At 38.4% G+C, this 144,179-nt stretch overlaps 1 protein-coding gene and 1 pseudogene across 7 annotated transcripts; both read left to right on the plus strand.

Annotated features, from left to right (window-relative positions):
- The first annotated feature begins 9,878 nt into the window (after positions 1-9,878).
- Positions 9,879-117,316, plus strand: LOC149127433 (uncharacterized). 7 transcript variants are annotated; one of them, XR_016231557.1, is made up of 5 exons: positions 9,879-10,002; positions 10,142-10,376; positions 22,486-22,563; positions 69,689-69,894; positions 69,999-73,175. XR_016231557.1 is itself a non-coding variant. In XM_089329211.1 (4 exons), exons 1-3 carry the CDS (start codon positions 9,939-9,941, stop codon positions 22,559-22,561), a joined length of 375 nt encoding a protein of 124 aa, XP_089185337.1. In that variant the 5' UTR covers positions 9,879-9,938; the 3' UTR covers positions 22,562-22,600; positions 117,042-117,316. The 7 variants fall into 7 exon arrangements, 4 of the variants coding, with proteins under 4 accessions (XP_089185337.1, XP_089185336.1, XP_089185338.1 ...); XR_016231556.1 differs by having other exon boundaries at positions 22,486-22,600; positions 69,999-73,172; XM_089329211.1 differs by lacking the exons at positions 69,689-69,894; positions 69,999-73,175 and adding an exon at positions 117,042-117,316 and having other exon boundaries at positions 22,486-22,600.
- A 12,591-nt stretch (positions 117,317-129,907) lies between these two features.
- LOC100356035 (small ribosomal subunit protein uS2 pseudogene) lies at positions 129,908-130,861 on the plus strand (annotated as a pseudogene).
- The last annotated feature ends 13,318 nt before the right edge of the window (positions 130,862-144,179 follow it).

Raw genomic sequence — 144,179 nt, forward strand, 5'->3', positions numbered from 1 at the left:
ATAAAGAATTTACTTCTTTTTTTTTTTTTTAAAGATTTTTATTTATTTATTTGAGAGGTAGAGTTACAGACAGTGAGAGGAAGAGACAGAGAGAAAGATCTTTCTTCCGTTGGTTCACTCCCCAAATGGCCGCAACAGCCAGAGTTGCACCGATCCGAAGCCAGGAGCCAGGAGCTTCTTCCTGATCTCCCATGCAGGTGCAGGGGCCCAAGGACTTGGGCCATCTTCTACTGCTTTCCCAGGCCTTAGCAGAGAGCTGGATAGGAAGTGGAACAGCCGGGACTCAAACCAGCGCCCATATGGTATGCTGGCACTGGAGGTGGCGGCTTTACCTGCTACACCACAGTGCTGGTCCCCTGTGAATCTTATATTCAATAGAAATGTATCTTGAGAGGACATCAACAAGGAGGATGAATAACTGCTGTAAAGGTTTAACTCTTGTTATGCTTAACAATTAATCTTATCTTTAATTGATTCCCAGGGATATTTGAGGTTTTATATGTTTTTTTTTTTTCCAGCAATTATTTCCAACTCTTATTGTCGGCCCTCTTTCACCTGTGTCCACTGATGCAGCAAAAATACCAACAAGTGAATTTTATTGCTCTGATTTTAAACTGAATCTTGTGACTGTTTTCATTGTAATTCAAGGCACAGTTTAATCCCTTTGCTTAGAAGCTGTTAGAGTGAAAATGTCCATGTTGCAGATTTAGTTTTTGACAATGATGCATGGGAAGATTATTCTGCAAGAATCAGAAAATATGATACATGCTGGAAGAAAATCAATGTAACAACCAGTTGAAATAAAGAACACCCAATCCCACATGCTAACAAAGTGGGGATTCCTTTCTAGAGCTTTGTACTATGCAAGGGATACTTGTCTGGTGCAACTAGAAGTTGTCTCTGGGACCGTCACACTTGGAATTCCAGCAGATTACCCTATCATCAAGTCATCAGTATGCTGCTATTTGAATAAACACAGCTGTTGTTTTCCAAGAAATATGGCTAGGAGCAGTAAGGGAAAAAAGGGTGATTAGTGCAATTGAAATGGAGGGGTACTCAGGACGGCAAATATATATGAGAATTTTAGTTTCTGTGTAGTCTATTTACCATGCTGTCACTTTGCAGTGAGGGAGTAATGATCCCCTCTCTAAATCCTTGGTGCTTATTGCATTTTACTATTTGCCTAATATTTTTTAAAAGATTTATTTGTTTATTTGAAAGGCAGATTACACAGAGGCAGAGAGAGAGAGAGAGATAGAGAGAGAGAGAATGAGAGAGAGGGAGATTGGTCCTCTATCTTCTGGTTCACTCTCCAAATGGCTGCAACGGCTGGAGCTGGGCTGATATTAAGCCTGGAGCCTGGAGCTTCTTCTGGGTCTTCCACACGGGTGCAGGGGCCCAAGGACTTGGGCCATCTTCTTTTGCTTTCCCAGGCCATCAAGCAGACTTGATGATCCATAGCTGGATCAGAAGTAGAGTACCTGGGACTCCAACTGGCACCCATATGGGATGCCAGCACTGCAGGCAGCAGCCTTTCCTGCTACGGCACAGCACCAACCCCTATTTGCCTAATATTAATTATGAATATTTTTCACAATTAAATTAACATACATTTTAATTTATATGAACTTGTGCTATGTTTTAACCAAGTAACCGTAGATTTTTCATGGCAATGCGTTCTAAAGACCCATATATTAGAAATAGTTGAATAGGAATGATGAAAATTGCACTGACGAACTTCTTTTGTTTCTTGACCTTGGAACACCTGAACAATGAAGATGTAATGTCTCAGAACCAGGAAAAGATTTGTTTTAGGGTGGGGGTCAAAGAGATCCTTCAGCATGTTGTAATGAAGAGTGATGGGTCAGAAAGATTAGACATAAGCCAGTGGTGTGGCCACCTGCCAGGAATTCCCTCCCCTGGATCTCACCTTTATCTGTAAGCACTTGAGATGAGATGATGTGATCTTTAAGGCATCTTCCTATTCCATGAGACTTTTAATTTAGGCCTTTATTATTCGGGTCTGACATTCATTGCTGAGGAACACATTTATTACAGTGGTCTGTTAGAACTGGTGGTCATCATCTTTATAAATAAACAAACATGCACACATGCTAGCTGTTTTTCTGCTTTTAGTATAAATGAAGGCACACATGGAATAAGCGACTATGATGTTCTCAATACTTCATTCACCTAAAACAGTTTTTATTTAATTTGCATAGCTTTTTGTCTTCATCCTATGATTAAAACACTGGTTCAGGAGGTGGAGTGAGGGGAAGACTAGATGTCAGGTTTCATTCTTCTTTCAAGATTATTGATTTGAAACAGTTACACAGAGAGAGGTAGAGACAGAGAAAGAACTCTTCCATCTGCTAGCTTACTCCCCAAATGGCTTCAATGGCTGGGGCTGGATCAGGCTGAAGCCAGGAGCCAGGAACTTCATCCAGATTGCCCACATGGGTGCAGGGGTCCAAACACTTGGGCCATCTTCTGCTGCTTTCCCAGGAACATTAGCAAGGAGCTGGATCAGAAGTGGAGCAGCCAGGACTCGAATCAGTGCCCACATGGGATGCCAGTATTGTAGGCAGCAGGTTAACCCATTAAGCTACAACAATGCTGGCTCTAGTTTTGAAAAAGAAAATGAAGTTAGTGCAGCAATACCTTCTGTTCAGAGGGTCTCTCCTATGGTGCATTTTAAAATAATCTCATTAAGAACCCCATGGGAAACCAAGATAAGTACCTGGCTCCTGCCATCGGATCAGCGCGGTGCGCCAGCTGCGGCGGCCATTGGAGGGTGAACCAATGGCAAAGGAAGACCTTTCTCTCTGTCTCTCTCTCTCACTGTCCACTCTGCCTATCAAAACAAACAAACAAACAAACAAGCAAACAAAAGAATTATATAAAATACACCAGCTCTGATATACATGGTGGCTATGGCTGTTTTAGTGTTGTGTCTAATGATCATTATGACCAAGCAATGTATCTTCCACTTTGACTCTTCTGAAGGAGGAGGGAGGAATTGATCTCTGATTTAGAAGTTAGTTCTGTGTCTAGTCCAATGAAAGCAAATGATTTGACAGCGCCTCACAAAGTGCCTTGAGGCTGTGGGTGTGTTATCTTCCGATGGATGTTTCTTAGCAGGTGTCAAAGAAAACTTATTTAAACCCATTCAGAAACCAACAAAAGCCTTAAAAGGCAAATGATGAAGCAGTCTGAGTAGCGTTCAGGGCCCATACCAGACAAGGACGATGAGGGCATTGGTTCCTCAGAACAGCCGCCACCTATGCAATGTCTGAAGTCTGACTGTGCGACCTTGGGTCCAGCCACAAGATTCTGTCGTCTGAACCCAACCCTTGTTCATTAACAGTAACAACACACAGTGGTTCAGTGCTTTATACTTTCAGAGCTCTTTTGCATTTATTATCTCATCTCAATCCATTTTTAGGATAGTGTTAGCCTTACCTCATGCCGTAGCATGTCATCATTTTTGTGGAGACATTACCGCTTAGCCAATAGGTCTGGTTTTTCTCCTCGTGCTTTGGCAACCTTTGGAGGGGGTGAAAGTGATGTTTCTGTTAGTAGTTTAACCAAATAACAAAGTTAAACTGAAATAGAATGTTCAAACAATAAGTTCTGAGGGATGGAGTTAAGACAGGCTTATGCAGTATTGGCTTTTTTCATTATGATTCTGTATTCAGTCAAAACCTTTATCACTTTTTTCTCATTTGACTCCCATGGCAACTCCCTGAAGTAGGAGTGTTGCTCATTATCCCAATGCACAGATGAAGAAACTGAGAATTGAACTGTTTAAACAGCTAATGGACCATACAGGACCAAAGTAGAGTCTCATGCTTTTGGATCCTAGGCCCATGGCCAACCCCACCGCCCCAACCCATCCTCCAGCTGCCCTGGCCTTCCTGTGCATAGAAGAACCTCTCCAGCCTGGCCATTTCCCTTGTGTCTGTCATTTTTTCACCAAGAATTAGCATTAGAGGTGCCAGAAACTGATTCTGACTAATGGTTTATCTCATCCTCTGCATTGCTAGGGCGGCATGGTTTACTGAACTAGGCCAAAAATCTGAGAGATGGTAGATAATGAAGCAGACCTGGGACTAGAGATGCTAAGTCTCCACTTTGTCTTTGGGTCTTTTTTTTTTCTATAGAGAGAATTCCCATTTCTTTTATACATTGAGGCCCAGGCTATTGTTTGAGTCCTATACACAGAGGAGCACTAGATAGGCACCAGAGAACTATTTGGCTTAGTGCTCATTGTTTTGTTTTGGTTAACATCTTGATATTCAGCATTATGAATTGGCTGCATTGAAATCTGTCCTATCAAAAGCTATGGCTTACTGTCAATTTGAGTGTGGGCTGCATGGAGTTTTAAAAAGTTATTGAATGATGAAAGCAATAAATCCAGAATATGAAGAGACCTTTAAGGCAGCTTTCTGCCTTCAGTGCATGTGGAGACACTGGGTCAGTCACCTGAGAGCCTAGGGTTCACCTGCATATGGGGTAGCATTGTTAATTCTATTAATTCTGACTGTTTCCACCTTTGTTTCTTCTTTCATTGGAAAGGTCCAGTGTGCCAGCTAGGACATGGCAACAGGAGTCCTGAAGCTAGGAAAATGGAGATGCCATAGCTGGTCCCAGTTAGTTGTCTGTGGTTTGCATTTTGGCCAGGGGCTTGAGTTAGAATTGGGTCTGTACCGAATATCAGGGTTGCAGCCAACAGGTGCAGGTCTTGTTACAGGGATTTGCACACGGGTCTAAGGCTAGAGAACGGTCCACTCTCCAGTGACAGACCTGCAGACCTAGTTGATAAACATCATTGTTGGCTCAGGTACAGGCATGGGTGAGCACATCAGAGATTCTGGCTAAAATGTCTAGGTATGCAATAGATGAGCTGCTCTAAGTAATGTCATTATTGGTATTGGAGTCATCTGTAATTGGTCTTTATTTTCCCAATCTGCAAATACCTCCTTTTATCATGTTTTCCAGTTTTCCTCACCTTGATTCTTTTCTTCAATTGTTATAAATCAATAACACTTGAACTGCACTATTGAAGCACAATATTTTTTTTTAAAAAAATGCATGAAGCCTTTCATAATAGAATGATTCTTTTTCTAATGCAAATAAATAATTGCTTTCTAATTGTTCTGTAGGATTGTGCTTTATTGCATTTTTTTTAAAAGCAGGCAACACCTGCAAAGGGATCATCTTATTTACCATTTTAAAAACCAGCAGCAAGTCTATAGGACAATTCCAATTAAATTGAAAAAATTCAATAATAGAAAGGAACATGGGGAATATATATCACGCAAAGTAATTGTGAAACAGAGCATTTTATGTGGCTTCCTTTAGATTTCAGTAGCTTTTTAAAGAGATGGCTCCACACCTTGATTTATTATCCATTCTCAAAGTTTAAATCCAAGGTTGTTTTTACAACGATGCCTCCATTTCAGTGTTCTTATATGGTGTTCTTACTAGGAGTGGAGAGCACCCAAACAGAAAGGTGAACATTTGAAGCATAGAGAGTATAATGAAGCTGTATTAATATGAAGCAATTGTTCTACATTAAACTCCAGAGAGTTGAATTATACAATTTATATCTAAGAGTAAGATGGGCTCCATAATAAGCATGTTTCTCTGTCTCTGAAACCTGGCAGAAAAACTTATAAATGCACCTCAACAATTTCCTGAAAGAGCATTATTACTGGTCCGTGGCTTTGGAGCACTCTGTTCCCTCTTGAATGTACCTGATTATTAATTCTCAGGCAGTTAAAGAGAGGCCTTGAATTGGAACCAATCACACAATGCACTTTATGGAGTGGCACTCTCAGGGGCCCCTGCCTCCCACACTTTGGCAAAGACTTGCTTAATTTGATATTCTTATGTATTATAGTCTTCTTTTTAATGGGAGTGGCTGTAGCTGGAAATGGGGTAAGGCTGGGAGAGGATTATGGGTAATAGGCCCAACTGCAAAACCTTTTGGAAGAGTGCTAAGGGAGGTTGGAAATGGTAGGAGGGAAAACATTTTAGAATGTGGTAAGGCCCAATATTTGCTCTGAAAATAATTCTCTCCATAGGAGGTACTTTTGCTTCATCCACAGTTCAATTGAATATTCATATAAACTTTGCCTTGAAAATCTGAGCACAGCCTGGGGCTTGCAGAGCTAAATCCATGACAGGTCTCTTTTCTCTACCAATACTGCTTTCTCATACTTCAGCAGCCCATGGATAATACTGTAAGCCTTTTTGGAGACAGAAGTCATTGAAATGGCAATTATTGGTTCAACCAAGGTGCAAATTTAATGGTTCATTGGTTTTCAACTCTAGTAAGTTTCTTGTGAGGCCCCAGAGTCAACTCTTAACTCATCCAGTGATAATATGTGGGTACCATCCTGGCAGTGTGTGTTTGTGTATTTTTAAGATTTTGGGCTAGCATCAGGGCTTACCACAGTTGATGAAATTTCTGAATGACACTGACAAACTTCAAGAATTAACAGACAAATGGAGAAGAGGAAGAAAAGACAGAGGGAACAGAGAACTGAGAAAGGAGTAAAGGGTGGGAGTGATAGATGCCCCTAATTACCTTGGAGTGCTGTGCTGGAGCCAGCAGCAACAGGCTAACCAGACCCAGCTGTAGTTTTCTTTTGAATTCTGTTCAATGTTTCCAGGTTGATGGGTTGAAACTGGTATGGTAGGAATATTTACACCATGGAAATTGGTGAATACCACAAATCAGAGATTTTTAATTCATTTCCTTCACAGAGCTGATTGTTAAATATTTACTAGCATGACCTTAGATACTTCTTTGTGACACAAGAGACCTAAATTATGACATATGTCTCGGTATGGGAAAGTTTGGCAGAGACTGAGTTGACATTTCCATCATTGCCTAAAATCAGAAGCCTTTCAATTCACAAAGAGAAGAGGTCAGATCAATTAAGGAAAATATGTTCCAGGCATTTTTTTTCAGGCAATGAGAATAGTCTTAATTAACTCTCATAAACAGATGAGTAAGCTAAAATTGAGAGAGGTAAATTTGCTACCTATGTCCTATAGGTAAGAACCAGTCAGACTTTCTTCTACTCCAGAGTCCTAATTTCTAATATCTGCACTGCAGAATTCCTCTGTAGTGTAGACTCAGCCCTTAGTCCCTAGCTCTACAGCCCCTCCTCTGCTGCTCCAAAGGGCCTCTGCATTGAATTAGTTCATTCTCCCATGGTTTTAGGGGTTGCCATCCACACTGTAAACAACATGAGGGAGCCTCAGGACTTAAAATTATTTATTTATTTATTTTTGAGAGGAAAAGAGAGAGAGAGAGAGAGTTCCCATCTGCTGGTTCACTCCCTACGTGTATGCAATGGTCAGGTCTGTGCTGGACCAAAATCCGGGAGTGGGAACTCTATTCAGGTTTCTCAGAAGGGTTGCAGGAGCCCAATTACTTGAGTCAGCACTACTGCCTTCCAGGTTCTATATTAGCAGGAAGCTGGCATCAGGAACTCCAGTTAGGCGTTGAACTCAGGCACTCCAATATAGAATACTAGTGTCTTAACCACTAGGCTAAATGCTTGTGCCTAACCTCTGAAATTTTATAGTTCATGCCTTTTATAGCTGTACACAGCAGCTCTGCCTGTGGGTCACCTCTCACTGACTCAAGTACATGAAGAATGTCTTCAGTCAAAAGATCTCCTGCCTTACTCTAGAGCAAAAATGAGTTTGTTCTCCTCTTTCTATTTATAACTATTTATTTGTTTCTACTACATATTCATTCATTCAATGAACATTTATTAAAGGCCTGTGAGTACTGTTATAGAACGTGGGAATACAGCAGTGTCTTGTACAATATTGGAAGGAAATCATGTGTCTGTTTAATTTGAAAGCTACAGATGAGGAGTGGGTGACAAGGTTGGTCTAGGGACAGATGGAAAATTGGGGTGCTACACTTCCAGGCCATCAGAGATACTCTTTCTCTTTAGGGTGAGCTGAAGCTGTAACCTGGCAACCTACTCTCTTCTTCCCCCATTCTTTCACTTTGTTCCTGGTCATTACCATCCATGAAAAACCTAACCTGTGGACATAAGTGGTCTAGATACTCTCCCTTCAGAGATCCTGGCACCTTCTCTGTCATTAGCCCCAGGATGAAATCATATTAGATACAATAGCAGTATATGATGCTTTAGCAAGCTAAAATAGCAGAGTTTAATCTGTTTATTCAAGTGGGCTTAATTTGTATTTAGTAAATTACTTTGACATGCTGATTTACTAAAATGCCCTATGTTTTTGAAAAAAATTACATTTTGATCTACTGATCTATTTTGCATTTACATTTATTTATCATTAATTTTGCATGCATTAATGATAGATGCATTTTGATTAAAAATGACTATGGTGTTGAGTATTTTGCTAAGTGATAGATTATCCAAAAGTACATGAAGTTTTCTAGGGAGGCGTTGGAGTTAGAAATGTGTAGGTGGGACAGCTCATATCTTTATAAAGACAATTTAAATCAGTGTCACAAAGTATAGTCCCTTGGCCATATCAACATGGCCTGGAAATTTATTTAAAATGTGTATTACCAGGCTCTACCCCAGGCCTGAATCAGAAACTCTGGGGGTGGGAACCAGCTGTCAGCATATGTAATCAGTAATGTAAGTAATGTTAAGAAGTGAAGCTAGCAACAATTAAATAAAGCAAATTTTAAAGGAAGTTGTATAGAGTTAAATAAGTAAGTCACTTTGGGCAAATCAACACTTGTTTAGGTCCTTGGGCATTTTTTTTTTCTTATTGTCTTCTTAAAAACTAGAAATGTTTCAGTATTTTCACTTCTTTTGCAAAGAACCATTAGATGTGTAGAAAGACTGATTGTACATTTTCATTTCCTCAAGCAGTCATTTATTCTTTAAGATAATACTCATTCTCGAGGCAGCAGACAAGACTTGAAGACATACACAGCTGAAGGAAATGAAAAGGTGATAAGGCTCCGAGAACAAAGATGAGCGTGGCCTTGGTCCAGAGGTGGCAGTGGAGGAAGCATAGTATGTGCCAGTTCCTCTGGAACCTTCAGGAAATGAAGGTGTGCATTTGTGTTTTTCCCTTTACACCTCAAAAAACTTGGAATCATAATTTTCTTTGGTGGAGTGTCTTAAATTGGAGCAATTGAAAAATTAGCCCTGAGAATAGAAATACAGAATAAAGTTCATGGATTTAATTATTGCCTCCCTAGGTTAGCTGATCTTCCATATGACATCCACCTCTCTTGTGTAGGGGATTAAGGGTTAGACCCACTTTTAAGTTCTTTTGGTGTATCACAAACAGTAATACACAGGGAACATCTTATCTGTGGTATTCACTTTGTGATAGAACTGCTTAAGATACTGTAAGGACATAATATATTCTCAGGACATTCAAAGTCTAGGTGAGAGATGCCATCTCACAAGTAATCATTTAAAAAAAGTGAATATGCCATAAAATAGATTGAAATAAAGAGCAATGAGAGGCCAGAGAAAGAAAAGCATTCCTTCCAGCTTTGGTCAGATTTGGTTCACAATCAAATCAAATTCGTATTAATTAGGTCCTTATTCTTATACTAACCTTGGCAAACTAAAGTGCTACAAAAATAAACTTGTCTCAAGGGAGATCATGCATACAGGCCCCAATTGCCCTAGCCATGTCTAGAATTTAGCTCTGAAAAGAATGACAAAAGAGGTCATAGAAACAGCAAGAGCTTTGAAATATTTGATTTATAAGAGCATGAGAGTGTATGATGCTAAGGCCTGGGGATACATAGCTGGGGTCAATCTGTATTAATTGCTAACACCTAGAGGTAATTAGTAGTAATTACCCAAAGGAGTCAGGGCAGCTGCCAAACTGACTTAAAGGCAGAGTTTCCAGGCGCTCTTACCAAGTTGGGAACTGGTAATAGCAAATGAATGAATTTACTCCAGAAGTTTATTATAGAGTTCTACAAAGGTCCTTCTACAAAGGACCCTGTAGGTAAGCTCATCTATTTGTGTATATAAATATATTATACATATATATATTATTAAAGCTTGCAGCCCCTCCCATCCAGGATGAAATTTATTTGCCCAGCCCTTGAGTCTGAACTGCTCATATGACTTGTTTTAACCAATAGGATGCAGGGCAACTTCTGCTGGGCAACTTCTGCTGCTAGCAACTCTTAAAGAGCTTGCAGCTTACACCTTCCGCTTTCAAGAATGCTCCCTGAAATCACCTTGTGAGACAGCCAGTCTAATAGACTGGAGATCGAGCAGCTTTGTGAAGATTCCAGGCATCACAGCCAACAGAACCAACTCCAGAATCAGGGATTTTCCAGCTAAAGGTGTGCTTCAAGCAACTGCGCAGTCAAGGTAGGTCATTGTAACACCTCCTCCAGCTCTGTGGAAAGCACATTTTCAATATTAATGATGATAATTATAATTTTCTTATTAAGTTCTTTAATTTAAAAATGAACAATTAGCAAGTAAAATAAATAAATCTTGATTTCAAAGATATTAAAATAGGGTAAAATATGTTGTGTATGTTCTGAAAATTGTGTTTACCCAACAAAAGTGTTATATCTCACCGATCTCACTTTGCCTCATCCTTATATATTTTTTTAAAGATTTATTTATTTATTTGACCTGCAGACTTACAGAGAGGCAGAAGCAGAGAGAGAGAGAGAGAGAGAGAGAGAGAGAAGGAGAGAGAGGGAGAGAGAGAGGTGTCTTCTATCTGCTGGTTCACTCCCTAGATGGCTATAATGGCTGAAGCTGCACTGATCTGAAGCCAGGAGCCTCCTCCAGGTCTCCCATGTGGATGCAGAGTCCTAAGGAGTTGGGCCATCTTCCACTGCTTTTCCAGGACATAGGAGAGACCTGGATTGGAAGGAACAGCTGGGACCTGAATCAGTGCCCATATGGGATACTGGTACTGCAGGCAGCAATTTTACCTAATATGCCACAGCACTGGCCTCTGATTTTTTTTTTTACACAAACAAAAGCATCAAATGGTTGTAAAGACAAGGAGATGGATCAGGGTTCCCTCTATTCTGTCATTCTATCATTGTTAATTTCTTTTTTTCTGAATTATGTTATTTTTATACTTTTTTGATTAATGTGCAATATTTGTACATTTTGAGAGATACAGTACAATACTTCAACACATATACACAGTTTAAACCAATCAAACCAGACAACTAGATTTTCCATTTCTTTATCTTATCTGTCTGTAGCCTGTTAGTGCCACTCTTATATTTCCTTATGCAGTCTTTATACATTGTTTTGAATTATTGTCACTCCATTGTGTTACAGAACACTAAAACATATTACTTCTGTCTGTATGTTGATACCATTATCTAACTTCCATCTCTTTGCCCCCTCTCTACCCTGTCCAGCGTACAGTAACCACCAAAGTTCAGATGAATTCTTTTAAGCTTCTGTATATGAGAAAGAACATACGGTGTTTTTCCTTCTTAGTCTGGCCTACTTCATGTAACATAATCATCCCCAGTTCCACCTATTTTGCCACAATGTCAGGATTTCATTCTTTTTTATGATGGAATAATATTCCACTGTGTATATATGCCCTGTTCAAAAATATTTATTTTTTATTTGGAAGTTACACACATAGCCACACATACACACAGGATAAGAGAGGGAGAGAGGTAGAGAGAGCGAGATCTTACATCAGTTGGCTAACTCCCCAAGTGAGTTTGTTTGTTTATTTATTTATTTATTTATTTTTGGGGAAACTCCATAATGTTCTGTGGGCTATCCTGATTTACATTCCCACCAGTAGTGTATAGCTCCCCTCTCTCTATTTCATTGCCAGCATTTATTATTTTTTGTCCTTTTGATAATAGCCATTCTAACTGGAGTGAAATTATATCTCATTGTGATGCTGATTTGTATTTCATTGATGGTTAATGATATTGAGTACATTTCCATGAAATTTTTGGTCCTTTGTACTTTTAACATTTATTTATTTTCATTTTCATCTACTTGAAAGACAGAGTGACAGAATGAGAGAGAGAGAGAGAGAGAGAGAGAGATCCTCCATTCACTGGTCACTCTCCAAATGCCATAACAGCCAGAGCTGGGTTGGGTCTAAACTGGGAGGGTAGAACTCCACCCAGGTCTCTTCTATGGGTGGCAGGGATCCAAGTACTTGAGTCATCACCTGCTGTCTTCCAGGGTATGTATATCAGCAGGAAACTGGATTTGAAGCAGAGCGGGGAGTGGATAACATGCACCCCAATATGGGATGTGGGTGTCCCAAGCAGTATCTTAGCCATTGTGCCGCAACAAAAACCTTTCATTTCTTATTTTATTTTTTTAAATTTTTAAAGATTTATTTATTTCAAATATTTGAAATAAATCAGTTAAATTTAATTTCAGTTAAAATAAATTTTAACTGCTCTGCATTGTGGCACAGCAGTTAAAGCCAACACCTGTGATGCCAGCACCCCATATGGGCACCAGTCTGTGTCTGGCTGTTCCAATTCTGATCCAGCTCCCTGCTAATGGCTGGGAAAATCAACCCAAATACTTGGAACCCTGCCACCCATGTTAGAGACTGAATGAATCTCCTGACTCCTTGCTTCAGCCTGGCCCAGTGCTGGCTGTTGAGGCCATCTGGAGAATGAACAGATAGAAGATCTCTCTCTCTCTCTCTCTCTCTCTCTCTCCCACTCTTTCGCCCCCCTTCCTCCTTCCCTCCTTCTGCTCCTTTCCTCTTCTCGCCTCTTCCTCTTCACTTCTCTCCCTCTCCCTCTCTTGTTAACTCTGACTTTCAAATAAATAAATCTTTTTTAAAAATTTGGAAAACAGCAATCTAAGATACCTGGTATAAATAAAAAATGAGGGGCCCGCGCTGTGGTTCAGCGGGTTAATGCCCTGGCCTGAAGTGCTGGCATCCCATATGGGTGCCAGTTTGAGCCCAGCTGCTACACTCCCCATCCAGCTCTCTGCTGTGGCCTGGGAAAGCAGTAGAAGATGGCCCAAGTCCTTGGGCCCCTGCACCCACGTGGGAGACCTGAAAGAAGCTCCCGGCTTCAAATCAGCGTAGTTCCGGCCATTGCGGCCAATTGGGGAGTGAACCAACAGATGGAAGACCTCTCTCTCTCTCTCTGCCTCTATTCTCTCTGTGTAACTCTGTACTCTTTTAAGTAAATAAATAAAATATTTTTAAAAATTGGACATACTGAGATAGAATGAATATATATATATATATATATATATGTATATGTGTGTGTGTGTATGCTTATCCTTCCACATCCATGAGGGAATGCTACCAGGATGCCCCTGCAGATAGTACAGCTGGAGATGCTCAAGACCTTCTATACAGTACGGCTTATTTATGTACAATCTGAAATTTTCAGGAACACATTAAATAATTACTAGATTGTTAATAAAATCTTATGAAATGTAAATACAATGTAAGGAGTTTTTTAAATTTGTAGAGACTTGTTTTGTGGCTTAATAAATGTTTTATCCCAGAGAATGTCCTATGTGCTGATGAGAAAGCGTATTCAGCAGCTATTGGATGAACTATCCTATAAATGGCTGGTGGCCCATTTGGTTTAACTCTGATGCCTCTTTGTTGAATTTTTGTTTGTGTGATCTTTCCCTTGATTAAGGTGGAGTGTTGAGGTCTGCTGAGATTGTTGTGTTGGATTAAAAGTCTTCCTTTAGATCTAAGAATATTTGTTTTATAAAATTGGGCACATGAGAATTAGATGCATAAACATATTTAATTGCCATATCTTCTTGTTGAGCTGATCCCTGGATCATTAGATAGTGGTCACCTTTGTCTCTTTTTTGTCTTTTTTTTTAAAGACTTATTTATTTGAAATTCAGAGTTACAGCATGAGAGAGACAGACAGAGAGAGTAAGTTCTTCCATCTGCTGGTTCATTTTCCGATGGCTGCAGTGACCAGGACTGGGCAAGGCTGAAATTAGGAACCAGGAGCTTCTTTCAGGTCTCCCAAGTGGTTGCAGAAGCCCAAGCACTTGGGCCATCCTTCGCTGATTTCCCAGGTGTATTAACAGGCTGCTAGATCAGAAGTGAGACAGCCAAAATTTGAACCGATGCCCATATGTGATACTGACCCTGCATGCTGGGGCTTTATCTGTTATGCCACAATGCTGGCCCTGGGTTTTGTTTTTTAATACATTCAGTAAGTCTGTATGTTTTAATTGGGGGATTTAGTCCACTTACATTCAAGTTTATTATTTATAAGTCATGACATGCTTCTGTAATTTTTTTCTTTAATCCTTCTTCTACTTACTTTGAATATTCTGTTCTTTTTCTAGTGGATTTTTTACTTTCATATATTTTCATGATGGTATTTTTTTCTGCATTTTTCTTCAACAAATTTTACAAGCTGCTCTGGTGGTGATGAATTCTTTCAACTTTTGCTTGTCTTGAGAAGCTGTTATTTCTCCTTTATTTATGAGTGATAACTGCTGGAAAGTATCTTGCTTGGCAGTTATTTTCTTTCAGAACTTGGCCTGCAATTTTATTGGTTGAAAAATCTGGTGTTAATCTAATGGCGATTCCCTTGCAAGTGACCTGGCAGTTTTCTCTTCAAATTTTAGAATTCTTTCTTTTTACTGTATTTTTGAGAGTTTGAATATAATGTGATTATAATGTGTCATGGTGAGGATCTTTTCAAGTTGTTTTTATTTGGGGGTCCTATGGACCTCCTGTGCTTAAGTGTCTATATCTTTCTCCATATTGTGAAAATGTTCAGCTACTGTATCCCTGAATAAGTTTTTTAGCCTTCCACTCCTCTTTTTCTTCAGTAATGTACACAGTTTAAGAATTTGTTTAATGGTGTTCCAAAGCCCTCTGAGGCTGTTTCCATTATTTTTTAAAAAGATTTATTTTTATTTATTTGGGAAACTGAATTACAGAGAGAAGTAGAGAAAGAGAGAGATTGAGAGCGAGAGCAAGAGAGAGAGAGAGAGAGAGAGAGAGAGAAGAGAGGTCTTTCATTTGCTGGTTCATTCCCCAAATGGCCATGATGGTGGAGCTGAGCTGATCTGAAGTCAGGAACCAGGAGCTTCTTCCAGTCTCCCATGTGGGTGCAGGGCCCAAGGACTTGAGCCATATTTTACTGCTTTCCCAGGCCACAGCAGAGAGCTGGATCACAAGAGGATCAGCTGGGACTAGAACAGGCGCCCATATGGGAGGCTGGCACTTTGGGCCAGACTTTTAACCTGCTGTACCACAGCACTGGTCCCTCCATTATTTTTAACCTTTGTTTTTATCTGATTGGAATATTTCAAAAAACCTGTCTTTAAGTTCAAGTATTCTTTCTTCTGTTTGATGTAGTCTATTATGTAGGGTTTCAACTAGTTTTTTTTTTTATTTGACATATTGAGTTCTTTATTTCTTTGTCTTTTTTAAAAGACTGATATATTGATTTGAAAGAGAGAGAGAGAGAGAGAGAGAGAGAGAGAGTTTCCATCTACCGGTTCATTCCCCCAATGGCTACAATGGCCAGGGCTGTGCCAGTTCGAAGCCAGAAGTTCCATCCAGGTCTCTCATGTGGATGGCAGGGTTCCAAGTACTTGGGCCATCTTCTGCTGCTTTTCTCAGGCCATTAGCAGGGAGCTGGATTGGAAATGGAGCAGCCAGTACTCAAATCTGGCCCATATGGGATGCTGGTGTTTCAGGTGGTGGCTTAATTAGCCAAAACGCTGGCCCTGAATTCTTCCTTTCTAAGATTTCTTTTTTTTTTTCTTTTTCAAGATCTCTATCTCTGCTGAGTTTCTCTCTCATGTCATGCATTTTATTCTTTATTTAATTCAACCTTCTGTTCTTTTGTATCTCTTTGAAGATCCTTATAATAATTCTTCTGAATTCTGTATCAGGCACCTCATCAAACTTCTTTTCTTGGGCGTTGGTTACCGAAGTATTATTGTGTTCTTTCTGAGATGTTGCATTGCCTTGCTTTCTCATATTTCCTGTATCTCTATGTTGAAATTTGTTCATTTGATTGACTAGTTGTTTCTATTGCTTTTAATAAATGGCTTTCATGGTGAAAGTGTTTGTCCTGAAGATATATGTCTTTAGGTGTTAGTTTTGTGGCTGTTTGAGTTTTCTTTTCCATTGGAGGCTGTAGTATAGTCTCCCTATTTCTTCTTCTACAGCAATTAATGAGAGTGGCAGTGGAGGTATGAGGTGTTCCTCTCAGTCCCAGTGTAGGAACATGAGCTTGTTGGCAGCCTATGTGGTAGGTTGTAGGATTACAGTAGTGTCAACCTCTATCCACTGTGGCTGGGGTTGTGGGGGAATACCAGCCCGGAGGCTTGGAGAGGTCACAGGGATAACAACATTGGCAGAGGCATTGTCAGAGTCACAGAAGAGTTAGCCCAAAGTCTTCTTGTTCCCATTGTACCAGTCCCAGGTTTCTATAACATATGTGGTATTCATTTATCTCTTCTTTAAACAGATATTCACACTCTCCAAATCATGCTTCATGAGGTTGGGGAAGGAATGGAGTGAGAAGTCCTATGACTGCCTATGCTGTAATGTTAGGTCACACTCTTAGTCCACACCCCAAAGACCAGTAGGGTAGGGCCTACTGCTGAGGTGGACTTGGCTGACTGAGGTTGCTATATCCAACTACAGGTGATGCTGGCCAGGATACAAGTGCAATTGACTGGGGTCATGGGTTTCCAATTTGGACTAGGGGCTCTGACCTTGGGCAATAACTTGGGATAAGAAATCATTTGTATCTGCCTAGAGATAGTTTTACCAGGTTCAAGATGGTGCTCTGACCTACTTTGGTGCCCTACTCTGCATTGGCTGGAGTCTTATTCTCTGCTGTTTGTCCATGTTTGTGGTAAATATAGTACCTTGCCCACCCAGGCTGACACTAAACAGAGTTTAACTTGAGTCTCACACCTGCAGGGGCATTTGTTGTCTTAGGAATGTACATCTAGCCTGCAAGAGGCTAGAGTGAAGCAGGCTGAAACATTCATCAGTCCTACTAGGGAGCAAGTCTTCACCTGATGCTGGGGCAAGTCTAATAGGCTTTGTCTGATTACTGGCTTGGAGATAGTGGCCTCTAGTCTATATCTGGTGCTGGGTCTCACTGCAGTGGGACAGGCACTTAACTTCATTGCAAGTCCTTTAACTTACTTCCCAGCTCTATTTTTCTGTGGTTGAAAAACTCCTTGCTGTCTGAGTTTGGGAGAGAGGTAGTGGAGGCAGTCCTTTAGCTGCCCAGGCTGACAATAAATTCCCATTTGAGCCTCACAGCCCCCAGGCTCTGCACAGTCTTGGGTTATACTCCAGGTTTGCATGATGCTGGCAGTAATATAGGCCAAAACAAGTCCATCCCCTAAGGACTCAGTTCTCTGCCTGACGCCAGGGCATATCTAGAGTCTGTGTTTTTGAGTAATGGCCTAGTGATGGAGGCTTTTGGGCATTATCTGATGCTGGGGCTCACTTTGATTGGCTTGGCACTGAGCTTCAAGGCATTGCCCTAAGTTCACTTCCTAGTGGCTGGAGTCTTGTTCTACTGTCTGCTAAAGGTGGGAGAAAGGGCATGGGGGGAAACATTTGGTTGCCTGGCTAGAGGGTCTAAAGGCTCACTGTCCAGGTACTGACATGGGAGCAGAGCCCAGGGGAGCCTATCTGACTCTTAGATTCATGTGGTACTGGACTACTGGACTCCAATTCTAAAGTCTGGGCTTTATTCCCTCTCCCTGCCTCAAGTGGCAGGCTTCTCTCTCCACACTGCGCTACTTGGAGCCAGGAAGAGGTGATATAGCACCTCTTTTCTTCTGTCCTTCTTCAGTTTGTCTTTTATTCCTCTTCTTATAGTAAGTAAGGCAATGTGGCTCTTGTGTGAAGGTAACTTGGAGAGTGAATAACTATTCAAGTTAGTATCTCTGTGGAGAGATGTCCCCCAGAGCATCTTACTCAACTTTCCATCTTATTCTGCCTCCTGTCGTTAATTTAAAATCTGCTGCCCAAATGCAAGAATGGGTAGTACCATAGGGTTGCTAATAGGAACTTCACATAAAGAAAGCCTGACAAATTCCCAATCATTATGAAATTATTATTAAAACAAACACATGTAACTGATACTGTGGGGTTCAGGTTGGGGGAATTCAACCACATGAGTTCTCCAAATTAACATCTGTATAGAATTCAATGTTTATAAAAGGATAAGTAGGGGCCCATGCTGTGGCATAGTGGGTTGAGCCACTGTGTGCATCATCAATATCCCACATGGGCACAGGTTTGAGTCCTGGCTGCTCCACTTCTAATCCAACTCCTTGCTACTGTTCCTAGGAAACAGCACAAGACAGCCCAAATACGTGGGCCCCTGCAACCAGTGGGAAACATGGATGAAGCTCCTGGCTCCTGGCTTTGGCCTGGCTTAATCCTGGCCATTGAGGCCACTTGGGGAGTGAACCAGCAGATGGGAGACTTCTCTTTCTGCCTCTGCCTCTTACTCTCTTAACTCCACTTTTCAGATAAATAAATCTTTTAAAAATTCTAAGTAACAAAAATACGTTATCTTAAGCTTATGCATATATTATTAAAATTCAAACTCTTCATCGGTTATGTGGAAATTAGACCAACAAATATTGTTTTAGGAAATAATTTATCACTGACAGTGTTTAGAATTGCTGACATGTGATGATAATCAACAGTGAGCTGACTTGTAATCATATTAATTATTGCTTTACAATCTACATAGGATGCACCTGATTGCCGATGCCCTCAATGGACTGCTCCCTCTTCTTTGTATTAAATATGCCTCTGCTTCCAGCCATCCCTCTCCCCCATCTGACTGAGGCCTTAGATATCAGCCAAGTGAGACCAGAAGAACTGCCCAGTCAACCCAATGAAGTACCAGAAATAATAGTTATTTCAGGCACCACATTTTGGGGTAATTGCAAGTCAGAGAAAAACGGTACAGCCAATAATCACTTGGAGCAATTGGCTTAGACTTTTCTTTTTGAATCCGATGACATTTATGGGAACTCTAAGTGTGTACTTGTGTCCATGTTCAAAGTGGAAGGCAAATCTTTGGAGAATACATGTATGTCATAGCTTATTAAAGGAGGTGAAGTAATTTTAAACAGGAGGAGAGAGGTGGTTAAAGAAGGAAATAGGAAGAGAAAAATGTTTCTGTGGGAATTGGAGATTTAAAATTACCATGAATATGTTGGTGAGTGGGAGTGTTTCAAAGAAAACAATGTATGAACCACCCCCAAAGAAAAATCATTTGTAGCATCTTCATTATGAAACCAGACCTTCTGGAGTGGAATCCAAATATCACTGAAACAATGAGGGATGTTTCTAGGTACCAGCAAAGACAAAAAGCTCTATCCTAAAGCCCAGGGGATGACACCTTGTGGGGATTGTATTTTTCTGATAGGAATATTTAACATATTATGTGGTGGAAATTTTCAATGAAGTAATCAAAATATATGATGGTAAAAAATTAGCAAGAAAGTCCTGTAATTACTAATAACTTTTAGTTCATGCAGGGAAAATTATATAACCAAAGATACTCATTGTTTCGATATCTTGTTTCTGAAAAGCCTACAAATAGCAAACTGCAGTCAGAGTACCAGAGCATTATTTTAAACATCTCATTGTTTATATTATGACCTGCATGCCTTTGATTGATGTGAGTGCCATCTCAAACATTTCTTTCTTGAAATTTTTGGATTTTTTGGAGGGGTTTATAACTGAGCATAGATGAAGTGCATATTATGTAGGTTGGAAAGACTGTGGATGTTAGGAGAGTTGATGGTCTATCTATTCAGGTGAAATTAAACTGAAACTCACAGAGAAGAGCAATAAATTCTTAGAATAATGAAGAGCTGTTGTGTTCTAGCTATTATGGAATATAACAGATGTCTGTAGGTAGAAGAAGAATAATGGAGGAGGTGCCAGTGACAGGAAAGATAAGGCTGAAAATTGTGATCATTGCTGGCCAATGACAAAAATTTGAAAATTTAATTTTGAGTCTTAAACATAAATTCCCATGTGCCACTGAGAGTTAATGGGCAGAAAATTAGGGATGTTCTAAACAGTGGGAAGTATATGTCTTATTCAACCAACAACGAGAATAAGCACATAGTATAATAATTCATTTTTATTAGGGTAGGTGTTTGATTAATGGTGGAGGGATTTCTGGAAGTTTATAAAGGGAGAAATTCGGGATAATATTGTGGGATGGATTACAGAATGCATGTGCAGATGGAGAATACAAGTGGGGTTTTCATGATATAGATTACAAAATTCAGAAAGAGGCAATATACGAAGGTGTTGCAGATTTTTTAAAAAATTACTGGAATTCTTCCTCTGAAAACAGAGGCATTGGTGCGTGATTAATTTTCTTGGATGACAATGGATTTCATTTGTAAGAAAGCATTAAGAGAAACTGTTGATCTCATTTTAACCAGTAAGAAAGTGGTGCTTAATGAAAGAGCAGTGTTAGGAAATTTGGGGTGGAAATGACTATGATGTGGTAGGAATTCTTTACATGTGAGAAGGGAAAGGTTTACATGGTCTGATCTGATCCCAGACTTGTAAAAAGTATGTTTCAAAGTGTTTGCAGAGGAGCAGGCTTCAATCCCACGGCCAATCAGTCAAAATGAACCAAGGCTAAAATGTGGTCCAAATCATAACAGTAAGGGTGACAATTGAATTTATACTATAATAAGCTTATTACTTTTCCTGGAACTGTGAATATATATTATTTCCAGAAAAATGTTTCGTTTTACATTTACCACTGACCCCAAAGGAGAGAAAAGGGTGTATGTGGAGCTGGTGCTATGGTGCAGTGGGTTAAGTCACTGCTTGCAGCTCTGGCATCCCATATGGGTGCTGGTTCCAGTCCTGGCTGCTCTACTTGCAATCCAGCTCCCCGCTAATATGCCTGGGAAAGCAGAGGAAGATGGCCCAAGTGCTTGGGCCCTTGCCCTGACATTGGTGACCCCAGTGAGGCTCCTGACTCCTGTCTTTGGCCTGGTCTATCCCTTGCTGTTGTGGCCATTTGGGAAGTAAAACAGAGGATGGAAGAATGAAATCTCTCTGTTTCTCTCCCCACTTTCCCTCTCTCTGTAACTCTCTTTCAAATGAATAAATAAATCTTAAAAAGGTGTGTATGTGTGTGTGTGTGTGTGTGTGTGTTGTGGGTTTGGGCAGTGCAATGGCTTATAGATCAGCTCACATGTTTTTAAAGGCCACATGTTAACAATGAAGGGAGGCACCACAAATAAGTGGTCGATGTAAAATTTTTGCAGAGAACTGAGGCTTCAGAGAGATACCCACCTAGAACAGTTTTCCAAGGAAGGAATCAGTTAGGGGCCGCATGTGGTGCATCTTGAGTAATTGACAACCTTGGTGCCCAATGCCCTAATTTGCTTCCATCATCGTCAGGAAGCAGCTTCAAACTGAAAAGACAGAGCTGAGCGTCACTGGAAAGAATGTTGGGGAATAGATGGCAAAGAGACCTTTGCTCCTGAGATGTTGTATCTCTTAATTTTGCCTTGGAAGGATTTCAAGAGCTATACTGAGAACACTGTTGTCATATTTGTGTATTTATGAGGTACGGGGGGACAAGATGACTGAGGACGAGCAAATGCTCTGCTTTTGAGAAGAATAAAGTGTGAGCTGAAGAAGAAATAGAATGTTCTTGGCTCGCTCAAGGTTCATTGTTCCTTATCTATGATTTCCGTTGATATGACCTCTTCACTACATTACAGAGTTGATGTACTTTGTCATAACTGCTCAGGTATATATTTTTATTACATGACTAGGAGTTCCTGGAAAGTGGAGATTGCCTCAAGTTTGTCTTTATTTCCTCAGGCACTGTCACTGTTCATGGACACACAGAAAGGGCTTTTGCTTAATAATCAGCCTCTCTCACTCTTTCTCATGCCCACTCTCCCATGTTTGCTCCCTTCCATGTCTTCTTTCCATTCCACATGCTATGTTGAACTTTATTGTAATTAAAAGCAAACTTCTTGCACACTTGATGAAACTTTGTTTTTTTTTTTTTCATTTTTATGGATTTCTAAGAAAAAGAAACTATGATCATTTGTCTAGTGTTTCTATGTAGGAATTCCTTCCAGGCACTTTTTGGGAAATTTATGTTTTTTTTCCAATATCAAATCCTGGATAAAACAAGTTCATAAGATAACACACACAGAAAATCTGAAAAGTAGCACTTGTCAGTCAACACAAGGAATCCACTGATGCTGAGTCTAAACAAGAGCAGGAAGTGTTGACTTGCAGTCAAAGGCATGTCCTAGAACTAGGGTGGGAGCAATTGTGAGAGAAGCAGTCATGACCACACAATCATACCTCCAACTATTGTATGTCAGTGATTCTGAAAAAAAATAAATAAATACTAATAAGCTATGGGAATTACATTTATCTAGACTCCCAGGATTATGGAGACTAAGAAGTCCCATGATCTTTCATTTGCAGATGGAGAACCAAGATAGTTGGTGGTTTACTTCATTCTGAGTCCAAAGGCCTGAGAACCAGGAACACAGATATCTGAAGGTAAAAGAAGATGGAAACCCCATGTGAAACAGAAACAGTGAGTTTTCCCTTATCCTGCTTATTGTTCTACAGAACATACAATGATTGGGTGATGCTGGCCCACGTGGGTGAGGCTGATCTTCTTTACCCAGTCTGCTTATTCAAATGCTAATCTTCTTTGGCAATACTTTCACAGACACACTCAGAAATTTTGTTTTAACCAGCTGTCTTAGCCTAGTTAATAAACTGATATAACCATCACATTATACTAGTGAGTAGAGCATAAGAGTATAAAGGGTTAGGAATATTTATTTTATTTTATTTATTTTTATTACATTTATTTGACAGGTAGAGTTAGAGAGAGAGAGAGAAAGAGAGAGAGAGAGAGATAAAGGTCTTCCTTCCATTGGTTCACTCCCCAAATGGTGCCATGGCTGGCGCTGTACCGATCCGAAGCCAGGATCCAGGTGCTTCTTCCTGGTCTCCCATGTGGGCGCAGGCACCCAAGCACTTGGGCCATCTTCCACTGCCTTCCCGGGCCACAGCAGAGAGCTGGACTAGAACCGGCACTCATATGGGATGCCAGTACTGCAGGCAGAGGATTAACCAAGTGAGCCCCGGGTTAGGAATATTTTAAGAATAACATGATTTCAGAAATTCCTGAGAATTCTGATTTTTTCCTTGACAAACCCTGAAGATTGACATCTATAAGCAACTTAGAAAATTTAGGTGAAACATCTTTTGCTCAAATAAGTTATGACAAAACTAATGTTATTTTTATTTATTTATTTATTTATTTTTGACAGGCAGAGTGGACAGTGAGAGAGAGAGACAGAGAGAAAGGTCTTCCTTTGCCGTTGGTTCACCCTCCAATGGCCGGCACGGCGCACTGCGGCCGGCGCACCACGCGGATCTGATGGCATGAGCCAGGTGCTTCTCCTGGTCTCCCATGGGGTGCAGGGCCCAAGCACTTGGGCCATCCTCCACTGCATTCCCTGGCCACAGCAGAGAGCTGGCCTGGAAGAGGAGCAACCAGGACAGAATCCGGCGCCCCGACTGGGACTAGAACCTGGTATGCCAGCGCCGCAAGGCGGAGAATTAGCCTAGTGAGCCACGGCGCCGGCCCTAATGTTACTTTTAATAGCCTGAATAGAATATTTGATTACTGGGATATCTGAGATTTACTGCAACTGGATTTCAGTAGCATATTTCACAGCCTCTTGTTCTATCTTATAGGAAAAGATGGATATATCTGAACTGAAAAATAGCACCATTAAGTAAATTTATAGCTTTGTTAAACAGCCTTGGCTGAAGTATGTTGATTAGTGGATCAGTATTATCTTGAGGTTATCTTACTAGAATTCAGTCCCATGGCTATATTTTTGGCACTCACTCAGAAGTACTTGAAAGATGCATGATCTTGAACACACACACACACACACACACAAATATACATGATGTATATATAGCATTTTGGCAAGAATTTCCAGAGAGTTTAAAGAGATACTGAGAACAAACCGATTGAATAAATTTTTAAAATATTTGAGCTTCATTTTATTTGAAAGGCAGAGAGAGAGAGAGAGAGAGAGAAGAAGATCTTCCATCTGCTGGTTCACTTCCACAAATGCCTGTAACAACCATGGATGGGCCAGGCCAAAGCCCAGAGTAATAACTCAACCCAGGTCTCCCACATGTGTGGCAGGGATGCAAGCACTTAAGTTATTATGCACATTAAAACAATGCAGAGCAGGGATCCCAAGTGCATCTTGGGCTTGCCAAGTGCATTATTTATTTATTTATTTATTTATTTTGACAGGCAGAGTTAGACAATGAAAGAGAGAGAGACAGAGAGTGAGGTCTTCCTTCCGTTGATTCACTCCCCTAATGGCCACTACTGCCGGTGCGCTGCGCCAATCCGAAGCCAGGAGCCAGGTGTTTCCTCCTGGTCTCCCATGTGGGTGCAGGGCCCAAGCACTTGGGCCATCCTCCACTGCCTTCCTGCACCATGCAGAGAGCTGGACTGGAAGAGGAGCAATCGGGACAGAATCCGGCGCCCCGACCAGGACTAGAACCCAGGGTGCCGGTGCTGCAGGCGGAGGATTAGCCAAGTGAGCCAGGTCGCCAGCGCCAAGTGCATCTTAACCACTGCTCCAGATACTTGCCCCAAACAGAAGAGATTTAAAGCTAACAATTACAGAAAAAAAAATCAACTCTACAAGAGTATAAGAAGTAAGTCCTAGATCAATGACAGTATATGTGGAAAAAATATCCTAGAAGTTTTCATTGATTGCAAGTTCAATATGAATTTATTATCAGACAGGTTGCCAAGAAACATAGTCCACTCTTTAGTTTCCTTAAGGTAAGTAAGATATCCAGAACATGCAAGGAGCTAGTTTCTCTGAATTTTATATGGGTCAGACTATATGTAGAGTCTTACATTTGGGTTTAGAGTGGCATTGATAAAGAGCATCAATCTGGAGGTGGAAGTCCAGAAAGAAAAACATAAATTCATACCTATAAATGTTCTCTGAAGACCTACAGGGGTTATAATGGATAGGGAAATACTGAATACCAAAGACCTTTGTTTTCACATCTTTGAAGGACCCCAATCTTGCCTCTTAACTTGAACTAGAGATTATGTTTATTCAGTGTTGTGCCAGGAAACTAGAGCTAATTAACTTTGGGTATGGTGGATAGATTCCTATTCAATTTACAAAAATGTCATGAGATGAGCTCTAAATACCTCATGCCTGAAGACGTTCAAACAGGTTAGAGTGTTTTGTGCTTCACAAATCTGTCTAGTTCATCTTCCTGGGACATTATTTAGTTGATATCTGTTGTTCTCTCATCAGGAAGAACCTATGATGCTATGCAATAGCAAATAATCAGACATGAAAAACAGAAAATTATAATACTTGCCATGTTAGTAATTTTCATTTGTTGTGGTCCACTTAGGCTGATAGCCCATCCTGGTTTTCCTTGGTGCTCTGGTTTTAGCACTGAAAATTCCATATCCCAGGAAACTCCTCAGTTTTGGCAAACAAGAGTTGCTCACCCTCATCAGCAGTAATCCACAGTGTACATCACAGCTCTAGAGTTGCATTTAGAGTTAATCCACAGAATGGGATTTAATCCCAGGAGTTCATTAGTCTGATTTTTCATGACTATTCTTAGGGAGTGGGAGGAAATCCAAAAGTACTACAGCTTGTGGGCCTGGAGCAGGACCTTATTATTAAGAAACTTCTTCCAAGAATTGAATACCAGGGACTTATTTGTGTGGCAATCCTGGGAAGTCTTACATAAGAGATGGGAAAGGGAAGAAAACCACTGGAGTGTGCTTTGATGAGCAGGTTAGCACTGTGGGCAACTGGCTTAATCCTAGCAAAGACTTCCAGGAAACTCTGTAAACCCATCTCAGTGGTGTACCTCTTGATGACTCTTTCCAATTGTGTTAACTCCTTCTTATGTCTGGCCCACCCTGATCACTCCTCCATCCCAAGGAAACCCTTGACTCTTCAGTCAAAGGAGACACTGGTCAGGACACTGAAAGGGACTGTTGTTACCTACCTCTCATTTGGATGTTTGTTACTGCCTTTAACTCTATATACAAAAAGTCACAGTGATAACTGAAAGATGCAGCATGAATTTGTGGCATTTCAATGCTTTCTGTATATCTGCGTTTCACAGTAGCTCTTCAGTTCTTGCTAAAGACATTTTAGTGGGCTTTCCTGCTCTTTGACTTTGGGTCTGACCTTGTGACAGTTTGGGTAAATTGAGTGTGGAGAGAAATAGGTTCCCAGAACTAACCTGTTTCTGGAGTTCTTTTTATGTCTATTGGTGCTCTTGTACCTCTGCCAGTGTCGTAAGAGCGTACCCCAGCTAGTTCACTCGCTCAAGGAGCACAGGGGACACATGTCATGGACTGAGATCCAACTGCAGCTTCCCAGTTGAGGCCTGCTGCGATCAGCAGGGCCTGCCCTAAGTGACCTGTAGAAATACAACAAAAATGCTTATTGCTGGATAGCCTATCATAAAACTTTAATTTTAAGACTGCCTTCTTATTACTAGACCACACCATCTATAATATATTATGAAAATTTTATAGTCTCTAAAATTATTTTTTTAATGACCACAGCCAAACCATATTGTTTTATTACATAAAAGACATTAATAAATGTAAACCTTAAGCTAGCACACATTTGTGTGGGTGTGTATGTCTCAGGCAATCTTTTCATGTCAAGACCCATACATATATTTATCTATATATGTAATCTTTATATATCTTTATTTCTTTTTTCCTTGTTATCCTCCTTTACATATATATTTAATTTTTTCAAGCAATTTTAAGCTCACAACAAAATTAAGCAGAGTTCTTATAGATGCCCTCCCTCCATGCACAGCTGCGTACACCAACTTCTCACATCAGAGTGGTATATTTGTTAAAACTAAGGAACCAACACTGACACATCATTTTCATCCAAAGTCTGTAGTTTACATTAGGGTTCACTGTTGGTATTGTACTTTCTATGGGTTTTGACAAATGTATTATTATTTTTTTTAATTTTTTTTATTTTATTTTATTTTTTTATTTTATTTTTTTTAACTTTTATTTAATGAATATAAATTTCCAAAGTATGATTTATGGATTACAATGGCTTCCCCCCCCATACCGTCCCTCCCACCCACTACCCTCCCCTTTCCCACTCCCTCTCCCCTTCCATTCACATCAAGATTCATTTTCGATTATCTTAATATACAGAAGATCAGCTTAGTATACATTAAGTAAGGATTTCAACAGTTTGCTCCCACACAGAAACATAAAGTGAAAAATAATAGATGATTTTTTTTTAAATGATGATGAAATCAGATCAGACCTATTGTCATGTTTAATCCCAGTGAGAGTCAAGTTGGGAGTTGATAATTTCTTTCTTTCTTTTTTTTCTTTTTTTTTTTTTTTTTAAAGAGAATCAGTTTAGTATACATTAAGTAAAGATTTCAACAGTTTGCACCCCCATAGAAACACAAAGTGAAATATATTGTTTGGGTACTCGTTATAGCATTAAATCTCAATACACAGCACATTAAGGACAGAGATCCTACATGAGGAGTAAGTGCACAGTGACTCCTGTTGTTGACTTTACCAATTGACACCCCTGTCTATGGCATCAGTAATCTCCCTATGCTCCAGTCATGAGTTTCCAAGGCTATGGAAGCCCTCTGAGTTCTCCGATTCTTATCTTGTTTAGACAACGTCATAGTCAAAGTGGAGGTTCTCTCCTCCCTTCAGAGAAAGGTACCTCCTTCTTTGAAGACCTGTTCTTTCCACTGGGATCTCACTCGCAGAGATCTTTTGCCAGAGTGTCTTGGTTTTCCATGCCTGAAATACTCTCATGGGCTTTTCAGCCAGATCCGAATGCCTTTAGGGCTGATTCTGAGGCCAGAGTGCTATTTAGGACATCTGCCATTCTATGAGTCTGCTGAGTATCCCACTTCCCATGTTGGATCACTCTCCCCTTTATTTATTCCATCGGTTAGTGTTAGCAGGTACTAGACTTGTTTATGTGCTCCCTTTGACTCTTAGTCCTTTCATTATGATCAATTGTGAACTGAAATTGATCACTTGGAATAGTGAGATGGCATTGGTACATGCCACCTTGATGGGATTGAATTGGAATCCCCTGGTATGTTTTTAACTCTACCATTTGGGGCAAGTCAGCTTGAGCATGTCCCAAATTATACATCTCTTCCCTCTCTTATTCCCACTCTTATGCTTAACAGGGATCACATTTCAGTTAATTTTCAACACTTAAGAATAACTGTGTATTAATTACAGAATTAAACCAGTCATATTAAGTAGAACAGACAAAAAAACTACTAAGAGGGATAATGTATTAAGTTGTTCATTAACAGTCAGGGCTATGATGATCAAGGCACCGTTTCCCATAGTGTCCATTTCACTTCAGGAGGTTTCCTTTTTGGTGTTCAGTCAGTTGTCACTGATCAGGGAGAACATATGGTATTTGTCCCTTTGGGATTGGCTTATTTCACTCAGCATGATGTGTTCCAGATTCCTCCATTTTGTTGCAAATGACTGGATTTCGTTGTTTCTTACTGCAGTATAGTATTCTAAAGAGTTCATGTCCCATAATTTCTTTATCCAGTCTACCGTTGATGGGCATTTAGGTTGGTTCCAGGTCTTAGCTATTGTGAATTGAGCTGCAATAAACATTAGGCTGCAGACCGCTTTTTTGTTTGCCAATTTAAATTCCTTTGGGTAAATTCCAAGGAGTGGGATGGCTGGGTCGAACGGTAGGGTTATCTTCAGGTTTCTGAGGAATCTCCAGACTGACTTCCATAGTGGCTTGACCAGTTTGCATTCCCACCAACAGTGGGTTAGTGTCCCTTTTTCCCCACATCCTCGCCAGCATCTGTTATTGGTAGATTTTTGCATGTGAGCCATTCTAACTGGGGTGAGGTGAAACCTCATTGTGGTTTTGATTTGCATTTTCCTGATTGCTAATGACCTTGAACATTTTTTCATGTGCCTGTTGGCCATTTGGATTTCCTCTTTTGAAAAATGTCTATTGAGGTCCTTGGCCCATCTCTTAAGTGGGTTGTTGGTTTTGTTTTTGTGGAGTTTCTTGATCTCTTTGTAGATTCTGGTTATTAACCCTTTATCTGTTGCATAGTTTGCAAATATATTTTCCCATTCTGTCGGTTGTCTCTTCACTCTCCTGACTGTTTCCTTTGCAGTACAGAAACTTCTCAATTTGATGCGATCCCAATAGTTGATTTTGGCTTTGACTGCCTGTGCCTCCCGGGTCTTTTCCAGAAACTCTTTGCCTGTGCCAATATCTTGAAGGGTTTCTCCAATGTTCTCTAGTAACTTGATGGTGTCAGGTCGTAGATTTAGGTCTTTAATCCATGTTGAGTGGATTTTTGTGTAAGGTGTAAGGTAGGGGTCTTGCTTCATGATTCTGAACATGGAAATCCAATTTTCCCAGCATCATTTATTGAATAGACTGTCCTTGCTCCAGGAATTAGTTTTAGATCCTTGATCAAATATAAGTTGGCTGTAGATGTTTGGGTTGATTTCTGGTGTTTCAATTCTGTTCCATTGGTCTATCCATCTGTTTCTGTACCAGTACCATGCTGTTTTGATTACAACTGCCCTGTAGTATGTCCTGAAATCTGGTATTGTGATGCCTCCGGCTTTGTTTTTGTTGTACAAGATTGCTTTAGCTATTCGAGGTCTCTTGTGCCTCCATATAAATTTCAGCACCATTTTTTCCAGATCTGAGAAGAAGGTCTTCGGTATCTTGATTGGTATTGCATTGAATTTATAAATTGCTTTTGGGAGAATGGACATTTTGATGATATTGATTCTTCCAATCCATGAGCATGGAAGATTTTTCCATTTCTTGGTATCCTCTTCTATTTCTTTCTTTAAGGTTTTGTAATTTTCATCGTAGAGATCTTGAACGTCCTTGGTTAAGTTTATTCCAAGGTATTTGATTGTTTTTGTAGCTATTGTGAATGGGATTGATCTTAGAAGTACTTCCTGAGCCATGGCATTGTCTGTGTATACAAAGGCTGTTGATTTTTGTGCATTGATTTTATACCCTGCTACTTTGCCAAACTCTTCTATGAGTTCCAATAGTCTCTTGGTAGAATTCTTTGGGTCCCCTAAATAAAGAATCATGTCATCTGCAAAGAGGGATAGTTTGAGTTCTTCCTTCCCAATTTGTATCCCTTTAATTTCTTTTTCTTGCCTAATAGCTCTGGCTAGAACCTCCAGAACTATATTGAATAGCAGTGGTGAGAGTGGACATCCCTGTCTGGTACCAGATCTCAGTGGAAATGCTTCCAACTTTTCCCCATTCAATAGGATGTTGGCTGTGGGTTTTTCATAGATTGCTTTGATTATATTGAGGAATGTTCCTTCTATACCCAATTTGCTTAGAGTTTTCATCATGAACGGGTGTTGTATTTTATCAAATGCTTTCTCGGCATCTATTGAGATAATCATATGGTTTTTCTTCTGCAGTCTGTTAATGTGGTGTATCACATTGATTGTCTTGCGCACATTAAACCATCCCTGCATACCAGGGATAAATCCCACTTGGTCTGGGTGGATGATCTTTCTGATGTGTTGTTGCATTCTATTGGCGAGAATTTTATTGAGGATTTTTGCATCTATGTTCATCAGGGATATTGGTCTGTAATTCTCTTTCAGTGCTGCATCTTTTTCCGGCTTAGGAATTAAGGTGATGCTGGCTTCATAGAAAGAATTTGGGAGGATTCCCTCTTCTTCGATTGTTCTGAATAGTTTGAGAAGAATTGGAGTTAGTTCTTCTTTAAATGTCTGGTAGAATTCAGCAGTGAATCCATCTGGTCCTGGGCTTTTCTTTGTTGGGAGGGCCTTTATTACTGTTTCAATTTCTGTCTCAGTTATGGGTCTGTTTAGGTTTTCGATGTCTTCCTGGTTCAATTTAGGTAGGTTGCATGTGTCCAGGAATCTATCCATTTCTGATAGGTTTCCCTGTTTGCTGGCATACAAGTCCTTGTAGTAATTTCTGATGATTCTTTTTATTTCTGTGGTGTCTGTTGTTACGTTTCCTTTTTCATCTCTGATTTTATTGATTTGGGTCTTTTCTCTTCTTTTTTTAGTTAGTTGGGCCAATGGGGTGTCAATTTTGTTTATTTTTTCAAAAAACCAGCTCCTCGTTTGGCTGATTTTTTGTAATGTTTTTCTTGATTCAATCCTGTTGATTTCTTCTCTGATTTTAATTATTTCTCTTCTCCTACTAGATTTGGGTCTGGTTTGCTGTAGGTTTTCTAGATCCTTGAGGTGAATTGAAAGCTCATCTATTTGGTGCCTTTCCAATTTCTTGATGTAGGCACCTATTTATATAAACTTTCCTCTTAACACTGCTTTTGCTGTATCCCATAAGTTTTGGTATGTTGTGCTGTTATCCTCATTTACTTCCAGAAAGTTTTTGATTTCTCTTTTGATTTCTTCTATGACCCATTGTTCATTCAGGAGCATGTTGTTCAATCTCCATGTGTTTACGTATGCTCTAGGGATTCCTGAGTTGCTAATTTCCAGCTTCATTCCGCTGTGGTCTGAGAAGCTGCATGGTATGACTCTAATTCTTTTGAATTTGCTGAGACTTGCTTTATGGCCTAGTATGTGGTCAATCCTAGAGAAGGTTCCATGTACTGCTAAGAAGAATGTAAAATCTTTAGCTGTAGGATTGAAAGTTCTGTATATATCTGTTAGATCCATTTGGGCTATAGTGTCATTTAAATCTACTGTATCCTTGTTGATCTTCTGTCCTATTGATCTATTTCTGAGAGTGGAGTATTGAAGTCCCCCAGTACTATTGTATTGGGGTCTAAGTCTCCTTTTAAGTCCGTTAACAAATCTTTTAGATAAACCGGTGCCCTGTAGTTAGGTGCATATACATTGATAATTGTTATATCTTCCTGTTGAATTGATCCCTTAATCATTATGTAGTGTCCCTCTTTGTCTCTCTTAATGGTTTTTGTGGTAAAGTTTATGTTGTCTGAAATTAAGATGGCTACGCCCGCTCTTTTTTCATTTCTGTTGGCATGGTATATCTTTTTTCAGCCTTTCACTTTCAGTCTGTATGGATCTTTGTTGGAAAGATGTGTTTCTTGTAAGCAGCAAATAGATGGGTTTTGTTCCTTAACCCAATCAGCCAATCTGTGTCTTTTAACTGGACAGTTCAGGCCATTCACGTTCAATGTGACTAATGATAAGTGGTAACTTTGCCCTGCCATTTGCCAAAGATAAGTTCTAATATATGCTTTGAATTCCCTGTGATCTTTTGCTGTTAGCTTTCCTTCCTTGGTTTCCTTCCTTTGCCTTCTTTCATATTGATGACCGTGTTTCTTTGTTTCTGTGTGTAACACATCTTTAAGCATCTTTTGCAGGGCTGGACGAGTGGCAACAAATTCTTTCAATTTCTGTTTGCTTTGAAAAGTCTTTATTTCACCTTCATTCACAAATGATAGCTTTGCAGGATATAATATTCTGGGCTGGCAGTTGTTCTCTCTTAGTACCTGGGCTATATCTCGCCATTCCCTCCTAGCTTGTAGAGTTTCTGATGAGAAGTCAGCTGTGAGTCTGATTGGAGATCCTCTGAGAGTAATCTGACGTTTCTCTCTTGCACATTTTAGGATCTTTTCTTTCTGTTTCACTATGGAGAGTTTAATTACAACGTGTCGTGGTGAGGATCTCTTTTGGTCGTGTTTATTAGGGGTTCTGTAGGCTTCCTGTACTAGGATTTCTCTGTCCTTCTCCAAACCTGGGAAATTTTCTGCTAATATCTCACTAAAAAGGCCTTCTAATCCTTTCTCCCTCTCCATGCCTTCAGGAACTCCTAGAACCCGAATGTTGGGTTTTTTAATAGTATCCTGAAGATTCCTGACAATATGTTTTAGATTTCTAATTTCCTCTTCTTTGCTTTGGTCTGACTGTATCCTTTCCTGTTCTCTGTCTTCTAAGTCCGATATTCTCTCTTCTGCTTCACCCATTCTGTTTGTAAGGCTCTCTATTGTGTTTTTCATTTGATCTATTGAATTCTTCACTTCAGTCACTATCCCAGTTTCCTGTTGTACTAGTTGTTTCATTTCATTTTGATTCCTCCTTAATATTTCATTTTCACGAGAGAGATTTTCTATCTTGTCCATTAAGGATTTCTGTAGTTCAAGAATTTGTTTTTGAGAACTTCTTAATGTTCTTATCAATTTTTTGAGATCTGCTTCTTGCATTTCTTCTATGTCATCATCCTCATAATCTTGAATTGAGGTGTCTTTTTCATTTGAGGGCTTCATGGTGACTTCCTTGTTTTTATTACCTTGGTTTTTGCATTTGTTATTTGGCATATTGGAGATATTTGGTTTCTTCACTGTGGTGCTTTTTCTTGTTATACTATGACTCTAGATTAAGTGGACTATCTGTTTTTGATGGAGCCTTAGGGCTTGAGATGGGTGTGGCCTGAGAGCTCTGTTTGGTGTGCCAAAGGTGACACTCCCAGGTTAGGCGTGGTAAACCTCTCTCTGTCTCTCTCTTTCTTTTTTTTTTTTGATTCAAAAGGGAAGTTATTCTGCACAGCTGAACGAAGTTGGAGGTAGTTAGCAGGCAAATGATATACCCATAGGAGCCAGAGATCAGAAGTTCTTTCCCAAGGACCACACAGGGAATCTGTTTGGCCCTCAGAGTGGGCTCAAATTCTCCTTCAGTCTCCCACTGGGTTGCCAAAGTTACGGAATTGTAGCGTCTCTGGAGAGTGCTCACGTGAATTCCGTGAGTTCTCTCCCCCACCGTCTCTTTTTTCACAATCTCAGTTCAGTAGCACCACAAATTTACTAGGTCCTAATCTCCTGTTAATTTGCTCCGCCCAGAGTCAGGTTTTTCTGCTAGGCTCAGGGCCGGTGTAGACCTGAGGTCACTCTGCTTATGATGTATGTCCAAGATGGCGCCTGCTCTTTGTCTTGCTCGCCCTTGAGAGGTGAGCGGAGAGAGAGAAACCCGTGTCCGTACCAGTCACCTTTTTTTTTTTCCCTCTCTCTCTCCCAGTTAACCTGGTGAACTTTCCCCCCTCCGGGGGTCGTTCCCTCTAGTCTCCTCTCTCCGCTTGCCTGCCGGTGTCTCGGGCTATTGAGGTTCGGCTCACCTCGCGTTCCAGCGCTGGTGTGTTGAGTCTGCCGCTGGTGTCCCGAACTGTGGGCTCCCACGCTCTCCACACAGTTCCGCTCCCCTTCCAGCGCCGATGTGTGGACTCGGAGCCCTGGACGTCCCAAGTCTCCCCACTGTTGTCTGTGTGGCATGCACTCCCCTTCGAGCACTGGTGTGCAGACCCTGCGACTTGGGCGGCTCGGTCCCGCGGCTCGGCTTCCGCGCGGTGGGCGACCTTGTTCTCCCAGTAGGTCCTCCGATTCACGGCTACTTGATCCAGAAGAGTTTCCTCTGCAATATTTTCCTGGTTCTTTTTTCTGAGGCTACCGTAACTCCCCTTTTATTAAACTAAATTTTCCCGGACTATCGCTGCGCGCCCTCACTATTCCGCCATCTTGGCTCCACCCCAGAAGCCTTGGTCTTTTAAAAAGAGCGACAAATGTATTATTGAAATATATCCACCACTGCCATAATATAGTTATCCTGCCCTAAAATTTCTCCATATCCTACCTATTCATCCTTTTCTCCTTCCAATCCTTGGTGACCAGTGACCTACTTATATGAATTAAAGTTTCATATATCACATAATTTCTTATTTATTTAAGAGGGTGGGGTACAGGGAGAGAATGTAAGCAAGCCAGATAGAGTTCCTATCTGCTGGCTCAATCCCTAAATGCTTATAACATCCAAGCTGGGCCAGGCCAAAACCCAGAGCTAGAAACACAAGCTGGGTCTCCCATGTGGGTGGTAGAGACCCAAGTACTTGAGTCGTCATCTGCTGCCTCTCAAGGTACACATTAGCAGGAAACTGGAATTAGGAATGGAACTGGTACTCAAATCCAGGCACTCTGACATGGGATGTGGATTAAACAGCAGATTAACCACTAGACTAAATGCCTATGCTTCAATTTCTTTAGTTATATTTATGTATTTAAAAGTATACTAGTATGAGGAGTACTAGGAGTCTTAATTAATGCATCTTGACTCTGAAACTGTCTAATCGTTGGTGAGTTAATTTATGCCTCCAAAACTCAGTTTTCTCATTAGTAAACTGGGGAATAATAACATTCACCTTGGACTGCTGCTTTGAGGATGAGAGGTATTGTGTAACAAATAACACTGTAATAACAGAATTGCTATTGTGAGATTTCTATGGAGGACTTATGGGGATGGAAATTACCTGATAAAAAAGAAAGCTGAGAGAATAGAGAAAAGAACTGAATGATATAGTCAACAAAAGGCTTATATTAAATTCTTCTTTTCCTAGAGGAACCAGAGTAGATTCCTCTGGCACTTTTACTTCTGTGTGGCTTTAGAAAAAGCTCCATTTGAAGTTGGTGCTCCTGCGACCCGTCCCTGTGAAGCAGAATGCTAAGGCTGTAGAGCGATAGGATCCTTAACTTCATTAGAATTGAGAGGAAGGGTCTAGGGGGGATTTTCTCTCAACATTCACTGCACACTGAAGGTCTAGGAAGGGCTGGATGACAGTGAGTATACCCAGCCATGGATTAGATGGGATCAGTAGACTTCAATAGGGTGGGTGTTTGGCATGTTCTGGTGTCTCATGAATTCCCAGTGTTGATTACAATCTGCACAGTGACATTTCTTATGCATATCATTTAATAGGTTTTGTAGCTTGCATGTTGTATCTGGTATTGTGTTTTTGTTTGGTTGTTTGTTTTGCTCCTCTGGATCCCTTTCTATTTGTTTTCGCTTTGCTGTCTTTCCTGGAAAGCTGGTCTCTATAGACCATATCTCCAGACCTTACTCAGATTCAGATATCTTTTCAATTATGTCAAGTTCTATATTTAAGCTATTTCCTAAGTTTTTGAGGGAGGGAGATGACAAAATGTGTTATATAGTGGCTTTCCATAAAATAATGAATTATGGGAGATGACAAAAGATACTGTAGATTATGGTAGTACATGTGAAAATCTAAAGTATCTTTGTTGGAGATAGATATCTAAGCATCCAGTAGGTACTTAAATGGCACAAATTATTATCACATTTCCTTAGAAAAATAGGGTTAAGAGCATTTTGGTATTTTTTAGAAGAAGAATAAGTATTGCAAAATGCCACAGATTTGTTCTAGTTTAAGAAAGAGGCAGTTGGTCAGGATATTTACCATTTTTATTCCTTAATTCTCTTTGTCTTTCTTTTACAATCTTTTCCTTCACTTTAGCACTGCTTGAATAATGTAAGTTGAGCACTAGCATAAATGTGTGGTATCTAGAAGGCATAGATTTATCAGAAGGGACTGCCACCTAAGCAAAATTTGACACCAGCCCTTCAACTCTTCCTTCCATTTTAATGATCTTCTGGATATAGTCTTCAGATAACAATAGATCAATAAACAGAAACCTTTAGCTGGTTCATAACCAAAACTTTGCATAGGTGGATTACATTTTATTGTTAAACTCACTTTCACAACATATCATATGCATGTGATATTTTGCCCAGCTGGAAGTTATTTTGTTCATAATTCTTCTTTATCTGTTATGCATTATTATTTTATTTATTGACTGAGAGCTATTTATGTACTTGGGAAAAAGGTTCTCAACAAAGTCTCACATCTACCTTGTGTGAGAACTACAGAACAAGGTAGCTCATGCTCAAAAATCAGTAAAATATTTAAATTATCAGTAGTAGGAATTTTAAAGTAAAATATTTCTCAAAATGAAGACTTAGTCATAATATAGTTTAGAGAAATCCTTTATTTCAATTATTGCAATCTTTATTCCACTAACATTCTTTTCCTTTCTCTGTATACCACTATCATAGCATGTGTTTCCATTATATATTATGTTCATTTCTCAAAAAATTTTCAATGAACAATTTCATTAATAACTACAAGTATTCTCATGGTTTTGTGTCTATTCATCCGTGCTCTGTTCATTCAGTTGTGTCCCAGGAAATATGCTACCATATGGGAAAAGCAAAAGAAACAATGAAATAGTTATTCTCAGTGGGTTCACCAACTAATAAAAGAGACAGACAGGTAAATGGATAGTATATGTGATCAGGTTGCTAATTTAGACTAGAAAGGTCCATAAAAGCTTTTGGAAAGGGATGAAGAAGAGGGTAAGAGTAGGAAGCAAGAGGGTAAGGTGTGGTAAGTTGCAGCTGAGATGAATTTTGAAATGTAATTAAGAGTTACTAAGAATTATCTAAATGAAAAGTGGGAGGGAGGTTAATAGAAACCTGTACAAAGGCATAAAGCTCTGAGAGACCATATCAGGAAATTCTGTGGGTAGGTGTAGTGTACATTAAGTGTATACTCGGAATATAGGGTGTAGGTGAAAGCAATGAAGGATGACCCTGGACTTACAGGCAGGCACCAGATCATGACAGTTCTCTTAGGATCTGGGAGACCTGGCATTTTTTGGGGGGTAGGGAAAGCACTCACTGGTAAATAACTGACAGACACTGAGCACAGAAGAAAAATCACACGTGTGTTTCAGAAGGATTACTCTCAGTGTTGGGTAGGAAGGTCTAAGAGTGATAGAGAAGGCATGAAACTGTGAGTGAATGAAAGCAGGAACCATATTTGTGCATTCAAGTTTCTAGAGATGCCTTGAGCAGAGTCTGCCATGTAGTAATTCCTTAACATACATCTATTAATAAAGAAATAAGCACAAAAATCATGGAGATATTGGAGGTAATCCTGGTAAGAGAAGAAGGAAGGCCTGAAATAAGGTATCTGTAATAGAGAAGGATTAAGAAGTGACTTGTTGAGATCAGGATTTTTCAAGCTATTATAATTATGGCCATTATTAAGATATACCCTTTGTGACTCCATACACACACCCCACATCACAACTGAAAATATTTTTACTAAATCACTACTTGTGATGCGCTCTCTTTCCCATCCTGTTATGTCATGCCCTACTATACTATTTGTAGTAGTTGGCTAAAGCTGCTGTAACAACTACCATAAACTCAGTGGCTTATTTTCTCAGAATTCTAGAGAACCAAAGTTCAAGATCCAGGTATGGGGAGGGATAATTTCTTCTGAGAGTCATAATAGAAGGATCTGTTTCAGGGCTTTTTCCTTGGCTATTGTCTGTCTCTTCTCTATATGTCTTCACGGTCTTCTACTGTATGTTTGTGTCCTAATCTTCTCTTCTTGTGAGGATTACAGTCTTATTGGATTAAGACTCACCCATGTGGCCTTATTTTATCTTATGTACCCCTTTATAGGCTCTGTCTTCAAACAACCACATTCTGAAATGTGAATAAGTTTTATGAGGTCACAATTCAGCCCATTACACCTTTTTTTCTATTTTATCAACCAAATTCCAAAGCACACATTAGGATTCCCTCTTTAAAGTGAAGATTCTATAGATTTTTTAAAAACTGTTTAATTGCATCTGTCCATTTTTTAAAGAATTATTTATTTTACTTGAAAGAGTTACATAGAGAAAAGGAGAGGCAGAGAGAGAGAGAGAGAGAGAGAGAGAGAGAGAGAGATTGAGGTCTTCCATCCGCTGGTTCACTCCCCAATTGGCCGCAATGGCCAGAGTTGTGCCGGCCCGGAGCCAGGAGCCAGGAGCTTCTTCCAGGTCTCCCACGTGGGCTCAGGGGCCAAGGAATTGAGCCATCTTTTACTGCTTTCCCAGGTCAGAGCAGAGAGCTGGATCAGAAGTGGAACAGCTGGATCTGGAACTGGTGCCCACATGGGATGCCGGCACTGCAGGCAATGGCTTTACCTGCCCTGCATTTGTCCATTTTTAAAGCAGCACATAGAATAGTTTCCCTGCCCTAAATATTTATGTGATCCATCAGTTTATACTTTTCTCTCCAAACTCCTGATTTTTTTTTACTATCTCTGTAGTTTTTGCTTTGCTAAAATGCCCTATGATAGGAATCACATAGTAAGTAGCCTTTGTAGATTGATTTCATAGTAATATTTTCCTTTAAAAATGCTATTCCTAACTGGATAAATTTATTTTATGAGTGACTGACTAGAGATTTCTATGTTCTATTTAGAAAACTCTGGTTAAAAGATATCCGAAGAAGGTAGAACTGTGTTGAGCTACAAGGAGGAGGGTGGGTATATAACACTTTGGAGCCAGTCTGTGAAGACTGTTTGGCTGGTGCACAGTGTTAATTGAAGTCCTAGAAGTGGTTAGGTCCACCCAGAAAGTAAAAAGAGGGTGAAAATTGGGGAGTTGAGGATTAAATTCTAGAGACTTTCAGCCCCATAGGTGTCAAACTTTGTTTTTAGTTTAATCTTGAGTTCAACATATTTAGTCATGTTTGTTTGTCAGTTTTTTGCCCGTTAACTGTTCTTATCTTCTGTAAACATTTTCTAAGTTGAACTTTTCACCAATTTGTAAAGATCTTCTGTATTAAAGGAAAGAGCTCATTGCCAGATGTTTCAAAAGATTTTCTTCATTTTGACTGTTTATGATGTAAATTGACACAATGTAGTCAATTTTACCAGTGTGTACCCTTATGTTTTTTGAATTTTATGATATGCTTAGCAAAAACTTTTTTCTCTAACATTAAGAAACTACCTCTTGTGTTTTCTTTGTAATTTTAATCACTTATTTGCTGAAATTTTGTGTTTGGGAATCCATCATGAAATATGGAAGAATTGAAAAAGGTAGTGATCCAGTTTTATTTTGGCTGATATGACCTGCTAGTGTTCCTAGCACTTTATTAAATAAGTTCTTTTTTATTCTCTGTATATTTAAAAATATTTATTTATTTATTTGTGAGACAGAATGGCGGGGGGGAGAGAAAGAGAAACACAGAGAGGGGTTTTCCATCTGCTCATCTGCTCGTCACTCCCCAAATGTCTGCAATGGCCAGAGCTAGGCCAATCTGAAGCCAGGAGCCAGGAACTTCTTCCGGGTCTCTACCTGGATCTGGGGCCCAAGGACTTGGGCCATCTTCTACTGCTTTCCAAGGCCATCAGCAGGGAGCTGGCTCAGAAGTGGAGCAACCAGGACTCTAACAGGCACCAATATGTGATTCCAGTGCTGCTGGCAAAGGCTTAACCTATTATGCTACACTGTCAACCCCTGCTCTCAGATTTTAGATGATCCTTTTATTATAAACTAATATATAATATATATTTGATTTATTTCTAGAATGTCAGCTAGTTTCCATGTTCTGTCTCTCTACTTTTGACCAGGGTCATATTATTTTAATTCATTTTATAATATACATTCATTCCAGGTATATTCATCTCCATAGATAGCTTCAGTTATTTATATATCTAACATATTTTTAAAATAAATTGTTAGATCTTTTCCTGTTTTAAAATCTACCTCCCCAAGAAAATATTTTGGAAATTTAGTAGGGGCTACAATGAAATTATAAATTTACTTAGAAGATTGCCTTCTTCACACTACTGAACAATGACATTCATAATAAATTTGTTGGACATCTGTGAAATTTAAGACAATGGTGGCATGATACCTAACATCTGCAAAATTCCCTCCCCAAGCCATAAGAGAATACAAGGCAAATTCCATGAAAAACCATACCCTCACCATAATGTGAATATAGAGCATGCTAAAACTTGTTGCTTGGAGACAATGGGTGTGTGCTAAAGTATTCCTAACAAAAACAGATAAATCAGAGTAACAAGTTAAATAAGGAAATAGGAGTGGGTGTTCGGTGTAGCAAGTAAGATGCTGCTTGAGTTGCTCTCATCCATATCAATGCCTGGGTTTGAGGTCTGGCTCTGCTTCTGATTCCAGCTTCCTGAAAATGTGCACCCTGGGAGGCAGCCAATGAAAGTTCAACTACTTGGTTCCCTACCATTCACACAGGAGACCTAGGTTGAGTTCCTGGCTCCTAGCCCAGCCTTAGCTGTTTCAAGCACTTCTAGAGTGAAACAATGGATGGGAGATTTTCTCTCACGTGAGCTCTTCCCCTCCCCTCTCTTTGCCTTCCAAACAAATAAAATAAATTTACAAATTTTGATAAGAAAGAAATCAAGCAACTAAGGAAATTTAAAAATGTATAAATACATGGATATTTGAATATTAGAATAAAATCAATCTTACTAAAACATATCTGATAGAAAAATGATTCATAATAAAACACACGCAATTATAAAACAGTAAGACTGCATTGAGATCAAATGTGAAAATTGTATCAGTGTGAATGGGCTTATCTATAAAATGAAGAGACTCATTTTGGCTCCTCAAACATGACTCAAATGCATGTTTCATTCACTAAAATAAAGTGGTTCAGAAAGGCTAAAAATAAAGTTGACTGTCTTAGATGATAAAATTCAGCTAGGATGTTGAGGAAATACCAGAATGGAATGCAGTTGACAATTCAGTCTAACTGTATTACAAATAAATGACATGACATCTCACTGAATGTCATGACAACTCACTGAGGATTGGGAGAAAGAGCTGACCTAAGCTTTGGAGAATGGTGTCAATGGGAAAGCTATAAGGCTAAAACCAAATGAAACAGTACGCAGCACTGACCATAGTTGGTAAATTTATTTCTCCTGGGGTATGGATTAATAATTCTGAACCTACTTTACTTATATAGTGGAGATGGACATTATCTTTTCCTACTCTGTACTTATAATTTCTTATTTTATTTTTTAACTTATGTGTTTTGAGACTGCAGTCTTTGAGTTGGGCATATACTGTTGGCTCCAGCATCCATGCCACGATGACCTTGAGGGACATTGCAGAAATAGTGTCCAAGGCTGAGGACCTTTTGGCCCATTTCTGGCGGTAACAATAATCTGCTTGATGGTTAGCTTCTTTAAGGCCTAGATCAAGATAGAAGACAGCTGTAGCTTTTTCTTTCTTTCTTTTTTTTAATTTAATGAGCATAAATTTCCAAAGTACAGCTTATGGATTACAATAGCTTCCTCCCCCCCGTAACTTCCCTCCCACCCACAACGCTCCCCTCTCCCACTCCCTCTCCCCTTCCCCTTCACCTCAAGATTAATTTTCAATTATCTTTATATAAAGAAGATCAATTTAGCATATATTAAGTAAAGATTTCCACATTTTGCTCCCACACAGAAACACAAAGTGTGAAATACTATTTGAGTACTAGTTATAGCATTAATTAAACACCTAAGAGTAATTGTGTATTAATTACAGAGTTCAACCAATAGTTTTAAGTAGAATATAAAATGCAACTTTTGTATTGTTGTGGCTTCCCCCCCAACCTCCCTCCCTCCCGTCGCCCTCCCCTCACCCATCCCTCTCCCATCCTGCCCTTCATCACGTTTCATTTTCAATTTCCTTCATATACTGAAGATCAACTTAGTATATACTAAGCAGGGATTTCAACAGGCTTCACTCACACAACTGAACCAGTTATAGGGTATTGTTCGACTAGTAGTGTTGTTTTTGAGTTTCATAGTTAAACACATTAAGGACAGAGATCCTGCGTGGGGAGCATGAACCCAGTGACTCCTGTTGTTGATTTAACAATTGGCACTCTTATTTATGATGTCAGCAATCACCCGAGACTCTTGCTAAGAGCTGTCTAGGCTATGGAAGCCATTGAGTTCACCAACTTTGAATTTGTTTAGTCAAGGCCATATCACAGTGGAGGTTCCTTCCTCCCTTCAGAGAAAGGCGCCTCTCTCCTTGATGGCCTGATCCTTCTGCAGGGGTCTTGTTCACCAGGATCTTTCATTTAGATTGTTTTTTGCCACCGTGTCATGGCTTTCCATGCCTGTGAGACTCTCATGGACCTTTTAGTCAGATCCGAATGTCCCAAGGGTTGATTCTGAGGCAGGAGTGCTGTTTTGGGCATTTGCCATTCTATGAGTTGTAGCTTTTTCAATATCCTTTCAACCTCATTCTAGCTCCTCAGTTTGTAAAGTGAGAGGAGGTCCAATCCTTTGCCTTTACCTTTCATCTTTGTTATGCTGGAGAATATGAATTGCCAGCTGTTTTTGCTGGCTTCTGTAATCATCAGGTCAAAGCCTTCAACCTTGCATTGCATTGGATTTTTCTTTCCTTTGTTTACCTGTGTGTGGATGTGAGGGAGTAGGAGTATGTGTGCTCATAGCTCTCTATTTTGAAATGTTTTTAATTTCATCTACTGCCGTTATGTACTGGGAACTGGGGGGAAATCTGAACCAGCGAACTTTAACTTAACTGGAAATTTCTTATTCCATTTGTAGAATTTAAAACTTTCTTGTAAATATCATGTATATTTCTTGTTGATTTTTTCCTACATGTTAAATATTTTTTTTTATCTAGAGAATAACACAAGACCAGGTTTATTTCATACAATGTTATTCACACATTTTTCATTTTCTAATTTTTACATGATATACAAGGAAGGGAAGATAACATTGCATATGCGCCAGTAAGAGCCAGGACTTAGAAAAACTGGTCCAGAAACAATCCACAGAAAAAGGAGACACTCAAGAGTAACACCTAGGTGGTTCTGCCCAACTCATTGTTTTTCTTATCTGAAACAGGTTTGACCAAAACTTCATGCCGATTTACTAAAAGGTGTTGGGGTAGGCACCAAAAATGGCAGACCATAGAGTTTTTGCAAGAACAGGTATTTTCTAGAGTAGGCCTAGAAGTCGGGAGGACTGGGTTGTCAGCATTGGGACACATGGGAACAGTCTCCCAGGACTTGTCATTTCCTAAATGTGCAGTTAAATGTTAAATATTTAATAAATAATATTAGTGTGCTCTCCCATGCATTATAATTTCAAATTGGCCACTTTTTATATAAGGAAAACTGAAATATGTATGATATGTAACTAGGTACTTAACTAAATTCTTCAATTTTTCAGTAATTTTATAGTATGTTTGCTAGTGTTTCCATAAGTGAATTTTTTAAACTTTTATTTAATAAATATAAATTTCCAAAGTACAGCTTTTGGATTACAGTGGTTTTTTTTCCCCCCATAACATTCCTCCCAGCTGCAACCATCCCATCTCCCACTCCCATCCCACCATAAATGAAATTTTAACATCTGAAAATAATCACAATTTTGTCCATCCTAATCTAGTATATTTAGTAATTCTATCATTTTGTGTAAGTGTATTAACTGTAACTACAAGGATGTTGTCATCCTAACTTTAACAGAAATAATTTAATATTTACCATACTGCATAATTGCTTTTATTTACAACCACTAGATTTTAGGTTAATTTAAAAAGTAGTTTAAGGGAATGGCATTGTGGTGCAGTAGGTAAAGTTTCAGCTAGTGATACTGGCATCCCATATCAGCATATGGGTTTGACTCCTGGCTGTTCTGCTTCCAATCTACCTCCCTGATAAATGCTCCTGGGAGGGCAGCAGGTGTTGGCTTAAATAATTGAATTCCTGACACTCATGTGGCATCCTGCGTGGAGTTCCTGGCTCCTGGCTCCAGCCGTGCATAGCCATGGCTGTGGCCATTTGGGGTGTGAACAGTGAATGGAAGATCTTTCTCTCTCTTTGTTTCTCCCTCTGTCTCTGTTGCTCTGCCTTTCAAACAAAGGTTTTCTTAAAAAAGTAACTGAAAAAACAGAAACCTTTAAAAATATTTATACCTTAAACTTCATATTTTACTTCACACGTAAGCATTCAATTGCTACATTTTTAGAACCAAAATATTCCAAGAATTTTCATACAAATCACATTGAATCTGTTAAAAACTAATTAAAAATTAAAATAAAAAATAAAACTTTTTATTTGAATGTTGGCTGCTACTTGGAGATATACATATACTAATTCTACAAAATAGTCTCCACAATTTACTTTTTAGAGGAACTGGTTTGATGTTACTCCAAACCTTCATAGTTTTCTAAAGTACTTTGTAAGGGTTCTCACTTTGGTTCATCCTAAATAATTTTCTTAGAAGCAATAACTATTTTTGGCACATATTTTATTGCCAGTTGTAATGATTAAAGTATGTTTTCCTAGTATAATGTGATTGGAATGAATATATTTCGAGCATAGAATCTTCTAATTACATACTTAGCAAACTGGAGACCAGTCAGGAGTAGCCTATCTGCAAGCATTTATAAGGCCATGGCCAATATTGTCTTTTTCAGAGGGAAAGCTGAGATGTTATCATTTCTGGTAGTGGATCAGGCAGATGTCAATTAAATGTGCTTTTTCTAAATATATATATAAATATTGGTCACCTCAAGGAAGATCACAACATTCTGATTGAAGCATAATTTAAAAATTAGGATTGTTCATTGAATTTTAATATGTTTATTATTTTAAGTATTGCAAGAGCAATATGATTTTTCTCCTAATATGAGCTATCATTATGCTTCTTAATATTAAGCCATCCTTGCATTCTCAGTATACTATTATTTGAATTTTTCTATGATAATGCATTTATTAACATTTTAATACATGTAACAGCATTATTTTAAAGTACCTTGAAATCTACCTGCTATCACTTCATTTAGCACTCTTACATTGAAGTGCATATGTGAAATTAGTGTATTGCTTTTATTAGCTCTTCATTATATTTTGGCAATTTTAATACTCTCTTGAGAACTTTCATAAATTTAAATGGCATATTCTTTGAATTTTATTATGCGCGGAATTCTCAAATAGAAGTTTCCTACAATGAGAAGTAATAACAGTAAGCACTGGTATCAATCATATTTCTTCTCAGCCTTCCTGAAGTTTTTCTAACCTACAGTGGGGAGTTTCTGTCATTTTGTGCTTGACTAAGTGGAGACAGAATAAAATGAAATATTATATCTTATAGTACTGTTGTATAAGCGGTAAGGCTGGAAATAGCTTTCTCTGATTCAATACATACATACACACACTTTATCTCATTCTGTAATATAAGTTTAATAAAATTGAAATGATCACTGAGGGTCTTTCTACTGGTATCAGGTACAAAATTTCTGTTGACACTAATGGAACTAAGTGGATTTATCTAAGTAAACAGATTTCAAAAATGTCAAAGTTAAGATTTTCCAAATTGTTTTATTTGACACAATTAAATTTTCTTCACAAGTAGGGGCACAGTTAAATAAGTGTATGAGAAAGACAAATGGTAATGTTTCTAAGCATCAGACTGGGATGAATCTTCATAATTTTCTTCCTCTGAATGAATCTTTTATTAAATTTCTTTACAGATTCATTGACACTGAACTTTCTTGATAGTAATGATCAGTAAGTTGTTAAGAATTATTATACATTTATAATTCTTTTTCTTTGTAATTATTCTATTTGGACAGAGAGGAGGACTGGGGACAGAGAGGGAATATATGGATATAATGGAACTACTAACCATAGTTGCAGAGATAAAAATGCTTTTTAAAATAAAAAAGTCAGTATAATTCTGGTTTTTAAGTTTTGCTTTGAAAAGCAAGTATTCTGTTATTGATAGAATTTTCTGCCTCTGATGTAGGTATGTAATTTTCTATTTTGTTTTAACTTTTTAATGAATATAAATTTCCAAAGTACAGCTGATGGATTACAATGGCTTTCCCCCCTCATAACTTCCCTCCCACTCTCACCCCTCCCATCTCCCGCTCCCTCTCCCATTCCATTCACATCAAGATTTAGTTTCAATTATCTTTATATACAGAAGATCAATTTAGCATATATTAAGTAAAGCTTTCAACAGTTTGCACCCACACAGAAACACAAAGTGTAAAATACTGTTTGAGTAATAGTTACAGCATTGAATCACAATGTACAGCACATTTAGGACAGAGATCCTACATGAGGAGTAAGTGCACAGTGATTCCTGTTGTTGACTTAACAAATTGACACTCTTGTTTATGGCGTCAGTAATCACCCTAGGCTCTTGTTTTATTTATGGGAGGGATGGAGGAAGGAAGAGAGAAAGAGAGAGAGAGATCCTATCTACTGGCTTGCTCCCCAAATGCCTGGCAGATGGGAACTCAATCTAAGTCTCCTATATGGATGGCAGGGGCCCAACTACTCAACTACTGGGACCATCACCTACTGCCTCCTAGAGTATGTGTCAATGTCTTGGGAAGCTGAATTCTGGAGTATAGTTGGAACTTGAACCCAGCAATCTGTGTCATTGTGCCAACCAGCTTCTCTGCTAAATGCCTGCCCTCTAATTTCTTACTTACAAGGTTGGTAAGCATGACATGAAATGGTATCTTTTATTCTAGAGTCAAGCATGGTTTATCACTACACAGAGTTCATTTTGCATTTTTGTTAGATGACATTATTGAGCATTTCATATGTTATAAATTATTTAGAATGCTACAGTCAGTAGCCTTCTTGAACTACCTGCTGATCTATCTAGAAATTGCATCTCTGATCATAGCCTTCATATTCAAAAAGGGGGAAAACCTAATTGTGGTTTAAAAACAAACAAAATGAAACATAAAGACCTAAATCTATAAAACACAGAAGAATTATATCCCAATACCTGTGACTGATTCTTATGCAATCCAGATAGTGACTGTGACCTAAAGAGACAGATAGAAGAAACAACAAAATTTTGCCATTGTGAACCCAGTAGAAACAAATCTAGCCAGAAATTAGCCTTTGGTAGTTAACAAAGCCATGAAAGGAAAACATTTGGCACCTTGTGATTTTGGCAGAAGAAAACTGTTGAATCAAGAGTGAAATTAAAAATTAAAAAATAATTAAAAATTTTTATTAGTATTTTTAGGCACTAGGAAGGAATAATAAAATAATAATAAAATATTTTATTATTTATGTACTTTCTGTTTAGATTTATTGCTATTTTCATATTTGCCATGACTTTCTAAAGGAAATTGCTAAGCCTTTTCTTTAGCTGGGCTAACTTGGCTTTAATTGATCTGTTTTCTCAATTTATAATTAATAGTATGAAAAGAAAAACCCATTTGTACTGTTCATCCCTGAGTAGCCATGGCTATATAATGCAGAATAGTGGATAAATGTGTCTTTATATTTCTATCCAGCAAAAATGACTCAAGTCTGTTGTCTGGCAGAACTCCCAAGTACTTATAAAGAGATCAAGATCTCTGAAAATGATAGGTCCTTTCCAGCACACTGTGCTGAAAATCTTGTCAATTGTAAAATAATTGTTAGCCATTGTGGGGTTTGAGGCAATAGGGATTTACATGACTATAGTGGATCATTTTTTTTTTCCAGAACTGTGTAGGGTCTGGCCAATTGTCCTTGGCAGCATTTTAAACAGCATTAAGTTTCCTGGCAATGCCAAGGATCAGGTCCAGAGAAGCTGACTTCGTCACTGATTATTTCCAAGCTTATTCTGTTCCCAAACAAAACAACTTGAGGACAGGTCTGCTGTGAATTTTCTAAGCATGCTTCACATGCAAAGCCCCTGAGTGTCTCTTCCAGATGCATGTGTTTGGACCAATTCAGACATGGCTTCTTTGATATTTGCTAATTATCACTATTGCTAAACTTTTGGTCAGAATCTGGAATTCTGAGATTTAATAGTCACAAGGGAACCATGACTGTTCTGTTGCATGAAAGATGTCAATATGTGAGTCTGTCCAAAGAATAGTTAGCACCATCAAGGACGAGAATTGCTTCACATCAGTTCCAAACAGTCGGAAATGGTTTAATTTTTATGTGTGTGCAGGGGTGAAGAGGGGGAAGTTCAGTCTCCAGTGATGTTAACGTGTAAGGGAAGAGTGACCATTCAATGGACCTTTATAATATGCTTAACAACTTAATGAGTTTTGGAATTATGGGGAGCATGTAAATCATTGCAAGTTTGCTGTTCATGCTTTTGGCTCTTATCAGATAAAATTGCCCTGACCCTAGAGCAAGTGACTATAAGGGGTAAAACGACCTCATTGCCCCACTGTTTGTAGGGTGAACTGTAAACTAGTCGTTGTTATGGCACGTACAACCTTTACCTCTTCTCCATATCAGACAAGGATTAGAAAAAGGACCCAGGCATTTGACAATCTTGGGTGAAGGCCTGTCCTCAAAAAACGTTTCAAGAATTTTTCAAGATTTATACCACAATGGAGGTGACTCAGCTTTTATATGCCAGCTCAGGTGAAGTTTATGCTTATATATTTTACAACACAGCAATTCAATTTGTAGAACCTGTTTTAAGCATAAATCCTTAAAGGACAAAGGAAACGTTTATTGGAAACCAACAGTATCAGAGCCAGAAGTAACTTTAGGCATCATTTGAACAATCTCTAGCTTTTTATAGGTAAATGAATTCAGGCACAGAAAAATGGTATGACTTGGGTGAGTCATGGAGTTGGTCAGACCAACATAAAGCACTGAGATTCTAAGTCTCTGATTTTTTCATCAGATTGGGAAAAAGTCAGCAAGGTTAGAAAGAGCTTGAAAGCAAAGACACATGCCCTTGTGCTTAGGGCATTTTCACACAGTGCTCTCTCCCTCTGATCATGGCCAAGGTCATCTCTCAATCATTATTCAGGATTAGTTATCTGTTGAGTCTCCATCTCAGCAATTTAGGAAACAATAATTTTAGCAAACTGTATAAATTTTTTCATCAGTAGTTTCACTTTGTTTCTTTTTAATACTTTATTAGAGGTGATTATCTTTCACAACTTTTAATTTTGTAACACTAGTAGAAATAACTTATGATGTAGCTGACTCAAACTCTCAGGCTCACAAATTTATTTCAAAGATGTTGATCACAGTAGCATTTATACTTTCTTACATATGATTAATATTTGATCTATTTTCAAAAACTAAAGGTCTATTTGTGTCTTTCTGTTAAAACTTAATACACACATGGCCCTGGTAATTGCTTTTGGGTAACATGTATTTTGATGCATACAACCCAGCCCACATACATCTGATAAGTCATAAAATTTGGTACTCTTTAGTAGTATTATAATGATTTTTCTTAATGATATACAATGCTTTAGAAATGTACTATCTACTATAATACTGATGGAGTTTGTGGACTCAAAAGGTTTCCATAGCCTTGGCAGCTCATGTCAAGAGCCTTGGGTAATCACTGACATCATAAATAAGAATGTTAATTGTTAAATAAACAACAGCAGTCACTGTGCACTTACTCCTCATGTAGGACCTTTGTCCTTAATGAATTGTACTATGAGAATTAACTAAAACTTGTTTCAAACAGTAATTTATACTTTTTTTGTGTGGGGGGTATAAACTGTTGAAACTTTTACTTAGTATAGAGTTGGTCCTCTGTGTATAAAGTTAATTAAAAAAGAAACTTAATGAAGACTGGAATGGGAGAAGGAGGAGGAGATGGGAAGGGAGAGTGGGTGGGAGGGCAAGAATTGGGGGCAGAACCACTGTATTCCTAAAATTGTACCTATGAAATTTATATTCATTAAATAAAAGCTTTCTTAAAATATATTAATATGTCAGTCATTAGGTAATGTGGCTACTTAGTTAAAATTAATTAAATTTGAATAGTATTTTAAGATGTAGTCCTCAGTTACATGAGCCACATTTCAGTTACATGGCTACCACATTGGACAGCATAGGTATACGATACTTACATCACCAAAAGAAGTTCTGTTGGTCTGCTCTGCTTTAGAATTAATGACGACTCTCAAGATCCTTGCATCTGCAATGCCTACTATACCTGAGAAATCACATGCCAATTTGTAAATGTATCAAGTACATTAGTTTCTTCTTAAACACTTCTAATTGAGAACCATAAAAATTGTTAACATTTTGGTGCTATTTTGTTGAGCTTGCCACTTTGTAAGTCTTGGGAAATCTTGAAAAACTATTGTTTGCTTCAATTTCTTTCTTTTTCAAATTTATAATTTCATCTTAAAAATAGAGAAATAGGCAGAGAGAAATCTTCCATCTGTTGATTCAGTCCCAAAATGCTCATGACATCCAGGTCTGGCCAGGCTCCATCCAGATCTCCTACATGGGTGGCAGTGACCTACGTATTTGAGCTATTATCAGCTACCTCCCAGGATACACAGCAGCAGGAAGCTGGATCAGAAGCATAATAGCCAGGATTTGAACCAGTCACTGTTGATATGGACTGTAGGTGTCCCAAGTGGCAACTTAAGTTGCTGCACCAAATGTCCACCCCCTCAATTTCTATATTTTAAAATAGGGATCATGATACTCAATTGAATTAACAAGGATGAGAATGAAATAATTCATATAAAATATTCAGCACACTATATGGCATCCACTAGTACTTAAGAAGCAAGAGGTCCCTAATTTATTGTCCTCTCTATCTTAATAAACATAATATTAAGTAATTGTTAAACAAAAATTTTATATTACAATCTCTTTCTGAAGAAAACCCAGAAGCTTAAAAAAAAAGCAATGAGGAATTCACAATAACAGCTTTAACACATAACAATATTAGTTAAAATCCACATCTTAAAGCACTGCTCATCCCTATAGGATTTTTTTTTTTTTTTTTGACAGGCAGAGTGGACAGTGAGAGAGAGAGACAGAGAGAAAGGTCTTCCTTTGCCGTTGGTTCACCCTCCAATGGCCGCTGCGGCCGGCGCGCTGCGGCCAGCGCACTGCGCTGATCCGATGGCAGGAGCCAGGTACTTCTCCTGGTCTCCCATGGGGTGCAGGGCCCAGTACTTGGGCCATCCTCCACTGTACTCCCTGGCCACAGCAGAGAGCTGGCCTGGAAGAGGGGCAACCGGGACAGAATCCGGTGCCCTGACCGGGACTAGAACCTGGTGTGCCGGCGCCGCAAGGCGGAGGATTAGCCTAGTGAGCCGCGGCGCCGGCTTCATCCCTATAGGATTTTAACAATAGCTTGCCAATCTTGCTTTTATGTTTGTATATGGTTTGGTGTTTAGATTTTATTATAGCTTGTATTTGGGGATGAGAGCATATATGCAAGTCAGGGGAGCAGGGAGTAAAAATCAACTTTAGTGTAGGTTGAGGTGTCTACAATAACATATGCGTACTAAGGCCATGACAATAGGGAAAAACGTTTGATAATTGATTCACAAGTTCTTTCTCACAGATACTTCAAGATATCTCTATTTCCTCATGTCACCTGTTTGTGAGAAGCCTGGTACCTAGAGTGTTAATCAGAAGAACAAACCCTATTTGAAATACATTGTATTTACACCTGTTGCTTATAATTCTTTTTTTCTTAAGTCATCAGCATACAGTTCCTTTCCTTTCCTTGTATTTTCTTATAGAGCTTTAGTGTTTATCAGATGCTTTTATATTCTGTATTTTAATTGCCTTTACTTTTGACATAGAATCCCAAGTCAGCAAGATTTTTTCTCCAAGTTCTTAAAATTTGTTCATCCATTCTTGTGTTCTGGTTGTTTATAATGAGAAGTCATCTGTTTGTCTAATTGTGGCACCTTTGGACATAATACATCTCTACTCCTGCACCATAGCTATGTTAAAGATTTTCTCTCTGTATCTGTTTTTACTATTTGACTATGATGTTCCAGGTGTGATATTCTGTGTATTAATCCTGTTGAGTTTGTTCTGAGTATCCTGAATCTGGATTATTGGCTTTGGTCAGTTTTGGAAAATTTTGGCTATTATGTCATGATCTATTGCTTTTGGGCTGTGTTCTTTCCTTTTATTTTCTCTGGGATTCCAAATATATTGCTTACATATTATGTGTGTTCTTTCTGTATTTAATCCTTGGTTATTTCTCTGTGCTATAATCTGGATATTTTCTAATAACCTCATTCTAATTTACCAAGTTTCTCTTCTTTCTACAACTCTTCTCACAGGTTTTCTGACTGAGTTCTTAATTAATTTTTTTAGTAAAACATTCAGTTAATTTCTGTTGTTATAATTTCCATTTTATAGATAAAAATTTTAGTTCTATGAAATCTATTCTATTTTTTCTTAGTTATATACATTATGCTATTTTAAAATCATTTTTTTGTTTGTTCTACTTAATACTTTTGGTTGAATACTGTAATCAATACACAATTCTTCTTAAGTGCTGAAACTTAACTGAAAAGTGATCGCTGTTAAATATAAGAGTGGGAATAAGAGAGGGAAGAGATGTGCAATTCGGGACATGCTCAAGCTGACTGGGTTGATTTCTTATCTTAGCTGTTGATTTCTTATCTTAGCTGCATTAAGAATACAGATGACTCTTTCATATATTGATTTCTTTTGGTTTGGATAAATTCCCAGGAGTGGGATGGCTGGATAATAATGTAGGTCTATATTCAGTTTTCTGAGGTATCACCATATTGTCTTCCACAGTGGTTGCACCAGTTTACATTCCCACCAACAGTGGACCAGGATACCTTTTTTCCCACATCCTTGCCAGCATTTGCTGTTTGTTGATTTCTGTAAATGAGCTGTTCTAGCTGGAATGAAGTGAAACCTCCTGATGGTTTTGATTTGCATTTCCCTGATGGATAGTGGTCTTGAGCATTTTCTCCAGTGTCTGTTGGCCATTTGAATTTCCTTTCTTGAAAAATGCCTGTTCAAGTCCTTTGCCCATTTCTTAACTAGATTGTTTGTTTTGTTGTTGTTGAATTTCTTGAGTTCTTTATAGCTTCTGGATGTTAACCCTTTATTCATTGCATAGTTTGCAAATTTTTTTTACCATTCTGTCAGTTGCCTCTTTACTTTGCTGAGTGTTTCTTTTGCAGTGCAAAAGCTTTGCAGCTTAATGTAATCCCATTTATCAATTTTGGCTTTGATTGCCTGTGCTTCTGGGGTCTTTTCCAAGAAGTCTTTGCCTATGCCAATGTCTTGGAGAGTTTCTCCAATGTTCTCTAATAATTTGATGATATCAGGTCATAGATTTAGGTTTTTGATCCATTTTGACAGGATGCTTGTGTAAGGTTTAAAGTAGGAATCTAGTTTCATACTTTGGCACATGGAGATCCAGTTTCCCCAGCACCTTTTGTTGAAGAGACTGTCCTTGCTCCAGGGATTGATTTTAGCTCCTTTGTCAAAGATTAGTTGGTTGTAGACGCGTGTATTAGTTATATAGAGAGAGTTTTGGATTTATTTCTCTTGAGTCTTGGAACCTCAATCTTAGGTGACCTGGAAATCATGGACTCTAACCTCTGTGTTCCCAACCCATTAAAACAATTACAAGCTCCATGCCACTGCTTTCTACTCAGTCTACTCTTGTTAATGAGAGAGCTGGCAAATCCCATGAGCAAAAATGCAAAGAGAAACAAGGACCTACCTCAATATGTTACTTCTTTCCATGGGAATTTGGCCCTGCAAATTCTGACTGCCTTGATTGTTCACTGATGCCTCCGAAGGGTTGTATTTGGCATTCTACCTAGAATGTGCAAATGTTATTGGTATGAAAGTTTATCTGATACAAGCTATTGCATCATGGCTGGAAGAGTCTAAAATCTTTTCTTTTCTTCCTAAATGAATTTGTGGAGTAAACCTGACATGAAATAGAGTCTTAGCCAAATAGATAAATAAGTCATCTTAGAGCTAAGTTCAGATATTTTTTAAATTTTTGAATTATTTGTTTTATTGTTTGAGAGGGAAGGAGAGTTGGGGGGAGGCACACACACACAAAGAGAGAAAGAGACAGAGAAAGAGAAAGAGAGATATTTGATTTCCTGCTTTATTCTTCAAATGACTCCAACAGGCAGGGCAGGGCCAGGAGCCTGGAAGTCAATCTGGGTCTCCCAGGTGGGTGGCACAAATCCAACTACTTCAGCCATTACATGCAGCCCTCCCAGAGTGTACATTAGCAGTAAGTTGGAATCAGGATTAGACCCAGGTCTCAAACCCAGGCACTCAGATATTGGATATAGATGTCCCAATTGGAGAGTTAACCACTGCACTAATAACCACCCCAGGCCGGATATTTTTATTCCTATTTTGCCATTGAAGCTCCAAATATGCTTTGTATTCAGTTTTGGATTTTCAGCGTCATTAAATTACTCGTTTTTAATTCTGTCACCTTAAGTACATAATTTCTTCCCTTGTAATATGTTCTGGTAAAAGGAAATTCTGAGCACATTAAAATGAGGCAGTAACAAACTTATGGTCTTTTAATGGATATAAATTTGCATACAGCTTGTACATTTTTTCATTTTGTTTTGGATAATATAAGAACCTGCTCACTCATTTTCCATTGCGATGTTGGACATGAGCTCCCTTCAGAAATAGATGCAAAGCAGTCATCTATCCAGGACGCTGGGACCCTGCTCAGAGTCTTTGTTGTCACGCTCTCTCATCCTGCAGATGGGTGGGAAGATATCCAATGCACACAATTCTAATGCTCTATGCTTCTGAAATCTTACAGGCATCTTCAGGAGGCCATTTTTAAAGAGGCTTGGCAGTAGGTTGTGTGTGATTAGGGACACTCAGGCAAACTGGATCCTCCCTATGGATTTGTATTCCATTTCAATATGAATTTTAAGAATCCAATAAAACAGACTATAAGCGTTAGCTGATGATATAAATGCATATCATCCAGGGGGTAGGATAATATCAATTTCTCACTGTCAAACTTTAAAAGATCATTTCCACTGGATACTTTTATTTGCGTACTGTTTCTTGGATAATATTTGCTAATTCCTTAAATGTTTTCAAGGCACCTTTGCACTCATTATTCCACTGGTTGCCCACAAATATTCTGCCAAGAAAGCAGCACAAATCCTATTCCCTATTTTAGGGTTGAGGTCATTGATATTGTGACTTGGTCTAAAACAACACTGCCAGGAACCAAATATAACTGGAACTTGAACCCAGATCTTCTGAAACTCCCTCCTTCATGCCCACAAGACATAATTTGACAGTCTCTGATAGATAAAGGATTTGAGCAAGGGCTCTTTATAGGCTACATTTTGTCTGGTTGCAGAAGGACTAAAAGGAGAAGTAATTTTGGCTGCAAGAGCTTTTCCATGTCATATAAATTGTACCAAATACCCAGATTTTCTGTCTCCTCTAGTTCCACTTTATTACTGGAAGCTCCTGGAAAAAACGTCTTGATAGTTCACATGATAGGAAGTCTCTCCCATACTTTCATGTCAACAAGGTCTTTCCCTGAGACACAGTTGAAGCTACCAGCCCTCCTGGAACAAGTGGCAGTAGATTCTTAAAGATGTCTGCTTTCTTCAGTGAGGAGGCCCTGAAGCCACCTTAAAGACACACAGTGTTCTGGGAGAATAATATTGAACAGGATAAGGAAAGTGCAGTGTGTAAGTCATAAATATTTACATTTTGTAGAGGCTTTTGGTAAGATTAAGAGGGTTGGACAGCATGAGTTTATTTGAGGAGGCAGTGGCATATTTTCTGCAATAGCCAAAGTGATATGGCTCAGGCCTCCAGCAATAATATAAATAAAATCTGAAGGGTATTTTCTCAATGGCTCAAATCTTGATAGGTCCATTTAAATCTGTACCTATTCTGCTTTGATTATGCTTTTATTGCTTATGGGCCAACTTCCGACCTACTGCCATCCTTTTGGGAAGTTTTCACGAAGAATGCATAGCACCAAATGCATGAAAATTATAAACACAAAGCAGAACAGTCATTCGTCTGTTTTTCTGCAGCCAAATTGCTTAGAAACTGACAACAAACACAAATCAGGGATGTACTGGAATTTGATATCATTTAAGAATGCTTTTTGGGGGATACTTTCTTTGATTAGGGTTCAATTAGAATTTTAATTTATGTTTTTTTTATTTGCATAACAAGGTTATGAATGATGAGACAGCCAGAGCCAGACGTGTTGGCTCCAAGGTTTGCAATTTAAGTAGGGAGTATTTTGCAAGAAAGAGAGAGAGGGGAGAGGGAGGGAGAATTCACTGTTCTTGTAATATGCATAGCTTGCTGAAACCTGAGTTTCCCAGATTGTCTTCCTTGAGCTCCCATATCTGTAAGAATAAAGGAAAAGCAGGAGGCGGCCTGGCAGACTTGGAGAGTGGATTAGTTTTCTTAAGTGCGGTGAATGAATATATCCCCAAAGCAGGAACATTCCCATGATGCCCAGCTGCTGCTCAGTGTTTCCAGGGACTGTGTGCTCTCTGCAGGGAAGAGGCAGGCAGAAGAAAAGTAACACCATAGGCTAATATTATCTAACATACTATTCATTCAGAAATGGACAATAGATGGAAATTGAGCCCTGTTACCATGGCTGTTACCTCAGAGGCATAGAAAAATTTCTATAGGCAGGGAAGATTCCCCCCAGAAATCTCTTCTTCCCCATTAAGTTCCTGCCCATATTCTAACAGGAGGTCTCAAGCATCTCTGACCCAGTCATGGCACCTTCTATGCCGTGTTCCCAGGCCTATGCACTTAGAGTCTCTGCTACTTAGATCGCTGGGTATGTACATTTTGAAAAGCCTTTTAATTGATTCTTATGTGTTCTTTGTAGCTTTACTTTTGCCTACATTTACCTGAAGCCCTGAATCTAAGTCACCCAATGTCTCATTCCAACATTTAAGTTGGGGCTGTTGCTGAAAGCTGCACCTGCTTTAATGGGCTGCTCTTTGGACTGACATTGGCTTTAACTTCATAAACTTCATAACTTTGTCTCCAAACAAAGGGCAGAGCATGGCCAGACCACAAGGGGAGACATTTTTGGGATGGGAAGCATTTTGGAGGCATTCTAAACATCACATATAGGTACCTCCTAGTCTACTAAGCATAAGATTGTCTCTGTCCATAAACCTTGTGAGGCCTAATGTATTGATGAAATTATTGAAAGAGCAGGCTGAAATGTGATTGCCTTGGTTTAATCCAGCCCAAGGCAAGGGACCTAGCTGGAAATTGCCATTTGGCTTTCCAATCCATTAAGGGCCTTTGAGATTTGCCCTTTGCTGCCAGTTTCACTTTCAATTTCACCTTGACACTTTGTTAATTTTGTTTAGGAAACCCTGTTACCACCCTGCAGATGAGATGGAGTTAGAAGTAGATAAGCTCAAACTATATTGAACTTTAGCTCGGGAAATACTATTGTTCATTGGGAACTCTCAAGGGGAGTGCAAGATCTGAGTTTTTCTGCCATTTCCTGGTTGGCAGCTGCAGTGAGGAGTCCCAGCAGTTTTGATTTCTTCTCTCAGCATCGCCTCTTTTTCCTGTGGGTAGGGCAGGAAGCATCTGGGATACCAGCCCGTGATAGCCCAGGTACCATGAGGAAGGGAAAAGGGGCACAGTTTCTCTGTCCTCCTGGTGGGCATCTGAAAAGCAGGCCCAGGCTTTTGCTCTAGAAAAAGTGGTCCTCTATGTCCTATGGATAGGGAAGGCACTCTCCCTATCCACCTGTGTCGTCTTGTTTGCTAGGAATAGTTCTAGGGAAACAAGGAGAGGTGTAGTAGGCTGAGATCCATGTTCACTGAAATGTGGTATGCAAGCAATTGGTGGCGTGCAAGATGACTTTAGGCAGTACTAAAACAACCTTTTGTGAATTATTGTAAAACTTGTCTTGCATTTCTTTTTATTGCAAGTTCCAGTTTCTGGCCAGTGAAGCTGATTTTTCATTTATAATTGCAGAAGAAAAGTTGCTCTTAAAATAAATTTAAGATGAAAGGTGAATCACTTTAAAGAAAAGCATTAGAGGAATATGAGCAATAGTGCAGTTGTTATGCTAATTGTATGACAACTACCAATTTTTGGGTATGTGAATTACTAAAGTAATACTGTATGCCATGAATATTATGTGGAGGTTTGCAGTTTGGCCTTTCATCGTCTTTCATAACTTCAGTTGCTTAGAGAGGCCATTGTTAGAAATATTGAATGGGACTGGTGCTGTGTTAATGTTGACATCTTATTTGGACACTGATTTGAATCCCAGCTGCCCCCTGCAAATACCTGGGCAAGCAGTGGAAGATGGTCCAAGTGCTTGAGCCCCTGCACCCATGTGGGATACCTGGAAGAGGCGCCTGGCTCCTGGCTTTGTATGAGCTTAGTTCTGCCCATCGATACTATTTGGGAAGAGAACCAGCACATGCAAGATTCTCTCTCTCTCTCTCTCTCTCTCTCTCTCTCTCTTTCTGTCTCTCTCTTCCTGTAATTCTACCTTTCAAATAAATAAATCTTAAAAAAAAAAGAAATAGGGTAATGAACTTAAAGCCCACAATATAAACTTTAAAAAAGAGTGAGAGGTCATGCCTGACTCGGGCCTTTAATGTTGGTTCTGTTAATGTCTGTTAAACACTTGAAGCTAATTCTAAAACCTTGAGCTGGAAGAATACATTTGGCTCCCTAGTTTAGTACCTCTATACCCATTGATCTCTAGATCTAGAACTAATACTGATTTCCTGCACTCAACTCAACTGTCTAATTCCTTGAAAGTCTTTCTCAAATCACAATAATGAAGTGTGCATACACTTATTCAGTTGGGAAAGAAGATATATTGAGAAAAAATAGAAATGCAAACTTTGCATTTTTTTTTCATTTAAAAATAGTTCTAAAAGACACTTTCTAGGAAAATACTCATATCGAGCCAAACACCAAGGATGATGCAATACAGTCACAATTTCCATTATGGAGAGTATAATATTAATGGTACCCAATGTATAACCTTATTATGGTTTGGTGAAAGAAACATGATCTTTGGGATTCAGCACATGTGGGTGTGACAGTGTCTCCCACTTCTGATTATATGATTTGGGTATATTCCCTCTAAACCACAATGTGCTCAACTGTGATATGTGAAAAATAGTACTCATTTTAGGAGGCTTCCTTGGGATTAACTTAAAGAAGATATGACAAGGTTCAGGTTGTGAGTTGTATGCTTTTCCCTTTTCCTAGAAGTGGAATCACCTGACTTGGCACTTAATTTTATACTGATCTCTTCTATTCTATTATTATTGTTTTTATGTCTTAGTTCTGCCTCCATAAATCCATTGTAATGGGACAATATCATACTGTTCATATTGTCTGCAGCATTGGGCTTATATTTAGTGTTCAGTATCCCAGACTGACCAGTTGAAGATAAGATGACTGGGTTAAGAAATACTTTTCTTATAGGACTGTTAACTCAAAGGAACCTCTGCAGTCACTTCAAGCAGTCCTTTGTTTCTGGCATGCATCAATGTGGCAGGCAATGAAACTTTCTCAGGGAGATAGCCTTGTAAACAACAAAATTCACCAGTAGTTCTGTAAGTGATTCTCAATGGTTTGGCTTCCCTGGTAACTGGCAATTTCTTTAAGGCATCTAACTTAAATGACATCTGTTGCAACTTGAAGCATCCTCTCATTCTGTCTTCCATGTCTATCACTGGCTTTTACAAAATGTTTCTTTCCTATTCTTGAGCCTTTTGATTGTCATCTCATCCTGTCTTTTTATTTTCCATGCACTGTTACTCTAGAGACACAAGGAGCTCTGCATCTGTTTTCCAGCAACTTAGCACATCTGATTATGGACTCAGTTCTTACTGGTAATTACTGAAATGAAATCAGCAGATCCAATACAAAAAAAATCAAAACTGTGAATCTTTTCTGTACCCTTAGGAAGAGAGGGTAATGAGACTAGGCTGCTGAAACTATTAATTTCTGTTATAAACTGGAAGTCCTGAAGCCATCTTGTAATTAGAACTCAACTCACTAAGATTTTAAAAATACTAAGCATTTACCGAAATGGTTTTAGAAGGCATTTTTCTAAACTTTCTAATTTCTTGTGAATTTAAAGTCAGTTTTAGAATCTAATAGTTCCAGGCCGGTGCCACGGCTCACTAGGCTAATCCTCTGCCTTGGGCGCCAGCACACCGGGTTCTAGTCCCAGTCGGGGCGCCGGATTCTGTCCCGGTTGCCCCTCTTCCAGGCCAGCTCTCTGCTGTGGCCAGGGAGTGCAGTGGAGGATGGCCCAAGTACTTGGCCCTGCACCCCATGGGAGACCAGGAGAAGTACCTGGCTCCTGCCATCGGATCAGCGTGGTGCGCCGGCCGCAGTGTGCCGGCTGCGGCGGCCATTGGAGGGTGAACCAACAGCAAAAAGGAAGACCTTTCTCTCTCTCTCTCACTGTCCACTCTGCCTGTAAAAAAAAATATATATATATAAAAATCTAATAGTTCCAAATAGTAACTTCTTCCAAGATTACCACATTCTAGTCCTTATTAATTTATATAAGTCATTTTGTACCCTCTACAGAGATTTATCTACCAAATGTATGAAGGTACATTAAAAGAGTTTGTGGAAAATGGAATTACAGGATAAGTTTATTTTGGTGCAAAAAATTCAAAACCCATGGATACTTTTTCCATAATACACATTTTCCATGAACTTATTGAGGATGTTTCATACCCAGAACAGGTAAAGCTGCCATAATTTCACAAATAAATTATTTCAGAACATTCCTTCCATCTTGGAGGCTGGTATGACCTCTAAAATAAATATTTACCAAAAACACCAAAATAAAATTCCATCACTACAGAATTATCTGTCACTATTTCTCTCTCTCTCTCTCTCTCTTCTCTCTCACTCTTTCACTCTTTTTTTTTTTTTTTAACAGGCAGAGTGGACAGTGAGAGAGAGAGAGAGAGAGAGAAAGGTCTTCCTTTTGCCATTGGTTCATCCTCCAATGGCCGCCGCGGCCGGCGCACTGCGGCCGGCGCACCGCGCCTATCCGAAGGCAGGTGCCAGGAGCCAGGTGCTTCTCCTGGTCTCCCATGGGTGCAGGGCCCAAGCACTTGGGCCATCCTCCACTGCACTCCCTGGCCACAGCAGAGAGCTGGCCTGGAAGAGGGGCAACCGGGACAGAATCCGGCGCCCCGACTGGGACTAGAACCCCGTGTGCCGGCGCCGCTAGGTGGAGGATTAGCATATTGAGCCGTGGTGCCGGCCACTATTTCTCTTAGTACACCATCTGCCCCTGAGGGTAGGGACCATGTCCCCTGTTTTAACATCAGTCCTTTTACAATGCTCAATAATCAATAAGCACTGACCACTGTCCAGTGAACACATAAAGAAATGAAGTAAGAGATGTTACAGGCCCTGAAGTGAGTGGCTCTTGGAAGATGTTTTCCTCTGAGTATTGGTTGGTAATACCTGTGTCCAGAATTTGAAGCAGCCTGTATCTCAGGGATACCAGTTCATTCTGAGTCAGAGTAGGAAGATCATGATACATACCCAAAACTAAATATTAATCTGTTGCTTTGCAACTAATACATTTTTATGAATGAATACTTTCTTTGGAGGAACTGTAGCATTGATTTGACCCTTCAAGTCACCAGATCCAATAATGCATAATGTGCATCCCATAGTGCCCAGCTATCGGCACTGGCTAATATATGTGGGCTGGCTGACAGCATTCTTGTCTAAGGCGTTTTGAAGGTCACAGATGAGGTAGAATTCTGGAAGCTCAGGTATCCTGACATAGTCATCTCAGCAAGATCTGGTTCAACTAGATCTTGCATTATCTAGAATGCTTAGATGCCATATGGAAAATCTTCAACTGTTTAAGTTCAAATTCTGGTTTTACCACTTTCTGGCTATGTGATATTGAGCAATTTATGATTTTTTGTGTGCATTACATCCCTAACTGAAAAGTTGTCAAATGTTTTGATTTTTATACCTGCCTCATATAGTTTTTATAAAGATGAAGTGAAATAATCCGTATTAAACATTTAGTAGTTTTCCTGACACTTAATTACAGTGTAGTGAGTGTTGGAAGCTATTATTATTATTATTATTATTACTGCCTCATTGAGGTATGAAAATAACCAAGTTGTTAAGTTATTTGGGAAGTAGAAAAGAAAAAATGTCAGCTCTTTGGAGACCAAGGTATCTGACACTGTTCCACAATCATTACCGTGTAGGTTCTTCACAGACCTAAATGCCAGATTTCCCTTCATCTGGCATATGGCGATTGTCATTTTCTGGGTATTCAGTTAATATTTGATAAATGAGAGTGAGTGAAGCTTACATGAAACTTCAGTGTATTAATGTACCATTAAAAATATCCATAGCTTTTTTACTGTTAGGTATAATCAAGTTTCAGAAGTTTCCAAAATTTTTTTTGAAAAATATTTTTGTTTATAAAAGCTATTGACTTTTTTAAGATCTGATCATTGTTTTTAGCCCTTATCTATACTCTTTAGGAACAGTGGTTTTTCTACTTACTACTTGCTGACTTCTTTGTTTAGTGCAGTGTTAAGCTTGTGATTATGAAGAAAATTGAAAGTATGTCATTGTAAAAATAAGAAAAGGAAAAGGGATGGTTGGAAGGAATACATGATGGGAAGTGTTATTACAATCTTAAAACTGTATAAATGAAAATGTTATTACAAAAATTAAAGGAAAAAAAGAAAATAAGCAGTGTGGTTTGAGGGAGGGAGGAAGTGAGACAAGTATCAATATCTTAGAATTTAACTATGAAATATACAAAATCTGTTATCTTTATATTAATAAAAATTTAAAAATTAAGTTAAACTAAATCAAATCTCCCCAAAATATAATTGGCTATGTTTATTTTTGGAAAAGAAACTACTACTGTGCTTGGGTAAGAACAATCTGCACTTTTCCATAAATAAGCTGCGTTTTCTAACTATAAGAGAAAAGCAATAAAAAGATTCAGTCTCCTGTTATTTCAAATTTTATACAATTTAGAGATTTTTAGTGTCAGTTGGGATTGCAGTGCTGGGGTGGCAACATTTAGAAGAGCTGGGTTTATGTGTGAGTCTGTCTATGGTTAGTATGTAATATCCAGCTGCTCCAATGTACTTGCTTCCATTCTCACCAACTCTACTTGTGCCTGGTGGGTTAAATAAGAAAAACTCAGAAACCAAACATATCCCAGTTCCCCTGGGCTATCTACTTTTAATAGCAGGCTCACTTATAGCTGCACATATTTCTCTAAACCCTCAGGGATAATAATTTCAGACACTCCTTAGCATTCCTTTCTTAAGTTTCCTTCACATTCTGTCACAAGTGGAGCCACCTGATTCCAAGCCTCTTTTCCAGTTTTGGACAGATTTGATCTCTTCAGTCCCATTCAATTGTTCTCCCTGCCGTTCCGATGCCTCCTCTCCTATCCTGTTTCTGCAGCTACCATCTTTTGGGGGTTGACTTCTGTGCTCCTGCTCTTGTTTAGACCTGCAATTTGTAATTGAGAAAGTTGTCACAGTAAACTCCCAGATTCCTCTGACTGGTGTTTGAGATCATTTCTAATTTCTATAATGTAATAGCACATCACCAAGAAATTTAAAATAAGTATAGGAGAATGATATATCATAGAGATATAGAGGAAACACAAAAAAGAATCATTTTTATTTCTCCTGAGGCTGCATATAGGCTGCCCAGATGTTACCACCCATGGACCCAAACAAATTTGAGTGAAAGCTTTCATTCATCAAAGGAATGACACGGATTGCATGCCCACACACAGTTAATTCTAGCTCCCGTGTTAGCATTAGGAAAACACTAGTGTTAATATCAACCACCAGGTTACAGAGGCGAATTCCATAAAAGTTTAATCAGTAGAGTGTAAGTGTTATTGGTCCATGGGGTTTGAGAGTTGGGGTGTATTGAAATGTCAATCATCCAACTAGACTGACACCTGCTACCACTTTCCACATGTGATTTCCAATGTTTGGTATCAGGAAGGAAGATGTGTGAGAAGATTTTCTGGATCAAGTTTGGAAGTGGTGAACATCAGTCACCTTTATTTATATTCTATTTTGATGGCTGGAGCCCACCTGAGCTAAAATAAAAAGATGAAATGTATAAATAAAAGAAGAAATATATATCCATTTGCTTCCAAGTTAGTTCCAAGTGTCAGAAACCACTTTCCTAGTTCTTTCCTAAACATAAACCTCAAGTCTAATTAATTTTTTTACTTTATCACCCTAATGGTAAGCCAAAGAATATGGATAGAAGAAAAAAACACATGTTGGGGGCTGGTGCTGTGGCGCAGTGGGTTAACGCCCTGGCGCAGTGGGTTAATGCCTGCTGGCATCCCACATGGGCACTGGTTCTAGTCCCGGCTGCTCCTCTTTCGATCCAGCTCTCTGCTGTGGCCTGGGATGGCAGTGGAAGATGGCCCAACTGTTTGGGCCCCTATAATCATGTGGGAGACCTGGAAGAGGCTCCTGGCTCTTGGCTTCGGATCAGTGCAGCTCCGGCCGTTGTGCCCATCTGGGGCGTGAGCCAGTGGATAGAAGACCTCTCTCTCTGTCTCTACCTCTCTCTGTAACTCTGTCTTTCAAATAAATAAAATCAATCTTTAAAAAAAAAAGAAAAAACACATCTTGATAAATACCTAGCATTTTTATTCTCTTTATATTCAGGGATCATAAGCAGTCTCTCTCTAAAGCAGAAAATTAATAACACAATGCAGTTATTATCTCCACATCAATGCCCATAATTTCTTATTGACAAGCAATTCCTACTCGTATCAGGTACAGGTAGTGCTCTAAGTGAAAGATGGGGAAAAATGGTTCCCTCCCAATAAGCAGATATACAGTATAGTACCGGAAAAGGCACAAATTCATTGTAAAAAGGGAAGAGCCCTGTGTTCGCTGGTCCAGTTCAAGAATGGAATCTTGCTGAGGAAGCTTCTGTGTGAACCTTGGATTCACTCTTAAGATAGACTTCCAGTTTCAGTATTTTCTGCTATTTCTGATCTGCCCTTGACTCAACTTGAGATTTTCACTTTGTCTATTCATATGAAGTCAGGGATTTGTAAGCCAACCCTTCTTCAGGCCCAGACAACTTTTGTAAATTATTTACTGCTACCAAAAGTTTGGAGTTCCAAGACTTTTTTTAAATATAAACAAAGACTATTTTTCCTTTTATTCTTTTTAAAGCAAGTTCACTTATATATGTAAATATATAAATAATACGGCTTCTTAAAAACTCCCTAGGTCTCTGTGCTACCTGTGCTTCATGGGTCAGGAACTATCCTCCAAATCCTCAGATATGTCTCAAATTTGATTTAGTTCATTGTTTCCTCAGCCATCATGCGTTTTTCTCAATTAGACAGAGACTGTTTGGAGGCCATTTGAAACAATTTTGAATTCTTTAATTGTGAAGAATTACTGGAACTTTTCTCCTCAAAACCCTTTTTCCATTTTATTTCATACTTTATGGAGATCAGAAACCGTTGACTTTCTATCCTTGTGAGACTTCAATTTTCTAGGCTGGAATTTTATTTTAAAACTTGTTAATTCTTGCCTTAGCAGCAATCTTCCTCATAATAACATACTACAAGCAGTATAGTGCAGCTGATATATCTCTTTGCACTTAATTCGTTTAGAGCGAGTCTCAGTGGACACCTCAATTGCTCTCCAGATTGTTGGAATTATCTCCCTGCCAATTTTTTAAACCAACTATTTTGCCAAAACAGAACAGCTCTCTAATCTCTGAGCTATTCACTACCTGAGTACTAATCCAATTTCAAATATTTGGGGTTTTGTTTAGACAGTATTCTACTTTAAAAAAATGTAATGTTAGGATACAGGATGATGTTAGCTTTTGTAATAAATTAGTTCTCAAATTTTATTCACTTGAGGCATTGCAAATTCTATTTTTTTCTTACATAAAACTTCAAGGCAGACATTTAGAGACCCATGCTGATGGGTATTTTTTATACCCTGTCTTTTTTTTTAAAGATTTATTTTATTTATTTGAGAAGTAGAGTTACAGACAGTGAGAGGGGAAGACAGAGAGAAAGGTCTTCCTTCCATTGGTTCACTCCCCAAATGGCCGCAACGGCCAGGACTGCACCAATCTGAAGCCAGGAGTCAGGAGCTTCTTCCTGGTCTCCCATGTGGGTGCAGGGGCCCAAGGACTTGGGCCATCTTCTACTGCTTTCCCAGGCCACAGCAGAGAGCTGGATTGGAAGAGGAGCAGCTGGGACTAGAACCAGTGCCCATATGGGATGCTGGCACCACAGGTGGAGGATTAACCTACTGTACCACAGCGCCAGCCCTTATACCCTGTCTTCAATGTGTCTTCCATGTATTTGAATATCAGCTCTGCTTTCAGAGATAGGAAGAGCATGTAGATATCCACACATGAAATTTAGGCAGGCCAGGTCAAGAGGTAGGGTTTACCTCTTACATACACTTTAGCTTCATGACCACAACTAACTCTAAGGGACACTGAGCAAAGATCTGTGTGTTCAGGAAGAAGAGACAATGGTTTTAATGGACCACTCACAATTTCTTCTTTAGTACCTTAAGCAGATAAGAATTTTCTTTTCTCACGTCATAAATGTCTCAAGTTATATGGTCTACAGCTGGCATTGACTCTAAAATGGCACAAAAGGGATGGCGTTATTTTCCCCCTCACCTCATCCCTGTGTTATTGAGGAAAATAGTACCCTCTCCTGAAACTCTGGGCAGCTTTTTGACTGGAAATAAGTTAAGTGACCAATGTTAATAGCAAGGGAAGTTAAGAAATTGTCTTTTTAACTAAGCATATTTCCACTCTACTTAAAATAAGTCCAATTAATAAGAAATAAGGGGCGTATAGACCTTGGGTGGGAAATCAGCAGTGTATATGTCAAAGGATAATATAATTTTATATGCTAAGTGGAAAGTCCTTCTTGGGTATAAACATTTTTTTGGAACATAGCATATAAAACACCCTTATCTCATATAAACATTCATAAATATTTGAAATAAGTTTTTCAAGATCTTGCACCACACCTGGAACATAGTTAATAATAATATATTTTTACTAAATAGTGAAATGAATGAGCAATTATATAAATAAACCTGTAAAAATAAAAGAGTTGATGGGCTATATATTTTTGCTCACTCTAAGAAATGTACAAGTAAATTGAGATTGGCATTATGTAATATACAAATTGTTTCCCTAGATGGTTTCTTATATTATGAAGTAGTATATACCTTCAGAGGGCTTAACAGTTTGCATTCAAGTTTCTTCTCATTTGTTCGCATTCATAGAGAAGAAATAAGAAAAAAAAAATCCCCAAAGAAGGCTATAAAAACAAGTATCCAAAGGAGTAAAAACATATCTAGTAAAGCACCCCAAACTTCCAGAAGGCATGAATATGTCTTTCTAAGTATTACTTTAGAAACCAGCAAATGAAAAGCTGTTATTTTTGGTTGAAATACATTTACTGTGTAAATATTGATTAATATGTTTGGACAATGATCTGATCAAATATAGCAAATGCCATGACTATAAGTCATGGATCTCTTTTGAAGTTGCTTGGTCTGGTGGTTAGAGAAAGGAAATACAGACATGGTATGTTCCACTATTGAAATGATGAGGGCAAAGTCATTTCATAGTTCTACTTTGAAGCCACAAAAGACTTCCTATGATGTCAGACAGCCTGCAATAACACAAATGGTGGCCCGAAAATTCACATCTCTGACATAAGCTGCCACTAGCAAGCAATAATTATTTCTTCTTTTGAGGAGTCAGATTGCCAATCACTCTGACATGCTTTCAGTTTGTTCTAGGTGGTACACATTTTCCTTTTGCATTTTCTACCAAAAGAGTCTTTGACAAAGTTACTTTCAGTGCCAGTCAATTCCTTGCTAGAAGTCTGTATGAATGTCCCTCACTGCAAAGCAACGCAGTCCCTGCAGCATGAAAGTGAGAATAAAAATATCTCGACAAGTTCATCTCTCCTTTTGAGTCCCTTGGACACTGGCCCCTGGGGTGCTCTGAATCCAGGGTTATGCCAGGAAAGCCGCAAGCTGATGGCTGTGGATTGTGTCTTGGAAATGGAATGGACTGGAGGTGAGGAATTTCAGTCAGGTGCTAACACTGAATCATGTTTAAGCATATTCTTCTTAGATTTCTGCCCGCAGATACGGTTTTCCTACAATTAAAAACATGCATTGTGAAAATTCTTATAAGGAAACATGAAAACGTTTTGACTTAGCGTGTCAGGAAACATACAACTTATTTCAGATTATTTCATTTTGGAGGCTCATATTTTTTTTGAAATTTTTTAAACTTTTATTTAATAAATATAAATTTCCAAAGTACAACTTTTGGATTATAGTGGCTTTTTCCCACCATAACCTCCCTCCCACCTGCAATCATTCCCTCTCCCTCTCCCTCTCCCATCCCATTCACCTCAAGATTCATTTTCAATTATCTTTATATACAGAAGATCTACTTAGTATTTACTAAGTAAAGATTTCAAGAGTTTGCACCCACACAGACACACAAAGTATAGAGTACTGTTTTAGTAGGAGACTCATATTTTGAAAATTTTCTTTTCTTTCTTTCTTTCTTTTTTTTTTTTTTTTTTTTTTTTTTGACAGGCAGAGTGGACAGTGAGAAAGACAGAGAGAAAGGTCTTCCTTTTGCCATTGGTTCATCCTCCAATGGCCGGCGCGGCTGGCGCGCTGCGCTGATCTGATGGCAGGAGCCAGGTACTTATCCTGGTCTTCCATGGGGTGCAGGGCCCAAGGACTTGGGTCATCCTCCACTGCACTCCTGGGCCACAGCAGAGAGCTGGCCTGGAAGAGGGGCAACCGGGACAGAATCCGGCGCCCCGACCGGGACTAGAACCCAGTGTGCTGGCGCCACAAGGCAGAGGATTAGCCTAGTGAGCCGCGGCGCCGGCCTCATATTTTGAAAATTTAACCACAACAAAATTACGACTCATTTGACTACTTGCAGAATAGGAGAGTGGGAATGTTGTTCTGAGAGGTGACCTTATTTGGGATTCTTATGTGTTTCTTACAATCACAGCGCTGGTTCTGCTGTCTATTCCAAGAAAATATATATTCAAAGTTTTGCCTCATGAAAACTGACATCCTCTACTCAACTCTATTTCTGAAGTGGATGTAACTGCTACTTCTCTGGCTGTATCTTGGACATGGCCTATCTTCATTCTCCAGAGATTCTATGGATTGCCTGTTTCCTTTTCTTTTGCCCCAAGATGCTGAGTTTTTGAAGTAAGTAAAATTGTTCGCAACATGTACTTCAATATATTTTCTATGGTCTAGGCCTTTGCTCAAAAGCCTACATTGTCCTGTTTTGTGCTATTTCTTACTAATAGAGCAACATGATGCCATGGACACAGTACTTTGACCCTGATCTTTGGCTTACTGAGAAGATTACCTGTATGAGAAATGTAATCTCCATTTATAACATGGTCATTGATTGACAGCTTGGAGGGACAACTCCCTTTTCCTCACTCTCTATATCCACTTGGTTATCAAGGTCTGTGAAGTCTAAAATGTCTTTGCAATCAACTACTTTTTAACTATCATAGCTGCTATATTTTTGTTCTAACCTACCATCATCTCTCATCTAAACCATTGTAATAACCTCTTCCATACAGACCTGTGTTTGCACTTGCCTCTCCCACATACATTCTCTGCATTCCAGCCAGAAGGGTCTTCTACAAATACAAATTGAGGATGCTATTTCCATGCATTATGATCTCTCAACAGCTTTGTCTAAAGACGTAGACCAAAATCCTTATCATCTAACAGTCCTACATGGCCTTGTCTTATTCTTCTGAATTTCTGTGTCTTTCTTGAACAGACATTGCTTGCCCATGCCCCAGGGCCTTCTTACTTGCTATTCTATTTTTCTGAGTCTCTCTTTTCCCTCTACTTCCTTGAGCTGACTTCCACATTTGCTTCAGAAAACCACTCAAATATTCCTTTCTTATTGAATTCTTCCCCGACCAACCTAAACAATTCAAGACTTCTGCTGTACGTTGCCCTCAATGTATGATTTGTGTCACCATTTTCCATGACTGACTATCATTGAATAGATAATTTTATTTTCTCTGCCTCTACCAAGTGAATTCACATTCCATGAACACAGGCAGGACTGTCTCCATCTTTCTCAGCTCTCTATCCCTGACATGGAGCCTATTATCTTACACATGCCTTGTCCAATTAATCCTTGTGGAAGAAGTAAACAAAGTAGAATAAACAGTTGGATGGCTTAGTCACCAGTGAAAATCAGAATGGATTTGGGGAGATAGCAACTTTATCCTGGAAAAGTCTAGAGAAAAGAAATCAGTAAAATTGTAGACTTCTTACAGTCAAGCAAATGGGAGTTTGGGCTTTTCATTGTAACTTTGGGCTTAAAAATTAGAAGACTCCTACCAATGGCCATAGAATTGTGGGGATGAGTCTGGGTTACAAATATCTGTAGGCCTTCACTTTTCTTCTGCTTGATGCTCTGCAACACAGAGGTAGCCTAGTAGTTTGGGTGAGTCAACAAAAGTTACTCTACTGCCTTTCTTTAAATCTTGCGTGCTGTACAACCCCATCTGCCCTGGTCTGAGAAACCAAGCTCCAGCTGATGATTCCTAATTGGAACAATCCAGCAAATGATTCCCTGGAAGTATCAGTTTGGGGATTGTATAGTGTGTCTGCTGGAGCTGAGTTTGTTTATACTTTGCCAGTGTCATCATTTACAAACTTCAAAAAACACATTGACAAATTCCCTAGATGTTTTGGCAGTGCTTCCATCAATCACCCAACTAATAGCACCAACATTTCTCCTGGGCTATTATAGTCACTTCAATCGCTGCTGCTGCAGCTTCTGGAGAAGATAAATCAGAAGGGGTTCTTTTTGATAGTCTCAAGTACAGCACCATTTTTTATTAAGCAATGCTTCTCTCCTCACTTTTCTCTCCCTGCCCTTCCTCCAACCTCCCATAAACAATTCCTTCTGCTTTGTATTGCCTTAGATAAAGTAATCTGGATCTATGGCTTTCTTTTAGAGGTCCCTTTGCAACATCATTGGGTAAAGGGCCCATTTATTATTTTGGAGTTTTGCATGTCCTCTTTAGTTACTGCATGCAGCCCTCGCAAATCAATAAGTGTATTGTGTTTCTGCCCGCAACAGGTGCCGGGCTTCCCAGGCCCAACACACCCTCTGAGAGCAGCTCACATGTCTAATGACCACAGCATGAGAACCTGAAACCATTTTGCCATTCAACCAGGTTCTTTGTGCCACAGCGTCAGGCAGCAGCTGTATCCCTAAGACTGAATGGCTCCAAGTATCCCCGCTCTTGGACTTTCATGGTTTCCTTCCATTGCTGAAGCCTCACACTGCTTTTCACAAGGAATAAATGTTACAAATACTCAGCTGCTGCATCACCTACACAGATTTGTTTTTCTTGTAGCAGCACTCCGTTTTCCTTACTCTGAGCCTGTCTTTTTCTTCCTCACTAACTGACCTGTCTTAAGTAGCAGTGTTCTATAAAACAAAAGCATCCTCCTCCAACTTTTTTGCTGTTAAGAAGCATGACCACATCTTCTCTCTTCACTGCATGCAAATTCAGAATCTGGATGTTGAAAAGGGAGTTCCTGCCAAACTTGGCAGATCAGGTGAGGAGGGCTGGCCGGGGCTCTGTTGCCCAGCTGGAGTGTTTGCTGGCTATGGTGCCAACTGGAGGGCCAGACGAACGCTGAGACTGAATTTCAAGTTGCTGCCTGAGTAATGCTGTTAACTCCATCATGGAGGGCTCCATTCATCTGAAATGATCCATGGTCCTGGACAAAGCACCAACTGCAGCCCATTGCAAAACTTGGCTCTGTACCTGACTAACCTATTAATCAGAATTTTAACTGGACTATTGAAGCATTTTTCTTCCATGTGAGGTCAGAAAGCTGATCATGGTGGAGACTTCATGTAAATGATGCCATCAACTTGATGCGTATGGATGTCAGTGTCTGAATCTGTGGTCACGAGGAGTATTACTTATCCTAAAAAAGTAATCTTTCTCCTGGATGCCTTTGCTGCTCCAAGCTGTCCTCACTATTAGCAATATCTTGATTGCCAACTCCATCTTGGTGCTAAAATCACCCAATAGCAGTAATCATTTTTATGTTTGAAAGAATCTCTCTCTTTAGCTGAAAGAGAAAAATGCTCTTGACTTTTCACATCTTTTAAAAGCAGTTTTCGTTTAAATTCTAAATGATAATCAGTCTTGAGACTGTTTTGGCTTGACCAACAACAAATAACTACCGGTTTAAGTGAAAGAATTCATAAAGACAACTGGCTGATTACAATTCAGTGACCTCATAAGGAAGGAATATTTTTGAACTCTGTTTTAGCCTCAGTAATATGAGAAATCTTTAGACCAGAGAAAGAATCAACATTTGTTCCTTATGTGTATTGATGACTTTATATGAGACCTACAGTTAGAGTAGTAAATGTAAATATTCCAACACACTTACAGTAGATTATTTTGAGTTGATATCTTTAATAATACAATGTTTATAAAACGTGAGTATTACATAGATTCCATTTGAATGAGAGAATTCTAGTAGCCCTCCAATATTGATTTATACTCATTAAACTGGAGATAAGCTTCGTATGTATATAATTTTTCTACCACTCTAATGCCTAAACAAATAAAAAAGTAGAACAAAGCAAAACCACAAAATCAATAAAGTGTCAATTGACAACGTTAATTAAACATGAAAGAAAGTGTTGATTATTAACATAAATGAGCCCCTCACAGTGGATCCATGGAATTAACCCATGCACCAGTTTCCTAGTGTGTGGCATGGGGTGCTAACTGAGTACGTGATTCATTTAGTCTGTTTTTCTTCTTGTCCCTCTGGCTAACAACAATTAGTGAGGAGCTTCTTGTCCTTACCTCAACTTGAGACAGGCAAAAGCTGATTTTTCAAAGTATGAAAAAATTGGGTAGAAAGAAATCTTTCTAATCCTCAGATAATTAAAAATGTGTTAATATTAATTATTTATATCATTGCAACAATGAGAGCATAGCATTTGAAAAATCTCATAAAGAACTTTTTAAGTCTGAAAATATACTCCTGATTGTCAGTTGGTAAATAGTGGTTTAAAAAAGCAAGTATAAGAATGTTCCAGTCTTCACTGTTTGACTAATCCACATCAAAATTCACTGAGCGGCACCCTTTACTTTCTCAGACTTCAGTTACCACTTGTTGCAGCATTAGGCAAGTGAAAAATAACGCAATTTAATTCAACTCTGTATTTGTTGACTAGTGTGGGTCAGTTATGGGGTAAAATCTAGAACAGATAAAAAAAGAAATGGTAAAAATCTATCATAGAAGAATACAGTGCTTCCAATACAAATCATTCAAGGAAATAGCCCTATAAATTGTGGTAATTAATTTTATACTTGGTTGAAATTTAACTTGTCCCATTTAAAAACTGATTTTAAGAATTTTCTATTTTTAGTTTATATGGATATGGTACTAATGATTCAGTAATAAAATTACTACAAATTTCCTTCAAAACAATTAGAAAAAATGGTTATTGTTTTTGAAAGCAATAAACATCTTATATAAAAGTGGACAATAATTTCAAATTTTCATCAAGTCAAAACTCCATATTCATCAAATGGTCTCAGGTATAAAAATTTGTGTATTTCTTTGATTAAATGCTCTGTTCCTACCTTTGTTCATTATAATAGGCATAGGTAGACTGCCTATAAAAATGTAAGTATCGTGGCTTTTATTAGCAACAATTTGAAATTGTATGCAAAATGACCAATAGTTTAATTGCTAGCCTCCAGGGACACTCCCAAATTAGTTACTATTGAAAAGCTTCTTTCTCCCTATAAAGCCATAGAGATGCTAATAGCCAGAGAAAGTTTTAATACAAGCCTGTACTTAAAGTAAACACCGATTAAGATTCTTCTGCAATCTGGGAAATATGGGGCTCCCACGGAGGGAGGGGTTAACCATGATGAAGGTAAACAAATTAGATCAGGATAGGCCCACTTCTGGTTCAAATCACATATGTAGCAGGGCTGCTGGACAACTCTATCATAGTCACAGAGGGAGCCTGGCTGACCAGCATGCCAGTATGACACACAATATTGTGGGAATGTGGTGAGTAAAATTCTGGCTTTCAGAAATTAAATGATACAAGTTAATTCTCTTCACATTTTATTGTTTGAGAGTCATTTGAGCATGTCTAACTTCAATGAGCACAGGGAAATACCATCCATGTACTAAAAATAGAACAAAACTGGAATAATTGCAGACAGCCCAATTAGACTAAGGATTAAAAAATTATAATCTACACAAAGGAATGGAAATTCTGCAAGAGAGATTCATTAGGCATAAACACAAACAAGCATAGAAGCCCCAGACAAATGAGTATTTTAGTCACAATCCAAAATGTATAACTATGTAGGCAAAAATATAGGGTAAGTGTGTTTAGAGAAAGGGGAGACTGAAATTGTCTTGAAAGAACAAGAAAAGACAAAGCAAAAAGAGACTCAAGCAAGGAACCAGATCAAACTGGAAGCCAGATCTGAGGGATCATCCAGAATGTATTCTAGAGAGATAAACAGATGGAAGAGAGGAGATAAACAGATGGGAATACCGAGAGGTAAAAAAAAAAAAAAAAAAAAAAAAAAAAAAATCACAGAGACGCCAATGAAATGGCTCAACATAACTTCATCAGGAATTTTGAAAAGTAAAAATAGAGAGAATCAGGGACAGGTGATATCAGAAGAGATCATTTCTGAAAAATTCCAAAACTTGAAAATCGCGAGTTCTTTAGTTTAAAAAATAATGAGAGTATCTCAACAAGATAAATAAAACAAATCTTCATGTAAATCTGTCACAGTAAAATTGTAGAATGTGACATATAAAGAGAAAATAGTAAAAGCAAACTACAGAATGATGGCAAAGGTTTGATCAGCTCTACTCTATGTCCCAAATATAATCCTCGGTCCAACCACTCTTAATCTGGGCCAGCATTTATGTATTTATTTATTTTTTCATTCATTCATTCTGTGACATGTTCATGTGCTGAAGTTTTGGATTCTAGCAAACTAAAGCAACAATAGTGCAAGCAAATATTTCCAGGAAATATCCTGTCTTTAAATAAGAAATGTTATGCCACAAAATATTATTGAGAGACTTACAATAATATAAATTGCACCAGAAAAATATTTTGATACCTTGCAGAGTCAGGCAATAATTGTTAGTTCCATTTTAAATATGGCAACACTGAGAATCTTTTAAGTTAAGCAATGTTTACAAGTCATAAAGCTGGTAGATGTAAGACAAAGGCTGAGAAACTCAGGTGTTCAGGTCCTTGATCCATGTTTTAAACTAAGGTTTTCACAAAGCAAATATTGAGTTTTATATTTGCAAAACATGCCATATTGAAATGGAGCATTATTAAAACAGATTATTTGTCTGTTCCAAACACATTTGTCTCAGAAAGTAACTAGAATCACTACACTTAGTCTTTTTACAGCAATAATATTTGAGTGCAGATATTCTTTTAAGAGTGCAATATGTTTCTCTAAATATTGTGCAGATATTTTTAATGGTGTTGCTTAGCATATGTTTGGTCCAAGTCTTATTATGATATCATAATGGTAAGGCAATGTCAAGTATAGCCAAGAATGTGGAGCAGTGGGAGTACTTACATATAGTTACTTCGTTTAAAAAGTCGGACAATACCTTTGAACTCATCTATACTGAGGACTATACATCACTGATTAGCAAAATAACTCCTAAATAAATCACTATACACATTGTGCACCCTAATATCTAGAACCAGGAAATTTGCATATGTACAAAAATATCCAATCCCATTCAACTGGATGCATAATTTGTGCTATCTTCCCGCAGTTACATTCCTTACTATAGTGGAAGTTACTGCACTATAGATGGACACTCAATGTGGATGAATTTCAGGAACACAATTTTGAGGAAAAAGAAAATCTTATATGATTGCATTTAATGATTCCCAAACAGTCAACATTGAATAATGTGCTGAAAAAGCATACACAGGGCCGGCGCTGCGGCTCAATAGGCTAATCCTCCACCTGCGGTGCTGGCACACCAGGTTCTAGTCCCGGTCGGGTGCCGGATTCTGTCCCAGTTTCTCCTCTTCCAGTCCAGCTCTCTGCTATGGCCCGGGAGTGCAGTGGAGGATGGCCCAAGTCCTTGGGACATGCACCCGTGTGGGAGACCAGGAGAAGCACCTGGCTCCTGCCTTCGGATCAGTGAGATGCGCTGGCCACAGTGTGCCGGCCACGGCGGCCATTGGGGGTGAACCAACGTAAAAAGGAAGACCTTTCTCTCTGTCTCTCTCTGTCTCTCTCTCTCTCTCACTGTCCACTCTACCTGTCAAAAAAAAAAAAAAAAAGCATACACATATGTGTATTTGTGTATGTATGAGGGTATCTCAAAATGTTTGTGGAAAATGGAATTAAAAGATAAGTTTTTGGTACAAGTTTTTGAAATAAAAATGTATAGCTTTTTTTTTTTCATAATATGCACTTTCCCACAATCTTTTTGAAGTCCTCTCATATATACACATGCACCCGTGCCCATTTGTAGATGTATGTATGATAAAGAAATGCAAGACATAAATCGGGTAGAGCATGAACTGGGTAAAACATGAATATTTAATTTATTATTTTAATCATCATTAAATGTGCATTGTAACAATCTTTTACATAGAGGGAACACATTTCATGTATTTAATATATTCAGTTTTAAGAACATAATGACACTTCCCACCCTCCCCTCCATCACTCCCACCCTCCTTCCTTCTTTTCTTATTTTTCTTTTAATTTTTACAATGGCATACTTTCAACTGACTTTATAATCACGATATTAATCCTCCACTAAATAACATTATTCTCCCTCAAAACACAATTTGATGGGGTCCCTCAGTTGATGTTGGTAAACATTGCATTCTATTGGATGTCAGGGGTGAGTCCACATCGAGTTTTGTTGCTCTAAACTATTAGCACACTGCTGATTATCACTGTGCTTAGTGAGAGTGAGCCACATATTTTCCCCACTTGCTCTATAATTTACTTAGTTCCTATAGCTAAGCTTGTGCAGGAATTCTGTACAAACCCTTACCTAGGACTCTGCCTATAACCCTAATCCTTTTCCCTGGTAAAGGAGAGCAGGTCCTCAGAGTTCTAGCTAATTTTAGGTTACTATTTCAATGCACATGAACTGATTCCCCTCCTCTGGCAACAAACTGTGATGCCCACCTGAGTGCGAATCACCTTTGTCAGAACCTATCCCATGCCAACTCCTTAGTTACATCCTCCAGATATTTACACCACCCAAAGTCACAGCTGAGAAGGTCAGATTGTTGGTGAGTTGGGAAGCTGGTTCCTTGCATATATTTAGTCATCAATTTGAGCCCTTTTCTCTGCCTTTTTTTCCTACTTTTCTCTCTGCTGATCTCTTGTTGAAAGCTTGACATGCTTGGAGGCCAATGAATTGTGACATCTGATTCTACTGCTTTTTATTCTCTCTCTCTCTCTTTAAATTTATTTGACAGGTAAGTTATAAACAGTGAGAGAGAGACAGAGAGAAAGTCTTCCTTCTGTTGGTTCACTCCCTAAATGGCCGCTACGGCCAGTGCTGCGCCAATCTGAAGCCAGGAGCCAGGTGCTTCTTCCTGGTTTCCCATGTGGGTGCAGGGGCCCAAGGACTTGGACCATCCTTCACTGCTTTCCCAGGCCATCACAGTGAGCTGGACTGGAAGAGGGGCAACCGGGACTAGAACCGGTGCCCATATGGGATGCTGGTGCTGCAGGCAGAGGATTAACCAAGTGAGCCATGGTGCTGGCCCGCATCTACTGCTTTTTATTCTAAGTCTATGTCACATATCTGTGATATTCTGATTATGAAGTTAGAAGATAAACTTGGAAAAATAATTGGGAAATTTGATGTTCTTTGGGCACATTAGTATTTTATTTAGAAAAATGAAAACAAATTTAGAATTTTCAGTATTATCTTCTTAAGACTGAAGCAACTGTGTCAAAGAAGCTGATCCTTGGCTTTCCCAAGATGTAACATATACAATCCTTAGTATATGTTTATTAGAAATAAGAGACAAGACTGCAACTTATATCATGTTTTGGTTATAATAATGGCAAGTGATACTGATTCATTTCATCACTTGAAGAAAATTCCTTCCTTGATTTTGAAAGTTAAGCAGTGATTGCCGTTGAATTTAGGAAAGTTTTCATGCCTTTCAAATCTTTCATTTTGTAGTGATTATAAATCATTGTATCTAACTGTTGTTGCTCCCTCTAATGTTGTTTGGGTGATTGGGATTTGGCACAATTATCCAAAAAGGCACTAAGCCTCTGATTTCTTATTACTCACCAATAATTGATTACAGGGGTGTAATTAACAAGCACAAAACTGATTAAGGGATTGTGATGCAATCCAGGACTCAAGAATTCTGTGACTTAGCATTTATGATTTATAACCATCACAACCTGCTTTTTACATTTAAAAACAAATCTCTACTTTTTAGAAAGTTTTGCTTATTTCTTGAGAGGCAGGGAGACAGATATTTTCAGAGAGGGCTCTCATCCTCTGGCTCATCCCTGGCTGTGCTAGGCTGGGGCTAAACTGTGAGCTAGGAACACAATCCAGGTCTCCCGTGTGTGTGACAGGAACTCAATTAATTGGGCCAACACTGCTGCCTCTGGGTAGAAAGCTGGAGTCAGGAGCCAGAGCCAGTGATGCCACCTGGGTACTCCAATGTGGGGTGCAGGTGTATTCACTACTAGGCCAAATGCCTGCTCCCTCTACTTTTTATTGTGACTCCATTGTATAAAGCACTGGATTTCCTTGACCAGGATTTATTAAATTCTTATATATAAACCCAGAAATTTTATTGCAAACTTTGAAGTCATTTATTGTACATGTTTGCTTAAACTCTTCCTGAAAATTTTGAAATTGAAAGACTCCTCTCATTTACTACTTTATCTTGAATAAACTGTGTAATTACACCATGAAGGCCAATAATTACCTGGTTCTGAAATTGGGTGTGTTACCAATTAGGAATGCATTCTGTTATAATTAAGAACAACTAACCTTATAGTGGCTCAAAAAATTCGGGAGTTATGTTTAATACATGTCAAGAGGCCTAGAAGTAGATGAGTGGCTTCAGTTTAGTGCATTAATGGCTAAAAGACAAGAAGCTTTGCTTTATGTTCATCACTTTCTGGTTGCACAAAGGATCTTGTTCCAAATAACCTACATGCATTCAAGATAGAAAAAAAAATGTAGACAGTGAACACATTAGCTCTTTCTGTCTCCCTTATTCCCACATCAGGAGAAAGAAAAATTTCTCAGTCACAACTCCATGAGTCTTATTGGCCAGAGATAGGTCAAGAGACCAACATTAATCACAAAGGAAGCATGGAAATCTTTGGCCAGGTGGTCATGATTGGCCTAGTCCAATTATGAATCATTACTTCGAGCTTTTGGCAAGGCAAAAGAGGAGGAGGCTATTGCAGAGGGTGGGTTAATGACCAACATAATAGTGAAACTGTCTGAGGAATTCCATCTGCTAGTGATTGAACAAAAATTATACCCTTTATAAGATAATCATTGAACAGTCGTCAGTATAGGGAGTGATCACTATTATCTAAGCTTTACTATATGTCATACATTGGGACAATCTTTACATGAAAGCTTCTGAATCAGCTTGAAAGAGGGTTTAATAGAAAACTAAATGGTAAAGCTAAAAACTAAACATAATTTTTCAAAAGAAGCCACTTTCCTGTGAGAAGAAACCATAACTATCTTGGTTGATAATGCGTATTTACTTTGCAGGATAATTTCAGGGGCTACATCTCAAAATGTCTCAAGTACTTTTGGTTGAGATGTTCTGTTTCAAACATCTGCTGCCACATTTTCAATTCTGTTAAACTTATAACACAGACTTTGCTATTCACTATAAATTCTGATGAGGTACCTTCCTCTCATTTCAGTTAATGAATTTGCGTAAAGTATCTTTGTCTCCAAAATCAATAGTTTTTCCTTCCTAAATTTTTATGTACTTTATAAGCATATTAACTAATATTTATTCAACATTGCCGTATGCTGGGCATGTTAATAACTCATTCTATATTCAAAACTCCATGTGGTAGACCCTTTTGGTGTTCATTTTGTGGGTGAGCTAAGTGAGGCACAGACAGGTCGTGTCAAGTAATTTTCCTGATTTGTACACGCAATGAAAAATGGAACAGGATTTCAAACCTGGACACTCTGGCTCTCAAGACCAAGTACTTCACCACTATGTAAGAGACACAGATACTTTGGATCATATTTATTTTTAAAAATTCTCCTCCTAAGTCTATAAGCTCCTTAAAAATGGTTTTTGTTAATTATGTTAGGGTGACAATTTTAATGATCTCAAAAGCATCAGCTGGTACCTAACCAACCTTTTGAAGTGACTGACTTGTACTTGGCATGTTTATTTTAAAATTAGCTTTTTAGTTGATGTAATCTCAGACTTTGAAAAGGTTTTAACAATTATTGAATTTTAGCTCAGTTAATTACTAACTGTAAGGTCTTATCCTCTCTGAGCTTCTATTTCCTTCTCTTCTTAAAAATATTGACACTAGGGTATTCCCTGATAATTTGTCTGTTTGACAAAGAAAATGATAAATATATATTATATAGGTATATACTAAATGCATACACACATACATACATGAGGTCTTCAAAGAGTTCTTGGAAAACGCACACTATCTTTTAATTCTGTTTTTCCATGAACCTTTTGAAGCACCCTCATATGCATACACACATGTGCACACATAACATTATATATCAGTTTTATAGATTGGTTTTTGTAATCTATTTTTGTGTAAGGATCCATTCCAAAACATAGTGACTTACAGGAAGAGCAACATTTATTTTGCTCATGAATTTGCAATTTGGAAAAGACTCAATGGAGACAGCTTTTCTCTACTCCACTAAACATCAAAGGGATGGGAAAAATCAACTGTGTGCCCACTCATTCATCTATCTGGAAGCATTGCTGTGTATCTGCTAAGACCTCAGCTATGGTGGTGGATGCAGCACCTATATGTGGCCTTTGTGTGTGACCTGAGGTTATTCATAATATAATGGTTTTGCTTGTTTCAATGGTGAGAAATGTGTGTGTGTGTGCGAAAGAGAGAGAGAGAGAGAGAAAAGCAGGCAGAAATCAGGTTCTCTTATACTACATGGTCTAAATAGCCACACACTATCACTTTTACCTAACTCTGTTTATTAGGAAAGATTTTTTTTGACAGAGTTAGACAGTGAAAGAGAGAGAGATAGAGATAAAGGTCTTCCTTTTTCCGTTGGTTCACCCCCAATGGCCGATACGGCCAGCGCATTGCGGCTGGCGTGCTGCGCTGATCTGAAGCCAGGAACCAGGTGCTTCCTTCTGGTCTCCCATGTGGGTGAAGGGCCCAAGGACCTGGGCCATCCTCCACTGCACTCCTGGGCCACAGCAGAGAGCTGGACTGGAAGAGGAGCAACTGGGACAGAATCTGGTGACCCGACCGGAACTAGAACCCGGGGTGCCGGTGCCGCAAAATGAGGATTAGCCTAGTGAGCCATGGTGCTGGCCAGGAAAGACTTGCTAAGATGAATTTTCAAAGACAGGGGATGAATCTTCACTTTTTTTTCAACTTTTATTTAATAAACATAAATTTCCAAAGTACAACTTTTGTATTATAGCAGCTTTTCCCCACATAACCTCCCTCCCACCCGCAACCATCCCCTCTCCCACTCCCTCTCCCATCCCATTCTTCATCAAGATTCATTTTCAATTATCTTTATATACAGATGATCAACTTAGTATATACTAAGTAAAGATTTCAACAGTTTTCACCCACACAAAGTATGAAGTACTGTTTGAGTAGTAGTTTTACCTTTAATTCACATAGTAAGACACATTAAGGACAGAGATCCTACATGGGGAGTAGGTGCACAGTGACTCCTCTTGTTGATTTAACAATTGACACTCTTATTTATGACGTCAGTAATCACCCAAGGCTCTTGTCATGAGCTGCCAAGGCTATGGAAGCCTCTTGAGTTTACCAACTCTGATCTTATTTAGACAGGGCCATAGTCAAAGTGGAAGTTCTCTCCTCCCTGCAGAGAAAGGTACCTCCTTCTTTGATGGTCTGTTTTTTTCCGCTGGGATCTCACTTGCAGAGATATTTCATTTAGGTCATTTTTTTGGCCACAGTGTCTTGGAGTCTTCACTTTTTGATGAGAGGAGTGTCAGACTCTTGGAATATATATATATATATATATATATATATATTGATGAGAGGAGTATCAGACTCTGGTAATTATATATATATATATATGTATATGTATATATATATATACTTGCCAGGTGGAGTTAGACAGTGAAAGAGAGAGAGGCAGAGAGAGAGTTATAGACAGTGAGAGAAAGACAGAAAGGTCTTCCTTCTGTTGGTTCACTCCCCTAATGGCTGCTACAGCTGGCGCTGCGCCAATCCGAAGCTAGGAGCCGGGTACTTCCTCCTGGTCTCCCATGCGGATGCAGAAACCCAAGCACTTGGGCCATCCTCTGCTGCCCTCTCAGGCCACAGCAGAGAGCTGGACTGGAAGAGGAGCAACTGGGGCTAGTACCCGGTGCCCCAACCGGGACTAGAACCCGGGGTGCTGGCGCCTCAGATGGAGGATTAGCTAAATGAGCCACAGTGCCAGCTGGAAATATATCTTAAGGCCACCACAATGGCAAGTTGTTAATTGCTCATGCTTCCTTTCATTGCCTTCAAATTTTTTGGCTACTTTAAAAATTTATTTATTTGAAAGAGTTATAGATGGAGGAGAGGGACAGAGGGAGGAAGGGAGGGAGAAAGAGAGAGAGAGAGAGAGAGAGAGAGAGATTGATTTTTCCTTCCCAAATGGCCAGTGGCTGGGTCAGGCTGAAGCCAGTAGCCTGAAACCCCATCCAAGTCTCCCACATAGGTGGCAGAGGCCCAAGCACTTGCAACATCTTCTACTTCTTCTTCTTCTTCTTTTTTGTTTTTTGACAGGCAGAGTTAGACAGTGAGAGAGAGGGACAGAGAAAGGTCTTCCTTCCATTGGTTCACCCCCCAAAAGGTCACTATGGCCAGCACGTGTGCCGATCCAAAACCAAGAGCCAGGTACTTCCTCCTGGTCTCCCATGCGGGTACAGGGTCCAAGAACTTGGGCCATCCTCCACTGCCTTCCCAGGCCACAGCAGAGAGATGGACTGGAAGAGGAACAACCTGGACAGAACCAGCACCCCAACCGGGGCTAGAACCCAGGGTGCCAGCGCCGCAGGCTGAGGATTAGCCTAGTGAGCTGTGGCGCCAGCCACATCTTCTACTTCTTTCCCAGACACATTAACAGAGATCTGGATTAGAAGTGGAGCAGCAGGGACTCAAACCATCAGTCATATGGGATGTCAACATTGCAGGTGGTGTCTTAAGCTGCTATACCACATCAGTGCCCTGGCTGCTTGCTTTAATTTGGAATAAACTCTTCAACTTGTGAGGTAGTTTGAAGCAAAATTTCATCTACTGGTGAATAAGATAGACAAATAAGATAGACAAATTCCATGCCAAGTGTACATCTGAGTAAACGATGTATATTTAGTCAGGTACATCTACACATACATGAATATTAAGCTATGAGAATGTTCCTCTGACATACACTTTGAAAGATATGGTTGTGGCACTCTTGTCCTTAGCTTTCTTTTTTCCTAGCAGGGGGAATAGAATATGCACTGTAGCAACCTTAGTAATGTGGATTCTGATAGCTATTGGAAATAAAAATTAGATAAAGTTGATTAGAGATTAAGAAATTATTAGAACTATGAAAGATCTCTGTGAGTGAGATCCCAGTGGAAAGAACAGGTCTTCAAAGAAGGAGGTACCTTTCTCTGAAGGGAGGAGAGAACTTCCACTTTGACTGTGACCTTGTCTAAATAAGATAAGAGTCGGTAAACTCAAAAGGCTTCCATAGCCTTGGAAACTCATGACTGGAGCATATGGAGATTACTGATGCCATAAACAGGAGTGTCAATTTTTAAAGTCAACAACAGGAGGCACTGTGCACTTACTCCTCATGTAGGATCTCTGTCCTTAATGTGCTGTACATTGAGATTTAATGCTATAACGAGTACTCAAACAGTATTTTTCATTTTGTGTTTCTATGTGGGTGCAAACTGTTGAAATCATTATTTAATGTATACTAAACTGATCTTCTGTATATATAGAAAATTGAAAATGAATCTTGATATGAATGGAAGGGGAGAGAGAGCGGGAAAGGGGAGGGTTGCAGGTGGGAGGGAAGTCATCGGGGGTGGGGGGAAGCCAATGTAGTCCATAAGCTGTACTTTGGAAATCTATATTCATTAAATAAAAGTTTAAAAAAAAATTATTAGAACTGGATGTTTCCAAAAAGGCTTCTTGGAGGAGTTGTCATGAAACCTGTTATTAAAAAGATTTCAGTATATGTGAAAAGCACTGTCAATCTCCATCAACAGAATTCTTTACATTTGTAAATTGTTTTACACTTCACAAAAAGCTTTTATATAACTTCCTTAATTGTTTACAGTAGTAACATAATTTTGCATGCCATTTTATTACTGGGAGCATTTTTGTATGATATATATACAGTTATGCATTTATGCAATTATATATATTGTCAGCAAATGATGAAATCAGGACTCACAGGATTGAAATTACTTCCTCAAGATTGCACAATCAGTAAATGAGCAATGAATGGGAATAGGTAGCTACTGACTTGTTAATTTCATTTAGGCTCAATCATAAAAAGCCCTGAATGCCAAGCTAAAAGAGCTCAGGTACCATCTGGTAATAAAAGCAGATTTATTGGCAGTAGAGAGACATAAACAGGAGTGTGCATTGAGAAGAGTGTTCTGCAATCAGTGTCAAAATATGTGAGAATAGAATTCTTAGAATTCTGGAGTCCTGTTATATAACAATTTATGTCAGAGGTAATGAACCACTGATGGGGTGGAGGTTTTCAAGAGAATAGAGAAGACAGGTGCATGCACAAATTGTGTGGATGTAGAATTGACCACATTTGGGAAATCATTGAGAAATTTCGTATCTGGAGACAAGATTTGAAGTCTAAATTATTTTGACATTGACATTGATACTGGTGAAGGTTATACCAGCGCACTCAAAAATGGGAGAAGGAGGTTGTGTGGATTTCTCTCTCTCCCTCTCTCTCTCTGTCTCTCTCTGTCTCTGTCTCTCTCCCCTCTCACTCTGTATGTATGCAGGGTGATGAAATGCTTCATTTTAAATGTTAGATTCTCTGAAACTTTGGGAAAGATGAGAAAATAAAAGGATGCCTCGGTCTGTTGGAGGAAATGGGGCCATAAGTGGGAAGGTTGTCTAAGTATAGAGACAGAGGAAATACATTTGTATTATAATATCTTAAGGGATATGAAATATTATCAGTGTTACTGCTGAGAACATCCCCAGATCTATACATTTTGAGTACCAGGAAGATTTGAAAGTGTTGCTTGTCAATTCATTCCTTTAGGTTCACTGATGTATCTCTTGGTTTAGAGGCCCCATTACATTATGAGAAAAAGCATGAAGACAAGATTTGAATGTAAATTCCTGCTCTGTCCTATTTGAACTAAATTAATTTTGACAAATTACCTCAAGTCTGAACATTAGTTTCCTCATATACAAAATGAGGTTACTAATACTGGCTATGTCCAAATGAGAAAAAAATAGATAATATATGCAAAGTACAAAGTGTAGTGCCAGCACATAGTAAGTGATCATTAAATTGTAATTCTGATTATTGCACTGGTAAAAACATTATGAATTGAAAATTTCTTTATCATGATTTTGTCATGGAGGCTAAGAATTAGAAAATTTAAGCCAAGAAAAGTTTATGAAATTCAATTTACTCCTTAAAAAACCCTCACATCTAGAAACCCAGAAAACCTTTAAGCTGCTATGTTATTTGATGACAAAATATCAGCAAAGACACCAAGAAATTCAGGAGGAATGAAAATCATTGATGTATTATGTCACTGCTGTTATTTTAGTAGAAATGCTTCTTTATTATTCCTAGCTCATCTTTTTAAAATCTTTTATATTTGTGGATTAGTTCATGTGTGTGTGTATGGGGGGGGGGGTTCAAATGTGATATACTAAAAATATCTAGAGCACTGGATTTGTAAACCAAGGCTCAAGTTCATTTCTCAGATCATCCAAGTATTAGTTTCATGATCATATCTCTGAATTATCTCATTGTTAAATAAAGCTAAAACCCACCATTTTTGTTATTGCAAATCATCATACAAAGTATTTGGTGCCCTTTTTGTTTTATTTAATCAAAAAATAATTTTCATATGTCATCATATCAAACAGGTTTTTTAGAAAGATTTATTTATTCAAAAGTCAGAGTTATATAGAGGGACACACACACACACACACAGAAGCAGTTTTTTTTTTTTTAAACTAGAGTGCCAATGATAGTCACACCATAATTCTTATTAAAAAGAACTTCTGAGGTTGAATCTATATTTAGTGGGGAAAAAGTATCATGATCGCTTAGCTGTGCTGAAAATGATGTAGTAGAAAGCAATACTATGTATTTCCACTCTTAGTTTGTAAGTTAGTGTGCTCAGGATATTTTGCTTATTTTGATTCCTATCAACAAAAATTTAAGGCCCAAGATTGCTTTATATCCTGCTGTTAGCTGACTATGAAGAAGAGGGACTCATATCTCAAAGTTCCATTCTGTTGGCAGCACTCATTTGAGGCAGGAAAGATGATAAAGAGTAGCTCTTTGAGGAAAAAAATATAAGAACTTGCATAAGACCAAGATAAGTAAGTGTTTAGTAATGAACTGCTGTTTATCTGTGGCCTACAAATACATGGTGGTGGAGAAGACATTAAACATGTAGTCCATGTTTTATTTCATCCATATCCTGGGCACCAATTATGAACTTTGGACTAGCAAGGACCCTTGAAAAACAATCACACTGACTCTGCTTTGGCCAAAATTTGATTACAGTTTGGTTGCTAAGATCATTAGAAGCACTACTGTTAAGTCAACTACATCTAACCTCAACTCTACCCTTCCCCTTCTTCTACTTCCCTGCCATGTTCCTCTTTCATCATTTTCGTATCTGCACTTTAGTGAGCTCAGCATGCACATGGTACTAAAATCTCCATTGAGTGGTTTCTGGTAAGGGTCCTTACATTATGTGCTATGTCCCATTTCCCATACAGATGCTTATTTTAATTTTCATGCCCCTTTAATTTCAATATAAGTGATGGAATGACAAATATAGAAAGCTGATATAGGATATTTGGATAGGTAACCACACACACACACAACACACACACACAATGGAATTTAAGGAATTTTATGGAAATGTAAATTATAAAATTGGGTATGCATTTCAAAATATTTTTGCAGCAAAATAAACTCTTAATAACTTTTTATAACATGTCTGAAAGGATCTAGTCAGAGACATTAAGATAAGACATTAGTTTGAAAAGAGCTCCTATTAGAGCAACATGAATTCTGCTAAAATTGAAGTGAGAACAAACATCAAATTGATAATGAAACCTAGGTGAAAGAATGATGAAATCATTGATGCTTTATGAAAATTTAATGAAAGCCATGCTCCAAGGAAAGCAGCAGTTAGCAAATGAACAATTCCTTTTTAGAAGGGATGAGATAATATTAAAGATGAAGCCTGCAACAACAGACCATTCACATCAATTTGCAAGGAGAAAACTAATCTTGTTGGTTCCCTAATTAAAGGCAACAATAAACAATAGCAAAACCATAGATATCTTAATTGGTTCAGCTTACACTGTTCTGATTGAACAAGTAAAGTGGCATAAGCTTTCTGCTCTGTGTGTATCAAAACCATTGTGTTCAGCTCAGCTGAAGAGTAGAGCTTCCAATGGAAATTTTAAAACAGGCGGGAAACTTTAAATGTGCTCTAGGAGGAACTGCACTAGGAGATGAAACATCGCTCTACCATATGATCCTGAAGACTAAGCACAATCAAAGCAATGGCTACCAAGAAGTAGAATTGGCCCTGTGACAGCAAATGCAGACCGGTTGAGAGTAAAGTTCATGGAAAAGAACAGGTGTTTTTTTGTGGGGGTGGGGGCGGATCTCAATATGTTTTGCTTGTTGACTTTCTAGAGGGCTAAAGCATGATAACACTTGCTTTTGAGAGTATTTTGAGAAAGTTAGCCAAAATTCTAGCAGACGAATGCCTAGGAAAGCTTAACCAGAGAGTCCTCTACCACAACAATATTCTTGTTAATGCCAGTTATCAAGAAAGTGAAATTTTGTGGGTTTTGATGGGAAATCATTATACATCCACCTTACATTACTGATGCAGCTTCTTTTGACTTATTTTTTGTTTCCTAATTTCAAAACACTTTTAAGTGGTAACTATTTTTCTTCAATTAGTAATATAAAAATGCCTGTGTTGACATGGTTTAATTCTTAGGATCTCAGTTCTTTAGGGATGGGCTAAATGACTGGCTTATTGAACTTCATGGAGCTCATGATAAGAATTGAAGTTTATATTTTAATTTAATTTTTCCATGAGTTTTTGAAATATATCAAATACATGAAAATCCTATACTTCTTGAGTCATAGCTGTTAATATAGAGATTATAATGTTGTTAGTATTGTGGTGTGTATTATTGTTTAAAGTAGCTTCTATATTACTCAATATTTTCTCATGAGTCAAACTTTTCAAGATGGATAAGCACAACACAGTTTAATCATAACATAGTTTAATACTAGTTTAATATTTATAGTTCACTTATTACAAAGAGGGAGAGAAAAACTGCCTTTTATATTCATGTTTTAATTTGAACCTGAATTTACTTAACTAAAGCAAATCGAACATCTGTTCTTTTAGTATGGAGTGAAGGTATATTTTCTGATGAAAATTTGTAATCAATGACTTAAAATTTTTTAGGAGAAGGAGGAAGAAGAAGGGTGGGAGTGTAGCTTGGAGGGAGGGTAGGGTAGCAAGGATTACTATATGAATCTGTGTAAATGAAATACATGAAATTTGTGTAATTTAAATAAAAGGAAGCAGGGGCAGGATTTGAACCCAGGTACTCTAATATGGAATGTGGGCATTTCTTTCTTTTCTTTTTTTTAACAGGCAGAGTGGACAGTGAGAGAGAGAGAGAGAGCAGAGAAAGGTCTTCCTTTTTCCATTGGTTCACCCCCCAAGTGGCCGCTATGGCTGGCGCACCACGCTGATCCGAAGCCAGGAGCCAGGTGCTTCTCCTGGTCTCCCACATGGGTGTAGGGCCCAAGGACTTGGGCCATCCTCCACTGCACTCCCAGGCCACAGCAGAGAGCTGGACTGGAAGAGGAGCAACCGGGACAGAATCCAGCACCCCGACTGGGACCAGAACCTGGGGTGCCAGCGTCGCAGTCGGAGGATTAGACTATTGAGCCATGGCGCTGGACAGAACGTGGGCATTTCAAGTAGCAACTTAACTCACTGTGCACAACACCTGCTTCAGAGTGATAATTTTTCAATCTCTTTAGTAAAATATGTCTTTAAATAAACATAAAGCAAACTTATAGTAAAAAAGCTGTATAGATGTTGAAAATAATCCTCCTGTCTTTATAAAATGTTATTAATGTAAAAAACACAATAGATCAAGTTGATGAACTAAATATGTCTTCCTTTCCACTCCAATTGCATTGATGTGACTGAAAGAGATCTACAAGTCTATAAGAGAGTATAACCATGTATTTTAATTAGGATAGGAAAGATGATAAGATTTTAAACTTATTTATTTATTTGACAGGTAGAGTTATAGACAGAGAGAGAGAGAGAGAGAGAAAGAGAGACAGAAAGACATAGAGAAAGGTCTTCCTTCCGTTGGTTCACTCCCCAAATGGCCGCCAAGGCTGGCACTGAGCCGATCTGAAGCTAGGAGCCAGGTGCTTCTTCCTGGTCTCCCATGTGGGTGCAGGAGCCCAAGCACTCAGACCATCCTCCACTGCCCTCCCGGCCCACAGTAGAGAGCTGGACTGGAAGAGGAGCAACTGGGACTAGAACCCGGCACCCATATGGGATGCTGGCACCGGAAGTAGAGGATTAACTAAGTGAGCCACAGCACCGGCCCCAAAAGGACAAGATTTAATAATTGTTATAATCAGATATTTTCAGGGAAGATAGAAATCAAATAATATCTGATTGATAGATAAAGAAGAGTTGTGAAAAATGTACCTCAAAGCAAATATAGGAAAAATAGTATATATGTACTTGTATACTATGCTTACATTTGAGGTGAATGTGGCAAAATGTTCAAAAAAATCTCAGGAAATTATGAAGTTCCTGCTGACATCCTGGTTAGAAACCACAGGAAATTACAGCTGCTGGTCACAGCTGGGAGTTGCACTGTGTTGGTGAACCCAGGAGGGAGTGGCAGGGTTGCTGCAACAATTCACATCTGTCAAAGCTCCAGCATCTGCCCACTAGAAGATTTTGTTTTCCTTTCTGCTTTCCAAATCTCACACAAGTGCTTCTCAGCGGTAGAATATAAACCAGAAATCTATGGTCAAAGAAATTTATTTTGTTTTTTAAGGCATTAGTAATAATTGTACATATTTTTGGGCTACAATGTGACATTCTGATACATGTATATAGTGTGTACTGTTTGGAGGCTTGGGCTTCTTTCTTCTGTTTGTTCACACATATACTTGGCTATTCTGAACTGTAGTCTTTGCCCTTCGCTGTGTAACACTGGGAGCATACTCATTCAATCTAACTCTGATTTGGTAACCATTATCCTAACTCCTTCTATTTCCTCAGCAATGCCTCTTTAGCTTCTCATAGTCACAATTCTGTGTTCAGACTGAGAGTTGTTTTCATTTGTTTTGTTTTTAACTTCCGCATGTGAGGGATATTTTTCTGTGTCTCGATTACTTCACTTAATACAGTTCTATCCATTTTGCTGCAAAGACAGGATTTCATTCTTTTTCATTTCATTGTTGAATAATATACTATTGTATCTATCTATCTATATATATATATATATATATATATAACATATGTTCTTTATCCATTTATCTGACTATGGACATCTTGGATGATTTCTTACATTGGCTATTGTGAACAGTGCTGCAATAAATATGTTGGAGAAGGTATCTCTTTGATACAGTGATTTCATGTATCAATTGTGGGATTGCTCAACAATATGGAAGTTCTATTTCTAGTTTTTAAAGAAATCTAAAAATGATGCTTTCCATAGTGACTGTTCTAATTTACATTCTCACCATCACTGTATGAGTCCCCTGTTCTCCATATCTGTACCAGCATTTGTTCCATCTTGTTTTTTGATAATAGCCATTCTAAGAATGATAAGGTGATATTTCATTGTGGTTTTGATTTGCTTTTCCCTGATGGCTAAAGATATTGAGCCTGTTTTCAGACATTTGTGGGCTATTTGTACTTCTTATTTTGAGAACTATATATTCAGGTATTTTGCCCATTTCCTAACTGGATTGTTGTTGTTGAGTTTTTTTTTTTTTTTTTTTTAGTTCCAGATATATTTTGCCTATTAACCCTTTGTCAGTTAAGTAGCTTTTAAATGTTTTCTCTCATTATTTTGGATGTCTATTCACTCTGTTGATTGTTTCTTTTGCTGTGCAGAAGTTTCTGAGTTTGATATAATCCCATTTGCATTCTTTGAAGTTATTGCCTACATTTATGGGGTCTTATCTAAAAAATTATTGCCTATGCCAATGTCTTGATGTGTCATCTGTGTTTTCTTCTAGCAATTTCATAATTTCTGGTGTTACATTTAGATATTTGATCTATCTTGAGTTGCTTTTTATATACAGTGGTAGGAAAAAATCTAATTTTATTCTTCTATGTATGTATTGTGATTTTCCCAGCACTGTTTATTGAAAAAAAAAACTATCATTTCTCTAATGTATGTTCTTGGCACCTTTGTCAAAAATCATTTGGCTGTATGTACATGGATTAATTCCTAGGCCCTCTATTCTGTTTCACTGATCTTTGTGTTGTATTTTATGCAATACCAGTCTATTTTTTTCTTTTTTCTTTCTTTCTTTTTTTTTTTTTTTTTTTTTTTTTTTTTTGCAAAGTAATAAGGTTTTATATCCTGCTTGGTTCAAAGGGCTGGTCATCTTGTCTGATGAGTTAGGCTGGACGCCCTATCTCAGAAGCACCTAGAGCTGGATGGCTTGTCTTCTGTTAGAGACAGAACAATCAAGGACATGAAAGCACAATGGTCTACAGAGAAGCAGGAAGAATGTGGACACTTTGTCACCAAGGAGAGGCAATGACCAGGATTTCCATGACCAGATGTGATATTAGATATTTTAGCCTTGTCTGACCTGGTCCTGGAGTTATCTGGACTTGTCCAGGAAAGTATGAAAATGATTTTGTACCCACCTAATTTGACCCTAGTTCAGGGCATTTTCTTGGGCAGCAGGTCTAGGGTCTGTCTGTTTTGAAGGAATGACTTAGCAATCGCTTTGCAATAGCCCTACACATGGCAGATTTTCAATGGATTAAAGTATGCTTTGTTTGTTTTTACTAAAGGAGGGGGCTTTGCCCAACTTTGAATTTTAGGAAGTCTGTTAAAGATGCTAAGAGAACTTAAAGTATCTGGTCAAAATAGAATTCCTTAACATCATGAAATGATATCTATCCATTTAGTCAGGGCAATTTTAACAATTTTAGACCAGATTTAATCTTAATGATAAAGTGACCAAACATTTTTAAGTAGATCCATATTTCCAGACATTTACTAACATTAATATACAATTTTTAAAAAAACTCATTGTTTTAAGAGAAGATTGGATTTTAATGTTAGGTCAGTGTAACTGGAATAACACTCAACTTGTAGAAAACTCTGTAAACAATATTTTAAAATCATAAACCTTTTTTCTAAGATTTATTCCTCTCAAAGTGTGACTTGCTCACACTTTCTGAAACTTAAACTTTCAGTTGCTTTTAAGCAGTCTTGAATTGTCATGCATGGATAACTTATGTCAACAGACCCAAACAGTCTCCCTTACAGAATTTAAGATGTTAAAAAAAGTACACATAATACCTTTTTTTTTCTTTCTTTCTTTCTTTCTTTTTCTTTTTTTTTTTTTTTTTTTGGACAGTGAGAGAGAGAGAGAGAGAGAGACAGAGCACGCTGCGACTGGCACATCGAGCTGATCCAATGGCAGGAGCCAGGTGCTTCTCCTGGTCTCCCGTGGGGTGCAGGGCCCAAGCACTTGGGCCATCCTCCACTGCACTCCCTGGCCACAGCAGAGAGCTGGCCTGGAAGAGGGGCAACCGGGACAGAATCCAGCGTCCCAACCAGGACTAGAACCCCGTGTGCCAGCGCCACTAGGTGGAGGATTAGCCTACTGAGCCGCGGCGCTGGCCTACATAATATCTTTTCCCAAGTTTTTTTTTTTTTTCTTTTAGCAATGATGCTTAGATGACTTATTACACTGAGATATTAATACTACACCATTATCTGAATTATTTCTAAGGTCAAAATTACACTTCCACGTTCTTAAGTAACTGATAAGGAAAACACAACCTGAACAGTAAGCACAGACACTAGTGCATGTTATCAACTTTGAAAATAGCTTCATCCTTTTAAGAAACAAGTTTAAAGCAGATCAAAGACACATAAACCGAATGAACTGAAGGGCATTTGGATCAACAAAATTTTTGGTCCAATCTGTATTGGCTTACTTTAGTTAACAACATAAAGGCTTACATACATAGAATTTACTCTATTTTTTTAAATAAAACCACTCTAGCTGGAAAGCAGTAACATGAGTACAACATAGGTTTGGCATAGTTTACAACCTTTTAATGTACTTTACATAATCTGAATTGACTCAAATAACTGTTATTTTAACAAATTGAGAGTCTTCATCCTTTGAGAATTCCAGGGATCTGACTGGAAGCCTCAAAGTCAGATGACTCGGGTTAGAACTTAAATTGTCAGATAATCAAACTGTTTAGCCAAAACAGTACGGTTAAGCTGAACATTTTTTTTTTTTTAATTTTCAGAGTTAAGAACACAGAGTTAAGAACACATAGAGAAGGGGAGAGAGAGAGAGAAAGGGAGAGAAAGAGAGAGAGAGAGAGAGAGAGAGAGAGGTCTTCCATTCATTGGTTTACTCCCCAGTTGGCTGCAATGGCCAGAGCTGAGCCGATCTGAAGCCAGGAGCCAGGAGATTCTTACAGGTCTCCCAAGTAGGTGCAGGGGCCCAAGGACTTGGGTCATCTTCTAGTGCTTTCCCAAATCACAGCAGAGAACTGGATTGGAAGTGGAGCAGGTGGGAGTGCTCATATGGGATGCTGGCACTGTTTGTGGCAGCTTTACCCACAAAGCCACAATGCCAGCCCCAATCCAAAGTTGTGGGGTAGATCTGATCAGAGTTAAGGTAATCACTCAAACATTACAAATAGGCAGATAATGTAAACAACTGTAAGATGTAGTTCTCCCAATCAAGGCTCAGTACTCGCAACAGAAAAAAGGAAACCTTCAAGACACATTAAAACTCTCATTAGCTGAGTCAGTTACAGCAGCACAGAAAAAAAAAAAAATCTGATTATCAACGTATGGGCCCAATACATAGGACAGTGAAACACATCACAAAACAAAGAGGCAGAGAATCAGAGACTCATGTAGGACTGAAAGGAAAAGTTTCCATCAACTGCAAAGAAAAGTCCATCTATCAGGTTGTAAATGGTTAATAGATTCAGGTTTCTCTATCACTTAGGTGGGAAAACCTGTAAGGCCAGCTGTAGCAGGAGGCATTTCCCCCTCTTTTTCCTAGTGAGTAGGAAAGAGATTGGAGATGGAGAGAGAGGGAAAAAAAAGTCCAGGAGAGCACTCAGCTCTTACCTGCAGAGAAAGGCCATGGTGCCCAGTTTACAGGGAAGACTGGGCACCCCTGGGCCTAGCAGGACTGGCCGTGGCGTTGGGTAGGTGCTCTGTTTCACTGAGTGCTTGAAATCTCCTATTGCTCTTGATTGCCTGCTATCTAGTTGTCTCGAGTTTACCTGGCAGGGCCAATATTAGCCTCCACTGAAGCTAAGTCCCTCTCCCATAGCAGTAGGCAGCATGACCAGGTGTTTCTCCAACAGAGAGGCAAGGTCCTCAGGTCTTAGTCCTGCCGCCAGGGAAGCCAGAGTGAGCTCAGGGGTCTCCAGACTCTCAGACAACTGCCCTTTCTAGTTGCCCTCCCCTGTTACAATCTCTCTAGAGTTTTGGCCCTGGCTAAGCCCTGGTTCTGGAATTCCAGTTCTCAGAGAGCTGTGAAACATTGGGAGATCCAGGGAAGATATATAGACCTGGATGGAATTTTATTTTTATTTTTTTTCAAAGATTTATTTTATTTATTTTAAAGACAGAGTTGCAGAGAGAGGTAGAGACAGAGAGAGAGAGAGGTCTTCCATGTGAAGGTTTACTCCCTCGATGGTCGCAACGGCCGGAGCTGCACCAATCCAAAGCCAAGAGCCAAGAGCTTCTTCCAGGTCTCTCACGTGAGTACAGGGGCTCAAAGTCTTGGGCCATCTTCTACTGCTTTCTTAGACCACAGCAGAGAGCTGGATCGGAATAGGAGCAGCCGAGACTAGAACCAGCACCCATATGGGATGCCGGTGCTTCAGGCCAGGGAGTTAACCTACTGCCCCACAGTGCCGGCCCCTGGAGTTTTATTTTAATCCCTTCCTGATCCCTTCATGAATCTCCTCATGGGTTTCTTTGTGGATCCCTTCATGGTTGCCAGAAATATGTCACCCCCAAGAAAGAACTGTGGACGCCATGGGGTTCTTGTCTTCATGCAAGAAAGAATTCAGGCTTGAGACAGAGAGTGAAGTAATAAGGTTTTACTGGGGATAGGGCATCTGTCAGAATGGAAGAGACAGAGAGTGCCTGGCCACTCAAACTCAGGGAGAGTGAGGTTACATGGTTGGACGGAGAGCATACACCTGGGCAGGCCAGGCAGGCGGCTCAGCAGAGAGTAGAGCCAAGCGCCAAGCACCACCATTCTGTTTCAGTTGCTATAGTTTTGTAGTATCCTTTGAGATTTGGAATCATGATGTCTCCAGCATTACTTTCTTCCCCCCTCAGAATTGCTTTTGCTATGCCAGGTCTTTGGTGGTTCCATATGAGTTTTAGTAATTTTTTTCTAATTCTAGAAAAAATGTCACTGGCATTTCGATGGGAATTGCATTGCATTGCAATGTATTGACATTTTGATTACATTAATTCTTCCAATCCATGAACAAGGAATATCTTTCCAATTTCTGTGTGCTTGATGCTTCCTTCCATCCATGTTTTATAATTTTCATTGTAGGGATTTTTTAGTTCTTTAAATTTATTCCTAAGTATTTCAATTTTTAGTAGATATTGTCAGTGGGATTTCTTTCTTGATTTCCCTTTCAGCAGAGTTATTATTGGTGTATAAAATGCTAGTTTTTTGTATGTTGATTTTGTATCCTGCAACTCTACTGAGCTGACTTATCAGTTTTAACAGCTTTTTGGTGAAGTGTGTAGATTTTTTCATGTACACAATTATGTCATCTAAAAATATAGATATTTTGACTCCTTCCTTTCCAGTTTTGATGTTTTTTATTTATTTCTCTTCCCTGATTTCTCTTGCTAGTACTTTCAATATGATACTGAATAAAAGTGCTGAAAGTGGACTTTCTTGTCTTGTTCTAGAACTGAGGAGAGATGCTTTCAGCTTTTCCCCATTCAGTATGATATTGACTGTGGCCTTGTCATATGTAGCCTTTATTATTTTAAAATATGTCCCTTTTGTACCTTATTTGAGACTTTTTATAATGAAGGGATGTTAAATCTTATCAAATGCTTTTATTTGCATAGACTGAGATGATGACACGATGTTATTTTTTTCCCTTCATTTGGTGATATGGTTTATGATATTTGTTGATTTATGAATGTTGAATCACACTTGCATCTCTGGGATAAATATCATTTGATTGTCACATATGATGTTTTTGACTAAGTGTTTAATTCAGTTTGCTAATATTTTGTTGAGAATTTTCCCCTCAGTGTTCATCAAAGATATTGGTCTGTAGTTGTCTTTTTGTGTTGGGTCTGTTCTTGGTTTTGGTATTAGAATAATACTGGCCTCATAAAAAGAGTTTGTCAGGATATATAGTTAGCTCCTCTTTAAATGTTTTGTAGAATTCAGTTTTAAAGCAATCAGTTTTCTTTGACAAGACACTTTTAATTAATGCTTCAATATCGTTACTTGCTATGGATCTGTTTAGATTTAGTACATCTTCCAGATTTAATCTTGGTAAGTTGTCTGTATCCAGGAATTTTTTCATTTCTTTGAGATTTTCCAGATTGTTAGCATGTAGTTCTTCATAGTAGCTTCTTGGGATTCTTCATATTTCTGTGGTATCAGTTGTAATGTTTCCAGTTTCATCTCTAATTTTGAGATTTTTATCTCTTTGTTAGTCTGGCCAAAGGTTTGTCTATTTTCTTTATGTTTTCAAAAAACAGTTTTTCATTTTGTCATTATTAGTATTTTTTCATTTGTTTCAATTTCCTTTATTTCTGATCTTATTCTTATTATTTCTTGCCTCCTGTTAATTTTGTTTTGATTTACTCTTCCTATATAAGTCCCTGAGGTGCATTGTTAGATTGTTTATTTCAGTTTTCTATTTTTAATGCATGGAATTATTCTGTACACTTTCTTCTTAATACTGGTTTTGTTGTATCACACAGATTTTGATATACTGTGTTTTCATTTGTAAATATTCTATCTTTTAAATTTCTTTAATGGTACATTGGTCTTTCAGGGGTATGTTGTTCAATTCTCATGTATTTGTAAACTTTCTATTCTTTTTTTTTTTTTTGATTTCTACTGTTATTCCTTTGTGGTCTGAGACGATGTATTGCATATTTTTCATTTTTAAAACTTTTCATACTTGATTTGTTGTCTAATATATAATCCATCCTGGAAAATGTTCCAAGTACTGATCAGAATAATGTGTGTTCTGTAGCTACTGGACAAAATGTTCTGTAAATGTCCATTAGGTCCATTGCTTTGTAATATGATTCAACTCTGATGTAACTTTGTTGACTTTCTGTTTGGATAATCTGCTCACTGATGACAATGGGGTGTTGAAGATCCCCACTATTATTTTATTGGAGTCTACTATCCATTTAGATCAATGGTGGGTGGTTTTTTTGGTACATATATATTTTTGTTAGATCTTCTAGATTAATCAATATTAGTATATGATGTTCTTCTTTGCATCTTCTTACAGTTTTGATTTAAAGTTTGTTTTGTACATTATGAATATTGCTACTCCAGCTCATTTTTAGTTTCTCTTTGCATGATCTTTTGTGTTACTTCACTTTGAGTCCCTGTGATTTTTTTATCAGTGGAGTGAGCTTCTTCTTGGCAGCAGCTAGTCGGGTCTTGTATTTTTATCCATTCAACCAACCTATATCTTTTGACCAGAGAGTTTAATCAACTTATGTTCAAGGGTTTATTTTGATAGATAATGACCATTTTCATTTTGTTGATGACTCACCTCTTTTTTATATTCTCTGTCTCTTTCTGCATCTCTTATTATGTACATTTGTGCTTTGGTAGCTTTCTTTCTAGTAAGTTTGGTTTATATTTTCTTTTGTGTATTGTCTATTAGTGAATTTTGTCCTTTTAAAAAACATGTATATAATGATTGCATCTAATACATTAACCAGAAGCTGGATCAGAAGTGGAGCAGCTGAGACTCCTTGCTCGCACCTATATGGGGTTCTAATACAAGACTCCCCTCAGGATTTCTTGTAGAGCTAGTCTGGTGGTGGTAAATTCTTTTTTTCAAAATTTATTTCTTATTTATTTGAAAGGCAGAGTTAGAGAGAGAGGAAAAGGAAGGGACACAGAGAGATCTTCCATCTGCTGGTTCACTGCCCAAATAACTGTGATGGCCAAGGCTGGGCCAGTTGGAAGCCAGGAGCTTCTTTCATGTCTCCCATGTGGAAGCAGGAGCCCAAGTCTCTACTCCATCTTCCACTGCTTTCCCAAGCACATTAGCCAGAAGTTGGATCAGAAGTATCAGAAGTGGAACAGCTGGGAGTCCCTGCTGGAGCTCATATGGGATTCTGGATTTGCAAGAGGTGGATTCACCTGCCAGCCCCAAATTTTCTGTTTTTGCTTATCTCAGAATTACTTTATTTCTCCTTCAATTGTAAAGGATGGTTTTGCTGGGTATTATAGTCTTGGTGGAACGTTTTTCTTTCAAGACCTTGAATATATCACTTACTCTTTTCTGGCCTATAAGAATTCTACTGAGAAGTTTACTGTTAATCTAATGAGTTTTCCTTTATATGTAATTTGTTGTTTTTCCCTTACTATCTTTAGGATTCTCTCTGTTCTTATCTTTTCACTCACAGTTTGGTATAAAATACCTCAGAGAGATTTATTTTCTCTTTCTTTCTTTCTCTCTCTCTCTCTCTCTTTCTTTCTTTTCTTTTCTTTCCTTCTTTCTTTCTTTTCTTGCTTGCTTGCTTGCTTGCTTGTTTATTGGCTGAGTCTCATTGGTGTCCTTTGAGTTTCCTGTATTTGCATATTCATATCTCTTCAAGACTAAGGAACTTTCAACTATTTTAAAAAACATTTGTTTATTCATTTGAGAGGCAAAGTTACAGACAGAGAGAGATATTTTCCATCTGCTGGTTCACTCCTCAAAAGGCCGCAATGGCTGGAGCTGGGCCCACTGAAACCAGGAGCCAAGAGCTTCTTCTGGATCTCCACATGGATGCAGGGGCCCAAGGATTTGGGCCACCTTCTGCTGCTTTCCCAGGCACATTAGCAGGAAGCTGGATTGGAAGTGGAGTAGCTGAGATTGAACCAGTGCCCATATAGGATGCTGGTGCCATAGGCGGAGGCTTAACCTACTATGCCAAAGTGCCAACCTCGAAAATTTTAAACTATGACTTCATTCACGAGCTTACGATACCTTCATTCTTCTCTTTCAAGTATCCCTATAATAAGAATATGTCTTTATTTAATGCTATTCTATATGTTTTATGGTCTTTCAATATTATTTTTAATTCTATTATCTTTGTTTTTATCTGACTGGATTACTTCAAAAGTCTTGCCCTAAAGATTAGCAATTCTTTCTTCCGTTGTCTATTCTGTTGTTGAAACTTCAGTTGTGTTTTTCAAAAATTTATTTATTAATGTTTTCAGCTCCAAAATTTCTGTTTGGTTCTTGTCAGTGATTTCTGTCTGTTTAATTTCTCATTTATATAATGCATTGTTTCCCTCATTTCTTTGTATTGTCTATCTGCATAATTTCATATCTCATTTGGTTTCCTTAGAATCTTTTTTTTAAATTTATTTTTTAATTTTTTAATTTTTTTTTGACAAGCAGAGTGGACAGTGAGAGAGAGAGAGAGACAGAGATAAAGGTCTTCCTTTGCCGTTGGTTCACCCTCCAATGGCCACCACGGCCGGCACGCTGCGGCCGGCGCACCACGCTGATCCGATGGCAGGAGCCAGGTACTTATCCTAGTCTCCCATGGGGTGCAGGGCCCAAGCACTTGGGCCATCCTCCACTGCACTCCCGGGTCACAGCAGAGAGCTGGCCTGGAAGAGGGGCAACTGGGACAGAATCTGGCGCCCCGACCGGGACTAGAACCCAGTGTGCCGGCGCCGCTAGGTGGAGGATTAGCCTAGTGAGCAGCGGCGCCGGCCTCCTTAGAATCTTTAATGGATTCTTGTTTTTTTTTTTTTTCTTTTTTTTTTTTAAGATTTATTTTTTATTTATTGGAAAGGCAAGAGACAGAGAAAGATCGATCTTCTATCTGCAGGTTCACTACCCAAATGACTACAACACCTGGGGTTGGGCCAGGCTGAATCCAGGAGCTTCTTTTGTGTCTCCCACATGAGAGAAGGGACCAAAGTCTCTGTGCTGTCTCCATGCCATCTCCTACTGCTTTCACAGGCACATTAGCCAGAAGCTGGATCAGAAGTGAAGCAGCTAAGACTCCATGCTCGTACCTATATGGGGTTCTAGATTTGTAGGTGGTGTCTTAATCTGCCTGTTTTTGAAATCTATTTCAGGCATTTCATAGATTTTTTTTTTTCAAATCAACATCTATTTCTGGAGAACTATGTTCTTATGGAGATATCATGCTTCCTTGCTTCTCCATGTTTCCTGTGTCCCTACGTTGCCATTTACACATATGGTGTAATAGTTTGCACTTCTGTGGAGAAGTTTTCTTTGAAAAAGATGTTTTGTTTAGATGGAATATGGAATATCAGTTGAGTAGTTGCTTTGACTTTGCTTCTAGGTGGGCCAAGAAGTGTAACCTCTGAGTAATTTCTTCTATAATCAATGTCATCAGTGTCTAAGAGCACCACAGTTATCTAGTCTGCAGCAGTTCATGAGAGGATAGTATGACTTTGAAGTGGATGTGTACTTCTGAAGTGTGTGTCTTCACTCATCAGAGTTTGTTATCAGTCACACAAGGGTTTATGATGGCTATAGTTACATTTGTGGTGTTATGGGATGCAGAGTTTGCTGGCTCACTTTATGTTTGTGTGGGAGCAAACTGTTGAAATCTTTACTTAATGTATGCTAAACTGATCTTCTGTATATAAAGAGAATCGAAAATGAATCTTGATGTGAATGGAAGGGGAGAGGGAGTGGGAAAGGGGAGAGTTGCGGGTGGGAGGGATGTTATGGGGGGGAAGCCATTGTAATCCATAAGCTGTATTTTGGAAATTTATATTCATTAAATAAAAGTTAAAAAAACTAATTAAAATTAAAATTTAAAAAACTGAAAGAGGGTCATAGATTTTTCTGATAATAGGCTATGAATTCCAGTTCGCACAGTGAAAGAGTTTCAGGATTTGAAGAAGAGAGGCAAACAGGAGAGATGGTTTAGGTTTCATTTGTTTATAGAGGGTAGAGACTTGTGAGTCAGGGAATTTTTTTTGGTGACAACAGAAGCAAGATCAAGTACACAGTGAGATTTGCTCCAGTTGTGAGAAGACTGTGACTGTTGGAATGCGAGAAGTGGGTTCCTGTGTGAGGACTCTCTTCACCCCTGATGAGGATATAATTTTCTGTAAAAAAAATTACAAATTTTCTTTAAAAATCATGAAAAATGTTTTAAAATCATGAAAAATTTAAAAAATAAAAAAGTAATGGTCACCAAATAAAAGATGGAAGACACTGAAAAAAAAAAAAAGAAGAAGGGTGCTTTTCTTAGGTCCCATGGGAAATGCAAAGGTTATGTTTAAGAGTATAAAGTGTGAACCATGGGCCTGAAGTAGTGACATGGAGATAAAGTCTTCCCAAGGTCCCAGAGGGCAACCACAGGTGTCCCTGGGACTTGTTGGACTGTCACAGACCCAGACCTGCAGTATGTAGTGGAGTTTTTAACTGGGTCCTTCAGGGTAGACTTGAATGATTAGTAGAAAATAACCCTTACCAGCAGGACTCAGAGGGTATATTTTCTAGGTCCTACATGGTGATCACATGTTATACTGGTAATTGTGTACTAGTAGCTACAGGGCTAGAGTAGAAAAATGCAGTACTCTCCCAAGGCCCTACAGGAGAGTACTGGTGTCCCTAGGTGCTATCAAACCAACAGTCAGTCCCAGAGCTGTAAGATGTAAATCTCAGGCCTGTACAGCACCGTGTCTGGCTTCATGTCTTCTGGCAGTGACAGGGCTGTTTGATGTCTCTAAGCTTCATGTCTTCTGGCAGTGACAGGGCTGTTTGATGTCTGTAAGACTATAGCACCTTGGTTTTGGGACTTAGGGGGTTGAGGGAGGCAGTATGAGTTCCTTTTTTGGAGCCAAGCAGTTACTCAGACCCCAGTCAGCTTTCTAGACTTGATTTAAAATCAGTGAGGACCACAGGATTCTCTGTTAGCTAGAGCTGCTGGTCTGTAGCAATAATGGTTGTGGAGGTTTTGCCTATTTCTTCCTGGCAAGGTGGTGTACTCTCTTCCAGGGACTAATGGTACTAGCTGCAGCGTGCTTTGTTCTTCTCCTTCCACTCATTTCTAGTCCCTGTGCTGTTTGGAGTACCCTTAGTTTTCCCTCAATCTCCTGGAAATGCTGTTCTGTTTTTTTTTTTTTTTTTTTCTGTGATGGAGACAAGTGCAGGGTTTTTCTATTCAGCCATCTTGGGGCAGTCTTTGGCAAAGGATTGTGGAAAACGTTGTTTGCAAGCTTCTAGCTCCTGTAATTTGGAGAGAAAATCCAAGAAAGCTGGAATTGTATTAATATAACATAAAATATGCCATAATGAAGATCTGCATATCTAGAGCAATCTTCATAATCAGTGATAAAGTTACAAATACATGTACCTATTGAAGTTAGCAACAAAAAAGATGTTCATTGACATTACTATCATTCAAAATTAAATTCCTAGGTAATAAAATTAGGTAAGAAAAAGTGCTAGAGGTATTATACTTTTAATATACACCTATTAGGTATTACAATTCCTAATTAATTATATTAACTAATATAATGTATAGCTCATTATATTAGTTAATAGTTAATGTATGTATGTAATTATGTAATGTATATAACTATATAATGTTATGCACATATAAGATATATATAATTCATTTTATTAGTTAATAGAGTTAACATGTGTGACATGTTTAACAATACATATGTATAACATATGCATAACCTATAACATAATAGTTGATATAATTAGAAAAGGGAGAATGCTTTATTGCATTCACACTTCACAGCCAATGGAAAAATGTATCTGAAAAATTCAAGAATTACTAGTTAAAATATTTGAAGAATTTCTTCTAATCATGAAAATGATCAAAACTCAAACAGGAAAATAAATGGAAAAATCTAAATTAGGAATGAATAGAAGAAACATAACAAACAAATATCATTAGCATAAGAGTTAAAAAAATAAAGCAAAAATGGGATACCAATCTTTGTCTTTAAGATTGACAAATATTGAACACATTGATCATACTCAGGATTTATTATGTGTGAGGAAATACATAGTCTTATGCAGTGCAATGGTGTTAAAAGTAAGCATCATTTTTTTCTTCAGAGAAATTTGAGTATATCTATGAAAACATATATATGTAGTCAGCAATTCTACAAGGTCTAACCTATAGGAAATTCATTCATGCAAAAATATGCATATAAAAGGATGGTATTTGAAGCAGTAATGCTTAAATTAATAGTGATTTATTACATTGTAAAATATTATTCAATCTTTAAGAAGAATGAGATGTCTTTGTAAACTGACTTGGAAAGATAAAAATTATATATAGCTGAATGAAAGTGGTAAGATGTAGCAGCCCATATAGTATGGTTTCTTTATGTTAAAAAAAAAAAAAGAATTAGTGTAGGACTGGGGCTGGCGCCGTTGGCGTAGCAAGTTAATCCTCAGCCTATGGCGTCGGCATCCAATATGGGTGCTGGTTCTAGTCCCAACTGCTCCTCTTCCAATCCAGCTCTCTGCTATGGCCTGAGAAAGCAGTTGAAGATGGCACAAGTGTTTGGGCCCCTGCACCCACATGGGAGACCAGTTAGAAGCACCTGGCTCCTGGCTTCGGATTGGCACAGCTCCGGTGGTTGCGGCTATTTGGGGAGTGAACCAATGGAAGGAAGACCTTTCTCTGTCTCTCCCTCTTACTGTCTCTGTAACTTTACCTCTCAAATAAATAAATAAAATCTTTAAAAAAAAAAGCATATATTTGCATAGTTGTCGATACATTAGGGAAATGATTTGAAAAAAGGTATTAAATGAGGTGTTTTAAACTGTTGAAACTGACTGCTTCTGGGAAGAAAAGTTATATGGGAAACTATGTGTATGGTGGAGGAATAAAATGACACATTTCTTACTCTATTTTTCATTTGTTTGAAATTTCACAAAGAAGAATGCAATACACATGGAAAATAATTATTAAAAACAGAAAGTCAATTTTTCTAGTTCTCTTCATTCTATTTCCATTTTGACTGTGACTTTAAAAACATTTTATTTTACAAATCACAAATGTGGTCGGCGCCGCGGCTCACTAGGCTAATCCTCCGCCTTGCGGTGCCGGCACACTGGGTTCTAGTCCCGGTCGGGGCGCCGGATTCTGTCCTGGTTGCCCCTCTTCCAGGCCAGCTCTCTGCTGTGGCCAGGGAGTGCAGTGGAGGATGGCCCAAGTGCTTGGGCCCTGCACCCCATGGGAGACCAGGAGAAGCACCTGGCTCCTACCTTCTGATCAGCGCGGTGCGCTGGCCGCAGCGTGCCAGCCGCAGCGGCCATTGGAGGGTGAACCAACGGCAAAAGGAAGATCTTTCTCTCTTTCTCTGTCTCTCACTCTGCCTGTCAAAAAAAAAAAAAAAAATCACAAATGTACATTGTGAAATGATTCTTATAGTAAAGCTAATTGCTATATTCATCAGCTCACATCTTTTGTGTATATGTAAGGTAAAAATGCTTAAGATCTGCAAAGTTTCATTTATGTATAATGAATAAGTTCTAGAAATCTAATGCAAAGCATACCAACTCTGGTTAATCATACTGTATTATATACCTGTGGCCTACCCCACACAACCACAGCCTGGAGCGTAAAGCCAAGGGCAAATGACTTTTTCTCTATTTGCTGAAACTACTTGTGTTTACCAGGACCCATCTTGGATTTTCCATGTTCAACTCCGTATGTTTTAGTTATACCACTCTTTGCATTCTCTTCTTATTGGCATTTGAGACTCAGTTTTCTGCTCTCCCTAGCGTTTTTGTTGACATAGAACAATTCTTTTCATGTACTGTCTAGATTTAGATTTGATATGTAATATAATAATTATTAATCTTAAAATTGATTGGGTAATTTCATAGGATCTCCTTACAAAGAGAGAGACTTTGTCTTGGAGAGCTTGACTGACAAATGTGGATGGCCCTGCATGGCCTATGCGATCGTGGAGCCTCTGTTTTCTCATCTGAAAAACTAATAATTTATAGTTAATAATGCACCCGATCTTTTTCAACTTTATCATTTCATAGTACTAATTAACTATAACTATTGCTTTGAATGACAGATGTTGCCTAGATATAAGCAAAAATGTCTTGTTGTTTACTTTTTGCCATGTGTTATTAATCATACTTTTAGTCACAGCTTGTACTAGATTATGGCAACATAAGGTGCCAAGTAAACCAGCCTCTGATGCCTTAGAAAGAACCTTTTTCTGGAGATCACATGAATATATACACACAGACATAGAGATGCAAATACACACGAGACTGTTTAATAGACCAAACCAAATGCTTTGTGCTTAAATATATTATAAAATAACTTCAAATTGATGTTTCACAGTTTCTTTCTTTTTTTTTTTTTGCAAAGGCTTTCTTTTTTTAAAAATAAAATTATTTATTTTGAAAGGCAGAGTTAGAGGGAGGGAGAGAGAGAGAGAGAGATCTTCCATCTGCTGGTTCATTCTCCAGATGACTGCAACTGCTGGGGCAGGGCTGGGTCAGGCTGAAGCCAGGGACCTGGAACTCCTTCTCTGTCTCCCACATGAGTGGTAGGAGTCCAAGTACTTGGGTCATCTTCCATTGCTTTCCCAGGAGTCTTAGAAAGGAACTGAATTGGAAACAGAGCAGTGGGGACTTGAACCTGTGCTCATACAGGATGTTGATGTAGCAGAAATATATATTTGTATATAAAACACAATTTTTTTACTTTTAACTTTTATTTAATGAATATAAATTTCCAAAATACAGCTTATGGATTACAATGGCTTCCCCCCATAACATCCCTCCCACCCGCAACCCTCCCCTTTCCCAATCCCTCTCCCCTTCCATTCACATCAAGATTCATTTTCGATTCTCTTTATATACAGAAGATCAGTTTAGCATACATTCAGTAAAGATTTCAACAGTTTGCTCCCACACAGAAACATAAAGTGAAAAATACTGTTTGAGTACTAGTTATAGTATTAAATCTCAATGGATTCGCATGCCTTAAGGGCTGATTCTGAGGCCAGAGTGCTGTTTAGGACATCTGCCATTCTATGGGTCTGCTGTGTATCTCACTTCCCATGTTGGATCATTCTCTCCCTTTTTGATTCTATCAGCTAGTATTTGCAGACACTATTCTTGTTTAGGTGCTCCCTTTGGCTCTTAGTCCTATCATTATGATCACCTGGGAACAGAAATTGATCACTGGGACTAGTGAGATGGCATTGGTACATGCCACCTCGATGGGATTGAATTGGAATCCCCTGGTATGTTTCTAACTCTACTGTTTGAGGTAAGTCAGCTTGAGCATGTCCCGAATTGCACATCTCTTCCCTCTCTTATTCCCACTCTTATATTTAACAGCGATCACTTTTCAGTTAAGTTTCAGCACTTAAGAAGAATTGTGTATTGATTACAGTATTCAACCAAAAGTATTAAGTAGAACAAACAAAAAAAAAATACTAAGAGGGATAACATATTAAGTTGTTCATCAACAGTCAGGGTGAGGGCTGATCAAGTCACCGTTTGTCATAGTATTCATTTCACTTTAACAGGTTTCCTTTTTGGTGCTCAGTTAGTTGTCACCTATCAGGGAGAACAAGTGGTATTTGTCCCTTTGGGATTGGCTTATTTCACTCAGCATAATGTTTTCCAAATTCCTAACAGGGATCACTTTTCAGTTAAAATTTAAACACCTAAGAATAATTCTGTGTTAATTACAGAGTTCAACCAATGGTACTAGAACAAAAAAATACTAAAATGGATATAGTATTACATTGTACATCAACCGTATAAAACACAAATATAATTAGTAAAATCTGAATTATGTAGCTTTGAATATAACTTTCATCAGGTGGTTCAAAAATTAAACTACATTTCTTATCTTTTTTAGATAGCAAAATTATTGATTTTATCCTTGAATGATAAATTATATTATTAACTAAATGAACACTCTAGTTACAGATTTTTGAAAACTAAGTTAGTTAGAAGGAAGGATGGCATACACCAAGAATAGAGACAGTAGCCAATAAAAGGAGTGAATACTGTAGGTTACAGGCCTATAGAGACATATTTTTACATTCTAATTATTATTATTTCTTGGTAATATAGAATTTATATTAGATAACAAATCATATTCCAGGGCAAGTATGTAAATGTACCTAGGCTTCAATTCTCAGCTTCGAACATGTTGCTTGTCAATGACAATCCCAATTTTGGTTGAATTGGAGGACTTTTAACAGGTCAGATCAAACTAAATGTGCTATGACATCACCAATTTGGTAAAGAAGCCAGGGGAAGATAGTACCTCTTTATTTCTACCCAGCTGATAAAACCATTAATATCAAACCACCTAGATTGTTAATAAATTTAATCCAATATCAAATATGGGATGTTTGTGTGTTAATGGGGTCAATGTAACAATAATCTTCAAACATATCTAGAAAAATAGGAATTAAAAGACTTTAAGACTAATGGGCCAGCGCCGCGGCTCACTAGGCTAATCCTCCACCTTGCGGCGCCAGCAAACCGGGTTCTAGTCCCGGTCGGGGCACCAGATACTGTCCTGGTTGCCCCTCTTCCAGGCCAGCTCTCTGCTGTGGCCAGGGAGTGCAGTGGAGGATGGCCCAAGTGCTTGGGCCCTGCACCCCATGGGAGACCAGGATAAGCACCTGGCTCCTGCCATTGGATCAGCGTGGTGTGCTGGCCACAGCGTGCTGGCTGTGGCGGCCATTGGAGGGTGAACCATGGCAAAGGAAGACCTTTATCTCTGTCTCTCTCTCTCTCTCACTGTCCACTCTGCCTGTCAAAAAAAAAAAAAAAAAAAAAAAAGCCTAACAAGTAGGTACTTACACTGCCAGATTTTGGAGCCAATTATAAAGTGGAAATAATAGTAATAGAGTTGCACTAGCTCCAAAATATGTGGAAAAAATATACATGAAGAGAATGAAAAGCCAAGAAGGAGACCTAATACAGAATAACAGTGTTGCATAAAATCAATGACAAAAGATGAAATAGTTGGTTCATGGGTACTAAAATATTTAGTAATATATTTAAAAAATAATTTTAAATAAGCTTCAGAAGAATGAAATTATTAATTTAAAGGAAATAGGTAAACACCTTTAAGATGCTCAACTATCAAAGGGCTTTTTAAACATGATACCAGAAGGAAAAACCAGTTCTTAGGAGAAAAAATAAATAAATAAAATAAAACTTTTTTAAAGGACCTGCAAGGTTTTTATATTACTAAAAACAACATAAACGTTTACAAGAAAAGTAACAAATTAGAAAGTGTATCCATGTCTAAATTTTAATTAATAATGAAATAATTATTCCTTGTCAGTTAAAACACATCGCCAAGCCAGCAAACATATAGCCACTCAGTATATATTAATTAAAGGACTTGGACAGTAAAATAATAAATGAAGAAATAAAAATGACTAGCAAATACTAAAAGCTATTTCTTTCTATTTTTTGTGCTGTGTTTCAAGAAGATGAAAATTAAATACATAAAAATTTAAAGTATAAATTATGAAATAATAGTCTAATTTTATGAAGTCATTCATAACAGTCTCTGTGAAAATTATTCATAAAACTAAAAATGTCGATTTTTTGTTTTTTAAAATAATAAGCTAAAGATGATGTTTATCTTCAACATCATCTTCAGTTTATTTTCAACTTACATATTGTGAAAGCAATGCTGTGTGTACACTTTGTGTTCGGATTTATTTTTGACGGTAGGAAGCTGAATATTCAAATGCTTGTTTATATTCTTCCATTTGTAAGTCTGGATTAATTTTAAAATGTTGAGGGGCCAGTGCTGTGGCATAGCAGTAAAGCTGCCACCTGCAGTGCCAGCATCTCATATGGGCACCAGTTCGTGTCCCAGCTGCTGCACTTGCTGTCCAGCTCTCTGCTATGGCCTGGGAAAGCAATAGAAGATGGCCCAAGTTCTTGGGCCCCTGCACCCACATGGGAGACCTGGAAGAAGCTCCTGGCTCCTGGCTTCGGATTGGAGTAGCTCTGGATGTTGTAGCCAATTGGAGAGTGAACCAGTGGATGGAAGACCTCTCTCTCTCTCTCTCTCTCTCTCTCTCTGCTTCCTCTTCCCTCTCTGTGTAACTCTGACTTTCAAATAAATTAATAAATCTTTAAAAAATGTTTACTACTCTAGTTTTGACACCATTGACACAGTAGCAAAGAAATTTCAATTGATATATTAATATTTGTTTATGATATGATGTCTACATGTGAATAGACATTGTAAGAAACTGCTTCCTGGGAAAAGTAGAAGGACATTAAAGTGTATGGTTTCATAACTCTGAAATGGCAATTAGTAAATTAAAGTTGAGTATCACCATTCCATTGAGAGCTCATGTTCCTCCTCTCTTCTGTCTCCTCATGATGATCTGGAGAAAGCTAGCACATATGATTGTGTTTGTATCTTTCCCTTACCCTTCTCCTCTCCAAAAGTGGGTTAGGGGATGCGTATTTGGTGCAGCAGTTAAGTTGCTAGTTGAGATACTAACACTTGCATGCCGTATCTGAGTGCCTTCGATTGAGCCACACTCTTCTGCCAATCCAGTTTCCTGCTACTGTATATCCTCAGAGGAAGTAGGTGATGTCTCCAGTACCCGAGTCTCTGCCACCCATGTGGGGAATCCGGATTTGAGTTCTGGTCTCTTGGTTTAGTCCTGACTTAAGCCAGCTGTTGCAGGCTTTTGGGGATTGAAACAGTAGATAGAAGATAGAAGCTCTCTCTGTATCTCTATTTCTTTGCTTTCAAAGAAAAGGACAAAAAAAAAAAAAAAAAAAAAAAAGAAAAAGGATGATTCAGTTTTGAGTTAAAGATCACCAAACAAAGAGGGCTGCTGGGGATTCTTTGTGATAAATTATTAATTTAGAATATCCCCTCTGTGTTTTGGTGTGAGGGGCACAGGTGATGACTTGGTTCAGAAATGGCTGCCAGAAAGCATTTTGGACCCTGAATTACCAGGTCAGTAATTTACATCTATTTTATCTGATGTGATATAGTTACTGTTCCATCATCATGAGACATTATTATTTTGTTTCTCTTCTTACTTCAGAAAGCAGCCATGGTGGACCTAGAGCTCCAAGGCTGATCAAAAACTTGGCTTATTTTTCAGGTGTAAATTAGAATTACCACCAGAGATAATATTAAAAATTACACAAATGTTTGAGCAACTTAGCAGCCCAATTTCCTCAGGCTTGCCTTTAAAAGTTTTTCTTTTTTGATGTTTCTTAAATATCTGAGCCCGCTTTTGAAATGTTTTACTCCATTGCTTTGCTAGAGATGGCCCCAAGCTGAGTTCAGATTAGTTTGTATAATTCCATAAATAACAGCACATTTGCCAACATGTGCTTGTAAACTTGCTGTCTAGTTGGGAAAAAGTTCTGCTTTTTTGTGTGCTGATCTTTCTGAAGCAAAGATTTCTCACCATGCCCAACTTCAGCTACCAATAACTTATCAACCAGCTGAACAGTTTCCTAGTAATTGGCTCTCTGCAAGGAAATGAATGCTAAATTGAACACATCATATTTGCATGTGTGTGTGTATAAATGGAAGTCCATTTAGAAATAGTGTTCAATCTATTTAGAATTCTGAGAGCTAAAAGATAAAGGTAGACTCAGAATCATCCAGGGGCTTGTTGCAAATTTGCTTGCAGATTGTTAAAATTCATCCCAGTTAATCACTAAGATCTTTTATGGAAAATTTGAAAGCTTCCTCATGAGGCGTTGGCTTTGAAAATTCCATTTGCATTCTTTTGACCTTTAGAATACCTGTGCATGTAGATGTATTACTGGATGCTCCTCCTCCCAGTACTAGCAAGCAGCTTTCTTTAGCCTAAGAATTTCTATGGATGGTGTTGTCTTAGTGTACAATAAGTATGAATGGCAAGTGACTTGAAGTCACTATCTTTCATAGCAGCAGCTGTAAGTGAGATGGGAGAAGATAGACTAGAATTTTATTTATTTTTAAAGATTTATTTTATTTATATGAAAGACAGAGTTACACACACACACACACACACATACACAAAGAGAGTGACAGAGTGAAGTCTTCTTCCATCTGCTAGTTCATTCCACAAATGGCAGCAATAGCAGGGGACTGGCCACACTGAAGCCTGAAACCAGGCACTTCTTCCAAGTATCCCATGTGGGTGCAGAGGCCCAAGCACTTGGTTCATCTTCTGCTGCTTTCCCAGGCACAATAGCAGGAAGCTGGATTGGAAGTGGAGCAGCCAAGACTCCAACTGATGCCCATATGGGATGCTGGCATTGCAGGTGACAGCTTAACTTGCTATGCCACAGAGCTGGCCCAAGAGTTTTATTTTAGTAAATTTTTTTCTTGCTACTTAAGAGTTGTTCTGTGCTTGAGTAACAAAGATTGTCAACATTTAACATCCACAAAATCCTTATCAGTTAATATATGTACCATCCAAGTGTTGTTGGATTATGTCTTTTGAACAATACCTTTATCTATCTCAAGGGAAATCATGATTAAAAAATGCAGTGTGAACCAAAAGACTCAGAGATGAATAAATTTTAAAAAGTTTATACCAATGAAGGAAAAGATAGGGTCTCAGATGTACTTAAAAAGGTGAATTAAGGAGAATTATGATTTTTATCCTTTGTTTGGTGTACAGCACTTTGCATGAATTCCTAATGGTTTCATGCCTTATGTCTACTGTAGGTCTTTTGGACAATTTCAAGGACTATGTTTCTGTTCATGAATAAACATTTTTAATATGCTCACGTATTTATGCAAACTGTTTATTTACAGTTCATGATGTGATAGGGAAAAATGGGAGTGTAAACAGGCTTTTTAAAAGCTACCATAATATATCTCCTTTTTATTATATAAAATTGGTTTGATTTAAGTGTTTTTGAATTACTTGCCACTTTCCAGTTATCTAACCAACATGTAAATTGAGAAATGTTAATATATATATCCCTGACTTGTTTTTAAAGTATCACAGCCCTGTAAAAGAAAAGACAAACATACTAAGTAGGATGGATTATTGCTTGGGATCTGTAGAATCTAGAGCAAGAAGAAAAATGTAATTAGATAATTCTTATTACTCTTGATGTAAGTGCTTTGTTTTCAAGAAAAGTAGCATTTTCTCAGATAGTTCACTCTCAAAAGAACGTATAACAATTGACCATAAAACACTGAACAACTTAATATTTTCTTATAAAGCTTCATAATAAATCTATAACTAGTATTCAAATAACTTTTATGTATGCTTTCAATAACAATATCAGAACTTAAGTGAAGGTAATTCTGTTGGGTGTAGGTTAAATAACAAACTCAGAGATGAAGTAATATTGAAAAGTTAAGGAACAACAGGATGGTGCGTAATCACATCTTTACTGTGAGGAATTTGCTCCTATATTTCAAAAACAAAGAATAAATCATTGGATATTGACAAATAGAGATTTAAAAATACATAAGCTAGGAGAGAGTAAAGAGTATAATATTACATGGATTCAGGGTGGATGGTGATAAGGAAATCGTGTGAGTGAAACAGTTTGTGCTGAAAAATACTGGAATGCATGGTTTCTAGATTGTAGTTCATGAAGGTGTAACTTGTTTCTGGCCTGTTTTCTTGATGCCTAGGACAGTGTCTGTGCCTCATGAGAATGTTACAAGTCTTTGAAACTGACTTTAATATCTTAGGCAAGGATAGATATGTAAGGTGGGTACACACCAGTGATTTTAACTCCCAGAACAGTGGAAATGTCACAATATGAATCAAATTTTGAGCCTGTTGCATACTTTCTAATGATACAAACTTGATCAATTCATTAACTTTCTGAGCTTTAGTTTCCTTGCTGTAAAATGAAGATGAAAATGTAAACATATTAGGTCCATTGTGAAAAATAAGAAATGATAGCACATAAAGAAGGGCTCTGTAAATTCTTTTTCACTCTTATTTAAGGTACTATTGGTAAAAATGAGACTTACTTGTGTCCAAATGTACTGCTTATGGTTGAGATTGTCTTGTGTTCATTTTGTACTGTCTCCTCTAGTTTTGAGGCCCACAGCTAGACTGCATTTCCCAGCATGCTTTGCAGTTAGGTAGGATCATGTAATTGAGTTTCAGCCAATGGAATGTGGATAAAGTTAATGCATGGCACTTCCAAGCCTAACCCATAAAAATGCCATACAATCTTTTAAATTCTCCTTTCCTACTTCACTTGGATAGTGAAAAATACTGAAAAGAAAGGTCTTCTTTCCATTGGTTCACCCAACAAATGGCTGCTATGGCCGGCGCTGTGCCAATCCGAAGCCAGGAGCCAGGTGCTTCCTCCTGGTCTCCATGCGGGTGCAGGGCCCAAGCACTTGGGCCATCCTCCACTGCCTTCCCAGGCCATAGCAGAGAGCTGGACTGGAAGAGGAGCAACCAGGACTAGAACCCTGGGTGCCGGCGCCATAGGCGGAGGATTAGCCAAGTGAGCCATTGTGCTGGCCCAAGCAAAAATTCTATTTTGTTGATCAACTTGAAGTTTTGAGATTACTTTTACAGTGGAGATTCCCACCTGATTTAAAAAAAAAAAAAAAAAAAAAACACAGCAGAAAGTCCCTGCAGGTCTGTCTCAGGCAGTGTCATGTAGAATGTAGTATTTGAATGGGTAATTAAACAGAGGTAAAGAGTAGGATTGAAAGCTAGTTTAGAGTAGTAATGTGTCAAGTGCCTTACCTTATACAGGATGGTGAAAATGAGGGGAGTGGTGGAAATTCAGGGAAGCAGAATATGCTCTGTGACAAGAGTTGAGTTCCACCTCACTTTGAGGAGACAGACACCTGAAAGAATAAGTGATAAAAGTTATAATTAGGAAAATAAGACAATGTGGCACTGCACACCCTGCCTAAGTCATTTCCTTTGTCCAACTACAGGAGCTAGATTGGGCTAGGAGCTGAGAAATTATACTCTCAGGAGAGACAATAGCCCTTTCCCACATATGGATTTTTAAATCTGATATCTACTCTTGTATACAAGAAATCAGTAGAGAAGCAGACCTATATACCCTAACTTACCCAATACCTCGTGTGGGCACCAGCAGTTTATCACAAGTCCGTTCACATGTTCTACACGTATTTTTCCTTTTTGAAAAAATCCTAATATACCATTTGTGGGCATGTAAACTAGTGTAACTGTTATGAAAGGCAGTAAGAAGATTCCTCAGAAATCTGCAAATTTCTTCCATATGACCCAGCCATACCACTCCTGAGAGTTTACCCAAATGAAATGAAATCAGCATAGGAAAGTTATTTGTACCCCCATGTTTATAGAAGTTCAATTCACAATCGCTAAAATATGGAATCTAACCTGATGTCCACCAACTGATGACCGAATAAAGAAAATGTATATATATATACACACACACACACACACACACACACACACAATGTAATACTGTTCAGTCATACAAAAAGTGAAATTGTGTCTTTTGCAACAAAATTGATGCAATTAGAGATCATTATGCTTAGTGAAAGGAGCCAGTCCCCATAAGACAAATAGCGTATATTTTCTCTGATATGTGGTAGTTAATACAAAATACAAAAAAAAGTATAAGATGAAACTGACATCTTAAGATTTGATTATTAGGCCAGCGCCGCGGCTCACTAGGCTAATCCTCCGCCTTGCAGCGCCGGCACACCGGGTTCTAGTCCCGGTCGGGGTGCTGGATTCTGTCCCGGTTGCCCCTCTTCCAGGCCAGCTCTCTGCTGTGGCCTGGGAGTGCAGTGGAGGATGGCCCAAGTACTTGGGCCCTGCACCCCATGGGAGACCAGGAAAAGCACCTGGCTCCTGCCATCAGATCAGCAAGGTGTGCCGGCCGCAGCGCGTCAGCCGCGGCAGCCATTGGAGGGTGAACCAACGGCAAAGGAAGACCTTTCTCTCTGTCTCTCTCTCTCACTGTCCACTCTGCCTGTCAAAAAAATAAATAAATAAATAAAAAGATTTGATTATTGTTTATAGCCCTTGTTTACATTCCTGTGGAACAGTGGTGTTTCTACTTACGGTTAGTAGTGAATTGAAGCTGTGAATATAAAGTAAGTTGAAAGTAAGCTATTGCAAAAATTGAAGGGAAAAAATAAAAGAAAGGAGGGGGGATTGATGTAACGAAGGAAAGTGGGAAATGTGGTTATCTTCCTAGAACTGTATTTGTATAACACATGAAATCTGGTCTCTTTATATTAATAAAAATTAAAAAAACTATCTATTTTGTTTTTCTTGAACTTCAGCCAAGCTCTGATATTCTATCAGGAAGACTTCATGGATCCCTGACCTAATGTGCAAGCAGTCGTGCAAAAGAATAAATAAGATGCAACATGAATGTGGTAATGAATTTGCAAGGTCTATGGGATAGGTGAACAATGAATTGTGATTGGGCAGTTGAGGAAAACTCTATAGAAGGAAACGGATAAAATTATTGATGATAGCAATGGTGGTTATGCTGGCTACTAAATGTGAATCCAAATGAACAAAAAAACCCCTATAGAATAGATGCTGTTATTATATGAAAGTAATTTGGAAAAGATGAGCAGCCAGATAACAATCACAAAACATAAAAAGTGACATTGAAGCTTAGATTTACATGTATACCATTCCAAATATTACAATCTAGTTATAAAAGTAAGACATATATGAGTATTTAAAAAGAAGGGTAACCAGCACCATTTATTGAATAGACTGTTCTTACTCCAGGGATTGGTTTTGGATCCTTGATCAAATATAAGTTGGCTGTAGATGTTTGGATTGATTTCTGGTGTTTCTATTCTGTTCCATTGGTCTATCCATCTGTTTCTGTACCAGTACCATGCTGTTTTGATAACAACTGCCCTGTAGTATGTCCTGAAATCTGGTATTGTGATGCCTCCGGCTTTGTTTTTGTTGTACAAGATTGTTTTAGCTATTCGAGGTCTCCTGTGTCTCCCTATGAATTTCAGCATCATTTTTTCCAGATCTGAGAAGAATGGAGCTCTCAGTGAATTATTTGAACCAGTTAACAAGGGGAAATTGAATTTTTATATATAAATACATTGTAATGTTTGGCAATATATTTATACTAAATATTTCTCTTGTATTTATTTGTACTAAGTATTTCTTTGTTTCTACTATTTCTACTAAATAAATACTAAATATTTTTACTAGCTTATAGGTAAACAAAATGCATCTCTACTGAGATCAAGTAATAATCTGTGTGCTGAGATTTCCTACACAGGCCTTATTTTCATTAAAGATCATTTCATTATTGAATCAACTGAATTCTGAGATACTATATGTGCACACTTACTGGAATGGTTCAATTTATTTTAAGAGGAGGAGTATAGGAATCAAAGGTCACAGACACTTGGTTTCATTTATTTTCCGGACTTAAAATCTATTAACTACATACCTATATTCAAATAACTGTGGGAAAAGATACTTTCTTCTTTTTTAACCACTTATCTTTTAATGTTAATATGATTGGTACTTCTAAGACTTTCTCAAACAGAATGCATCAGGTGGATATCATTTTTCTGTTTGTCTGGAACTTGTGTCAAATATAGTCCATCACTATTAAACTATAATGCATAGCTATACATATCTAAGTGCATATGTTTATTTTTAAAATAGAGATTTTTATTAATATAAAGAGAATAGATTCCATGCCTTCCATAGGTACAGTTCCCAGAAGACAACCACACTTCCTCCCTCCCCTCTTTCCTTTCCCCCATCCTCCATCCTCCAACTTTTCTTCACTTTCTTTCATCAGTTTTTGAAAAGAAATAATTTTAATCCATTCTATTTTCACAGGATTAATTTACCACTAACCACATTATTCAACAAGTAAAAAAGCAGGAAGACCACAGTTCCATAGGAGTATAAACAAGAGCTAAAAATGACAATCTTATCACAAAATGTGTGTTTCATTCCTATACATTTTTACTTTCTGCATTTAGATTTTTAAAATGCGTTTTAGTAGATTATCTCAATTTCTACTGAGGGAACCACATATATTTTGGAGTTTTTAATTTATATATTTTTTTAATTTCCATGTTTTATGAGTAATGTACTGTAAGTATCTAGTATAAGTGTAATTTGAATAAGTAATTAATTAACAGTTTTATGCTAGCACAAGATGCACTTTGCTTGCCTCTTTGTCATAACAGGAGATGGATGTTACTGGGATGTTAACGGGGTTCATAAACTTCATTAGCTGTCAAGCCTAATCAGTCTGTTGTTTGACTTGTATAAAATTTCCCAAGTTTCATCAGAACACAACCATACTCAGTCCATCACATATTTTCTGTGGCCACTTTCACAGTATAATGGCAGATTTGTGTAGAACATATGGTCCACAAAGCCTGAAATATTTACTATCTGGTACTCTACAGCAAAAGCTTGCCAAGCTCTGGATTATAAGACCATGATTCAGGAAATGCTGTATTTTCAGACTTTTTTGCCCATTTCTCAAGTCCAGAGGGACTTGCAGCTCTAATAAAAAGGATTGACACTACTCTGCTAGTTGGTGTAAAATGGTGAAGAGCATAGCTGTGAAGACAGAAAGGCTTAGCATGAGGCATGGCTTAACTCTGATTTAACCTGTACAACCATAGGCAAATCACCATCTTTGTTAAATCTCAACTTTCTTATCATAATGCAGATATCACCTCTATCTTGCATTTGTGCATTGAAAAAGCAGTTATTTTCAATAACATTTTAAATCAGTACTGTTATTATACTACACTTAAAGTAACCCTTTTCTTATTCCTATTATAAATTGTAATAGCTTATTGAAAGTGTAGCTTATTTTAGGATTTTCTCAGTTCAGATTAGTGAACCAAGCTTTGGTGACACCCAGGAAATCTCTGGTCATCTCAATGCTGGCTGTGTAATTTTTCCTCTTGAATCATTATAGCTCAATTTGGAAGTATACTATGTTACTATGGGAGTAGTTACAAGAAAGCATTTCCAATTCAATCCTTTTAGATAAGAATTTATTGCAAACAATTAAAATTTGTGGAAGGTATTATGTAGAACTCTAGGCACATAAAGATAAGTAAAACCTTTCTGTTAAGAAATGAATTGGAAGGCAAAGGTTGCAACATAGACAAATGATTCACACACCAAGAATTCCATCATGGTACAAGGAAGGCACTAATGAAATTCTTGGAGTTGACTGTGCTTAGAATATGGTAAATATAAGATGTAGCTTGGAAAATCAAACCAAGACTGTATAGAAATAGAGAAATTTGAGATGTGTCAAGAAAAGCAAAAGGAAAACAATACACAGAAAAGAGATATTAGGGAAAAAATACAGGAGCGTAGACAAGCACTGAGATGTTGTTATAATAGGGAAGGCTGTGTTGACTGGAGCATATGCAAACTTGTAATAGTAGTGAGATATAACTCTGGAAAAGAACACTTGGACTACTGAACTTAGGAGTTACTAGGCTAGACCAGAGTGTAATTATCCAGATGAGTTCCAATGAGTGCTTTAATAACCTGATGGCACTGAGTGTTTATAGACACTTGTATATTATCCCATTCATCTAGACCCCATGGCTTTCTTATGCTAGGTGTTATCTTCAATGAACAAGTAAGCAACAGGAGGCACAGGGAGGCTGAAGACAGGCTTATTAATGGGGAGTGCTGATTTTCAGCTCAGCTGTTTGGGCTCTAAGTCCAGTGTTTTTGTTACATTATAGTTGCCTATTGGATGAGGAAAGCAGAGAGGGAGGATGTAAAGGTAATTCTCAGGTTACTGACCTGAATGAGAGTTTAGATTTATGGAGAGAGAAAGAGGTTTAGGAGAAGGTTTGTTTGACTTGGGTCTTGTGGCATGTGATGACATGATGAGTGATTCAGAGGAGCATGTTTAGAAGAAAGCTGGAAGGTGGAAAAACAGTTGAGGGGCTCAGATGGCTTCTGAAGAAATCTTTGTCCTAATCTGCAAGTCTTATAAACTTCATTTGTGTCCTCATGTTGCCTCTTCTCTCATGTCCTTTTGGACTGTTTGAATTGCTTTATTTCCTGTTATTAACTGAAAAGTTACAGAACTTTAGAAAGAAGAGAAACACAGGATGACGGACTGGCAGTCTGCACATTCTGGAGCTATATCCTCCTATTTTCATCCATCTTTTGGAGTATGGGGAGGTTACCTTGGATTTTGTGTGAACCTGCCTCCCGTTGGGCAGCTTTTGACATGCAACTAATTGGCAGGAGTCAAGTACAGGTTCCTCCCTCCTTGATTCCACCAGTGGTCTGTTACCGTTTTTGGTTTCAAGAAGTACTGGAGGGACCCAGGAGTACTTGTGGGAATACCAAGGGAAACGGAATTCAAATCATGATAATATGTAGAAAACAATATGTATATTTTCTCTTAAAGATAAAAATAAATTTACCACACAGTGGGAATCCTCCAGATTTATTGTATAGCTCAAGGGTGGACAGCTGAAGTCCTCTGAATATTTCACTGAGCGAATCTTCTTAACAAAGTACTTACCCCATGGAAAAACATGTGATCAGACTAAGAATTGAGAGACCTAGGTTTTAGCCCTGGCTCTAAGGCAAACTAGATGATTAATTATTCATAAGTTACTTTTATGTAAAATAAGAGCAAAATGAGTTCCATCCTTGCTCAAAAAGCATGTTATAATGAAGACAAAAGTACAAGCAGAGGAATTAGACAAAGAATGAGCTCTTCTTCCCTTTGGCTTGATATCACCTTACCTTCTTCTACTGCCCTTTTTCTTTTTCGTTTCTGTTTGCTCTTTTTGGTTTCTCACACCCATATCAGTTTTTCCAATTATGGGCCAAGGATGAACTTAGCAAAACAGTTTTTTTCCATCATCATTGCATCTCAACTCCCTGAAAGGGTCAAAAATGATATAACAACAACTTGCTTTTGAACCTGCATAGTTCCTTAAATAAAAGGCAAAATCCTAATATAATCCTACAGCATTGACATAGGAGAAAATTACTATAATTATGCAAATTAAAATAAGTCAACAAGTTTCAGAACACAATGCAGGATAAGTAATGTTTTTAAAAATAACAGTCACTGAGCCTGGTCATTTGCACTTAATAATAGGCTCAAAAGGGAGCCTAGTGTCTGGGGAGAAACAGCTGTGGTAATAGATGTATTACAGCTTTGATAGGTTCTCTCTAGTGGTTTTATTTCTGTATTTGCTTTAGATTATAGAATGCTCCCAGAGTGCCCTGCTATTGAAATTCCCAGCATTCCCAGGGCTTTAATTAAGTGATTGGATTTGACAGAACTTGAATTGAGGAGGCCCACCACTATGTCACTTTATGCCAGAATGATATTATCAGGGTTCTGGCAAGTGCATGCTCAGGCTTTAATTTATATCTTGAGCTGTCACACTGTGAAACATAAGGCACACTTTTCTCCACGGGATTTTAAAAGGCATTGAATCTGGCATATCACAACAATATGGTCTTCAGAAAATCCAGGAGAGAGGATGACACAAAGCGGATACTTTGGCATTATGGAGCAATGGAAAGCAAGTGGGCTTTGACATCAGAACTACCCAGGATGAAATCTCAGATATAACAGTCTGTAGAAGGACCGTCTTGTAGAAGTGATCAGAATTTTCAGAGCCTCAAATGTCTCTTTAAGAATGAGAATAATTCCAGCTGCCTGGAATAATGTGAAAATTAAATGTTATAAGATAAATAAGCCCTGAGCATAGAAAGTATGTGGTTAGGGTTCCACAAAGATTATTTTCTTTCTCTTTTCACTGGATTTGAAATGTTACTGTTTAAGCAAGTATGTACTTCCATTTCTTTCCATCTGCGATTCTCTGAGATATAGATGCTGTTTCTTGATTTTAAAACAAATTTGGCCATAAGAGGCCAAGATTAGCTGGAGCTGTAATCACTTCTCTTTAATCTTTAAAACAAAATGCTATCAGAACAGTTTGGCATGGCTTTCCTCTCATGCCACCATCTACCCATTTATACTTTGTTGAGGAACAGGTATCAGTGTGTTAAGCAGCGGAACTAGAAGCAGCTACAGCTGCATGCCACTAGAAAAGCAAATGTTGATCATGTAGAGTAGTTTGTGGTTTTTGTGTCTTTGCAGGAAGTGTCTTGATAGGGACTGGCACCCACTTCCTGCACAACAGGAAACACACCCACTTTGTAATGAGTAAGAGAACTTGCTTTCATCCAAACCAAATCTAAGACCACAGCTTGGCTGCCCTGAAAGTACTGGATTTAGCACTTGTTGCTCATAGCACAAGCATTTAAGAACCAAAGCCTCACTTCTATTGTATTTGTTACTTCAGTCTATATATAAGCACAGGATTTTGTCAGGGACTTCATATTGTTATAGGAAAAAATAACACATTTTGCCATACCAGATCAATGAATACCTTCATCTACTAAAGACAAAAGTGGGAAAGTAAAGACTGGTTCAGTTCTCATTGGACTGCATTCCCTGTACAAATCAGGTAGGCAAAGTTGCCCGTATTAGCTCCTGGGAAAGCATCCAGCCTCTTGGACATAATGGTCCTTCCTAGTGTTTATATATTCATCTGGATTGAGTGGCAGCAATTTTACATTTTAGAGTCCATCAAAGCCAAACTGATGATCCAAAGAAGCTTGATCTTCTCAGGGTCACTTTCCTTACATTGGCTCTTCCTTTTCTTTGTCTGGGTACCCAATAGCTGGAATCTCCTGTTGAGATTTTCTCCTTAGTAGGTGTGAGATTCGTTTTTCTTGTACATTCCTTACCTTATAAAAGTCTCCTTCTTGCCATCATCAATGTTAATGACTGCCAATCCTCTTTTAGAGACATTTGTGTATTAATAGAGACTATTCCTATAACATATTTCCTATGGCTGGATCTTAAGTAACAGGTAGACGTGAATAATATGCTTTGAGGTACATTGTGAAATCCTATCCCAAGAGGTTATATGTCATAGAAAAAAAATGGGAACCAGAGTTAAAACTTCTTTTATGAACTTGCACTTAAGTTGTACTCTTTTAAACTGTGATAAATGTTCAAATTAAAAACGCATCAAAAAAGATCCCAAGTTCTTGATGCATTAGCTTACGGCAGAGCAACAATCCCACTGAGAACAGAAAAGTTGGACAGAAAGTAAAAATGATCCATTTGAAAAATTTGGAGAACAGCTGAGGCAACTGAGGGGCCAGGCTGCTAGAAAAGCAGGTAATTACTGAAAGATGAGTTGATATTTTGTGAGCTACTTTCCTTCCAGAGACATTAACCAGTTTTTGGAGGGAACCTTAAAATCCTGCAGAGGGCTACAGCTTACAGGCAAAGAAGCCAGCAGAACTTTGAAGACGGTGTTATGAAAGCTGCCAGGACTTGGAAAACCAAGATCTTTTAGAGGAGACATTCAGAGAAACAAATCCAGCCTTAACAGAGGCTCCCTTGAAGGTTTTTGTTGTTTTGCTTTTTATCCTTAAGGTGAGCAGAGCTAGAAATAAAACCTCACTCTGAAAAGCAGAGTGGAAGTTTTGGCAGTTTTACGTAGCTAAAGAGGCCACGAATTGGAATAATGACCTGGCAAGGAGGAACAACTCACCAATCTCAGTAGGGACCTGAGGGTACACAAAAAAGGAGGGAACCAGAGTTAGATGAATGTTCACAAAAAGTATAACTCAGTCCTTGCTTTGATTATGGTAATCTGCACTCAGATCCTAATTAGCAGTTCCAAGTGCTTACAGTTTCCATAAAGGAAAAGAGTCCCAGCAGCTGGATTTTTCCCCTACACACAAATATTGTGCATACTTATGGGGTACACTGTGAGTTTTTGATACAGGCATACATTTCATAATGTTCCAGCCAGGGTAAGCATTTCTTCCTCCTCAAATATTTCTTGTTTATGGTAAAAACATTCAAAAGCCTTTCTTCTAGATTTTTGAAATATTAAAGCACATTATTGTAATCTATAGTCACCTCACCATATTGTAACAGAACATCAGAATTTATTTATCCCGTCTGACTATAACTTAACACCCATGGACTAAATCCTTCCTAATCCACCTCCCCCATACCTTCCTCTACCTCTAGAAACTACGTTTCTCCTCTCAACTTCTATGGAATTAACTTTTTCAGATTCCACATATGATTGAGATCACATGGTACTTATCTTTCTATACCTGGCTTATGTCACTTAGTATAAACTTCTTCACTGGAGCCATGTTGTTGTAGATGACAGAAAAACAAGATAATTCAATTGAAATGATAAAAGAAATATTTTCACTGGGCACAAAGATGAATCTCTTGATTTTCTGGGTGTTACAGCTTAACCTATACCCTTCCTGAACCTTTAGTGTTGGGTGATGATGATTTGCTGGTCTGAGGCATCAAGATAAGATTGTTTATCTTTGAGGGTCTAGAGCTTTATTATTGTATGTCATTTGTCTCTATCTGCATGTAGGCAGGTATATTTTCTTCCTCTCCACCCATTCTTAGCAGAATGGGAAAGGTTGTTTTCAAAATGTGGACTCTTTAGACCACAAGGACTAACCAAACATTCATGTTTCAGTTTCTCAACTTATGTGTCCTAACAATACATTTGCTCTCGCCAAATGTAGGAATAACTGTAAAAATATATGCGACATTATAAAGGGAAGACTTTATAGTACTTGCAAAATGCCAGGAACTTAGTTAAGATCAGGAGTTTCAATCATTTGATTAGGGAATAGAGCACACTCTGGCCTGTTATGCATATAATTTATTGCAGTGCAGTGAGTGGGCAAAGATCAAATTTGGGTGATTGGGTTTTGAGGTAGATTAAGCTATAGGAGGTGGTGATTTAATATGTATGAAGGAGAAGAGTTGCAAAGCTGGACATTTGGTTAACTGTACAAAACTGGAAACCTACCATTTGAGAGACCTATAAAAGAGCAGTGATACTTGTGGGCCTCACATAGACATGAGATCTGGGTGGAATCATTGTCTTGTGTAGATGCTCTAGACAAAATTGCCAAGGTCTTACATTTGAAACATACATAATGGTAATTTTAAAAAGATTAAAACTTAATTTTAAATTAAAAATATTTAATTCACATTGTAGAAATCATCTTTAGGCAAGACCTTGACTGTGGGATTTCCTTGTGAAGTTTGGAATGCATTGCATGATTTTGCAGTATCCTCCCATAATTCTTCAGGTGCAGTTCAGTCTGATACAGCATGTCTACATCTATATAATGTCCAGGACTATGGATAGCTTCTTTATGAATGATAGCATTGCAGGGTGAAACAAGTCATTATGTGTTACGTTAGTACACATTCAAGAGCCTTAAGGTGACAATTCTTCCCAACTGCTCATTCACTATACTGCAATGAAAGCAAGAGATTATGTAGCATATAAAAACACAAAATCCAGGTCCTGAGATGGACTCTGTTTGTGTCAAACTCTTTTAATTTAGTGCTTTTACATTTTGTAAATGATATAAATAATATTAATGATGTTTTAATAGAACTGATTCAGAATAAAATTATAAACCAAATGGAATACTTTAGAGATGAGTCACAGAAATTTAATAGTCTGATACTGATCATTTATTTTCAAGAACTGTGCTGTCCATTCCAATGGGATTGGTATCAGAGAACAATAATCTTTAAGCCATTTTACACATTTCTCCCCCCCCTTAATTGTGCATGTGTGTGTCCATGAGTGTGTGTCTGTGAAGAGTAACTATTGTGACCTTGAAATGAGCTTTTCCTAAAGTTTGTCAGTCTTATCAATTTTGGCTTTACCCTTGTTCTGTGTTTAGTATGGTGTGTCACGTAGTTGATACCCAGTGATATTGTTCTGTTGTTAGGTGATTGACCTGGTGAAATAATGTAAGACTGACTGAGTGCTAAGGACTAAACTGAGGTATCTACAACAAACAATGTAAAACCTCCAAGAAGACAAGGATGCAAAATTCCAACAGCTATAAGGTGGCTTAGAGAAATTATAAAGTAGAAAACAGGGCTCCTTTTATTCTCCCTGACCAGAGACAAAAATTTATATTAAGACTGGGTCTACTTGTAACTGGAAGAATTAGGCACCTCACTGAAAGTTAGAAAAAAATGGAGTGAGAGAGAAAGCCATGCTACCACAGAAGGTTCTGATTTGGTTTATAGAGTACTCCTAAATAAAAATTCATCCACAGATGACATTTTGTGGTTATAAATTTTTAAAGTTTTGAAACAATCTCAAACTTACAGGAAAGTTACAGGCATAATATGGTGAACTTTAATTTTTCTGTACCACCTGAGAGTAAGTTGCTGGTCTCATACTTCATCAGCTCTGAATTCTTCAATGCATATTTCCTACCACCAGGGCATTTCTTCACTGTGCAATCATCATAATCAGGATATTGGGACTGATGTATAACTACCGTATCATCCTGAGACCTCACTCAAGTTTCCAATTTTCCTGGTAATCTCTCTTTAGGGCAAAAGGACCTCATTCAGAACCGTATCTTGCATTTTCTTGTCTCCTTCAGTCTGAAACATTCCTTTACTTTCCTGGCTTTAACATTTTTGAAGATTTCAGGCTAGTTATTTGGTAGGCTGTCTCTTGATTGAGGCTTGCCGGATGTTTTGTCATAACTAATTTCAGCTTACACATCGTTGGCAGGAATATCACAGAAGGGGCACTGTGTTCTCATTGTATCCTATCAGGTGCATACACTTTTTGATTTATCCTATTTCTGATGCCATTGCTTTGATTACTTGATGGAGGTGGAGTCTGCCAGTATTCTCCAGAGTAATGTTATTCTTTTCCCCTTTGTAATTTATGAGTATCTCATGGAAAGATACTTTGAGACTATATAAATAGCTGATGCCTCAAAAATGTGTCATTCATTCATTTCTTCATGAAACTTTTAACTTATTTATTCATTTATTTATAGAAGCTAGGATTTATTGTTGTTTTATATTCAAGATAGAGGAAAACAACCTAAAACCAGTTTCTAGATGGCAGACCAAGAAGATAAAGATGTATGATCCCAATACCTGTAAGATGACCTGGAAAACTTTAAAGTGTAAAGTAGGGTCTCATATAACTTGTAATTGTTATTATCTATTTGATGTTGACATTGCCTCAGATTTCTCCAATGGGAACCCCTTCAAGCCAGCTGCCTCTGTGTCCTGTGGAGATGCTTCCATTGTTTTGGTGGGCCCTCCCTTGCTTTCTATTTCAAAAGGATGCTCCAGGCTGATTATTGCTCTAGTCCTGGAGTAGGCCATTTCTCCAAAGGGCCTAGATCCATTTACTGGTGAATGCTATTGGAGAATTACTGTTCCTAGACCTTTACATTTCTATTTATTGTCTATATCTATCATCTATTATCCATCATTGAATCACAAGCCCATTCCACCACCTCCAAGTTCTCTCCAATGTTATATTTTTCTTTCTTTCAATGTTTGTAGTTCCCTCTTCTAACAAAGAAAAATCTATCTTTCAGTAAACTTGGTATATTTAATCAGTCTCCCTCTATGCAACAAATTTTCAAGTGCATTGCCACTCCAAGCCCACACAAAAGCCTCTTTAGTCTGCCTGGTTATGACACCCTTTTATGCCATCCTGTATGTGGATACTCTTCTCATCCTACTTAGACCTGATGCAAATGCCACACCACAGCCATCCCCACATGTTGCTCTTTAATCCTTGTAGGGGTTTTCCCCCTGGTCTGAGCCATAGCTCTTTATGCTATTGAAGACATTTATCTTGGCCAACCCCACTTACTGGTTTTAAAACTGAATTGTTGGCTGGCGCTGTGGCTCACTAGGCTAATCCTCCACCTGTGGCACCGGCACCCCAGGTTCTAGTCCCGGCTGTGGTGCTGGTTCTGTCCCGGTTGCTCCTCCTCCAGTCCAGCTCTCTGCTGTGACCTGGGAAGGCAGTGGAGGATAGCTCAAGTGCTTGGGCCCTGCACCTGCATGGGAGACCAGGAGGAAGTACCTGGCTCCTGGCTTTGGATCAGCATAGCGTGCTGGCTGTTGCAGCCATTTGAGGGGGGTGAACCAAAGGAAGCAAGACCTTTCTCTCTCTCTCTCTCTCACTGTCTAACTCTGCCTGTCCAAAAAAAAAAAATCCACAAAAAAAAGGGAGCACATAGACAAGTCTAGTACCTGCTAACGCTAACTGATGGAGTAAATAAAGGGGAGAGTGATCCAACATGGGAAGTGAGATACTCAGCAGACTCATAGAATGGCAGATGTCCTAAATAGCACTCTGGCCTCAGAATCAGCCCTAAAGGCATTCGGAGCTGGCTGAAAAGCTCATGAGAGTATTTCAGGCATGGAAAGCCAAGACACTCTGGCAAAAGATCTCTGCGAGTGAGATCCCAGTGGAAAGAACAGGCCATCAAAGAAGGAGGTACCTTTCTCTGAAGGGAGGAGAGAACCTCCACTTTGACTATGAGCTTGTCTAAACAAGATAAGAATCGGAGAACTCAGAGGGCTTCCATAGCCTTGGAAACTCATGACTGGAGCATAGGGAGATTACTGATGCCATAGACAGGAGTGTCAATTGGTAAAGTCAACAACAGGAGTCACTGTGCACTTACTCCTCATGTAGGATCTCTATCCTTAATGTGCTGTACATTGAGATTTAATGCTATAACGAGTACTCAAACAATATATTTCACTTTGTGTTTCTATGGGGGTGCAAACTGTTGAAATCCTTACTTAATGCATACTAAACTGATCCTCTGTAAAAAAAAAAAAAAAAAAAAAAAAAAAAAAAAAAAAAGAAATTATCAATTCCCAACTTGACTCTCACTGGGATTAAACATGACAATAGGTCTGCTCTGATTTCATCATCATTTTAAAAAATCATCTATTATTTTTCACTTTATGTTTCTGTGTGGGAGCAAACTGTTGAAATCCATACTTAATGTATACTAAGCTGATCTTCTGTATATTAAGATAATCGAAAATGAATCTTGATGTGAATGGAAGGGGAGAGGGAGTGGGAAAGGGGAGGGTTGTGGGTGGGAGGGACGGTATGGGGGGAAAGCCATTGTAATCCATAAGTTGTACTTTGGAAATTTATATGCATTAAATAAAAGTTTAAAAAAAAAAAAAAAAACCTGAATTGTTAAAGAAGGCAGTGGGGGAGCCTTTCCGTGCTACCCGGTGAGGGATCCATACGGCGTTGTTTTTGATTCCCGGCGTAACTTAAGGGGAAGCTGTCACAATGTCCGGAGCCCTTGATGTCCTGCAAATGAAGGAGGAGGACGTCCTCAAATTCCTTGCAGCAGGAACCCACCTAGGTGGCACCAACTTTGACTTCCAGATGGAACAGTACATCTACAAAAGGAAAAGTGAGGCATCTACATCCTCAATCTGAAGAGGACCTGGGAGAAGCTTCTGTTGGCGGCTCGTGCTATTGTGGCCATTGAAAACCCTGCTGATGTCAGTGTGATATCCTCCAGGAACACTGGCCAGAGAGCTGTGCTGAAGTTTGCTGCTGCCACTGGAGCTATTCCCATTGCTGGCCGCTTCACACCTTGAACCTTCACTAACCAGATCCAGGCAGCCTTCTGGGAACCACGGCTTCTGGTGGTTACTGATCCTCGGGCTGACCTCCAGCCTCTCACAGAGGCATCTTAAGTGAACCTGCCTACCATTGCTCTGTGTAACACAGACTCTCCTCTGTGCTACGTGGACATTGCCATCCCATGCAACAAGGGAGGCCACTCCATGGGTCTGATGTGGATGCTGGCCTGGGAGGTTCTGCGCATGCGTGGTACCATCTCCCATAAATACCCCTGGGAGGTCATGCCTGATCTCTATTTCTACAGAGATCCTGAAGAGATTGAAAAAGAAGAGCAGGCCACCGCTGAAAAAGCTGTGACCAAGGAGGAGTTTCAGGGCAAATGGAGAGCCCCAGCGCCCGAATTCACTGCTACTCAGCCTGAGGTTGCTGACTGGTCCGAAAGCGTGCAGGTGCCCTCTGTGCCTATTCAGCAGTTCCCCACTGAAGACTGGAGTGCTCAGCCCTCCACCTAAGACTGGTCTGCAGTGCCCACTGCTCAGGCCACCAAGTGGGTGGGAACAACCACTAAGTGGTCTTAAGCTGCTTGTCACGGTCTCTGAAGCAAACATGGAAATGAGGTTGACGAATCGGGGGTGGGGTGGGGGAAGCCAATGTAGTCCATAAGCTGTACTTTGGAAATCTATATTCATTAAATAAAAGTTAAAAAAAAAAGAAATGAGGTTGACGAAAAAGAAGAAGGGAATGGGAAATAAGAAAAAAATAAAAAGGATAAAAAAATTTAAAATGTCACTTTTCCAAATTATTAAGAAATTGTGTATTAGATATTTTAGAACCAATTTATATTTTTGAAAAATACATGCACACACAATGTCTTTAGGATTGGAAGGTTTCAAATATGTTTTGGGTTTCACTTTGTAGATTATAGACCTTGGGTTTCCTTGGTTCTCATCATGTTTGCATGAGATCATGGTTTTCAAACTTTGCTATCTACTATAGCTCAGGTGCTATAGTCACATATCAAAGCTGCTCTGGGAGAGCAGGATGGAGTGTGAGAGTGTTCCAGAGTCTGAGTGGCATGTTTTTGTTTCCAACCTTGCTTCAAGCAGAAAGCTCTGTTTTTAACTATTTAATTTTTAATTTTTATTATGTACCCTTTTAAGTTTCATGTTTTAAATACGTTATGTGTCAGGCTTCCATATGAAATTTCAGTTGAAAACGTCTTACTTGCTGGGGCCAGTGTTTTGGTACAGAAGGTGAAGCCTCCACCTGCAAGTCTGGCCTCCCAGCTGCTCTGCTTCTGATCCAGCTCTCTGTTAATGATCTGGAAAAAGCTGTGGAAGATGGCCTAAATGCTTAGGCCCTTGCCACTTGTGTGGGAGACCTGAATGAAGCTCTGGCTTTGGCCTGGGTCAGCCCTGGTTGTTGCTTCTATTTGGGAAGTGAACCAGCAGATAGAAAACCTCTCTGTCTTTGTGTGACTCTGTCAATTAACAAAATGCATCTCTAAAAATAAGTCCTAAATGCTAAAGATGTTTCAAAAATTGTTAGATTATTTCTATGAGAGTACTAGCAGAGGGTTTTAAGAATTAAACTTTTAAAATTCCTAGGGAGGTACTTTTTTCTTCATGAGTATGAAAAGTGGATAAATTTCTGTTATTTAAAAATTGTTTTAAAGCTTATTGTAATATATGATCATTTTAGGTTATTTTCAAAATATGGAAGAGTAGAAAACAATTTACTGTTGTTCTGCCTCTGACACATTGTGATAAAGTTACTCTCAACCTTTTGAAATATTCCCTTCCAGTATTTTAAAAATGTTTATTTATTTATTATTCATTCATTCATTTGAGAGAGAGAGAGAGAGAAAGGATACGGTTGCAAATAATTTATTTGAGAAATCATCCCAAGAAACACTGGCAGGGAATTAAAGAAATAAGATTGAAAAGGCAGGAAGTCAATAAAATATGTGTTAGTTTTAATGATCTGTGATTACTTTAAAATTTACTGTATATGGGTGAAATGGTCATTTTTTTCCCATTCAATTGTTGTTTATAGCCATCATCTATATTTCCATTAAACTAGGATCTTTTTGCTTTTTACTTGATAAACTTCTTATTTGGTGAAAAAAATGTGCTTTAAAGAAGTTACTGTTGTGGGTATCTGAAGTTAATCCTGCCTGGAAATTTCTGAGAAATAGTGTGGAAATTTCCTCAATGTCATGTTTAGATAGTAGTGAATATGCTGGTGTGTTTATCTACCAATTACATATCCATCATTGGTTGAAACTTACTTGGGGGAGAATTGACTCCTTGATACTTTCAGTTTGTTCTACACATGGGCCAACTTTGTTCCTTTGTGCAAAACAGAAGGTATGCATAAAGTTGTATGTATTCCTTGGTAATCAGTCTTCAGGATGTGAATGCCAAGAGGAGGTGGGCAGAGCACTAACAGAGTCTGATACACTTCCCACTTCTCAGCTCCTACTAGATCCACAGCTTGATTAAGTTCTTATTTTTAATACTTCATATATCTTAATCTTTTTCAATAACCATCACTTCCCCTCCACTGATTGATTTCTATCAGCACACACAGTTTTTCAAATAGCTTCCACCTAAAAATTAAATTTCCATATTTTCTTTCAGTTACTACCCTATTTACCTTCTCTATTTCTCATCAAAACTTTTCAAATTAGAGCTGGATTAAAGGAATAAATTCATAGTGTTACACAAAATAGAGGTACGGTTATAGTTCACAATAACCTGTTATATATTTTATGAGCCAATGGAAGAAATGAGCTCTGAGTCTCTAATCATAAAGTAATGTCAAAGAAGGGGAAATGTTGATCACCCAGATGTGGTCATTACATATTAGTTACATGTTTTTGAAATATACTTCACCTCATAGATATGTATAATTATTGTTAGTAAAATTTTGCAAATACTTTTCCAAGAGCTGGATGTCGTTGTGGCTTCTTTTTCCTGAGGCCTCCCTCCTCTCGTTGACTTAAGTGGAATTTCCATCATTATTACTACCCTAAAACTGCCCTTATGAAACTCTGCAATAACCTCTAGGACGCAAAACCAGTGGTCACTTCTCTACACTCCTGTCACTCAACTTTTCAGCATAATTCAACAGTGATGTGCTCTCTTCTTAAAGAAAGTTTCCTTTTCTAGATTCTAGTACCACTGTATTTTGCTAACTCATCTGTTACTACTTTTTAGTCTCCTTTAATAACCCATTTTCTGGTGCCATTTATGATTATGCCAAAGTCCAATCCATCTACGTATTCTTCTTAAGTTAATCCACTCAATTATCTTGACCACTTCACTGAGCTCCAGAATCATATATACAACTGTTTTTGTGACACTTGTATTTGCATATTTAGTAAGCATCTTACCATGCCCAGAGCCAAACAAAACTCCTACTTTTGTCACTTAAAACTTTAGAGAATGCCAAAAATTTCCTAGCTACTCAAACAAAAATTATGAGCATGTCTTGATTTATTTTTTCCTCACCTCCCACATCTGACTCCATAAGCAAGTTCTCTCACCTCCATCTCAAAGTTAAATTCTGAATATAACAGTTCTCTCAAGTCCCTCCTTTCCACTCTAGTACAAGACACTATCATTTTCCCCCAATCTACTGCAACAACCTCCTCATGCCTCTCCTCCTACATCTTTATGAACCATTTTGTACACAGAAAACTGAGAAATATTTTAAAATTATACATCATATTTCTTACTTCTTGAAATTCTCTGTGTTCCTTAATACTCAACAACAGTAGCAAAAGCAACAGCAGCATAATCTGGTTCTTCCATTTCTCTCTGAGTCATTTCCCACCACCTTCCTCTCTGTTCTCTGTAGACTAACCACACTTGCCTTCCTTTTCAAAGTGATTCTTATCAATGACTGTACCACACCTTGGTGGCACTTTGAAATTTGTGGGTGCATCTTTGCTTGTTGTGATTTTTGGATCAATAACAGTGTGTATGGTCATTGATTCCAGACATCCTGCCATGTGCTGAACAGCCCCAAATGTATTTCTATATCCCAGACAACTTTCGAATATTCCGCCACATATTCATGTAAGTAAAAAATCTACTTAAAACTATTTGGATGTAAAAACTATAATCACAAAGTATCCTAGCATAGTTTTAATATACAGTGAAATTTCTAGGAAAAAAACTACATTATAAATTAAGGGAAGATAATTTGTTTTGTTAGAAACTCTATCAGAACTTGCTCACCATTTCAGAAAATCACATCACCAATGGCAACGCCATTTGTGATATTTTAGTTGCCAGTGCAATACACCTGTACCTGACTCCATTTGTGGTTGTCACATTCATGTGGTTTCTAAGTATAGACACAAACATCTGACTAGTTCATATGGCTTCTTGTTATAATACCTGAGCTTTTCCAGATAGAGATGCATATCATTTTATTGTAAATTATATCTCTTTGTGCCTTTTATTTTGTTTAAGACATTATACTAATATATAAAACTAATATTTTGTAAATTATTTGTGTAATTATCTGATATTTGACATGAATGTAATTTCAGAGTAACAAAGGGAATTTTACAAATTATTGGCCATAAAAAGAGCCTGAATGTTTTGAGAATGTTGCTCTAGCACTTAAGCTTGTTCCTATTCCAGGTGATCAAGTTGCATATACTATAGCCTGGAACAATGGACAGACCTTTTCATAGTGATGTGCCAGCTTGTGAGGAAATTCTAAGATCTATCTGCAATTAATCTAGTAGATTAATTCTGTACTTAAGGCAGATACTGTTAGTGTTTTCTAAAACCTATCAATCTTCTTTAATAGACCATTTTCCTAAGCATTCATCACAACCAGAAGTGGCCACATGACTATAGGAACAGCAAAAATTTATTTTAAGCAATCACTGTTTTCTAATTTGTCTCTATGTAACCTTTCACATTTGGGGATCAGGCTTTCTATGGTACAATGTGCATTGACATTTCAATACCTTCCTTTCCAATTATTTCATGGAAAGGATTAGAAAGATTGTAGGGTACAGCAATGTTATAGAAACAGCACTCGGATCACAAAAGAAAACAGGATGATGCTGAAGCTGTAGCACCATATTATATCTTATTGTTTATATTTTTAAGGGTGCACAATGATGGTGTAAGATCAAAGGTCTGATTCCTTTTCTTCCTTTTCACAGGTTGTCTTTTTTTTATTAAATATAAGATCAGTTTTTAGTAGGGTTTTCTGTGATCATGTTTACTTCCTCATTTTTAGTTTGTATTTTTCTAAGATTTTGGCATTGGAGTCAGCTTTATGGCACAGTGAGTTAAGCTGCTGCCTAGGGCACCAATATCCCATATTAGATTGTCAGTTTAAGTCCTGGCTGCTCCACCTCTTAGCTAGTTCCAAGCTAATGTACCTGGGAAAGCAGCAGATGATGACCTACATACCTGGATGGAGTTCCTGGCCCTTGACTTTGGTCAGACCTATCTCCAGCCATTGTAGCCATCTGAGGAGTGATCAAGTGGGGGTCTCTATTCAGATGTACTTGAGAGATGTTGAGAATGGCTGCATTGCAACTTAATGGTTTAGAATCCTTTTATATAGTATGGAATACTACTCAATCATAAAAAAGAATGAAATCCTGTCTTTTGCAACATAATGGATGCAACTGGAAGTCATTATACTTAAAGAAATAAGCCAGTGCCAAAAAGACAAATGCTGTATATTTTCTCTGATGTGTGGTAACTAATAGAGTACTGAAAATGTTATGTATAGAAGTGAGATTGACAGTTTGAGCTTCGATGATTGTTTATAGCCTTTGCCTCTACTTTTGAGAAACAGTGTTCTTTTCTTTTTACAATTTGTTGAAGTCTTTAATTCACGTGGGGTTAATCTTAGGAGGATAAAATAAGCTAAAAGTACATCATTGTAAACATTAAGAGAAGGAATAAGAAAGGCAGGGAGAGGGAGGATGGAGGCCTGGGTGGGAAGGAGGGTAGGACGGGAAGTATCACTATGTTCCTAAATGAAAAACATGAAATTTGTTTACCTTAAATAAAATTAAAAAAAAATCAAGATAGACTTATTTCCTTGACTCCCAAGAGAGTAGCCTGTGTGATTGTCAAGAGCTGATAGTGACCATGAAGAAATGCTAATGGACAAAAGAAAAGAACAAGGGTCTTTTGTTGTAGGTAAAGTCTACAACTTATGACTCACACTCAACAGGAGTCAAGAGGCTTGTGGCCCTTTGTTGGACAAGTTTCTGAAGACTTCAGGTTTCCCCAGTGATCTCCCATTGCCAATGAGACTATATGACTGGAGTGAGGGTATACAGAAGGTTTTTGGAAACCTCCCTTTGCCCTTATCATGGAGATTTTTCTTTCTTCCTGACTGTGGCCCATCACTGTGGGTATCTGCCTACCTGTCAGATGCCAGTAACTTTTCAGAATATTTATGAGATAATTTTGTGAGAGTGAAAAATAATAGATATTGGTTCAATTCCTGTGTCAATTTCATAAGGAGAACTATCTTTTCTTTTCTTTTTTTTTTTGGACAGGCAGAGTTAGACAGTGAGAGAAAGAGAGAGACAGAGAGAAAGGTCTTCCTTTTTCTGTTGGTTCGCCCCCTAAGTGGCCACTACGGCTGGCATGTTGTGGTTGGTGCGCTGTGCCGATCTGAAGCCAGGAGCCAGGTGCTTCCTCCTGGTCTCCCATGCGGGTGCAGGACCCAAGGACTTGGGTCATCCTCCACTGCACTCCCGGGCCACAGCAGAAAGCTGGACTGGAAGAGGAGCAACCGGGACAGAATCCGGCTCCCCAACCGGGACTAGAACCCAGGGTGCTGGTGCCGCATGTGGAGGCCTAGTGAGCTGCAGCGCCGGCTAAAGGGAACTATCTTTACAGTTTAAAATTGCATACTTTTTTCCTCCAAAGATAAACAGCTCATAGTTTTCTATCTTCAAGCTAAGCTAGCATGGTTATGTATTGAATATCAAGATTATCACTAATTTTCTGCCCTACACAATAATTAGTGGCACAACTATTTGTCTGATATATTTTATGTGATGCTCATTAGTGGAAGTACAGTTGGTTAGAATTTGATGTAACTGAACTTCAGAAATGCCACCTTTTGATGTCACTCTGTGCACCGAGAGAAAACATTCATGAACACCAACTTGACTAACTTTATGAAGAAGTCAGGAAGCTACTCACAGCAAAGCATTAATTAGGATAGTTAGTCAATCAGTAGCCCCTGTAGCTTGCTCATTCTTTTGGAAAAATTGGAAGCGTTTAACAACATGTTTTTCAATAGGTTGGTCAAGGTAAGTAACATATCTTAGGACAAAATACAGTGAATTTATTGAGGACTAGATCAAATATCTGTTCTTCTGTGAAGTCTTGAACAATCTACTTTGGCAATATTGGTTAATCATTGCTCCAAAAGTAATTTATTCATGTTTAATAGCACTGATATTCCTATACTGAATTATTATTACTACTATTTTTTCTTTTACCATTATTAGTAGTAGTGGTAGCCATAGTTATTTGGCATTGTCTATGCCTTATTATATTATGTATCCTTAGGGCACAGGTCAAAGCCAACCATATTGTAATTGCTCACCAAATGTTTGCTGAAATGAAATCATGCATTCATGAATGTTTGTGTGAATCATTGAGTGAATCAATTCAATGAATTTTGACTATTCCTTCAAACCATGGATAGAGGAGATTATGAATCCTACAGAAATTGGAAGTTTATGACCTACCTATTGACAACAATGATTTTAGACTTTATTGGCATAAAAACATTGATATTTCACTAGTAGCCAACTTTCTGAAAGGGACAAAAGCTAAAGATTAGATTTTAAAATATTAGCAAAAAAAGTGCCCAGGTAAAAATTATGGAATAATATAAAACATTCAATGTGAGAGCAAAAATTTGATCTTTCTCATAATGATTGTTTAGTTTTCAAAACACAGTGATTTGAAGAATTCCCCTCCCTGGGAAAGTTTCTGCTCTCTCTTGGTTAAAGTAGCTGTTCCATGGGGAGGCTAGGGAGCTAGGATCATGAGCGCAGGGTCAGGTGTGTATTTGCTTGCTTATGTAATGCTAGTACTCCACACAGAAATAAGAGCATATTATATTTTTGATATTATTCATTGAATAAGTGGATAAATAAATGAAACAAATTAATATAATTGTGGTTTATTATCAGTGTATTTATAGGCACAGATCTAGTTTGATTAGAAATTAGTTAAAATAACTTTAAAAGCTTTACTCAGAGCTTTGGTTGTTCAATCTTATTTCTTTTCCTTCAAAGACTTCTGACTTAGAAATGTGAATTCTTCTGGCATAGGTTTCTGCTACAACGCATTCCTCTTGACTCCAGCTGTCTGGTGCTTAAACTTAAAAGTTTCCTCAAGTGCTTTCCTAGCACTTTGTCCACAGCACGACTGTAACACTTTTCACACATAATTGCATTTACAAAAAGCCCTTACCAAATGCAATTTCCTTTTCATGAAATTGTACATATGCGGGTTTACTTTTGTGCACTTTTCCACAGTCAGAGGAATCTTATTTGATTAGATGCACACCTGTTGGGGATAATTTGGAAAACAGGGAGTAAGGAGTTGAGAGTTGAAAAAGCAAAAAGGAGGAAAAGCAGGTGGTAAAGCAAGAGAAAGATTTTCAAATGCAGCTTGGGAAGAAACCAAGGTGTCCAAGGTAGAGTTAGAAATGCATCCCGTTGGCTAGAAGGAAGACAGGTACATGTGTTCTAGAATGAAATTTTCATGAGCAAAGTAAAAATTCTGTGAGTGGGTAGACCTGAGAGGTGGTACTGTTTTGTATACTAAGGTAACTCAAATAAAAGTTGTTTAGGACTTTTTCCAATGAAGTTACTATGTATTTGTGGCCACCATGTAATGTAGAAGACTGGAGTTAATGAGTCATCCACTCATCCAGACAGACATTTAGCTTTCAGGTATAAAACAACATGTACAGTTCATTGCAGAGACAAATTATTTGCCAACAAATAAATACACAGATATCTTGTTGAAAATGGCAGGAAGAGATTTTACTTTACCATCTTCATTGTTTGGTTTTCAAGAAAGAAAAACATTTATAATAACTTTCATAGCTTTATTCACAACCTTGGTGGCCCAGTCTTATCTTTCTTTAAAGGCTTATTTATTTTGGAAATGTGAATTCTCCTGGCACAGGGAATTTTGGAGCCTAATCTTTTATTGGAGAGGGAAAATATATGTTTGTGTAGCAATGTACAAATTGCATGAGTCACAGAGATGGAAAAATATTACTTTATTTATCTTTCCATAACTAGACTTAATTTTAAGCCTCCTTTTACATCTAAAGAAGAAAGTTTCATTTAGCTACTAACAATTTTAGTGATTTCTCAGGATTTTGAATATATATTTATTCAAATTCAAGATTTCCCCCTTCGGTCTTCCAAAGAGGCTGATGTTAATCATAATCATATGCCACAGTGCAGCGTTTTGGGATACATGGAAACCACATCTCCCTACTGATCCACCCTGGCTGTCTTCCAACCAGGACTACCACAATCCTGTCACAGGCTGTGATTTTCTTCATATCTAGAACTTAGTGATTCTACAAATTATAATTTATAGAAGGAACTCCATCTACCTTTCAGGCTAAAATTAGGTGACTTACTCTCCTTTTAACTCCAGAATCCTGGCTATCTGTTGGTATTGTATTATATCTAGGACATTCTTTGCCACATGACAAAATATCTGATAGATCCATTTCTGACTAGACCCTTGAGTGCTTCTATAAGGGTCCAGACCAACCCGTTGCAAATAGATTCATCCATTCATCTGCAAACATTTTTGAGTGCTAGTTACTAGGCACTGATGGTATAAGGTTCCTTTCCTGGAGAATTTCACTTTCTAGTAGAATGAGGAGACTGCTCCCACAAAGCTTAGACACTGAAAACTGAATATATTCTCTTCAACTTGCTGCTTGTATTAACATTATTTTATTTTTCTATGAAATAATTGACCAGGCTAATGGCTTTAATTCTTTAATAGAAAGCACCAACTGTGTGAACCCTCAAGTTCTGTGAAACTTGCCTCTAAGATCCTTGCTTTGCTGTGTATAAATCCTTTTTCAGTCCTGCCCAACTCCCTCTATAGTCCCATCTTCAACACCCAAATCACAGACCCACCTGAGGCCAAATCTCAATTTCCCATAAATTCTGGCCTTGCCTCTCTGAGACACTGCTCATGCATTTTGGTTTGGTGGTGGTGGTGGTGGTGGTGGGCACAGGGAGAGGTGGCATCCTTCCATATACAGTAAAAAAAAAAACTCAGCTTTGATTATCAACAGATTGTGGTGGTGATTTTTGGGAGCAAACACTTGACAAAGATATCATGACTCAGTAGCAGGTTCTGCTTCTAAGAGGATGAATATTTAGTACACATAATCAGGTTCATATTCTCTGAAAAATTATTTCAAATATATATATTTATGCGTGATCAAAGGTCAGACATTTCCTTGCTAATTCATGGTATGATTTGGATATCAAATAGAGATTGTTTCTCAGTGGTTGTTGTAAATATGATTTTTTAGGGGCTAGCATTGTGGTGTAGCAGGTAAAGATGCTCCCTTCAATGCTAGCAGCCCCTATAGGTACAAGTGCTCCTTTTCCAGTCTAGCTCCCTGATAATGTTCCTGGGAAAATCAGCAGAGGTTGGCACAAATATTTGGGCCCCTGCCATCCACGTTGGAGACCCTGATGAAGTTTCTGGTTCCTGGTCATTGTGGTCATTTGGGGAGTGAACCAGCGGGTGGAACATCCCTTTCTCTCTTCCTCTCTGTCTCTCTCTGTAACTCTGGCTTCCAAAATACATAAATAAATCTTAAAAATATGATCTTTTGGGGCAAGCATTGTGGTGCAGCAGATTAATCTACCACTTGGGATATCTGCATCCCATATCCCTATAGTTGAGTCCTACCTATTTCTGATCCAGTTTTCTGCTAATGCATCTGGGGGATAGCAGATGATGTCCCAAGTACTTTGGTTCCTGACACTCACATACGGAACTTTGGTGGAGTTCCTGGCTCCCGGCTTTGTCTTTCCCCAGTACTGGTTGAGGCAGGCATTTGGGGAATGAATCAGAGGATAGAAGCTCTTTCTCTAGCTCTTTCCCTGCCATTCTGTCTTTCAAACAAACAAAAAAACAAGCAAACAAATAAATGAATAAGACTTAAACAACTGTGTTAATCTCCCTTAAAATTTATATAATGCAGGTTGTAGTCATGCCTCCGATATTGGGTTTAGGCTCTCTTGAGATTGCCAGATGCAGAGTGCTGCTCACCCAACTTGGAAACATGCTGCACTCAGTCACCTGCTACAATAGTTATATTGTAAAGTATATGACACAAGTGGCACTATTTTTGTACTCTCATTTTTGGTTAAGGTTTTTCATCTCTTCTATCTCTTTGCCTATTCAGGTAAAGTAGGCTGAACAATAAAAATAGCCTCTAGAACTCTTTGTTAAGGGATCAAAGATTAACATTGGTCAGGATTCCTAGTTATAAGCAACAGAATCTGACCTAACATGTTTATTTGGAAAGGAATTTATGATAGTTCACAGAATTATTGGGAGAGTTAGAGTACAGACTCTAGGCTGGGTTTCTGGGAATAAAGCCCAGAATCACACAGAAAACTGGCTCACTTGGGAAGCTGCTGCTGCCATTGGCCTCAGAACCCCAGTGCTTCTGCCACAATCAGGAGGCTGTTGCACAGGGTAAGTGTTGCCACCACTGCTGGCCTCAGAAGGTTCTCCCCCACCTCTTGCTGTGTGAGAGTGGTTTCCAAAGTGTGGTCCCTTAACTAGAGGCATCAGCATTACCCAGGGATTTGTTAGACAGGCAGATTATCAGTTCTAACCCCAAACCTATGTAATCAGGCACTCTGGGCATGAAGCCTAATGATTTGGATTTCTGATACTGGCTGAAGCTTGAAGACTGCTGCTCCACAAAATTGTTCACTTTATTCCTCTGCATTTTATGTGCATGCAGGTGTATCTGCTTACAGAACAGAGGTCATATGAGGAACTCCAGTGGCAATGAAGACTGGAAAAAGGAGTCTAGGGCAGTACTTCCCAAACTTTAATATGGATCTCAGTCACCTGGGGATGTTGTTAAAATGCATATTCTGAATATTAGGTCTAGGGGACAGTTCCATTATGATCACAGGTAATGCTCATATACCTCCTCCATGAAGAGTGGAGAAAGTCTATTGTGCCACAATTCTGGAAGGGAAGTTAGGGAAACTGTGATTAATCCAAAATGTAATATCTTCTTTTTACCTTCTCATTTGACAAAATACCAGGACCTCCAAACTTTGAAAAAAGAGGGATCCTTCACCTGAGGAAGGACCTGCTGAAACTTCATACATTACCCTGAATAATGACACCTTCTTAGGAAACTCCAAGATGACTGGGAATTGTATTTAGGAGAGAAGTTTGATTCTTTGACAGACTTGGTAGGCAGTCCCCCAACTTCTCTGAGTCTCTTCAGTCATATAAAACTACATCTCAATCAGAAAACAGATACTGTATAGTCAACACCATGCCCTCACCAAAGCTCCTGTTGTTAATACTACTGTTGTGTGCCACTGCCTGCCCAGAGAACCCTGATATGGAAATAATTCCTGGAGGATTTGTCTGAATATCTGGTCACCCTGTGACTCTCCCTGCTGAGTGCACTTCTGCCAAGAGAGCTTGGAGTTGAGCCTTGATTCAGGAACAATTCTTGGATGAACCATCTGGCTACCTGGTAGCCAACTGGTTACACTTGATCCCTCCCCTCATGGCTAGGGTAATGCTTGTTTTCATTAGAATATTTTCAAATTTCAGGAGTTTTATCTTTTCTGCCTGGAAAATTTTGGCCAGTATTATTTCCACTTGCCAATTTATATTTCTACCTTGTCATGGAATTCCACCCAACACTGTCTCCAACCAAAGAACATTTTGTATCAAAGTATAACCCTATTCCAAGACAACACCTGTGTTCTCTTGTGGATAGATCTGTGTCTGTCTCTTGGCTCTTCATGCCTCTAAATTAGCACACCAGTAAAAGAGTCACTGCTCAGTATGAGCAAAGAGAACTATATTTGGAATGCAGAAGACTAGTTCACTAGGGCATCTCTTAGTGTTTTCTTGCTTAATTGTCCTAATTAATGAAAACCCAATAAAGAGAAGATCACCAAGGATTCTTATTCCCAGGAAATGATGATTTGGGTCCGTTTATTAAAAAAAAAAACTCTGTCTCACTAAGGTGCTGACATAGAGTAAGGAAAATAGAAAGTGAACAGTATCAACTATGATTGCCAATACAGAACTTAGGAGCAGCTATAGAAGCGAAGATGGCAGGAACTCTGTTTTATATTTAACTGCTTCCATTTCCCTTCCCTTCCTCATTCTTCCACCAACTTCCATGGGGGGGGGGGGGACAGATGATGGCTGATAATTTATGTTTCTGATCAGAATGTGATCATGAGAAGTAGCTGTTTGGACTTTGCTGGGGAGATCAACTTTTTGTCCAAACAAAAGATCAAAGTGAGTGTTCAGAAGAAAAGGTGATTGACCTTGTTGTGTACTTCTGCTTGCTTTTCCAGGTTAGACCTCCACATTAGTCCTTTCGCCTGAGTGCCTAAGGGCCTAAAATGCATTCCATCTTCTCTCTTCCCTTCCAGTTTCTCTTTGTGTTTGTCCAAGGAGTAGTACTAATGTGAGTTCTGAGGGAGGACAGTAACATTGGGTGTTATTTTCCTGGTTCCTTATGTGTTTTCTGAGTACTAGCTACTGACATAAGCCAGCGTCATTGCCTATGTCAGGCGACCTGCTTACA

The sequence above is a fragment of the Oryctolagus cuniculus genome, chromosome 3 (assembly GCF_051225735.1).
Source record: "Oryctolagus cuniculus isolate XC-2025 breed Fujian yellow rabbit chromosome 3, ASM5122573v1, whole genome shotgun sequence".
Classification (NCBI taxonomy): Eukaryota; Metazoa; Chordata; class Mammalia; order Lagomorpha; family Leporidae; genus Oryctolagus; species Oryctolagus cuniculus.

What these genes read in the sequence shown, in the direction of transcription:
- LOC149127433 (XM_089329209.1), top strand. Translation starts at nt 9,939, where the DNA reads ATGAATTTACTCCAGAAGTTTATTATAGAGTTCTACAAAGGTCCTTCT. An exon ending in TTCTACAAAGGACCCTGTAG is followed by an intron (nt 10,003 to 10,141) that starts GTAAGCTCATCT and finishes TTTAACCAATAG; the next exon opens with GATGCAGGGCAACTTCTGCT. An exon ending in CAAGCAACTGCGCAGTCAAG is followed by an intron (nt 10,377 to 18,733) that starts GTAGGTCATTGT and finishes CAATCTACATAG; the next exon opens with GATGCACCTGATTGCCGATG.